The sequence below is a fragment of the Sinohyriopsis cumingii genome, chromosome 18, assembly GCF_028554795.1.
Source record: "Sinohyriopsis cumingii isolate HCF-2022 chromosome 18, ASM2855479v2, whole genome shotgun sequence".
NCBI classification, from domain to species: Eukaryota; Metazoa; Mollusca; class Bivalvia; order Unionida; family Unionidae; genus Sinohyriopsis; species Sinohyriopsis cumingii.
In genome coordinates this window covers 36123969-36268147 of record NC_142978.1, presented here as the reverse complement: position 1 = coordinate 36268147, position 144179 = coordinate 36123969, and the positions used below count along the sequence as shown (strand labels likewise).

At 36.4% G+C, this 144179-nt stretch overlaps 2 protein-coding genes across 8 annotated transcripts in view; one reads left to right on the top strand and one right to left on the bottom strand.

Moving 5' to 3' along the window:
• The first annotated feature begins 36381 nt into the window (after positions 1 to 36381).
• On the top strand, positions 36382 to 114568 carry LOC149776400 (uncharacterized). Of its 7 annotated transcripts, none has more exons than XM_089940801.1 (17): positions 36383 to 36641; positions 50643 to 50838; positions 55939 to 55973; positions 77513 to 77642; positions 86564 to 86748; positions 89470 to 89617; positions 97556 to 97692; positions 100709 to 100844; positions 102205 to 102300; positions 103407 to 103537; positions 104155 to 104246; positions 105272 to 105356; positions 106568 to 106639; positions 111065 to 111268; positions 111592 to 111750; positions 113694 to 113789; positions 114161 to 114568. In XM_089940801.1, exons 4-17 carry the CDS (start codon positions 77525 to 77527, stop codon positions 114245 to 114247), a joined length of 1746 nt encoding a protein of 581 aa, XP_089796927.1. In that variant the 5' UTR covers positions 36383 to 36641; positions 50643 to 50838; positions 55939 to 55973; positions 77513 to 77524; the 3' UTR covers positions 114248 to 114568. The 7 variants fall into 7 exon arrangements, with proteins under 7 accessions (XP_089796930.1, XP_089796927.1, XP_089796928.1 ...); XM_089940805.1 differs by having other exon boundaries at positions 36386 to 36641; positions 111065 to 111163; XM_089940804.1 differs by lacking the exon at positions 106568 to 106639 and having other exon boundaries at positions 36382 to 36641.
• Positions 114569 to 123511: 8943 nt separating this feature from the next.
• LOC149776399 (serine/threonine-protein kinase Nek10-like) overlaps positions 123512 to 144179 on the bottom strand; it is a 130873-nt gene continuing 110205 nt past the window's right edge. The window contains exons 28-32 of the mRNA XM_089940776.1: positions 143281 to 143484; positions 137904 to 138013; positions 136049 to 136159; positions 133720 to 133837; positions 123512 to 129504 (exon numbers count right to left, since the gene is read on the bottom strand). Coding sequence (XP_089796902.1) covers positions 129311 to 129504; positions 133720 to 133837; positions 136049 to 136159; positions 137904 to 138013; positions 143281 to 143484 — 737 coding nt within the window. The 3' untranslated portion in view covers positions 123512 to 129310. The remainder of the gene's footprint in view (positions 129505 to 133719; positions 133838 to 136048; positions 136160 to 137903; positions 138014 to 143280; positions 143485 to 144179) is intronic.

The window sequence follows — 144179 nt, the reverse complement described above, 5'->3', positions numbered from 1 at the left end:
CCAAATTGTGTCATTACCTGCACGTCACGACAGTCAGGATCAGTGCCAGGATAATTCATCAGCAGAGAGAGAGAGAGAGAGAGAGAGAGAGAGAGAGACTTTCTATCTGGAAACAAATGCAAACTAAACTTGATTTACACTATTATGGTGCCCATAGTAACTCCATGATGCTGCCATGTGCAAGGGTTCCTTTCGTCCCTTCAGTGGACAGGATAGTATGGTTCTCCTGCTGCCTTAAGGACTCAAGATACTAATTATATTGAAGAAAGGGGAACCAGTCTCCTAATGGATGAATATAAAGTAGATAATTATGGGTAATTAGCAAAGATTTGTTCATAATGAAAGTAAAATCTCAGTGGAAAGAATCTTTCTGAGTGTTTGTCCTAGTTGTAACTGAAAAAAACACACGCCATATTTTACTGATGGAATTTCAGTCATTTTCCAGACTTGAGTTTGGAAAATTCATTACTGAAACTAGCACCTTACTCTTTTCAACTACATGTAGATCCAGCGAATACCGCGCCTCGTTTGCTTTTTTCTACAAAAAAGTTGTCATTACTGATATATATATTCTGATAAATAAAGGTTGATCATGAACATTCAAAAAGTTAAAGTTACTGAATTTGTAAAAGCATGATGTTTGCACAGGTGTGCATACTTTGAGAGCTGAATTAGCACCTAGAATCCTATAAAGAACAACAGCCTACAGTGGCGCCACATAGTTAACTTTATTATTTATCGATGAATTAACACCTTGACTGATTTTCACCTTGACTGATTTTCAGTGGGATTTTAACACACTTTCAGATATTGCAACTGTTGCCATGAAAAGATAGGGTGGCAGTGTTATAGAATGTGTAGATTTCACTATGCAAGGTAGAGTGTTTTGCAAACTGGTTAATATCTATGCAGTGAAATATATAGCTTTTAGACGATTTACTGTTTAAAGAGTACTTAAAGTCACCAATTTGATATTTCTTAGTTTTGTTATGAAACATTAAGCTTCAGATATGATCACTAAGGTCTCTACCACCAAGCCTGACGACTAATCATGATTTTATTTCCAATGAATTCCATTCAATGACTCTTTTGGAACTTCATACTTTGTAATTTAATTGGCTTGTGCCTACCGTACTTTAGTTTTAAACTATATGTGTTCTCGAGAAATCTTAATTGCTTTCATTTTAAGTGTCCTTTTCTGAAAATATACATACACATATAGATTGTCCGACTGACCTTTTATTTTGCTGAATATTTGCCTAATATAACAAGGTTGACAATATATTATAATCTTAAAATGAAGACAGATAAATGGTGATAGTAAAAAGGTAACTCTTGATTGGACAGATGTATTTTACTGTTTTTCTGATTTTCTGAAATTGAAGCTCAAATACTTCAATGTCGCCTGAAATGCACCATTTTATTCTTGGTGTAGAATAACTTGCAATACAATTTAATATTCACTAATGTAATCTTTGACAAGCACTGTGTTTACTTATGTTGTCCACTGTTATACATATGTATGTCAAGTAAATCGAGTGTGAATATAGGATTAAGCATACTAATTATCTGGAAGAATGGGAACCAGCCTAGAAATGCTCAAAGATAAAATAGAGTATTTATTAATTTTTTTCTGGTCAGGGTTGTTTAAGAATCGAAATAAAATTTTAATAAAAATATTCTTTAGAGAGTTTATCCTAGTTGTAACAAAATAATGCAATGAATGTTATGAAAAGGGTCTATTGCAATTAAAGCACCATATTTCCTTTCAGACAATGATTCCAAAAAAACTTCGGAAATGCTTCAGTAGACTGCGTGTAAATGTATCGTGTTTGCCAAGCAGCGTCATATGTACGCCACATACCGTCATAACTTTCATTACGGTTACACTAACGTGACAAAATCATCCCGATTTTAAGAAGGAACGAACTAGTTAGTTTTCGTTTTCATTTTAATAAATTTGTGCAAATATTTCCATAAAAGTAACATAACTGGCTTTTGGTTGAGAATGGTCTATTTCACCCAGCGTGCACGTACGTAAGACCGAGATTTTTTGTCCTTTCCGGCCTTTGCAAACTGTCCAGTGTATATGATGCTGTAACAATTTCTTGTCATTCTGAGATGTGTCTTTTCTTTGAGTCATCATTGTCAGAAGTTAAAACTGTAGCTAAGTTCAGTGGTATGCATATTAAAAAAAAAACTACTTTCGTTATAATAATTTTACATAATTCAGTGCATGTGAGTAGTTAAGTGGGCCACCATAGGGACAATGGGACTTAGCATTAAAATAACCCCTGGGCAACTCTAGGGACAATGGAAATTTAACATGGAGAAAAATCGTGGGCAACTCTAGGGACAATAGGAATTTAACACAGAGTTTGGGTCTGTCTAGGGACAAGGGGAAATTAACATGGGAATAGAGTTTGGGTCTGTCTAGGGACAAGGGGAATTGAACATATGGAAATTGAACATGCTGGGTCTGTATAGCGTCAAGGGGAATTGAACATGGTGGGATTGTCTAGGGACAATGATGGTAGAGGGTCAAACACAACAGAGACAGAAACATACATACACTAGTACAAGCGTGAGATTTATATATAAAGCATTACCAATACCTGAAATCTTGCTGGGGTGTTCAAAAATTTGCATAATTGTAATGATGCTATAAATAGCTATAATCAAGGAAATGCTCAACGACAAAATGGATGTGACTAAAAGTAACGCTAAAATGACGAAATTGTCCCAGAATTTAAAGGAAAATAAACATATCCCCGAAAATTAAGTTACAATGGTTTAGACTAAAATGGATAAAATTAGTAACTACTTACAATATCAACTTCTGTGACGATCGTGAATAAATACCTATGTATCTATAATCAGCTGAAATTCCTATGAAATCCCACTATCTATTTATAGCTCCAACTTGTGGGTTTTTCCTTTGGAAAATCCCACTATCTTTTTATAGCCTCAGCTTGAGTGACGTTCCTGTTTATGAATTCTAGTATATATGTATAGCTACAAAATGTGGAAATCCCCAAGTCGATATTTATAGTCTCAAAATTTCCAGCGTCAGTGACGTCACTGTACTGAACACTAGGGGATAAATGGCAACAGTGTTGCAAGTGGCTGACCTGAATACGCGCTACTGTAGGTAGGTAGGTAGAGTGTATCTGATAGGGATAAAGTGAGTTTTATAGGGACAAACAGAGACCAATACACACACACACACACACACACACACACACACACAACATACGGGCGCAGACTCACACACACACACACACACACACACACACAGAGGGAAGAGGAAAAAACAAACCCCAAATATACTATCCACACTCGGGAGGAAGAAAAAAAACAACCAAATATACGATCTACACAACGTACGCGAACAAACACACACACACACACACACAACATACGCGCGCAGACTCACACACACACAAAAACACACACACACACACACAGAGGGAAGAGAAAAAAACAAACCCCAAAATATACTATCCACACTCGGGAGGAAGAAAAAAAGCAACCAAATATACGATCTACACAACGTACGCGAACAAACACACACACACACACACACACACACACACACAACATACGCGCGCAGACTCACACACACACACACACACACACACAGAGGGAAGAGGAAAAAACAAACCCCAAATATACTATCCACACTCGGGAGGAAGAAAAAAAACAACCAAATATACGATCTACACAACGTACGCGAAGAAACACACACACACACACACACACACACACACACACACACACACACACAACATACGCGCGCAGACTCACACACACACACACACACACACACACACACACACATACACACACGGAGGGAAGAGGAAAAAACAAACCCCAAATATACTATCCACACTCGGGAGGAAGAAAAGAAACAACCAAATATACGATCTACACAACGTACGCGAACACACACACATACACACACACACACACACACACAGAGGGAAGAGGAAAAAACAAACCCCAAATATACTATCAACACAGAAGGGAGATAATACAAACCCCAAATAAACTATCCACACAAACGTACGCGAACGCATACAAACCCCAAATATACTATCAACACAGAAGGAGATAATACAATCCCCAAATAAACTATCCACACAAACGTACGCGAACGCATACAAACCCAAAATATACTATCCACACAACGTCGCTAACGCATACAAACTCCAAATATGCTATCCACACTCGGGAGGAAGAAGAAAAAACAACCAAATATACGATCTACACAACGTACGCGAACACACACACACACACACACAGACACAGAGGGAAGAGGAAAAAACAAACCCCAAATATACTATCAACACAGAAGGGAGATAATACAAACCCCAAATAAACTATCCACACAAACGTACGCGAACGCATACAAACCCCAAATACACTATAAACACAGAAGGGAGATAATAGAAACCCCAAATAAACTATCCACACAAACGTACGCGAACGCATACAAACCCAAAATATACTATCCACACAACGTCGCTAACGCATACAAACTCCAAATATGCTATCCACACTCGGGAGGAAGAAGAAAAAACAACCAAATATACGATCTACACAACGTACGCGAACACACACACACACACACACACAGAGAGAGAGAGAGAGGGAAGAGGAAAAAACAAACCCCAAATATACTATCAACACAGAAGGGAGATAATACAAACCCCAAATAAACTATCCACACAAACGTACGCGAACGCATACAAACCCCAAATACACTATAAACACAGAAGGGAGATAATACAATCCCCAAATAAACTATCCACACAAACGTACGCGAACGCATACAAACCCCAAATACACTATCAACACAGAAGGGAGATAATACAAACCCCAAATAAACTATCCACACAAACGTGCGCGAACGCATACAAACCCCAAATATACTATCCACACAACGTCGCTAACGCATACAAACCGCAAATATACTATCCACACTCGGGAGGAAGAAGAAGAAAAACAACCAAATATGCGATCTACACAACGTACGCGAACACACACACACACACACACACACACACGCACACCACAGAGGGAAGAAGAAGAAGACCATTATTCGCTATCCACACGCAGTGAAGAAATAACCCTTTATATATACTATCAACAGAGAGTGAAGAAAATAACCCATTATATTCCATCAACACAGAGTGAAGAAGAAAAAGTTTTTTGAAAGCACCTAAGCCCTCACCTGCAATGACCAACTCTGCCAAACACCTACACCCCACCCACCCCCACTCCCAACACTACAAAACCCATTTAACCCGTTATTTTATGGCATCAGTGTGTGATTTAGGAAACATCAAGACACAAAATGATGGACGAATAGACTGACTATTGTTTACGGACTTGCATGCCTAAAGAGCGTGCGTGAAGGAAAACATCCTTCCATTTCAATTCTAACTAAAACATGATCCAGAGGGATAGAGAGAGGTGAAAGAGCACAATTTCATAAAGTGTGAGTAAAAACAAAACACGCCATCCTTATTATACAATGTCAAGACCAAGAGACACTTACGTTTTCTTTCTGGTCTATTCTCTTTTATAAGGTAGTATGAAATTTCACATCAGGGCCAACGCATCGGCTCACATTGTCAATTTTTCCATTTCCATGTTTTTACTGACACAAGTTCTTCATCATCTTCAATTTCTTCTTCTTCTGAATCCCTCTTCTCTGTTTCGTCTTGTTTTTGTTTCTTCTCTTTTCTCGTAGGGCACTCTGAATTCCAGTGTCCTTTCTCCTGACAACGATATTAGGTATCGACTTTTGTCTCTCTTTCTTAGACGAAGCAGGTATTCTGGAGACAAATACCCATTTACCTTTGCAGATATAGCAAATTTCATTAGCACTTACACACTTTCGTATGACTCTCATCAAATCAACGACCAAAAGAGTAAGTTTTGTTGCCACTTTCGCATGTGAATTATGCTTTCGTATGACTTTTAGCAAATATTTGACCAGCAGGTCGATCTGTGCTGACTCTTCCATCTTCTTGATCGTTTGAGAGCGGAATGAATACTCTGACGCTAAGACACTCTCCTTATATACATGGACCTGCTGCGTATGAAACCTAGTCAAATGTAATTTTGCAATAAGATGAAACGATTTCATTGAGGAAGTAAAAAGCAATGATGTACCGTATCGCCTCACACAAAACCTGAAGTTTTAGTTCAAATCCGTGTCAGCGATTTCGAAGACGACATAACTGAGCTTTAATCAATGCTCTCCAATTATGACACAAAACCACGAGTCCTGATTCACGCCAAAAGAAATTTCGTTCGGTCCATAAAAAATAGTATCACATCTGAGAAACGCAAAAACGAACTTCCAGAAAACTGAGAACGACGGCTTACACCTACAACGTAAATGTGTGAGTTCAAGTAGTGCGTAAAACTTAGTCAAATTAGATTTTTATAGTCAAGACGAAACGATCTCTTTTCGAACAAGAAAGCAGACACCAAGCGACAATGGCGATCCGTGTCACACAACACTTTTCAAAATGTATATTATCAGAGGTTTGTTCTAGCGATCTGCACGGTTAAATTAAATGTTGATGTATTTTGCAATAAGACGGACACAATTTCCATGGGATCGCCCATGGTACGATTGTTCGTGCATTAGTTTAATTTTTAAAAATATTTTTTATATAAATCGCCTATAGGATAGACCCAGTAAAGCATGGCCATTCTCGTCACTGTCTGAATAGCTACTTAAGTCAATTCGAAGCGAACGCGGAAAGAAAATAAGTATAGCCAATGAAATGGCTTACAACGGGTGATGCATTGTTTTGTTCTAGGGCTGTGTGGCATAATAATCCCTATGTTCTTGCGTTGTTACCATTACAGTGCAGACAGACTGAAATGTGAACTTACAAGCCCTCTTTGTGTGTGTTGTACCATTTCCTCTTACCACATCAAAATACTGAGCGTCACAGTATTGGTTCGCGTTTTCAAGCTGACCATTTTTTTATATCTCACTTAAACATTTCGACATAAACACTCACATCGGTAGAGTCAGAACAGACGTGTTACAGTATTGAGGGGCATGTTATCTTTTCTTTTTCAAACTAATAAATTTGGGGTTTGTATGAAGTAAAGAACCGAAAGTACAGTGAAACTCAAGGATGATGACCCAATCTGTCTGTCTATTGATGCATGTATTTACTTAAGAAGAAATATGACCTCTAAAACACAAAGAGATACGGCAAGCATGATTAGATTAAACACAACGATGTTTTCCTTCACGCCCGTGTAATTTAGAGTTTCAATCGTCTTTGAAGACAAACTTAGTCTGCTTTTGTAGGGCTTGAAATAATAAAAAAACTTAAAAATCTTAAGCACTTTGCTATAGATAATTTCATCAACAGACCAAACAACATAAATACTGTTACAACAACAGAAAGCCTTAAATCTTCTATCAAAAAGAAATGTATGAAAAAAATTAAAGATTAACGATAACTAACCAATGAAACCGAATTTAACAAAGGCAATAACATGTGAAGAAATGCCTCTCACTTTGGAAAGGTAGGCGAATGTACTCTGTCATGCACCGTCAACTTGAAAAAAATTATAAACAGAGAGAAACCTGAATTCAAAATTCAGTTGTTTCTTTTTCTTCAAAATTATTTCGTTTCTTTTTTTTTTTTTTTTTTTGGAACAAATCTAAGCACTAATATAGAGTGGAAAAGGGAAAATGCACATACAAGCTTTGATATTTCTGAAAAAAGGAGGGGATATTCCTAACGTTCATAACCACCTATATATGCTTGGACTTGTCTGTGACTTATCCACAAAACAAGATATACATATTTCTGGTCAAGCTGCAAGTGTGTGCGTGTTTTTGAAAATGGTAAAAATTGGATATACAATTTTCTCGTGACACTTATAAAGTGAAGAGTCTGTGCAAGTGTCAAAAGCCAAAGTCATATAAGTTTTGTATTTTGTACGGCTTGTAAAGATTTCTACTTTAGAAAATGTGAAGTATCACAAGTTATTATCACAAACAGAAGTGGAACATAGGGGCTTGCAAGAAAGAAAATAACCCAGACAGTTGGTGTCATCAAGAGTGCTAGAGACGGTACCCGAACTTGCTTGCCTGCTTACTTGAATTAAAGTGATTTTCGCTCTAATGGAGCATGTATCACTGGTTTAATAACGCACCGCGTGATTTTTAATTACTCCTGGGGGAAGGAAAGAGAGCCTCATCCCCCAGGCTTTTATGTACTCACAGACTATTTTTAAATTTAGCCACTCAGGTGTAGGACTAACTAGTCCTTAACAACCTGACTGAAAGACTTTAAACATGAGTGGGAATTGTCTCACCACACACTCATTTTCTGTCCGAGCGTGGTAAAGGAGGAAAAAGGTGCTCAGCAAGACAGCCATGGATGTTAAGTACTCACCAAAACGCTAGCCCGTACTTATTTCAAATCAAGTCCCGTTTTTGCTAATGGACAATAAAAGGTACCAATAATGTGTTAACCACCTGTGCAATTAGTTCAAATCTAACGAGTCTGTTAAATTTCCTACTTCCTAACATATCTGTCTAATATTAGTACTTAGTGTACATAAAAATAGCCATACTGATCTTATTTTAAATTATTATGTCTAAGCGACATATACCAATTTGGTCACTGTTAGGTTTAAAAAATTAAGTTTGTTGTGGTGTTCCAATGGGTCAAGTTTGTTTCGAGAATAGTTTAGTCAAGGAGGGATACCAAGCCAAATATGGTTCCCTATTTAATAAAAAGCAATCTTTTGGAGCCCTAAAAAAAAGTTTGTTTTTTCTGTTAGAAGGTAACACGTCTCTCTTTTGCTTTCACGTTCTTTCCCGCACTCCTAGTCTCATGATTCTTGATATTAGGAAATGCGTAGCCATGATGGGCGGTAATGTAAGCAGCGGTTTCTACCAGTTGACTGAGGGGGTATCCAGTGTAGGCTTGTCTGTAGAATTGGGGAAGAACTCTGACCCCTAATCCCCATTGAGAAGGTCTTGGTTTAAAGGTGTCTAGAGATTTGTAGGCAACGTATTGTATGGCTGTAATAAACTGCCCTGCTATGTTGACGTCATACAATGCTTGATCTAGCCCCATTTCGGTGTACTTCTCAACGAGGGTCAGCGTCCCCCTCCTCCTCAACCGCCTCAATTTCCTCTTCTGGTTCTGATACTAATTCTTCAGTTGAGGTAGATAGTTTCAAATCCGCTGCTATGGTGTCTGTCGCTGTTATTGTTGTTGTGGTTGTTCTTTCAGCTGAGATTGCCTGTAGTATCGGAGTGAGAAAAGAACGTAGTGCCTCCGATAATTACATTTGAGTTTGCCATACCGTTTGTGTAACATAATTGGACCTTTGTTTTGCCACCACTCTTTCCGGGACGGGTTGTTTGTTAGGTATAGTCGGCTGTTGACTAGCTGTTATTTGTGTTCTCGAGGTGGGTGGAGTGCTAACTGGCTAGGTCTGCATTTCTTGCTCCCGCTGCTGTTGCGTATATTTCGCGTACGTTTGTGTGGATAGTTTATTTGGGGTTTGTATTATCTCCCTTCTGTGTTGATAGTGTATTTGGGGTTTGTATGCGTTCGCGTACGTTTGTGTGGATAGTTTATTTGGGGTTTGTATTATCTCCCTTCTGTGTTGATAGTATATTTGGGGTTTGTTTTTTCCTCTTCCCTCTCTGTGTGTGTGTGTGTGTGTGTGTGTGCTCGCGTACGTTGTGTAGATCGTATATTTGGTTGTTTTTTCTTCTTCCTCCCGAGTGTGGATAGCATATTTGGAGTTTGTATGCGTTAGCGACGTTGTGTGGATAGTATATTTTGGGTTTGTATGCGTTCGCGTACGTTTGTGTGGATAGTTTATTTGGGGTTTGTATTATCTCCTTCTGTGTTGATAGTATATTTGGGGTTTGTATGCGTTCGCGTACGTTTGTGTGGATAGTTTATTTGGGGTTTGTATTATCTCCCTTCTGTGTTGATAGTATATTTGGGGTTTGTTTTTTCCTCTTCCCTCTGTGTGTGTGTGTGTGTGTGTGTGTGTGTGTGTGTGTTCGCGTACGTTGTGTAGATCGTATATTTGGTTGTTTTTTTTCTTCCTCCCGAGTGTGGATAGTATATTTGGGGTTTGTTTTTTCCTCTTCCCTCTGTGTGTGTGTGTGTGTGTGTGTGTGTGTGTGTGAGTCTGCGCGCGTATCTTGTGTGTGTGTGTGTGTGTGTGTGTGTGTGTGTGTGTGTGTGTGTGTGTGTGTTTATTCGCGTACGTTGTGTAGATCGTATATTTGGTTGTTTTTTTTCTTCCTACCGAGTGTGGATAGTATATTTGGGGTTTGTTTTTTCCTCTTCCCTCTCTGTGTGTGTGTGTGTGTGTGTGTGAGTCTGCGCGCGTATGTTGTGTGTGTGTGTGTGTGTGTGTGTGTGTGTGTGTGTGTGTGTGTGTTTGTTCGCGTACGTTGTGTAGATCGTATATTTGGTTGTTTTTTTTCTTCCTCCCGAGTGTGGATAGTATATTTTGGGGTTTGTTTTTTCCTCTTCCCTCTGTGTGTGTGTGTGTGTGTGTGTGAGTCTGCGCGCATATGTTGTGTGTGTGTGTGTGTGTGTGTGTTTGTTCGCGTACGTTGTGTAGATCGTATATTTGGTTGTTTTTTTTTCTTCCTCCCGAGTGTGGATAGTATATTTGGGGTTTGTTTTTTCCTCTTCCCTCTGTGTGTGTGTGTGTGTGTGTGTGTGTGTGTGTGTGTGTCTGCGCGCGTATGTTGTGTGTGTGTGTGTGTGTGTGTGTGTGTGTGTGTGTGTGTGTGTGTGTTTGTTCGCGTACGTTGTGTAGATCGTATATTTGGTTGTTTTTTTTCTTCCTCCCGAGTGTGGATAGTATATTTTGGGGTTTGTTTTTTCCTCTTCCCTCTGTGTGTGTGTGTGTGTGTCAGAGAGAGTCTGCGCGCGTATGTTGTGTGTGTGTGTGTGTGTGTGTGTGTGTGTGTGTGTGTGTGTGTTTGTTCGCGTACGTTGTGTAGATCGTATATTTGGTTGTTTTTTTTCTTCCTCCCGAGTGTGGATAGTATATTTTGGGGTTTGCTTTTTCCTCTTCCCTCTGTGTGTGTGTGTGTGTGTGTGTGTGTGTGTGTGTGTGTGTGAGTCTGCGCCCGTATGTTGTGTGTGTGTGTGTGTGTGTGTGTGTGTGTGTGTGTGTGTGTATTGGTCTCTGTTTGTCCCTATAAAACTCACTTTATCCCTATCAGATACACTCTACCTACCTACCTACAGTAGCGCGTATTCAGGTCAGCCACTTGCAACACTGTTGCCATTTATCCCCTAGTGTTCAGTACAGTGACGTCACTGACGCTGGAAATTTTGAGACTATAAATATCGACTTGGGGATTTCCACATTTTGTAGCTATACATATATACTAGAATTCATAAACAGGAACGTCACTCAAGCTGAGGCTATAAAAAGATAGTGGGATTTTCCAAAGGAAAAACCCACAAGTTGGAGCTATAAATAGATAGTGGGATTTCATAGGAATTTCAGCTGATTATAGATACATAGGTATTTATTCACGATCGTCACAGAAGTTGATATTGTAAGTAGTTACTAATTTTATCCATTTTAGTCTAAACCATTGTAACTTAATTTTCGGGGATATGTTTATTTTCCTTTAAATTCTGGGACAATTTCGTCATTTTAGCGTTACTTTTAGTCACATCCATTTTGTCGTTGAGCATTTCCTTGATTATAGCTATTTATAGCATCATTACAATTATGCAAATTTTTGAACACCCCAGCAAGATTTCAGGTATTGGTAATGCTTTATATATAAATCTCACGCTTGTACTAGTGTATGTATGTTTCTGTCTCTGTTGTGTTTGACCCTCTACCATCATTGTCCCTAGACAATCCCACCATGTTCAATTCCCCTTGACGCTATACAGACCCACCATGTTCAATTTCCATATGTTCAATTCCCCTTGTCCCTAGACAGACCCAAACTCTATTCCCATGTTAATTTCCCCTTGTCCCTAGACAGACCCAAACTCTGTGTTAAATTCCTATTGTCCCTAGAGTTGCCCACGATTTTTCTCCATGTTAAATTTCCATTGTCCCTAGAGTTGCCCAGGGGTCTTTTTAATGCTAAGTCCCATTGTCCCTATGGTGGCCCACTTAACTACTCATGTGCTCTGTTCATTTGCATAATATGAATTAACCATTGTAATGAATTAAATTGGGTTGCAAACAAGGGTGATGCTCTGTAAATGTTAGGTTTTATTTAATCTGAAGCCTTTCTATAAATGTGACACCCCTACTTCCTTCTACGTGAGGAACAAGGTTGAGAGCACATAATAAGCAGTCTTCTAGCGTTGGATTGGAGTCGTCTAATGTTGTCGGAGTTTTTTTAAGGTCTGTTCATTCAATATGTAAACTTTAGCTAGATCTTTTAAACAAACTTTTTAGCCTGTATTCACTTTTTCTCCACATTTAATCTGTTATGCTTTTCTCTTTATCTGTTCATCGTCCGATTGCATTACGAGTGTAATCTCGTGGTACAGAACCCTCTTTGCATCTCTGGCATTTGTTTATCTTTCTTTATTTTCTCTTTAGTTCTTCTTTGCTGCAGTTGTTTTATTATCAGCTACGAATTGTTCTTAGCGCACAAGAATTATGCTAGATTGTATTGCTGATACATGTTGCATTACTACTAACCGAATGTTCTGTCAAAAGTGAATAAGCCGAATCTGAATATATATATATATATATATATATATATATATATATATATATATATATATATATATATATATATATATATATATATATATATATATATATATATAAATATATATATATATATATATATATATATATATATATATATATATATATATATATACATATATATATATACATATATATATACATATATATATATATATATATATATATATATATATATATATATATATATATATATATATATATATGCTGTGTATGGTGTACTGGTTTTTATTTCAGTCAGATGGTACACAAATTGTTACGATATGAACTGATCTGGATTACGCTTTGTTAATAATTCTTCCTGACTGAAGGTTTTATAAATCTGAACATTTTACACAGGAAAGTACACAGTGGATTGAATGTATGTATTCACCTTCTTTGAATTAAATTTGATAGAAGTTTAAGAGTTATCATGCTTCCAACAATGTGTAAGTGAGTTTTTATTTTCCTTTCTGTGATTGAAAAATGGACATACCAGCTTCTAGTCTTTCAAATTGTACTTTCTCAGCTGCTTGGAGATGTAATGAAAATCAAGGTCATTTATTTTAACATTTTCCAGCACTTCTGTGAATTCGTTTATTACCCAGCTATGATATTATTATTCTCTTTGATGTTTTTATGCGTGTATTCTTTTGTTGTTCAAATGTGTTGTTTTGATGTTGACTATCTTCTTTCCCCATGGCTTTGTGTTCAATACTCTCATGGCGTGTATGTTTTAGAATGTTAATTTTCTAATGCACTGTTTCTTTTACCTCTGTCACTTTCTAGAAATTCGTTATCTTTCACAAACCATTAGTTTGGTGCCCTATTTTGAATATGCACTATTCTTAAGCGCTCTCCAGTGGAAAGGCGATTTTTGTTGTGGGGGGGGGAGTTATTTATTCTAATGAAATAAAATGTTGTTTTGCTTCCTAACTGGTAAAAACCACTCGTTATATCCTTTCTATTTCACATGTACATATTTGTTACCTTTTAGATTTGTTGTGTGCTCAAAACAGTTTCAATTTGAACAAGTATTATTTCGCAGGTAAGGCAGTTATAAAATATTCCCTTTACATCCTCTCCTTTTACATCTTTCTGTTGATGAATTGCTCAATCGCCTAGGCTAACTTGCCTGATTTTAAGCATTTTAATTGCAAAGCTAGGAAGGTAGCAGTTTACTAATATTTGTTTTGAATTTTAAAATTCGAACTGTTTTAAGTGTATTTAATTTAGGTGTTCCAAATGTATCATTTGACAAATAACCGAACTGTCTGATCTTTTTGGGTCAGTGATTGTCTTTAATCGCTTTAACTGGAGTCATTTTTATTGCTGTCGGACGAGTGCCATTGTATCCATTAAATAGATTTCAGTTTCCTTTGGAGTGAAAATATTTTCAAATTCTAATCTTCTTCATAGTTCAACTAAACGATTCTTCGAACGATGATATATTGTGAGTGTAAGTTGAAAAGTATTTTATGATTTTCTTTCCAAAAGTCATTAGCCGTTTTTGTAAAACTCTTTCACTGATCCAACCGTATCGGTTCAAATATTTTAACCTTTACAGATTTAAAAGAAAGCATCGTGTATGTCATTTTGTTTTATTATCTTTCTTTTACTTTCTTGTCATACGCGTATTTAAAAAGAACACTATTGCTATAGTTATATCGATTGCTGTCCTTTCCGTACACTTGTATGTCCATAGGTCTGCCTCTCATTTAGCTTATTTAGAAATTGGTTCAAGGTGGAGGTAATGCCTTTAGTCTACCACCATAATCGTTTATCCGTTCATGAATGAAGAAGATAATAAAGATGTTACATACATATTACGTATAAACCTTCAGATGATCATGCACGTGTCATAAGTACCATGTACATTACTGTAAAGGTTATTAAACAAGCAGTATTTACAGAGAGGAGATGGGGTAAGTGCCACTAACATCCAACGAGTATATTCTTCTATCTTGCACTCTCTGCCATGTATAGCCAAAACTTCACATATTTTATTCCTAGAAGATCGAGAGAAAAAAATGAAGTTGATATGGCGTTGGGATACCCTGAGGAAGTCAGACGCATTGACTTAGATTTGTTGCATACCCCTACTCTCTACCTTTAAACAGTTTTAGCCTATGAAATGCCTAGCAAATTAATATACATGAGTCTTAGAATAATGACGCCCAGACCTCACTGAAACCATGGACATATGGACTCGACATCTCTATCGAAAGCCGGAAAGACCATGTAAGAGTGAGTGGAAATGTAATAAAGCCCTGTGGCGTATGTGCTTCTCTTAAAGATCTTTTCTCTTTAATTTTACTGGCATTATTTCTCTACAGTTGCAAAAGACTAATACTTCTTTATCTTCTTTATGAAAAATATGTAACGGAATTTTAGAGGAAAAAAACGATATACCTTCGCAAGTGTAATATATTTTTATTTTTTATTTATTAATATTTAATAGGTACACCAATACCGTAGCAAACGGTAAGGGCCAATTTATACTACCTAGAGCTGACAAGAAGACATATGGTCCAAAAGAGCCCTTCTGTAGATTGGGCTAGACTTTTAACCATCTGTGCTCTAAAAAGGATCACAGTGGAGACGATTAACACAGAGAAATTATTTCTTCATTTAGGCCAACAACAAATGTTCTCTACGATATCTCAAACATGTGGAAAATGGGTGACCACCTTCAAATGCCAATAAATAGATATTATATAATTTCAGTGTCATAGAAGTATAGAGAGACATTCATAAATATATACGTTGCGTTATTCTGATCAATGCCCTATACGTCATACTATTCCGTCCTAAAGAACCTGGAATTTAATTGAAAAAGCAAGGAGATATAGTATAAGGTTAGAATACTCACTCGTATACTTGCTTATTCTCTGGAACAACCAAGCATAAAAACAAAGAAACCAAATGCCTGCCTCCTGTTCAGTACTTGTTTTACAAGTTTTGCCGCTATATCTAGTAAGTCATAAACTAGATTTGAACTTCGGCGTTTCCCCATTTGTACAACACGGATTATAGACCTTTGTCAAACTAAACAGAAATATCATGACATATGAAATCTATGAAGATCGCAGCCTGCGACTTCACTTTCTACTAAACAGAGCTGCTCGTACGCACGGATGTAAGTAGAAACATTTCAACAAATATTCTCTTTTTTTATGAGAAGTATATTACACGGCGATAAATTGAAAACCGATGATAAATATGTCTAATCTCGATTTTATGATATTGCTTTGTTTTAGGAAACAAATCCTGGGTTTTTTTCTTCATTCAAATAAGATTATTGGTAGTATAATTGGTTCTTGAGAATTATTGTAAGATTTTTCGAATCTTCAAGTTTCTTACTTTCGTTTTGTAACCTTTATTTGATAATTTTTCTTGATTCAAAACTCGACGCGCGGACATAGATTGAAGATACGTAAGCAGTTCAATTATAATGTGTGATACTGAAACATGGACGGAACCGCGCTATCAAACGCCCATATCAAACATGAGAGATTAAATGGGTTTGCAATGAAAGGTTTTATTATATACCTATTAATCAATATTCCATGTTTGATCAGAACGTATCTGAGCCGATGCTCAGACCATATTGCCATATCACACACACACACACACACACACGGGAACTTAATATCTGTTTTAGCGACATTCACTTTTGTGTGTCCAGAAACTAAGATAGTATGTTGTGGCGTTTGACGGTAAAACACCACAGTCGTTGCTAAATGATGCTTAAAGATAAATTGCGAAAAGTGTCAACAATAACTTATTAAGATAAACCTTTCGAAATAGCTGAAATCATGAAATTATACGAGAGAGAGAGAGAGAGAGAGAGATCTGGAACCAAGGTTTTCATTCTGGTCAAGTACATTTCGCACTCTAGAGCTTTCAATATATGACAGATACGTTTGGCGCGCGAGAGAGACAGAGACAGAAAGAGAAAGGGGAATTATAAAACAAGATGTGCATTTAAAAATGTAGATTGAAAGGACTTAGATGTTTTCTTGTTATATTCTTACTGTATTCATGATTACTCATTGAAAATTCATCACTGTCTAACTAATATACAAGCAGTTGTCTTACCTGTTGGAAACAAATATGTGCATATTAATACTCAATGATCTGATCTCAATTTAATACACGAGCAGTATATGACTGTACCTATCTATCTACTTGAATATATATTTATCTACTAATCTGGGGACGCCATATGAATATGAATCGGCGCTGTGTATAGTTACTGACCACTGTAATAAATGACATCAGCTTTTAATTTAGCACAGTTAAATTGTATGTACCTTAATGTAAATCTTTGCGAGGGTTATTGCAAGATTGTATAACTTGATCATTATTCATGTATTTGTTCAAACTTTACGAGCAATAAATCACAGGATGTTGTCTATAAAACAGAGAAGGTGCTTGTATCACCCGATTTCAGTTATAAGGGAGCAGACCTGTAATTGCCAATACTAGAATTTCAACAGGACAGCTGGTCAGGTGGTGGTAGAGAAACAATTACATTTTGAAGTATTTCATGTAAAATGATTTTCACCAAAATATATTTGGTAAATGAAAGGGAGACAATTGTATTTATGTCAGATAATGAGAATGAATTATGTAAATTAACTCTTATTATGAATAAATTCAATACATTTTTGTGATATTTTTTTACTATAGAATCCTATAAAGCAATGTTACGACGACACAACCAGCTCAGTTCGTTTTGTGCAAAAGAAAAAAATTATTCAGGAGTTTCTTGTTTAAACGTGAAGAACGTTATGTGGTTGATGACGAGGTCCCGTTTTCATGCAAGATCACAATTCTGAGTTAAACGTTACCTATCATGCTGATTTCTATAAACCCATGTTTTGTCGCAAGATATTATTTGTAAAATTGACGCTAAGACACTGTCACAAATCCGCTTACGTCTGAGTTTAGTACATACTTGAAATTCAGAAGTTTTATAAAAGTGGAGTGTTAGAGACAGGTGTCCATGGTAGTGGAGAGCAAGGCATAGATTTATATTCCTCCCGTCATTGGTTCAGGGGTGGAGGTTGTTCTTCCTTGTTATTGTGGGGCTTTTTAGGAGGGGATGGCTCGGGTTGCAGGTCATTTTTAAGGGTCGGGTTATATTTCTTTCCTTTCATTTGCGAATATTCTTAAACGTCTCTATGGATTATCATTTGCAGTGAGCTAGTATACTGCAGATACAATTCTTTATCTCGGGGCTAACGTCATTATCGTCGAACATTTACGATACTATTTCCGTGGATGCAACGCATTTGTTAATTCCTAAGGGCCTGGATCTCCTCGTCAGATATGGCAATAGGAGATAGAAAGCAACGTAAAGTCATTCTTAAAAACATTGGCTATCAGTTTGATTTCTAGTTAAAGACACGGGTGTATAATATACCCGCTAAGGTTTTAATTTTTATTTGAAGGTTATTATTTGCTTATATTTCCGCAAACCTGATATATTGTTGACTTTAAATCCCATATAAATACTGAGCTCAGCTAGGATTTAAGAAACGGTTATTTTGTTCAAACAAGATAAATCGATGTATTATTTTACATTTAAACAGTATTGCAAGTACAATCTTAAATGTCCTTTCTGAATAACGTATTTCGCTTTGTCCTTCTTCTTCCCCTTTAATTTTAGAGTATTTTTTTTTGTAGATGGTTTGTACCATTGTAGTCATCAACTACTTTCTAACGGAGATACATCATTTTCCTGTGGTACAGTTTTCTCAGCAACTGATGGAAAGTCCTTGAGATGATCATCCAAATAATATGGAATCTCCAAACCATCTTCTGATATCCAAACATTATCATAGTCATCGGATATTTCGTATATAATGTGTTTCTAATGTGATACACAATTTCCAGTATTCGTAATTTGCATTTTCATATACATTTGGTATCATGCTAACTCCACCTAGCATTCCAATTACAATCAGAAACGCATTGTCGTCTCTCAATGGTTCAGGTTCTAAACACCATATCTGTACTGAAGCACCATAAAGAAGATTTGGAACACTAATTTAATCATCAGACTTTAGTTTCTAATTATCCATGCAGACATTTATAAACTTTTAAAAACGACCTCATAAAATCAGTGTATCTTCATGGTATAATAAGCAGATAGATCTGTAAGTGTTTGAAGTTATATCCGTAAATATCATGAACAATAGTCGCCACTGGATATGCTCGACTCATTTAGTCTTGAATATAAAATTTCTATTTTATGGTATAAATGTTTAATTAAACGTTTCATAACAGTTTTAGGTGTAATAAGCATCTTTCTTCCAATATTTGTTTATTTGCACCTCAGCTGCAAGTTTTGCAGCTCATATCTCTAAAATATTTAAGTGTTTCTGTAGATGTATAATCATTGAAACCTTTAGCCAACAGTTCTGCACATTGTCCCCTGAACAGAAAATATCTTCAACAGTAATTGTCATTCAACAGTCCTCTAGTTCCCTTTCTTTGCAATGTACAACGTTCCTGAATGATATATTTTCTCGCATTTATGAATTATTATTTATTTCATCATCTCGATTATTGATTATTGATTAGAAGTGCCTGCGTTAACATACAGCGATCATAAACGTACAAGTTATGGATCATTTGCATTTGTGCGATGTAGTTCTGATTATTTGCCTTAGTACACGTATCTAAGGTGACCGTGTTCACGAAGTCGACTTTAACTCTATACCTTCACTTATAGCGTTTGCTAGATTTAAATTTCCGCTGTGTGTTTCTGTGCATACTTTAGATTTCGCGTTTATTTCCGTTTTGTTTCATCTTCCTTCTCTTTTAATTTCATAAGTGGTTACAAGAACACATTTTTTGTGTGAATATATCTGAACTTTACTCAGTGTTCGTGCAATCGATTAAAAAATTAGGCAATATAAACAATCACCATCTGTCCTACTCGACACACACACATCAGCCAGCAATCGGGATAAGGGAAATAACTATTGAAGGCTGTGTGAACTATTTCCATCATTGTGCATCATCCATAATAAATACACAGAAGAGGTTGGTTCAGTTCAATGAGAATATATACAGCTGTAAAATGCATTGTTATCAACTAATAAAAGAGCAATTCATTAATCAAATCTTAATTGCAATGCAATAAATTAAATGTTGGTATTAGGTAACAAACCATGTTTACTAATACTTCCGATAATTTTCCTACGGTGATGATGTTAGATGAGAAAAAAATGCTTACCTATATGGATCATGGCGAAGTAACCAGTTGGTAATAAATTCAAATTTTCGTCTTCTTTTCACACTAACCGAATCACAGCCCTTCACCTGTCATATACACAGGGACAATTTTCCATCATTAAATTAATTATAAACTAACAAATACTAAATAAAATTAAGCAATACTAAACATTCTTGAAACTGAAGGAATGCAAGAGACATAATAAATTAAATAGATTAAAAACATATAAGAACAATTAACCGACATTAAAATAAAATCGGTAAAATATGAAAGCGCATATTTTTCTGTCAAAACACTAGCTACAGGTTTTGATAAGTCAAGAATTCTTTAAAATGTACAAAATTAGTTATTATTCAATGTTACTTCATACCGTTTATCCTGTTATTAACGGTTTACAAATATATAGCGATTTTATTAATGTTGTCATTTAAATCAAATATATATCATTTAAGTTGTATAATATTACAAGAGACCGCCGTAAAGCTGAGAGGCTTTGGCTTTCCACCAGACTCACTATTCATAAGCAAATCTATGAAGCCGCTAAGAAGAATGTCACAGATATAGTCCATGCAGCGAAATCAGCCCACTGCTCTAATAAGATCATCTAAAGTTTCAGCTGCAAAGAGCTCTTCGAGATTACTAACAAGCTAATGTCTCAAGGAACAAATCAACACAACTTCCAACTACCTTCTCTCCAGTCGACCTTCCGGACATGTTTGCAAATTTCTTCCATGACAAAGTACAAACCATTAGAGATAAGCTTGACACCACAATTTCAATTGACACGTCGTCACCATACAATTGGGATACAGAATTTGAGCGGCAACCATTAGCAGCATTTCAATCTGTCTCTATGGATTTCGTACGTACAATCCTGATGAAGAGTGCACCAAAGTCATGTGAACTTGATCCAATTCCAACATCACTGCTGCCTGAGTGCTTAGGTTCATTCTGTACACTCAGTCGCTCTCAAGTGTCATAGATCATCATCAAGTGTCTCACCAATTGTACGCTGATGACACACACATATACAAATCTAGCCACCCAACTGAAGTTGATGCTACCGTCCAAGGTGTAGAGAGGTGCATTTCTCATGTGAAATCATGGATGACATGTGGCAAGCTGCAGATGAATGATGATAAAACTGAGGCCATTCTCATCACAACACAAAAAATTTCTCATTCATATCCTTTACCTCAAACAATAAAAATATCAGCAATACCAACCTTAAATTCACACAATCAGTACGAAACCTAGGTGTTACTCTGGACAGTACTCTCACATTGCACCAACATGTCATGAACATATGCAAGGCTGCATATCTTGAGCTGAGACGCATCAGCTCAAGTCGCAAATATATTTCAGTTGATGCCACTAAAACACTTGTGTGTTCGATAGTACTTTCAAGACTGTACTATTGTAACTCAATTCTGTCTGGTTCATCTCATTATCTACTCCAGAAACTTCAAAAAGTTAAAAACACAGCTGCTCGGATCATACTTAGAGTAACACGATCAGAGCACACCTCCCCGCTGCTCTGTATCCTACACTGGCTATCCATTTGATCCAGAATCAAACACAAAATTTGTTCTCTGTGCTACGTTTCACTGACGGACTCTAGTCCAACATACCTATCCGACCTCACCCATGTGTACACACCAGCAACATACTTACGCTCCTCTTCTGACAATCGTATATTCCCACAATGGAAACAAAGTCATATGGACAGCGTTCTTTTGCATACCAGGGCCCAGCAACGTGGAATGAATTGCCCACTGAACACAGACACAAAGACACAGTGATCACATTCAAGAGTGCTCTCAAAACTCACTTATTTCGACTGCAAGAACAAACTTAAAGACCTAATAATGTTTCCTACCTTAAATATTCTCAGCATGTTTTTTACGTTTTCTAAGTTCATGGTGTTTGTTTTTGTAATCATATCATTATATGTTTTTTATATTATAGGTGTTGTCTAATGTTGTAAAGCGCTTAGAGCTTCTAAAGATTAGGCGCTATACAAAGTCCTCATTATTATTAGTATTATTATTATGTCACCTGAATACTATTCTATTCATTCAGACGAAAATATATATGTGGTGGTAGAATAAGCTCTCCTAAAAATGAAACATGCTGACTATGCATAACAATTTCAGGTGATTTTAATGCCAATACCGGAAAGGAGCCAGATTTTATCAAATATGGTAGTACTATTGACCAACATCAAGACTTTAATTATACAGAAGACGAAGTAATGTATGATCGGGCTAATCAAGACATAAGGGAGATAAATCAATATGGAGAAAAACTTCTACAATTATGCCAAATGACTGGAATGAGAATCACCAATGGTAGGTGTGGATCAGATAAAGAGATAGAAAAATTTAGATGTATGCATGGCAATTCGGCCTCAACAATAGATTATGTCTTAGCCGACGTATGTGTTTCGCAAAATATATCATCCTTTGACAAAGATGATAGATTGGAATCAATACACATGCCCATTGTATTTGCACTTGTCTACATGTGTAAACTAGAGCAAAAGGCTATAAATGTCTCTGGGATTAACGAAATAAATAAATGCATACGGAACACAGAAGATGGTCTATCTTTTATCAAAAATTGCAAAGATCTATTACCTCAAAATATGGACAAGATATTACATCATATAAACAATAACAAACTTAATGAATGCGTCGAAACAATTACTAATATTGCCATGATGCAGCGAGCACAATGAAAACAATCAATAGAAAGCAAATTATAGCTGTAACATCTGCAAGAAGATTTGTTAAATGTCAGCCTTGGTTTGATACAGATTTTACAAACGCCAAAAGCAAAGCCGTAAGATGATTAAAACAGTTTAGATTAAAACGTACAAGTGAATCACTTGAAGATTATATTTTTTTTTAAAATATGTATAAATCTCGTACAAGAAGCAATATGAAATTAAAAAGTAGCCTTTTGTCTGCAGTATACTCTAAAGATATACAACTTTTCTGGCGCCTTGTAAAGAACCAAAGTATTGGTATGCAAAACAGTATCACTTCTGCAACTTGGCATGAATATTTTTCGGAATTATTTATTTCTTCTATTTCTCTTGACCAAATACAGAAAACTCAAAACAGTCAAATAATTCACGAGATTTTAGATAGAACAATCACTGAAGAAGATGTAAAACTAGCATTGAGTAAACTAAATTACAACAAAGCTGGGGGAATAAATGTTTTATCCAGCGACTTCTTATATGTACGAGCAACAAAATTGCACCAATATTAACAATATTATTTGACAAACTATTCGACGTTGGATGTTATCCAGAATATTGGTCAACTGTTATCATCATACTAATTTTGAAGAAAGGGAGTACAAATGAACCCTCCAATTACAGAGGCATTTGTCTACTACCTTTATTAATCAAAGTGTTTACATCGATTTTAAATAACAGAATAAATGAATTGGTGGAGGAAAATAAATTACTGGGTGAAGAGCAAGCAGTATTTAGAGAGAGTTATTCCACAGCAGATAATATATTTTTATTGTATACATTGATTTGTAAATATTTAAGAACACCGAGGGGTAGATTCTATTCAAAAGCCTTGGAAAGAATAGAGAGACATGCATTGTACCAAAAGCTAGTTAGTGAAAATATTAGTGGAAAAATGTAAGGCAATTTATGTCGATGTAAAAGCATGTTCAAAGTTCAACAGTCTTATCACCGATGTGTTTTTGCATGCGCCAAGTTTGAGTTGTTTTGCCATTACTCTTTTCGTTTATTTTTTAATGATGCGAAATAAATTTTAGCTGAAAGAAAACAGGGAGTGTCTGTAGAAACCTTCAAACTAATTTCACTGTTGCATGCAGACAATTTAATTGTCTTTGCTGACAATGCTCACCAATTGCAAAATATGCTCAGTAGGTTGCATACATATTGCCTGAAGTGGAAATTAAAAGTGAATAAGGTAAAAACAAGAGTGATTGTATTCAGCAGAGGTGGCTATCTCAGAAGTTACGAAAAGTGGTACTATGATCATACAGAGGTAAATACTGAATCGTATTATAATTATTTAGGATGCATATTTTCTTCAAAAAAAAAAAAACCTCCTGGTATATGTTCCAGAAAACTTTACCCTTGCAGGCGCTGATGGCTGTGCATATATTTAAACAAAGTCTTTCAAAATTTGGCAGATTACCCGTAACTGGATTGCTTCGTCCGTTTGACGCGAAGACAGTTCCTTTACTTAATCATGGAGCTGAGGTTTTATGATGCCAATTATATTGAAAAAGCTCATTTGTCATTTTTTTGTAAATATATACTTGGTACGTCTAAGTAGAATCCAAATGCATTCGTATATAATGAATTATGAAGATTTAGTATGCAGTGTATAAGATATAAACGTATTTTGAAACATTGGCTTAGAATTCTAAAAATGCCAGAAGAGAGATATCCTAAACAATGCTATAATTTACAGTTAAGCCTTGGGGAGGATGAATAGTGATTGCTGGGCTAACTACTTAAAAAGCTTCTGTTTACAATTCGATTTGGCAATGTTTGCTTTACTGAGGGCGTAAATGATGAAAATATATTTCTTAGATTGTTCAGCCAGAGATGTGAAGATAATTTAAAACAAAATTTGCAGGGTGAGATTAAGTCAATGGAAAAACAGCGCTTCTATCGGTCATTGGGAGTATAATTTACTTTTCAAAAATATCTAGAATTGTTGCGAGATAATGATCTTCGTTATATAGTCACTATGCTTGAAGTGGGAAACTTGCTAATAGGAGGCAATACGGGAAGATATGAAAGTATCTGCTATGAACAAAGAGTGTGTCAAATTTGTAATGTTAACATCCAAAATGAATTTCATTTTATTACTGCTTGTCCGCAATATGGAGAAATACAAAGAAAATACTGACCCACGTTTCTATATAAAAATCCAACTTTATAAAAATTTAGGTCCTTGATACATAATGATACTAGTAAAATTCTAATGACTAATTTAGTAATGTTTGCTATAAAAGCCTTAAATATTAGAGAAACCGTTTCATCAACGACTCCAGCTACACAAGACTTTAGATCAATATCACAAATCATGCTCCACACAAGTTGTAGGGTTACCCTTAAATCCGTTTGTTTGATTACTGTGCAGTATATACTTGTATCTCACCTTTATCCTAAAAAAGCAATAATTATTACTTGCATGTATATTACTTATAAATACGATGTTCTTTAGTTACGTACGATAACATATTTTTTGTACCGCATGATGTATTGATATGCATCAAGGGCCAGTGGCCTATATTACAACAACAACAAAAACACATTATTATTCATTATTCATAATTATTATTATTATTATTATTATTATTATTATTATTAAATTCTGATGGTGATATTTGTGGGGATTCGATTATAAGTAATAAAAAAATTTGATCATCAACTGGTATGAAAAAATCTTTGATTTCTAAAGAAAATACTCGAACCTATTATAGCACCAATATTAGTTGAAAATAAAAGATTATCTTTGCACTAAAGTATGATTTCTGTTTCACTTTTACACACTCCCGTACTTTGAGGCTTTGCGATGACAACAGAGCCACCAAAATATTGATTTCTTCTAGCAAAAGTATGCTGTTTATGTTGGAATGCGTCATTCGAAGAAGATGTATTTTGAGTGTTGGTTGAGTTTTTATCACAAGTAATAATTTTTCTATAACTAAGAAGGGCAGGATGCTTATTAGAAGATATCGTCACGTCAGAAAGGTGATTCAAATATGTGCTAATGAATTTTGGACAGGTCGGTAGCATTGCACGTGTATACAGTACACTGTGTCGTCGCATTGGGTGTGGGGAGGGTGAGCTTCAGGAATTTTCTTTCTAGCCAGGATATCTTTTCCTCTTTTATCTGAAGATAATTTACATTTTTAACAATTATAATATATATATATATATATATATATATATATATATATATATATATATATATATATATATATATATATATATATATATATAATTCTTTCTTTTTTCAATAAATCACAAAGATTGTTTTCGGATGATGCTTTTCACAAAATTGCCATGTTCTACAGTTACTATTAAAACTTATCATCTGAGTGTGCTAGAGAATATTGCATTTTGCAGGGGTATATACACGTTGAAAATCCATGGCTGTATGCAGGGGTATACACAAATTGAAAACCCATGGCTGTATGCAGGGGTATACATACATTGAAAATCCATGGCTGTATGCAGGGGTATATATAAATTGAAAATCCATGGTTGTATGCAGGGGTATACACACACTGAAAATCCATGGCTTTATGCAGGGCTATATACAAATTGAAAATCCATGGCTGTATGCAGGGGTATACGCACATTGAAAATCCATGGCTGTATGCAGGGGTATACACACATTAAAAAATCCATGGGTGTATGCAAGGGTATACACAAATTGAAAATCCATGGCTGTATGCAGGGGTATACACATTAAAATCCATGGCTGTATGCAGGAGTATATACACATTAAAATCTATGGCTGTATGCAGGGGTATGCACATTAAAATCCATGGCTGTACGCAGGGGTATACACAAATTGAAAACCCATGGCTGTATGCAGGGGTATACAGACATTGAAAATCCATGGCTGTATGCAGGGGTATACACAAATTGTTCCTGACCAACCAGGTTTGATAATCATTGCCCTGCATATTCGTCAGGTTGCTTCATCGGTTACAGTGGTGCAGTTCCCCCAAGACTGACGCAGTCCAAATTACTGAACAAGTTTATATCTGTGTGTGTGTGTGTGTGTGTGTGTGTGTGTGTGTGTGTGTGTTTTGTCCCAAATTTAGCGGGATTATAACTACCTGGTTTAGGATAAATTTTATCTGGTTCCTTACAGTACGAACAAATCGATTTCGTTCTTGAACCAATGCTTCAAACATTTTTAAGTTGCTAAGCATACATCGGTATTGTTGCCTACATCTAATGAATGTCTAATTTCAGGAGAAAGCAACTCTGTCGATGACATTAGTGTCCCATTCGGAACTATTCCTAAGTAAGTTCAAACCTGACTGAAGGTCATCAAAACATCGACAAGGAATATTACTTGAAATGAAATAATTTGAAGAGACTAAAACCATTTTGTAGAAAAAATATCCAACACTGAGCGAAAATATATTTACTGTTGTAGTAAAATAACATTTCGGTTTCTTTCCTCATCAAGTGGTATTTTACAACACTGGCCAATGTATCAAGCACTTTCTTTGCAAATTAAAGAAAGCGATGTCATGTTTGAGCTTCACCCTCTGAATCACTGTCATCCAATACAAAGGTAATGAAAGACCGCTAATTTCTTCCATGACACGGATCTATTAATAAGTGTGCAGTACGTTTCTCTATTGGCACAGGGGATGAATATGGAATGTTGATATCTATTTTAGTTCTGTCAGCAGCTAACCATTTTTTAGTAAATTGGCAGATGAAACATGGCTGTCTATAATCTAAATGAAATTTACTTATGCACAGATCACCCCATTCATTAAAAGTATTATTTGACATAAAAGAATCAGAAATATGACTGACATTTTTGTAGACGTTACTCATGACTGTACAATAAGAACCAAAAGAAAATTAAGATCATAGTCCACCAAGTCCCAACCGATTTCATCGACAGCTCCAGTAATTCTGGTAGGAAAGTGGATGGCATCCATCTCTCCTTCACCTACGTCACAATCTCGAATGTTTCTACTTAAACAACGGCTATACAATATATATATATATATATATATATATATATATATATATATATATATATATATATATATATATATATATATATATATATATATATAATTTGCACTCCTGTTTAAATTGGTACATTATAGAGCAGCGAAAGTGTTGGTTTGAATGCGGTATGCAAACGCAATCGTATAAATAAAGCTTCTGAAATGCATACCTCTGTAAGACTGGACTTTAGATCTCTGTATGGAAATAAATACCTTCATTATCTTCACAAACGTTATACAGTCTGCATCTTGTAACTGGGGACTAGACCGACAAACTCTAATTATCTTCAAATAAATACGGTAAGATGTGTATACAATTTAGATTAATATGCCTAAAGAAAATGCAAGTATATATTTGCATTTAATTCAGTTAGCTATTTCAAGCTGCTCACAGAATTGCAACTTGCATGCCTGTTATGTGAAAGAAATGTTTCAAATCTTCATCAGATGGATACTCTAAGATTATTAACACCACAGTTAAGTGTATAGGTCAGGTAGAGGGTACATGTTGGACCATTTAAGGAACTAAAGGAGTGCTTCAGACATGCCCACTACACGAATATACTGTCGAACGCTGAGGTTCTAGTATATCATTTATAACCATGTGATGTGGGGATGGATAGATAGAGTTAATACATGGAAAATTAACCTAAGAATATCTTCATGTTGTATATGGTTTATTTCATCATGTTCAGGAAAGGCAGGTGTGTGTGTCGATCTCTAAAGTTCCAAAGCCATAGGTGTAATGCTTTCAGTGCTACTAAATATGAAATTCAATATTATCACCAGTACCTGCATGTGGTACAGGCAGGAAATAGATCTCAGTCAGATGTTATACCTATTAAATGATATGCAGTAAACTGTGCTTTGTGATTATACCATGATTTGATATATCTGTGTCTTATCATAAAACGTTCTATAATAAACATATATGTTATAAAATGTTACAAACTGCTTGTGCTAACAAGAGACTCCATGAAGATGTGTCATAAATATTTTGCCATAAATGTACTTCATAACTTTTTCAAATATATGTATGATTTGGATAGAATTTATTTTATGCTATATACTTGGAAAACCAAAACCATTTACAGCACAACATTATTAAAGGCCATCTGATCTTTAATATATGCAAAACGATTTCTGACTAATCTGAGCAAAAAAGTCCAGCTTATTTTAGGGCTTAGTTACTTATCTCAAGCGTGGGTCTCAACGCATATTTGACTGTATTTGTTTGGTAAATGAATTCATTCAGTGAATATCAATCAAGGTTTAAACAATGGAAATGCAGACAATAGTCCATGTAGGTAAATTTATTTCAACAAGCATTATCATTTAGGTCTCTGAAAAAAATCATTGTCCAAGGTTAGTGGTTCTATATTCGTCTGCTGCTTATATGTGCCTCTTTGAAAGGCCGAATTAGCTCTCATTGATACAGCCAGTAATGTGTTAAATGAGCCTTTAAATCCAACAAAACAAGAAACGTGTCCATATATGTACAATATCTAGCAAAACAAGGAACTTGTCCATAAACGTATAATATCCAGCAAAACAAGGAATATATATAAACAATATCCAGCTAAACAAGGAACGTGTCCATATATGTACAATATCCAGCAAAAAAGGGAACGTGTCCATATATGTACAAATTCCGTTCGCACATAATAACTTCAGTTCTGGAACGTGCATTGACCAAACTTCTTTCTAGTACATGGTTTTGAAATAAAATGCAGCTACTGATATAGTGGTTAAAAGATTAAGCTCACAGAAACCAACGAAAAGGCAAAGTGTTTTGCATCAAGATGTTGATATTATGTAACACAGTGAGAAGAATAATATACTATTTATATTTGTCATGTATTCTATTGTTTCATGGATTTATCATCCTGACAATTGCTTTAATTTAATTTTTAAGAATACTACATCCGTTTCTTTAATCATTTGGTTTGTTTATGCCCCCCCTCCCCACCCCCCGTAGACGCATGATCATATATGTAACTATGGTAACCATACAATATTATGCTGGGTAGAAAGATTCATGGTAGAAACAAGCGGTGTTGATAATTTTCATGCATATTATTCGTTTCTTCTTCGTCATCTTCATTAACTTGTCGTTTTTATAATAATAATAATAATAATTATTATTATTATTATTATTATTATTATTATTGGATGTGGTGGTGTCTCAGTGAAACTAAAGAGATTATAGGTCAAGCGGGAAATATATTCAATGTATTGGTGTAAATAGTATTATCAACCTGAGATTGCATGATTCTACTTTAGGAGAGGCAAGCTGTATTATTTTATGCGAAGTAACAATAAGTCAGAAGTAACAAATTAATATATCTGAAAGGCTGGAGAAGCCGCACCTATCTGTATCGGTTACAACTCTAAAGAATTTAAGTATTTATGTTTCAAAAAAGCTGTTAATATCAACATGTTTCCTGATAACGTGTATGATAGACTCAATCCGCCGTACTTATATATACACACAAACAAACACACACACACACACACACAGAGAGGACCGGATTATCCATATTGCAAAATGGACAACATGGTCAGGGCCCTGTATATTATCTGATTTCACAGGCAGGGCCCCCGAGGCTCAAGGGGCCTCGTATATTATCATCTGATTTCACAGGCAGTATAGTTAATAGTACTGTAACCATATATATGGACACGGCAGGATAGCTATGGGCCCCTATGTTGGCTGTGCCCAGGGCCCCCAAAAGGCCTTAATCCGGGCCGGTATATATAAATTACAATACAAAATAACAGATACTGATTATGCACCCATGTATATTGCAGTAGCATAAAATAGTTATTACATGGTTGGTAGAGTGCTATACTTTATATTTCAACCTGTTCTCATTTCTTTGGCATTTATGAGAACTTGGCTGAGAACACTGACAGGGGTCTCCTTTCTCTTCTATTCACCTACTGGTCAGCATTATTTTAGCTTGTATTTTAAATAAAGCAATGATTGTTTACACATCTGAAACAGAATGTTACTTCTGCTCACTTGGAAATAAAAATCAGAAAATACATTTAAAAAAGTCTCATCATTTCAAATTATTTGATTCATGACGTTCATTTGAAATGAGCAACATACATGCTTAGAATTGGAAACAAATTTCTTTGTAGCCATAAGGACTAGTAGAGTAAGAAGTTTACTTGTCCTGCTGATCTTTCAGTATTTCACTAGTCCTTCACACAACATACTGTCAGACAGGTATCAAGAAAACTAGCCATTGAACTATTGAAATTATGTAAATTACTAGTCGGACAGAAAATGTACTAGTCTTGGACTAGACTACTAACAGTAATTTCGACGCCTGTGAATGTATATATATATATATATATATATATATATATATCATGTGCAATGTCATATTGTTGCTGAACTGCAATCAAACTAGTAAATGAATACTACTTATGCATATTTTCAAAATCTTTAATTGAGAGCAATGATTTTTTCTTCTTCAAAAAGTTTATTATATGTGCATAATTTCCTTTCTTATCTTCAAGTTATTAAAGAAAAGATGAGCTTTTGGGATGGCATGTTGTCTGCCATTAGTATATTTCTTATCGCCACTTATCGTAATCTATTTTGGAGGATTATCGTGACACTGTATGCACACACGTTCATTCTATGGTCTACTCGGTTGTAAACGAAAATGGTGTTACTACGACATTTAGTATGGCTACCACAGCAGGCATCTTGAAATCCTGCTAGTTAATGAAACTGAATGAATGATAAAAAAAATTAAAGTCGCCTATGCATCGGGTGCTTTTGCGACTGGTTAAGTCTAGAATGTCGAGATTCTGAACTGTATGAATGGTACCACTACAGTTCCGTGTTTATGTTTGAGTGTCACACTTCTTAATTGGTCTGTCTGGACGAGGCAAAAGTGGAAAGAAATTTAGGATAGGCCCTCAACACTAAACAAACAATTTCCAATCTGCCAACTAATAAAAGCGTTTTATTAAATTCAATTAGCATTTCCAATAATAGTTAACACCAAATATTCCCAGCTAAAAGAATCAAGTTATTGTGAATTCAGCCCTCAATTACATTTATTCAATCTTGGTTGCAAATTACAAGTTAAATTTCTACAAGAGTATTAAACTGCCAATCAAATTTGAGTTAATATATCGAACCTTGTAAGTTGCAAGACCAGTAAGTTGTAAGTTGCAAGACCAGCCAAACAATTCAACATCCAATCAGATGCAGCCTTGCATAGTTAGTATGTTTAAGTTAGCTCAAGGATAAAAACTAGCCACAGCTTTCAACTTCAATCAAATTCGAGTTTACATATCTGATACCACCAAGTTAGAAAACCAACCAAAAGATTCAACTACCAATCAAATTTGGTTTTACAAAACTGATACCACCAAGTAAGAGTTCGAACCGAAATTTTCAACTGCCAATCGGATTTACTTTTGCGTAGTTATTTCAATCAGTTGATACAATGATAGCTTGCACACAATATCGGACGAGAGTAGTAATGTGGGACGATCTAGTGACAATGGGACTTTCATGTTAAACTCGGGAGTTTGTAACCTGGGCACAATGGGAATTTAACATGGGGCAATTTTACTTTGTAACCTGGGGACAATGGGAATTTAACATGGGGACAATGGATTTGGACTGTTCAGGGACAATGGAAATTTAACATGGTGGGACTGTCTAGGGACAATGGAAATTGAACATGGGAAATGGATATAACACAGACAATAGACAACTGACATTTAAAAAAAAAGAAATTAGGCATGAAAGTCAATTTCTTTTCGAGGCATATGAATGGCCCTAAAAAGGGCATTTGGGTTTCTTCTTCTTCTTTTTCTTCTTCTTCTTCTATTTCCTCCACGTCTTCATCCACCCCCTTATCTTTCCCAAAATTCCTTTCTTCTTCCTCTTTTCATTTTCTGGTAACCAGTCAGGATGACCCATGGACCTAAACTTCTCCTGTATCCTGATCCAATTGTTATTCAGTTTTTCAAAGGCCTCTTTTTTCTTTAAGTTTTCCTTATCTTTTCTTTCTTTAATCCACTTGTCTTTGATCTTCTTTACTTCTTCTTCTATCACTTTTCTCATAAGTTCTTTAGCTTTCTTCAGCTTGTCCAGGCCTCTTTTGATTAAAGGCCAGTCTGACCATTTCACCATGCCTTCCAAAAAACACCTTACTTCTGTAATGTTATCCAGAGCCTCTTTTAAAGTTCCATCTCTGACATAAGGTGGATTAATGAACCCTCTCAACTTCTTCATTTTGCAATATGGATAATCCGGTCCTCTGTGTGTGTATGATATATATATATATATATATATATATATATATATATATATATATATATATATATATATATATATATATATATTTGTGTGTACGCATGACAAGTAAAAAAGAAAGTATCCTGTTGAAATAAATTTTGTTTGAAACATTATTTCCTTCTGTAATGCAAATAAAAATAAATATGATGTACATTAGTAGTATTTCCGGTTTGATAGAATTCCCTCTCGTTCTTACCCCATTTATGATTATACAAATATTACATTTGTGGACTTGCCTATATCTTAACACATCTCTCTTCACTCAGTAAGGCAAAACAATTATACTCTAAACTCTAAAATTCTTACCTATTCATATCACTCCCTGGATATCACAAATGCCAAGAAACACTGTACTTATATGTTGACAATAAAGAAACTTTAAATGATTATACCAGTAAAAATTTACAAATATCCAGTGCTTAAGGCTGGGACATCGAAACCAGGGAACACGAGAGACCTAGTGGTGTAAAACAATTGCCATACTAGCCGCCATGTATAGCCTATCGTGTGCTGACAACTTGTGTTAAATCCACAACAATCGTCCAAACCAATAACCATGATGTGACGGCTGCCTGATTCATGAACTATAGTCCCTAATACAAATGTGTAACATAATATACCACGGTGATATTAAATGTTACCTCCCCATCCAATTAACGAACTTGATATTTATTTTCCTATTGATGATATGTAAATTAAACAAATTGTCAAAATTGATTTTGAAGAGAGCATTGTTATTGAACTTATTGCTATTGAACTGTTATTGAACTTAACTGATACTATAAACAGAATTTATTTTACTGTGGTATAAAAGCTATGTAAGTTCTACAATCATACATATATATATATATATATATATATATATATATATATATATATATATATATATATATATATATATATATATATATATATATATATCAAACTGAGGCTCACAATAGTATGTGTAGATATGTGATACACTGAATATATGATATTACAAAATACTGAATACAAAAAATATAGAATTCTTATCATTTCTTCCTCTTGGAATTCTTGATTATATTACATACTCCGTGTCTTCAAGATAAAGCTAAGTATTCTTGTTAAAAAAAATCACAACACTATTCAGACAATGTATTTGGAGTGCCTGTCAATCAAACACATCACAATAACAGTCAGCTAATCTTATTTTGGTACAAAATAATCACCTACAATCTATTATGCACAATACAATATAGAAATCCCATATTTAAAGCTAGCTTTCAAACACAGGGAACTGAAATAGGGCCATCCTAACTGGACAGTTAGCTGGGAGTCTAAAAGCAATTAATTTTGACATGAATGAAATTCACACTTCCTAATAACAAATTGATGACATATTCATGTTACTTTGATGTTGTATTCTGGCGGCAGCTATCGGCCATCTCATTATAATGAAGTTTCATATAAAGAAGATTGCACAGCATATAAGTACAAAAGCACAGCATATAAAGAAGTTTGCACATCATATAAGTACAAAAGCACAGCATATAAAGAAGTTTGCATATCATATAAGTACAAATGCACAGTATATAATGAAGTTTGCACATCATATAAGTACAAAAGCACAGCATATAAGTACAAAAGCATAGCATATAAAGAAGTTTGCACATCATATAAGTACAAAAGCACAGCATATAAAGACGTTTGCACATCATATAAGTACAAAAGCACAGCATATAATAAATATTTTCATCTTAAGACAGCTCTGGCGTTCCATAAAATCTTACCATGGACTCCCTTATACTGGTCTAAAATCTATAATAAAAAAAAAAATCTTCAGATTTTTCTATCCTCCCCGTAACTTCTCCTGACACTGACATTTTACAATCTTTTTGAAAAATCACAAGGTCATTAACCCTCTTTCATTAACAATATCATTCGATAACGAACACACAGTAGCCAGCCTCTGTCCTTAGCTGATCGTTCTCCATTTTACGGCGCCATTAGATAAACAATGACCTAGTGTGATCTCTATCACTTAACAAGCTAACTTTGGGAACTATTTACAAAGTCAGCAAAGATACCTTGCAACAATATTCGGCTGGTACAGTTCCCTAAGGACACAGGTCAGTTTAACAAACATTCCTATTCAGGTCAAGTATGTAACATGTATATGTAGTCGAATTCCATAATATCTGCAGAAACTGTACTTAGTTTTTGGATACTACAATTATTAAAATATAACATGCGATATGAAGGTAACTAAAATGCATGGAAACATTAAAATGTATCTAATATACCACGGCCGGATCGGAGGGGGTCTATGGTGTGCGGACACCCACCCAGGCTAAAAAAAAAAACACGTACACACACACACACACACACACACACACACACACGTACAGTCACTTGTCACTTGAAATTTGACCATCGATTTATTCTTTCGCACGTAAAAAGGCACATACACTTTTGCTGCAGTACCATTTCGAGGAAAGTCAGGGCCTTTCTGAAAGTTTGGAACCACCATCTCACCTCACCCCATCTCTTTTGACCTGTTCCGGCCCTGTGTACTAAAGCACTGCACATTAAAAATGGACAAATTGCATGCATACAATAATAAGAGTTGTGCAACACTAAAAATTGACAAATTACATGCATACATTCATAATAAATCATAGTCTTATTGATACAGTTTATGTAGAGATTATGACACAGGTGATATGGTTTTGGGGCAAAATTTTACAAATGTAATTCTTGATCTTAGTTGTACAAAACTCTGGTAAAGACAGAATAATGATGGTTTCATTTTGTCCTCTAAAGCGTTTGTTAGAAAGACAGAAGATTATTGTATTCAGTATGTGTTCACCTGAGTCTGGAAGGGTCCTAAATATTTGGAATGAAATAATATTCTGCACGCCTAGTACTTCCGGTGAAAGGCATGATGCATATCGTGTATTGCATGTAAGTCTGATAGTTACTCATAAGAACACGTAATACCAATATCTTCTCGCATTAATCACGTATTAATAAAACATAAATATCTTTGGATGTAATCCGTCGTCTTTGCTCAGTAAATTGGCAAAATGTGTGAATTATGACACAGGATCAGCTTAAATTGTACCTCTTGTAAACTTCGTTTTTGTACTTCTCATTGAGCATATACTGTATAATTGTTTGATTTGGCGAGAAGCCGACAAGAGGTGATGCCAAGAAAGAATTTACATTATTATCAAATATATGCTTTACTGCCAGTGCGTTGGTCTAAACTCAAAAGCATTGCATAGACATAGATTCGTATACATATTAGTTTGAATTACAAACCTTATATTAAAAGGAACAATTATGTGTCATATTGCTTTGAAGGGCATTGACATAGTGGATCGAAATTTGGATAAGAATTTTTTATGACAGCTAGAATATGCCTTCACGTCTTGGTGTCATATCCAAGTTTGTTATTTGGTGCAACAGGAAGTAAGTACAGTTAAGTGAGTGCTTTGACTGGAATCAACTCCATTCTGCGTACAGGTTAGTGAGTTATTTGATACACGTTCATTTTCTCCGCTTGGTGCAATATTATTTGTTCTATAAAAACTACATCACATAAACTGTGAACAGAGAACACGTGAACAAGCGGAACTTTGCAGATATCAATCTAGCGGTTTGATATAAGTAGTTTCAGTATTTGATAAGTGTTTGCTTTTTCGAGACATGCCAGTCTTAAGCATGTAGAATGTATTCCATAAACATAACGTGTAAACACTGCTTGCGTATAAGCTTATCTATTTGCATGGACACTGTATACCATACATATAAAATGTGGTAAATGCGTGCAGATGCTGCCAAGTTACATAGACAATTAATCATATACATATAAAGTGTGTCAGGCTTCCCTGGTTCTAAAGCATCTAGTCTCCAGTAAATACTCTTATACAGGCGAATTCACTAAGTGACTCAACTCAGCTCGAGCGGATGAAAATACTCTGTTATGAATCATCTCAATATTTATTATTATTATTATTATTATTATTATTATTATTATTATTGATTTGTGTGTTTGTTTATTTTGTTATTATTCTTTTCCTTTTAAGTTTTTATTTGAGAAAAGGGGTCCAATTAACGTGGACTTTCAGGTTGCAACAAGTCATGAACTTAGTAACCCAACGCATCATACCTTTATTATAATCCTATTTATGGCAAAGACAAGTGATGTATTTATGCACAAATGAAAAACGTAACTTTTGTTTGGCAACACCGCGTAGGATGAAGCTATTCAAAGTTAATAAATTGAAAGTACTCGAGATAAGTAAGGAATGTTCAATTGAAACATTATTCCAGCTATCTGTTTTCTCACTGACCACGAGCTAGGGTAAATCTGATAACAGTTGACGGAATAACCTTTAATGGACTTTAACCGTCCCCAAAATATTTAGACCCTCGCAAATATCAACGCTATTTATGTTCATCACAATGACGATTCCGACATTTCCACGGCAGCAGGCTTTTATGGTTATAGAAACACCTGCATATCGCTCACCGGTCCTGCACTCTATGTTGGCGGTGTCATCTGCTGTGGGTCCTCTGTCGCGATCTGCAATCTAATATAAGAGATGTTTTATAGGTTCTTCGCAGAAAATTGTTGCAGATACGGCAACACAATACGTTGTAACTGCAAATGTTGATATTTCATTTGAATATGTAGATTTTCAGCTTCATTTGCTCAGTTAAGCCCTTAGCCCTTATATATCACACAGAAACAATTACGAAACAACAATAAAAACCAATAAAATCGTATCTTCTGCTTTGTATCTTCAAGAACGTCGAGGAATATTATTATCAGACAGAAGGAAAATACTTTTGATATTTTCTATGTGAGGAACGATCTTTCTGTTATAGTACATTACAAGTGTTTATTTCTTCTATGTTTTGAAGCGTGTAAAATATGTGCTTAATTTTACTGATATCATGTAAGCTGGAATTTCGACAATGAATATCTTACTGTATATGACCAAAAGCCAAATATACTCAATAATTTTAGTTAATGGAGGAAATTCTTTACAAAGAAGGCAAAGACTCATCGTGTTATTATGGGGACTTCTGATCTATTTATCGGTGGAAACAGAAAATATCAGCTTGCTGATGATCTGATATCAAAACTTTATTATAACTTTCTATTGAAAAGGTTACATAAAGAGAAAGTAATCAGCATCTTTCAATTAGTTCCACTACATGTATAAACAATGGTTATAGGTTGTCATTTGAATAGGCTGGTATCAAGCCGTAACATGGGGTATGTCTCATTATCCCAGTAAGTGTTTTATTGTTATCATCCATGTCGTCTGGAAATCGTTCTCTTTTCATTATCCGTTTTTATTTTCTTCTGTACGTTCTGATCAAATCTCCTTTCTTGCTGGATTTGTTTAACTTCAAACTATAGCATTTTAGGACCTAGTATTATCGTTGTACAACTTGCCTGTGCTAACACGAGGAAAAAGACGAACCTCATTATAGAATAAGATAGAGTCATTCAGAACGCTTTCATGAAGATAGTGAAACTGGTTTGCACCATAAAATAACTTAACTTTTATTTAATACATTGGTCAAATGTGAATTAGCATCACAAGACACCCCTGTGACGGTATAGCGACAATGGGAAAATACATTACAAGTACGGTGATGTCATAGTACTGAAGATTGGTAACAATGTACCAAGGGGTTGACCTCAATCGGCACCAAAGAGCGGGAGAAAAAAACCTAGAACATTTTGGCGGGGACAGAGACATATATAACACATACAGCAAACAACATACTAACACAAACAACTATACAGCCGACAAAAAAAATATCTTAGTCAAGAAAGCAAATCTTTTCGAGTGGCCCTGAAAAGGGCCTTTGGGTTTATGTTAACATCATTCCGTTAACAAAGAGGGCATCAAATAAGTTTTTTTTTTTTCTTTTCCTCAAACGTCTTCTGACTTCTGGTCCGTAGATGAGAACTCTCTTCAAACAGCCTTGTCTCTCCACATAAATTCTTCTTTTCCAAACGCTCGTATAGGTGATCCGAATAATTGGCTATGATGATCTGACATACATGGGTAAGTCCGTATTGAACAGCATTGACGATACAAGAGCAGATGCTTCTACGTTTGTCTACATCTTGTGACGAGAACAGGTGAAGGGAATGAACTGAACGGGGTTATTTATAGTGTGTGTGTGTGTGTGTGTGTGTGTGACTGCGTGAGTGTAGGTTATTATTCTAAAAATCAAAACCAAGGACACGTTTTCTGTCTGGTCTATTCTGGTACAAATTTTACAGTTCAATATCACATCACCACACTTTAAATTGTTCATTGACTTCATCTGTGTCTTTTGGTCGTTGTCTCTGTTTTTATTCTTCTCCAATTTCTTCACTTTCACATGTTTTTCCTCTTCTTCTTTTTTCTTCTCTTTTTATTCTTTCTGTACGTGTCTGAGTTCTTCCTTTGGGGAAGGTACCTCTTCTTCCTATTCGCAACCCCTCTCTTCCTCTGCTTCTGGTGTTTCTTAGGGCATTCTGAAGACTGATGTCCTTTCTTTTGACAATGATAACAGGTATCTTGACTTTTGTCTCCTCTGAAACCTGTCTTGCTTTTTTTGACGGTCTGGGCATTATGTGGTCCATTTTCCTTTCTTCTGACAGATATAGCAGGTATCTTGACTTTTATATCAAAATGAGGGTGAGTGGTCCATCGGCTTGTCTAAAGAAAAATTTTGGATGGCACCTTGCAAAGCTCTGTTCAAACGCTTGATCTGTGTGGGCTCTTCCATCGTTCTGGTCAGTTTGAGAGTGAATTGAATACTGGAATGGAAGACACTAACCCTTTGTATATACACTAGTCTGACATGGATATAAAGGTACCCATGGCGTTTAAGATGTAGTCATTTGACTGTTTCAGTCAAGATGAAACGATCGCATCATGTCATGGAGAAAGAAGAAGAAAGTAAGAGGCAGGAACGTGATTTGTCGCCTCGTACAGTAGCTCAAGTTTTGGCTCAAATTCATTCCAGTGATTTTGAAGATGACATGAGTGAGCTAGAATCCAGACCCAGAGATTCGACACGCAAGCAAAGTTTACAACCATTAGTAAACCCTGAAAAGTACTACCACATTCGAATGACGGAAAAGCGCTTCTCTAGAAAATTTAGAACCACGTATTACACGTACACAGTGAAGCTTAAATATTTCAAGTTCCACGTACCGCTGGAGAAAGCAGTAGGGTTTATCACTGAGGTGTGGGATTCTTTGTTAACGACACTGAAACGGCAATGTCAAGCTATTAAGACTATCGCTTGAGACTTTCCATTCATCACAACATTTTGATGTTCCCCGTTTGGATCGAGTTTACCAGTCAGTCAGAACTGTCACCTTCCAAAGTCCTCGACAAGATTCAACACGTGCAACAATCCAACCAAACGTTTCACATCACCAATGGAAAAGCCACAGTGTTCATGACGGACGTTTCTCTTCCCCAAGGGACCGGACAAAGCAAAAAGGTGTTACTGGTGGAAACCTTCGTAGCATCAAGAGTAGCCTTGTTCAAATTAACAATCGTCAAGACCAGATGTGTTTAGCCTGTGCCATCGTGGTGGGATGAACGAATGCAGACAAGAACGACAAGTTAGAATAGAAAAGAGCCTTGAAAAGAATTCAAAAATCGAACCGAGCCAAACAACGAAGAGAAGAGAATAGCAAAGAGTGCTATCCAAAGACACCCTGTGGCATTCCTGAAATGCAAAAATTGCAAGACGTCCTGGCTTCATGCCAACCTTGAAAGTACACCCTCAAGAAGTGCGCGGACCTCTGTTGTTTCAAAGCAAAGATTTCAAAGACGGAAAATACATTCACTTCTATCATCACGATGAACATTTTGATGCCATTACCAGTATCGCTGCATTCCTGGGATACGTATAGTGTTACGAGAAATGTGAATCTGGCTATAACAGTCAAGAGCAACACAAGCATTGTGGATCAAAATGCGAGGTATGTATGGCCTCTCAACCCTGTCTAGACGAAGGACAAGAACAAGTGCATTGCCCTGCTTGTCAGCGCACTTTTGATAGCCCTGTATGTTACCAACATCTAAAGACGGATGGTTCACAGCAGAAAAGTGCTTGTCAACTCCTGAGATTGTGCCCTATTTGTGGACAAGTCATACGTACCAACAATGCCAAGGCAACGTATGTTCAGGAAAGAAATGGTGTCACATTTGTCACCAAATCGTTGCCTTGGAACATGAATGCTACATTCAAAAATACCATTCCAAACAAGATGAGGAATATGACCAGAAGAAAGGTATTTTCATCTTGATCGATTTCGAATTCATGCAAGAGTCTGGCATTCACATTCCTAATGTATGTGTGGCTCATCGAGCGTGTGAGAAGTGCATCCAAGAGCCTATCATTAGTCATTGCCCTCACTGTAACAAGATTCATGGAGGACGTGAAAAAAGCTTTCAGGGATCGAACACACTAACCGATTTCGCACAATGGATCTTAGACCCCATCGACGAGACGTGGAGCCAAGAGGACATTGAACGCTACGGAGATTATCATCGCCATGCCACGGTGAGATACTATACGAAAGTGACTTTGAAAGAGCCAAACTAATTTCCATGCAAGCGGGTCTAGTACAGTTTAAAGATTCGATAAGTTACTTGGCCATGCCTTTGAGTTGAATGCCTAAACCGTTTGGAATGACAACAATGGCCAAGGGCTATTTAACGCACATTTTCAACACCGAAGTCAATCAACACGCCGTTCTACCCCATCTGCCTGAGGTTCACTATTAAGACCCCAACAACATGCGCACCGAACAATGAGAAGCTTTCTACGCTTGGTACGAGACTCACGCCTCGGACCAAATCTAAAAGTGCTAAATTACTGTTGTTTCGCTGTAGACATTTTATTATTCATGGACCAAGGAGGGATCGATCCTTTGAAAGAAACCTGCACCATTGCCAAAACGTTTTCCTTAGTGTACCGCCAACGATTCATTCCCGAGAACACTCTGGCTGTCATTAGCCCTCAAACGACCAACTTCGTCAAACGTCAATACTCGGTCAAAGCCCTACGCTGGCTGCATTACTTGTGCGACATGGAAGACAAATGGATCCAACAAGCCCGCAAGGAGGAGGCTAAAAGACCATCGGAACCTTTTTGGTAGATGGCAGGGACTTAGAAACCCCCAAGATCGTGTACGAGTTTGATGGATGTGTATTTCACGGATGTCCCATTTGGTAGCCTCAACGTAGCTCTAAAAATCAGTTTTTACAATGGACCATGGAAGATTTCTACCAGGCCACTTGTCAGCGGAGGTTGAAGTTAGAACTGCAAGGATAACAAGTGGTGGAAATGTGGAAACACGAGTACGATCACCGTTTGAAAAGAGATGCCGAGTTTAAATGCATCGTGGAAAGTGACAAGCTGGTGGACCCACTGAACCAACGGGACAGTTTGTAAAGATGATGGACGAATGCCACGTGTTTGCTTTCCACGCTGACCCGGAGAAAGGAGAAGAAATCAAATACTCGAACTTTTTTTATGTATCCATACGTGTGTAGATATTGTCTTTTTCCGCAGTGCACCTGGAATTGCTGACGAAACACATCGACCTGGACAACATTCGACAATACGAAGGATTGATCAAGTGCAAGGTCTTGCTTCCTACGGAGTTGTACCATGCCGTTTTACCTCACCATTGCCAAGGAAAACTGATGTTTCCATTGTGCTGTACTTGTGCCGAAACGTGTAACCAAGACCAGCATCGTCATCAAACCCAGGAAGAACGCGCCTTGACGGGAAAGTGGGTCAGCGTGGGGTTGTTCAAAGCTCTGGACCTGGGATACCAACTGTTAGACGTTTACCACATTCCCAAGATAGAACAGTACCAAAAGGGTGACCAAACTCAGAAATGCATTTTCGCAGACAACGTGAATATCCTTTTTGAAACTGATGCCACACTCCCGAAGACCAAATGAAATTCAAAGAGAAATACTGGGAGCTGGAATGCATCACTTTAGGAGAAAAACGAAGGAAGGCGATCGTTTGCCAACGTGATATTAAATTGCTTGTGGGGCAAAATGGCACGAAGACCGTATTTACCTAAGGCGGAATATTTGACAGAACCTTTTCGGTACTTCCAGTTGATTCACGACAAAACCAAATACATGAAACACGTGAATATTGTTCGGGAGGATTTGATCTTAGTCATTGACGAAGCATAACTGGAATTTGTAGAAGCTAACAACGAATTTGGAAATGTCATCGTTGCGGCTTACGTTACAGCTCATGCTCACTTAAAATTGTACGAAGCTTTAGAACTGTTAGGTGATCGCGTCCTGTACTTTGGCACGGACACTTGCATCTACATCGATCGCCTGGGTCAACGTCACCGTGACATCGATGGAGACCGTTTAGGAAACTGGACGAACAAACACCCGGACGACAAGATTCTAAGTTTTGCTAGTGGCGGTGCTAAAAATTATGATTACGAATACTGGGACCCACAAAAAGTGCACACCGGGTGTAAAGTGAAAGGATAGACTCTCAATTATCGCAAAAGTCGAGTGGTGAACTTTGACGTACTAAAAGAAGCCTTGCAGTCTGGAGAAGATGGAAACTTTAAAGTGACCACCTACGAACCGCACAAGATTGTACGTTTTCTGGCACATCAAATCGTCAGTCGGCCTTGGGAAACAGTCTATCAAATCGTGTAACAGAATGTAGTTCGGCTTCCCAACCACTTCACTTTGCTGTAGGGACACGTCGATATTGATCAGCATATAAAACGGGAAAACGTCCAAGACCGATAGTTCATTGTAACTACGAAGACCAAGCGAGAAAAATGAATGAATATTTTTAAACAGACATCATTCAAGTTCTGTGATTCTCAAGTGCAGTGTAATGCTGTGCCTTGCGATGAGAGCGCTGCCGTACACTGTGACCTCAGTGATGCAGTAAAGCATCATGGGAACTTTGCTATGAATACTACTACTACTACTACTACTACTACTACTACACTTAGCGTGGAAAATGATGATGTGCGTGTCAAACCTGGCGGATGCGAAAGCGATGCCACTCGTTACAGAACACCTTATCGCTTTTCTGGTTTTCAGGGTCAATGCTATCCTCCACGTGAAACCATGCAGCTACCACCCTACGGATGTCATCAAAAACTGAGCAAATGGTTGCCGATTTCACCCTACCCTCATCGAAATGAACCTGTGAAAGACGAATATTTGTCCCCTGTTCGTTTGCCTGAATACTGCAACTTTGAAAGTCGATTTTAAATCTTTCCAAGGAAGATGGCCTAAATATCTAGGAGGAATAACCCCCCGAAGAATTAGCCAGAGCCGGATTTATCTACTTGAGCGAAGGGGATAAAGTCAAGTGCTTCATTTGTGGTGTGTCATTACACCAGTGGGAACATAAAGATTCGGCATATCTGGAACATGCTCGATGGTCTCCGGATTGTCACTACTTACCTTCTGTGGGACCTATTCATTAAACTGGCATACCATGTCATTTAAGAAACCAGCTTGACTAGGAGTCAAACGTTAGACAACACCTAGAAAAGTATTTAAACCCCATTTAAAATATAATTTTCAAGGATTACCAAACGAATTGCAAGAGAAGCCCTACAAGGAAGTTTGACAGGGACTTGCCGGAACAAAAATCTCAATTGGTGACTGTAGAACATTTGTGTCGAGAAATTCACAAGAGGAAATGTTTAAAAAAAATCAACAAAGGCGTCAGATTTCTCTTGATCAAGTCTGCGTTCTTCCAATTATTCCGCTATAGACCGTTTACATCAGAAGATTGTGTTGACATTCCTGACCATTACCCTGAATGACAGTTGTCAGAAATTACTCACTATGTCCATTATTTTCGCTCTAGGAGAAGATTTTATATAAAATAATACTGACCGATATGATCATGGATCCTTTACAAGAGAACATTCGTGGTTTATCTGTGGAGTTAAGAGAACGCTTTTACCGAGAGCTGGTCACAATGCAAGCTCAACGCAAAGATCAAATGCATCCGTTACGTTGCCGGTATTTAAACCACTGGTACCTGAATAGTATAAGAGGACTGATTCAGATCAAAGTGTTCCAGCCATCAGATATTGATCAACTACCCATTCGCACGAAGAATTTGATTATTACTGCTGATTATATTTGCTAAAAAGTAGACTTACTGCTACGAATACCAGAAGAAGAGTTAGAGGATTAACACATTCTTTCAGATTCACCACTGGATCATCTCTGATCATACAATCATCTCTGTGCATAAAATATACTTATTACCTCCGACAACAGAGGGTACAAAAACGAACTAACATGTCACAACCTTTATCACTCGTAATACAACAAAATTCTGTGGAAAGAAAACAAACAATGTATTCAGACGGTGGAGGATTAACAACACTTATTACATGAACTGTGTCCTTTGAATTGGGGTCGACGTGTGGTGTATGTCTTAGTTACTTCCGTTCTGAGATTTCGTTTACCAGACGACTCACTGTGGGCTCTTTACGAACAGTACTTGCCACCGAATAAAACATGAAAGAAACTCATTTTGTTTCACACCTTGCATTTTCATCCGGATTCGTCAACGTTTAGATACTAAAGATGTTTATGGCAATGTGTGTGTGTAGCTTGATACTTATACCCTCACTGGACAGATGTACGTGACTGTAAAAACTGGGGTCTGGAGGTTTGGACCAAAGAAGTTGCCAATTATGTCCAAGAGTGGTGATCCTCAATTTAAAAGTACAGTGAAAAAAAAAGTAACTTTTAAACCTGTGTTAGTGACATTCACCGAGAACAACCACTCCCTTGAGGACAGAACTATCTTTGGATATTCCCCAAAGATCATTATTCCGGGAGGACACCTGTGTGACTGTACCCGATGTAGTTACTTAAGAACATTACATACTGTCCCTAGGACACTTTGGTTACCAAAACCATGTTGTACAGTAACTTGTTTATATTCCACTTTGATCGTTTTGATGTGGGTTTTTTATGGCTGTACTTAACTATTTGACTTTTATGTATTTTTGTCTTTCGCGTTGTTCCATTTACAACAAATAAACGTGTCCTCAAAAGGTATAAAACTTAGATCGTGCCAGTTTGGAGGCCATATATCTTCGCCATCCCTTTAACGTGTTAATTATCGGACCTAGCGGTTCAGGCAAAATCGAATTTGTCAAACGTTTGATCGAACAAAAACATCCTTTGATCGTTCGCTACAACGAATCGTGTGGTGTTGCAAAGTGTGGCACTCAGCGTACAGCCTCTTGCGAGAAAGTCAAGGCAATTCCATCGTTTTTGTGGAAGGCATTCCTGGCGAAGACGATGGAATCGTTTCTGACCCCAGTCAAACCCATCTGGTCATTTTCGACATGTTAGAAGAAGACGAAGTAATTAAACTGTTGTTTACACGCAAAAGGCATCATTGTAATGCCAGTGTCAATTACATTACCCAAAATGTGCTTCAACAAAATAAAACCCATCGTACCATCAGTTCTAATGATCATTACATAGTCTTGTTTAAAAGACCAAGAGATAAATCGCAAGTGCAAGTCTCAGCCAAACAGTTAGGAACGCCTTGGCTGATTCATACGTAGGACGATGCCACACAAACCCCACACGAATATTTACTCGTGGCTTTAAAACCCACCACTCCCGGTTATTTGCAATGTTTTACCCATCTGTTTCATCACTGGTGCCAACACGGAGAACCTGTAGCGTACACGTCCTCGTCGTCGACTTAACAAAACCAAATCTCTAAAACCCTCGGACACTTTGGGTCTGTCTCACACAGCGTCAACATGACGTACCTTCAGTCTCATCTTCCCGTCAAAGTGATTCGTGGTTTGTACGGCATGAGTCGCGAAAAAAATGCACAAATGCGTGCTCGTGTCTTAGAATCCAATCTCAAAGAAGTATTACATGGTTTACGGTGACAGCACGACAATTACTGCAAGGCATCATTCACATTGCTCATCAAACCGAACGCTTTTTTGAGAGAAACAAAGTAGCCTTGACGCAACTGGCCGATCCTCGCATCAACACTCAAACCAAAAAGCAAATCATTTAGAAACCGTTCAAAGCGAAAATGGCTACAAACGATATAGTTTCACACAGAAGGTGAATCTTAAATAACATTTACACTTTGTAGACAGGGTTACATTTCCACTAGAAATAGTTTCACGTATAAGCTTTATCAAAAACAAGAAAACATTCAAAAATAAAGTCCTTATAAACCCATTACATGATAGATTATGAATGGATTACATTTTCCATCTAATTATCTTCTCTGAATTCTGCTGGAAATTTGCGAACTTAATTGCTTCCTCGTTTTGAAATTATATTACATGTTTCAACCAAGCTAATCGTGTTTATGTCGCTTGCATATTGAAAAATTAGATATGAATCACAGGAAACGTGATTGCGTGTAATGTGTTCGAACCACACCTTGCCTCCCCCCCCCCCATGTCTACGGTAAACACCATCAAAATTAATTTCTGCACCGTCTTCTAACACACTATATAATGCACAATCTTACAATTCGTCTGCTGACAATAAGGCTGCATTATAGTGTTGCACTGTTGCAATTACAGAACTGGCAAGTAAATCAGTGACGCAGAGGTGAAGTGGTCGACTACAGGTGCCCCTAAGTGTCATAAAAGCTAATGATGTTTACTTTCTTTATCATATCATAATACATGGTGTAAAGGTTTGCAATTAGCGCGTTGCTTTTTGGTAATAATCGAATGAGAAAAACAAATGTGTAATTTATTCAAGTCCACATAGATACTGGGGCGATCCAATTACATTATTTCTAAATCGTCGTTGAATAATTGAGACCCAATTTGTCCTAAGTCGAGATTGAAGAATATTAAATTTCCTTCTGACCCCAGTGTCAGAGAACATGATTGTTAAGATGGTTTATTGTCACTTTGCTAATGAAGTCGCTTTTTGAGTCTTGGAATTATATGAAGGTTCAATATATTATTATTATTATTATTATTATTATTATTATTATTGCTATGCAAATGGACGATACAATTCCAATCTATTTGTAAACAAAATGCATCGTACAGGATAGCGTTAAAACTTGAGGTACATAAGTTACCTTTTCAGATATTTTGCGGATAATCATACTTATTTCATAAATTATTAGGATATCCATATTCTTTATTGTGTCATGCGCATTTGTATCACACTCCAAAATCCTTAACAAGTCTACTTCATCGTATCATTCATTCTGCAACCATGCCCACTAATGGAGTATTTTCCCATCCATAAATAGGCAATTCTGTAGTCCATCGTATCGTCCATCTTGCATTCATACCCACTAATGGCGTATTCTCCCATCCTTAAATAGGTAATCCAGTACTCAGTCGTATCGTCCATCCTGCAATCATACCCATTAATGGAGTATTCTCTCATCCTTAAATATGTACTCCAGTAATCCAACGCATCGTACATTCTGCTATCATTCCCACTAAGATACTATTCTCCAATCCTTAAATATGTAATCCAGTACTCCTTCGTATCATCAATCCTGCAATCATGCCCACTAATGGAGTATACCCCATCCTTAAATCGTTAATTCAGTACTCCATAGTATCGTCCATCCTGCAATCATGCCCACGAATGAAGCATTCTCTCATCCTTAAATAGGTAATTCAGCATTCAATCGTATCATCGTATGTCCATCCTGCAATCATGTCCACTAATGGGGTATTTCTTCATCATTCAATAGATAATCCAGTACTCCATCGTTTCGACCATCCTGCAATCAAACCCACAAATGGATTATTCCCCATCCTTAAATAGGTAATTCCGTACTCCATCGTATCGTCCATCCTGCACTCATACCCACTAATGGCGTATTCTCCCATCCTTAAACAGGTAATCCAGTATTCAGTCGTATCGTCTATCCTGCAATCATGCCCCCTAATGGAGTATTCTCTTATCCTTAAATATGTACTCTAGTAATCCAACACATCTTACATCCTATCATTCGCACTAAGATAGTATTCCTCCATCCTTAAATAAGTAATCCAGCACTCCTTCATATCATCAATCCTGCAATCATGCCCACAAATGGATGATTTCTCATCCTTAAAAAGGTAATTCAGTACTCCATCGTATCGTTCATCCTGCAATCATACCCACTAATGGAATATTCCCCATTCTTAAATAGGTATTCCAGTACTCCATCGTATCCATCCTGTCATCGTACCCATATATGGAGCATTCTCCCATCCTTGTAAGGATGCAAATGTCGGTCGATCTATGAAGAGCGCATTAACTTGGGGCAAGAGAACAGTCAATTAGTATTATGGGGGCAGGTGCTTGTTAAATCGCTATATTGCAATGATTTTTAATGTATGTGTCGGGAGAGGAAGTGATTCGTAATTAAGCCTTCGTTTACTTAGCCGTTAGGAGATTAGAAAAGGGACGGTTCACTTCGATTTTATATCGGAAATGTCAGAAGCTTAGTTTTTCCAGATCTTTAGTTTGGAATTCTATAAGTCATGCTGACCGCAATTTTGGCGTCTAGTTATAAGAGGTGGTAAATATATATAACCCTCATTGGTTACTCTAAATAAAGAGCGTGGTTCTTGCACGAAAAATGATTGGGGTTAAATTGCCTCATCGAAAGAAATCTAGTCAGACTGCAATTTTCCTGCAAGAGTGAAAATATAAAGGACTCCGAGACTGAATTTGGAAGAAATTCTCTCGCAAAACATTGGTCAGTTTGGAAGAAATTCTCTCGTAAAACATTGGTCAAAGGGACAGTATGTCTGGAAAGTCAACGAACACAATTTTGGTGGTAGAAGCGAACAAGGCTTGAGAGCACAAGGTATTTGCGTCAATTTCATGTAATTCGTCGATCCCAATATCATGACTTGCTGGAATGTATTTGTTTAAATCCGTTGATCAATTCTGTTGAAATGAGTGTAACTGTGTTTGAGTTAATCTATCTGAATCCGTGCAATGATCTTCTTGATATAAGTTTGACGAATTGTTTGAATTTGCCATCTTGATTGCGATAGGAATCTAAGAATTTCATGCATTACTTTAATTGATATGAGTTACGAGAATCCGTGTGAATTCACCGATCTTAGATGATTTCACGTATGATAAAGACTTGAATGTGTGTATTCGCTGAAAATAACGTAGTTACTATATAATGAATTTCATTCATTCATTTGTATAATTGAGACGAGAACGGGACCGTTATGTCTCGTGTAATGTTAATGGGAATCGGTGATGAAATAGCAATTACTACGAAGTACATTAATCTTGTGAAACTAGATTTGTTTATGGTCTGCTATGTTTAGCTTCACCAGATAGCCTTTGGTCTGTTCGAATTCCGATAGAATGATATCTGACATAACGAGAGGGGAGTAATGATCTGTTCACAGTAGGACAACTGACAGAATATTTAGGTTACTTCTTTTTATTTTGAAAGGAGAAATAGCTCCACAGACGTATCCACGGAAGCATCCACGGACGTCTCCACTGAAGTATCTACTTACGTATCCACCTACCCACACAACTTTGGAGGGCCGAAAAGAGGTGAGGCAGTAGGGAGGTCGGAAAAGGGAAAAAGCGAAAGGACCTGGAGGAACCACCATAGCGAAGTTGAAGTGGACTGGATTAAGCAGGTTATGAAGTTATACAAGGCAATGACTTCGATCGTTCACTCGATTATATGATGAACTAATTCTATCATTTAAAACAGATTGGCTATTTAGATAAATATATTTGTGTTTGAAATTCGGTGAAAGATTTATTCCAAAAAAGAAGTGTAACTTCCTAATGTAATGTATTATCCAGTTGTTTATGTAATTGATTAAATTTTTGCTTTCCGTGTATGGGGGTTCGTCTTATTCTTTTATATATATCTGCTAAAGAGGTGGGAGAAATAAAGGACATATGCCGTAAGCTGTAGTTGAGTATTTTATTATGGATGTTTGTATTCTGTGTGAGTGTGAGTGTGAAAGCCATGCATATGATAAACTCAAGGTGATAATTACTTCATACATTCCTGTACAAGAACATGTATGTGTAAAATTTCTGCTGTTTTTATGGATAATAACATAAAAATTATATCTATTAATGTTAGAGGCCTGCAAGGTTCAGTCTTAAAACGAAGGGATATTTTCCACTGGGTAAAACAAAAGAATGTATCTATAATATGCTTGCAAGAAACTCATAGTACAAAGAACGATGAAATATATTGGGCAGCTGAATGGGGATACAAATGTATAGTTAGCCACTGCTCTAGTAAGAGTGTTGGGGTCGCAATATTTTTTAGAAATACTTTTGAATTTATAATTCATAGAGAAAGATGTGACAGTCAAGGGAGATTTATTATTTTAGATATTGCAATTAATGGCAACAGAATAACCCTCGTGAATTTGGATCGTTATAATGATGATAATCCTAGCTTTTTTAGAAAGTTAAGGAGGAGACTTTATTTTTTGAGAACTCATCAGTTATAATGTGCGTAGATTGGAATACTGTTCAAGACTTAGATTTGGATACTTATAATATTTTACATGACAAACACCAACAGTCTATGGCAGCGATTCAAGACCTGAAAAACGAATTGGAATGAATTGATCCCTGGCGAAATTCCAACCAAGATTTAAAGATGTATACCTGGAGGCAAAAATCTCCCTTGAAACAAAGTAGATTAGATTACTTTCTTGTATCGGATGACGTCCATATGAATACAGCTGATGCATGTATCTTACCAGGGTACAAGACTGATCATTCAGCTATTGTTTTGAGTGTGGCTTTTTCAACGTTTCCAAGGGGAAAAGGATATTGGAAATTTAATGCCCATCTGTTGAGGAACATTGAGTATACTGATTTGGTCAAAAAGTGTATAACTAACACTGTAAATGAATATTATGTAGGGGGAAATAAAGATGACTCTCTCCATGTCTCTCTTTCCTGTAATGACCAGATGTTCTTTGAAATTTTGAAAATGAAAATAAGATCTGAAACTATATGTTATTCTATTAGGAAAACAAAAGAGAAACGAGAAAAATTAAAGAAAATTGAGCAGGAAATAATAGAAATTCAGGGGGACTGTCGAATAACATAAATGGAGAAACTCGGGAAAATTTCGAGAGAAAAAAAGCAGAATTAGAGGAATCTAGGACAAAATACAAAGAAGGTGTTATATTAAGATCTAAAGCTAGATGGAATGAATTTGGGGGAAAAAGCACAAAGTATTTTTTAAATCTTGAAAAAAAAACTATGTTAATAAGACAATAAAGGAAATTATTTTAGATGATGGGACAAATATATCTGACCAAATAGATATTTTGGAAGCTCAAAAACAGTTTTATATGGAATTGTTCAAAAGTAGAATTGCTCAGCTTGATGACGAGGCTACTCAAGAAACTCGAAATAGATTTTTTAATCACAATATTAAACGTAGTCAAGAGGAAAGAGAATCATGCGAGGGTCTGCTTACAATTAATGAATTCGGTATGTCTCTAAAACGGATGGAAAATGGAAAATGTCCTGGCTCGGATGTATTCACTGTAGAGTTCTATAAATTCTTTTGGAAGTCTCTTGGGGATTTATATGTAGATCAATAAATTACGGATATACTGTAGGAAAACTTTCAGATTTTCAGACTCAAGGAGTCATCACATGTCTACCAAAGGAAGAAAGAGACACAAGATATTTTAAAAACTGAAGACCTATATCGCTTTTAAATATTGACTATAAGATTGCTTCGGGAGGAATTGCAGCTAGGAGTAAAAAGGTTCTTCCATCAATAATCAGTGATACTCAAAAAGGATATATGAAGAGTAGATTCATTGAAGAAAACACCAGACTATTATATGATATCATGAACCAACTTGAGAATGAAAACAGATATGGTTTATTATTGTTAATAGATTTCGAAAAAGCATTTGACTCAGTTAACTGGATCTTTGTGGAAGAAGCTGTACAATCTTTTAATTTTGGTGATTCCATTTGTAAGTGGTTTAAACTGTTTTTCAATGACTCTAATAGTTGTGTTATAAATAATAGCCATAATTCATCTTTTTTTAGACTTGAAAGAGGATGTCGTCAAGGAGATCCCCTAGCACCTTATTTGTTTATCATTGGGGTTGAGATTTTAGCTATAACTTTAAAGCAAACGTGGCTGTACGGGGAGTAGTCTTTGACGCCAGTGAATATGAATTGGGTCAGTAAGCCGATGACGCTTTTATTCTTCTTGATGGATCTCGTTTTTCTCTTGAAGCAACTATGAATATCTTGCAAGGTTTTTTTCTATTATCTGGACTTAAATGTAACATAACAAAAACAAAAGCTATTTGGATTGGAAACAGCAAATTTTCTAATGAAAGAATATGTCCCGAAATGGGCCTAATTTGGTCCTTTTCTAACTTTGCACTCCTTGGCATAGAATTTTCTCCAGATTTACAACAGATGGTGGAAATTAATTATATGAAGAAACTAACAAAAGCAAAACGAATACTGGCAAGCTGGGGTCGAAGACATCTGTCAATAGTTGGTAAAATAATTGTTGTAAAAACTCTTGTTCTGCCCATATTCATACATCTTTTTTAGCACTTCCTAACCCTTCAGCAAAAGTTGAAGCAGAACTAAATCGCACGTTATTTAAATGTCTATGGGGTGAAAAGGTAGAGAGAATAAAACGTGATATACTAGTTTCCCCGGAAAACGCGGGAGGACTAAATATGATACACATATTTTCATTCATTAGGTATATTAAGATAAGATGGGTTAAAAGATTGCTGGAAAAGGAAAATGGAACGTGGCAGAACTTAGTCAATACAACTATACTGAGAAATAAAAAGGATATTAGGAATTTAGGGAAAAGGAAATTAGAAGAATTTAGTAAGTTCATTAAAAACAGTTTTTGGAGAGATGTAATTTTGGCAGTATCTAATTGGAAAGAAGAACCGTAAAGTCCTAACGAGTATCTATCCATGAGTATTTTAAATTTTGTCCCCCCTAAAATGATCTATCAATACAAATCCTGGACAGAAGCTGGTTTTTAAATTCTGAATGATCTAGTAGATGATCATGGTAATTTAATACCTTTTGAGATAATAAAACAAAAAACTAGAAGCGATGATTTCTTGAAATACTTCTCCTTAATATCCCAAATTCCAAAAGCATGGAAAGATGCCATAAAAAAAAACATTTAGTACATAATAATTTTGATAAGCAGGAGGATAAAATAATGAACTTGAGAAAACAATATTCACTCAAGTTTGTTTACAAAGATCTTTTACAGGAAGCAAAAAGGCAACACACTGCGAAGCAAGAAACTTGGATGCAAGTATTTAATAAAAATATAAGTAGTGAGGAGTGGTCTGATATTTATAGCCGGGCGAAATGCTGTACCAGGATACCAAGTTGATCTCTTTTAACTTTAAATTAATCCATAGAATAATCGCTACTAATAATTTTCTTAAAAGAATTAACATATTAGATGACAACAAATCCACTTTCTGTAAGAGTGAAACTGAAAGTATTGAGCATCTCTTTTATGACTGCAGTATTACTTCACAGTTTTGGTACCGTTTTATTGAAGTTTTTGCACCTATTTGCCCAAATATTGTATATTTGTCCAAAAAAGAAACATTCTTAGGAAGTGAACAACTGGACAGTTTGGGTAATTTCCTGCTTATTTTGGCAAAATATTATATTTATACTTGCAGATTCAATATGAAAAATCCTTCTATTTTTGCTTTTAAGCAAATAGTTGCAATGCATAAGAACATTGAAAAATACACTGCTAAAGTAAATAATAAAGAGGACCAATTTTTTCAAAAATGGACCTCAATAATGAACATGTAACTTGTCTCTGACTTGATGGTAAACAGGAACAAAATACTGTAATATCAAAAAGGCCATGTCACCTGGATTATGTGCCATATGCATGTGTGTATGAATATGTGTGCTTTTATTTCTTTCTCTGTAGATTATATTTATTATCCCTAGATTATCTGATAACCAGAAATGGTTGATTGTAAGGTGACCTTGGGATGGTTCTCCGACCCACTGGTCAACCTATTACGGGGTTAATAAAAAAAGCAGCTGTAGTTGGGTAATTCTAGTGTTAGTGTCACAGTGGACTTTTTTGACTGTATCCCAAATATGCAATTTATATCTTATTGGATACCCTTGTCATCATTTCCCGGCCATGTATTCCTATAGTATAGTTTAATATTACTATATCATGGCCTAATAGTACTGTATTATGGCCTAATACTACTGTATTATGGAGTGGTTGTCTGGTGTTATGATAATGTGACTGGATGGGGCATGATGATACATATCTGCGGCATAATGCCCCCAGTTCTAGACATCACTATAAACTGCTACACTGTAGACATCGTACCGATATGACAGGAAAGGTGTTAAAGCTACGTTAAAAATCCAAATCACACAAACTGTTCATTACATCTCCCTTTCAAGATGATTCGACGATAATAGCATCAATAACGACAAGGTGTCCATTAATAATCGGTGATTTTATCTACGCAGGCATATTATTTGCAACGCCAGTGAATAGCTCCGTTATCGTCTCACTTAGTTTACTGCGTATAACAAATCAAAGTTTATTGGGTCTAAATGGAATGAAACTAATATTTTTGTCACGTATAAAGGACTGAGACACAGTGGGTTCAAGGATAAACCTACACGAATAATAGCTGTCCTCAAACTATTAACGTGTCAGTTTACCTCATTCATTGCAGGAGGAGTGTAACTGGACTTTTCTCAAAGCGTACAGGTTAGCAAATTAGTAAATAGTTTATATATATATATATATATATATATATATATATATATATATATATATATATATATATATATATATATCGTTGTGACTGTACTTTTTGTTTTTGCACCGGTATATTTTATCGTCGCAATACTAATTATTGCCTTACAGCAATGAAAATTTACTATTAATACCGTAAAGTTATATTTTATCGTAGTAACCATTATTTGCTAATTTTGATGTTGCAACCATATTTTTTTAAAGTTGCAGCACAATAATTACAGTTGCAATCATCAAACAAACCATTCCACATGCCTTTGCAGCATTGATACTGTAAGAATCGTGTTATATAAAAATAAAAAGAGAAGACACGGCAAATTTTCACCTTTCAACGGCCAAATTTACCGTTGTATCAACAACAAAGAATTACAATTATAATATATGGATACCATTTTAATGGTATCAGTATTTTCATCCACTTTCGTACGCTGTAATTACATCCAACGAATGTACATTGTTCCTAACAGATTATTGTGAACTAGCAGTGCTCGCTATTCAATACCTTGAAAAATTTCAATACTGTTTTATTAGGTTATCGTATCTGTAGTTGTCAAATATTCGAATCCATTGGCTGTGTTTTGGGTTCTACTATCTTAATAATCTCGTCCAACGAGATTTTCGCGTTACGTCGAATGAATGATACGCGCAGAGTGAGAGATGTTTATGCAAACAATCGGACTGTTCTAAATGAGGTTTACATAATATATGGTAAGCCTGCTGATTGCAGTAATATTTATTCTTTCTAATCTCGCTTAAATTACCTTCCTTTATTAAATATATATGCAAGTAGTTAAGTGGGATACCCTAGCGTCAATGGGACTTAGCATTAAAAAACACCCTGGGACACTCTAGCGTCAATGGGAAATTTAACATTACGGAAAACCCTGGGACACTCTAGCATCAAGGGGAATTTAACATGGGAATAAATCGTGGGACTGTCTAGCGTCAAGGGGAATTGAACATGGGAATAAATAGTGGGACTGTCTAGCGTCAAGGGGAATTGAACAAGGGAATAAATCGTGGGACTGTCTAGCGTCAAGGGGAATTGAACATGGGAATAATTCGTGGGACTGTCTAGCGTCAAGGGAAATTGAACATGGGATTTTTTTTTAAAAACAATTTTAAAAAAAGGGTAGGCAATTGAAAGTCAATCTCTTTTCGAGACCTATGAGTGGCCCTGAAAAGGGCCTTTGGGTTTCTTCTTCTAATTTCTTCTATTTCTCCACCAACTTCTTATTTTCTCTCCTACACTCTTTCTCTTCTTTTCTTTCTTTTCTTCCTTTTTTTCTCTTCTTTCTGCTTCTCCTCCTCTTCTTTCTTCCTCTTCTCATTTTCTTCTTCTTTTTCAATTTTTTCATTCCATGCTCTCATCCTTATCCTTTCCTCTTCATCCTCCTTCTCCTCCTTTATTTCTTTCATCACAGCACTTATCATGTCCTTTACTTTTCTTAAGTTGTTAATCTCCATCTTCACTCTATGTGGGCTATAAGAATAGTGATCCTCGTTTAACCTCACTAACATTTGCTCCATCATACCTAAATTGTCCAGGACGTCTTGCAATGTTTTCATTTTATCGAGCTGGTTCGAAGCCATCTTCTTTTTTTATTCTTTGTAGAATGGTTTGAACGACGAATACTGTGGGTTCTTATACTGAAAGCGCGGACGTGATGGAAAACATCCCCCTAAGACATAAAATTGATATTACCTAGATCATGACCAAACAACGCGCGGACGTGAAGGAAAACATCCCTTACTTTTCTCATTTCATATGATCTACTATCCACATACGCGAACCAGCAATAAACGAACCCCAAATCTACTATTTACACACGCAAATCATTAAAACGAAATCCATAATCTACTATCCACACAATCGTACGTGAGCGGTTACAAAACCCAAACTATACTCTCCACATACGCTAAAACAATAAACAAACCCATAATCTACTATTCACACAAACGTAAGTGAGCGCTTACAAACACAAACACACAAACACAAGCACAAACACATACACTCACACTAGGAAATAAAAGAGCCAGTGTTTATATTCACACTACTCTACATACACACATTGGCAAATCGATTGTTATTTCTTTTCTAAAGGTTTGGGTAGCCCTGAAAAGGGCTGTTTGTTTTTGAACTACATGACACCTGGTTAATGATGGCACCTTCCAGGCCTGGCACCACACACATCTTCCCCAGTCTCTTTTCACTCGTTCTGGGGGAAGAGCAGAGGCAGGATAAGTGGCTTCAGAATCCCAATTTTCTGTCTCTGGGATTCTGAAATTTCTTCTCTCCTTTTCCTCCTCTTCTTTTTTTCTTCTTTCCTCCTCCTCTCTCATCCTTCCCTCTTCGAAAATGGCCTCCGCGGCCAGTTCATTTAACAGGCGCCTGGCATATTCCAGGTGCATCTGGAGTTCTAGCAGTTTCACAATTCTGGTGTTCATTCTCTTGATCAATCAACAAGGGTAGCTAGACTGCCCAGCGAGTTTCAATTTATAGTAAAAGCGCGGACGTGATGGAAAACATCCCCTTAAAACAAAATTGATCATACCTAGATCATAACCAAACAACGCGCGGACCTAAACGAAACACTCACTCACTTTTTTATACTGCCCATCACAATTCTAAAAAATTTTATTAAACAAATAATATACTATTCATATATGCAAAGCAATCCAATCAAACCCCCAAATCTACTCTCCCCACACGTCAAACAGCAAGAAAAACATGATCTTAATCTACTATCCACATAAACGTACGTGAGCACTTACAAACACACAATCCTATACACAAACACATACCCTTACACTATAAAAAAGAGTTAGTGTTTATATTCACACTACTCTACCTACACACATTGGCAAATCGATTGTTATTTCTTTTCTAGAGTATTGGGTAGCCCTGAAAAGGGCTGGTTTTTTTTTTTTTGTTTGCTATGGCAATCTTTTAGTTTCTAAGAATGCGACGTCCTCTGAGGATAGACTTTCTGACGATAGGTCTGCTTCTTCCGAAAGAGAAGAAGAATTCTTTGGTGTCGATACGACAATCGACAAAGCCTCTCTCAGGTTCAGGTTGCTGCTGCTGCTGCTGCTGCTGCTGTCTCTGAAGTCTGTACTTCTCTGTCCATTCTTCTTTCTCCCTGTTCACTTCTTCTCTGAAGAGCGCTTCTATCAGGTCTTCAGTGACTTTTAGCATTCTCACATTCTTTATCTCTTCTGGCTTTGGTATCAGACTGTGTCTGACCCAATGCAAATTCACGTAGGCTTCGTTTAACTTAGCTAGTTTGGAGCACATCTTCGTAGGAGGATGAGTCGACAATGGATGGTTAGACTGGAAACTACGCCGGTTCTCAAAGTCAAAGCGCGGACGTGAAGGAAAACATCCCTCCACGGTTTTCGAGCCGAACCGTTCAATGAGTGTCATGAGAGGGATAGTAAGAAGTCAAAGAGCATGAATCAACATTCTTATAGCCAAACAAAAGACAAAGGCATTTTTTTCAAAACACAACATTTTTTATTCAAAATCACTTAACACTAACAAACAACTCTAACATTTTTAACAATAATCCCACAATATAATATCAAACATTTTTTTTCAAATCACAAACATTTTTTTTCAATTCACACTCTACTTTAAACAGGGCTGACAACGTTGTGAATAAAATTGTGATTTCCACTGTTGGAAGTCATTAGGCCATTGATGGACACTACGTTTCCTAGCTTGAGACAAAAGATAAGCATAATGGTCACAAAACCATCGATCTACTTTCACATCGTTTCTTGAAGAAGAACGAGGATCAAAATGAGTCACTAAATGTTCTAAGGAATAGCCCAGGCTGCGATGATGCAGAAAATACACACAGTACTGTCCACACACCAAGGAATCTGTGCCTTGTAATTTCATATTATTGAATCGGGTGGTCTGAGCATTTCTTCTCATAAAGTCAGTGATATCGTCTTCCAAAGGGGGCAATCCGTACGAATCAAAATATTCCACACATCCTTCTTGAGGAAAGTAAACGGCTACCCAGTGGGTTCCTGGGAGATGACTGTCATCCGTGTTGATGACATAAGCTAGATGGTCTTGAGGTTTGCGATGAGGGAGTTCATCTTTAGCATAGACGACATGATTCCAAGAAGCCGTATACGAACTGTGGTTCAAAAGGTAATAAAGTTCCCAGGTATCCATTGACTTGTGTTGGGTTTTTTTCTTCACAGGTAATGATAAGTCGTCAATTCGATCCTGCCCTTTTGCATGAAAATGTCTGACAAGTAAAAGGCGTTTGGCTCCGACTTCTTATTCTGGTCAAAGAGAGATTCGATGCGACGGCGCTCCAGAGACGTTAATGGAGGAGAAGAATGTTTATCCAAGCCTTTATACCACTCGTTCAACACGAATTCTATCTCGATGACACCTCAAGCTTTGTCCAGATATTCGTCCAATTTTTCTTCTTGGCTCAACATTAGACATTTGTCGTGTTGAATTTGACTGGGATGATCGTTGTGACATCCATAGCACTCTTCCTTGATCAATTCTTTAATTACATCTGTCAGGAATGTAGCAAAACAGAAGACTAAATGGGCTTCTTGTTCTGGCCATCTTGACTTCATCATGATCACTTCTTCGTCTTGGGATTCTTCTTCTTTCACAGTCTCCTCACATTCCATGTCTAAAGTTTCTCCATTAGGTAAAGAGGGATAACAGTCTTCCATAGCTTCTAATAATCTAGAATGACTTCTCTCAAACTGTTGATTTCTATCGTATTATCGAATTCTGCATACAGGATGACGTTCACTGTGTTCCCTGCATCCAGTGGACTCGCAAACTGAATTTCCACACGAATTTGACCGGATTTTATAGGGTGGAAATGTCCCTCGTCGCTGCCTTGGTCTGGAGTGAAATCGAAAGCCCACAAAGCATAGCCTCCTGCATAATCCTCGTACGTAATACCGTGACTGGTGTTGGTTCCTAACTGTCCGGTGGCTTCGTACAGCGACAAGTACGATCTCAAATAATTCCTGTCACCAAAGTTAGGCTCAAAGGGTCGAGTACACAAGGTCTTTCCATCGCGACTGACTTCAATCTTGGACACATTGTAATGATGAAAGTTGAAAGGATTTTCATGGTAGGCTCCGTTGAAGGCTGAATTCTTGACGATACCAACAATCAAACGCTTGGGTAACTGTCCTTGGAACAGATAATCTTCGATCATGGATCGCTGTCCAGCAGGAATGGTGAAGGTTTTCACTTCCACGCGACGTATCGGATACTTGGCGGTCGTTCTGCTCAACGTCTGACTGACGTCGTTTCCCACTTTAGGTAACACTTCCACACGACGCACGTAGAGTCTGGCTTCTTAGATGATGGTTTTGTAAGTGGAACCATCGGCAGCCATCAAATGGAAAGCGGCACTGCTGCGATTCAGTCTCAAGCGGACATCCACCCCGTTCAGCAAATACTTTTCTTGTAACCACATGTCTAGATGCAAGCGATCCATCAGTTCTAAACTACGACTTAGATGAATTTTCGTTCGTCGTTCTACAAATCCCGTTGTATTTTGAGCATCCCCAGCAAGTGTAAGGCTGTTGAACTTAGTCGCTTTGTCAGGTTTCCATACCACACAAGCATCCAGATGAGTATTCTTGGCTTCTTTTCCGTACGTCAAGAGATTTTCCAGGTACGCTCGATAAGGGTAAGTATCCATGCTGCTGCTGACCAGTTTGTTATTCAAGTACAAGTCCACTTCGCTAAACAAGGAATGCATGAAATTGTTGACGGGAGCTACTGCATCATCATTGTCTAGGTTAGCGTTGGGTGGTTCGATCACTTTCACTTTCAAGTACAGGTAACTGCTATTCAGATCGATGTAATTTTCGGGCTGTCCTTTGATTTCAAACTCGATGGGAGCGGAATCGGTCAATGAGGAGACGGGATGAAATTCCACCCACTGGGATTCTTGCATCGTCATCATGGTGGGGGGCATGGCAAACAGATCCAGTTCCGACTTGGAACAAGCGCAAGACTCTCGGTGCATCATTTTGTTCTGTGTCTCAATAATCGAAAACGTCTAAGTCTCGAACAATTCTTCTTTTCTTTGCCTTTCTAGAAGTGTGAAGTCTGGTGAAAGGGTGTTTTCTTCGTCGTCTCTTTCTGCCTTGTCCTTGCTGAATGCCTGACTCGGTAGCGTGCAGGGCATTTATAGGTGTGTCTCGGTGGCCCAAAAGGTCTTTGCCCGTTTGCAGCAAGACATTTTTGCCTGCCCTCATGAAGGCTTCTTTAGGGTTTTGTTTGTCAATGATGACATTTTGGAGAAATTCTTTGCCTTGCGTCAGTGCCGCATCTTTCAAGGCGTGCAATCCGCGTGTCACCATCGGTTTCAACACCGGGGCCACCGAACGAAAGGCCGATTTTAACATATCTCCTAAACCGTGTCCTCGCTGTTGAGCAACCCCTCGGTACACTGGATACATGACTTACGAGTCGTGAGAGAACCGTTTTCGAAAATGGAGTTTCCACCGTGACTTTTCCTTTGGTGAATGGAATATTTTGTCCCAGATCTCCTTTTATAGCAATGTTGACCGTGTCCAAATACGACTTGCTGACAGGCAAATAGTGAGGATGTACAAATTCGCGGTGGACGTGATAATTGTTTCCACCTTCCTCGTCAGCGTTCGTGGCAGAATCCACTTTGAAAGGAATGACACGCAGTAACGGCACAGAGGTGTGTCCCACCACGTTGTACTCCACCACATCGGAATGCACAAACATCAAATTCAGTCCTTGGTTCAGTTCTACCGGGGCACGAAATAACTTGCTAAAAGACTCGTTGTCGTAAATGATTCGTAATTCCTTTTTCTTGATCGTGGCCATTCTCATGTCCATGTCTCCGTCCAACATGCCAAACAATTCAGGACAAAATAAAATGGACAGGATTTTACTCCCGTCAAATTTCATCAAGAAGCGACGAGCTGCTTTGTGGTATTCCATGGTGACACTTTTTTGACACTTTCCAAAGCTTTCAGAAACACGACATTAAACCTGGAGGCTATGGTGCTGACCAAATGTTGACCACTAAAATAATAGCCTGGAGGAATGAACAAGTAATAGGTGGTGTACTTTTGATTTTTTGTGCTAGGGGTTTTCTTGTCATATTTGCCATAGGTATCCAAGTACTGTTGCAATGGTTCGTCATGAACTTCCACATCAAAAACATTTTGATTGGGAAGGACATTGAGGACTTGGGTCGGGTGAATGATTTCTACTAAAGCCACTTCCCAATGGGCTTCATGATCTAATGGGATGGCCTGAGGTAATTTGGCCGTGTAACAGCGCAACGTGTTGTTGGGAAACACCTCCATGGAACTGTCACTGGGTAAGGTTAAGTAAAATTGGTTTTGGTGACTCATAATTCCAGAGTTCTGTGGCTGTCCGAGGGGTTACTGGACGTCAGAGGCGTGTCTCCGCCTAAAATGGGGTCGTTGTTGTTGTCATTGGAGTGCTGACTGGCACTGGCACTGGACACAAGGTTCCCGTGGTTCCCGTTCGAAGAGAATTTCAGGGAGGGATTGGGAAGCAGGTAACCGATGCAACTGCTCAATAAAATGGTCCACAATTGTTTGTCTCCTTGTTGCAAACTCAAATTGGCAATGGCTGCCCCGATGACACAATACACCACGAAGATTTGGCAGAAAAAGACGATTTGCGTTTTAGGCACACGTTCTCCGCACCACACCCACAAGGGTTGTTTTTGAAGTTTGGGGGCATTAATATCCCATCTTAAGAGAGAGCGAATGATGACCCCTCCTAGGGTACCGCTCCCTCCAGGTTTCAAAATGATTTGTTTTTTGGTTTGAGTGTCGATGCGGGGATCGGCCAGTTGGGTCAAAGCGACTTTGTTTCGATCAAAAAAGCGTTTGGTTTGATGACGAATCTGAATGATTCCTTGGAGTAATTGACGTGCCGTCACCGTGAACCATCGTAAGACTTCTTTGAGACTAGCCTCTAAGACACGAGCTCGTGTTTGTGGATCTTTTTCTCGACTGATGCCATAGAAGCCACGAATCAATTTGACGGGAAGATGCGACTGATGGGACGTCATGTTCAAAAAGTGTGTGAGACAGACGAAAAGGGTCTGAGGTTTTTATAGATTTTTTTGTGGAGTGAAATTAAGTGGAGGACGGAGACGTGTACAGGACAGGCCCTCCGTCTTGGCACTAGTGGTGAAACAAGTGGGTACGAAATCGCAAATCCTCGGGGGTCGTAGGTTTCAAATCGACGAGTAAATAGGCGTGTGGAGTTTGAGTGGCATCGTCGTACGCCTGAGTCAGCCAAGGCGTTCCTAACTGTTTGGCTAAGACTTGCACTTGCGATTTATCTCGAGGGCTTTTAAACAAGACCACGTCATGTGCATTGAGGCTGATGGTGCGATGGGCTTTACTTTGTTGAAACAAATTTTGGGTGATGTAAACGACACTGGCATTACGGTGATGCCCTTTGCGCGTGAACCACAGTTTAATTTCTTCTTCGTCTTCTCCTAACATGTCGTCGAAAATGACCAAATGGGTTTGACGGGAGTCAGAGGCGATACCGTCGTCTTCTTTAGGAATGCCTTCCACAAACACGATGGAATCGCCTTGACTTTCTCGCAAGAGGCTGTACGCCGATTGCCACTCTTTGTAACACCACACGATCCGCTGAGGTGGTCGATCGATCAAATGATGTTTATGTTCGATCAAACGTTTGACGAATTCGGTTTTGCCTGAACCGCTAGGTCCAGCAATGAGCATGTTAAAGGGATGGCAAGATACAAAGCCTCCCAACTGGCACGATCTAAGTGTTCGTCGATGACTTTGACAGTAGAGGAAGAGGGAGCAGAGACAGCAGAGGTAGCCATAGTGTTAGGAATGTCACTTGTGACACGAAAACAAACAAGACGAGAGTTTATATACTTTTTTCAGAACACGTTTATTGAATGTTTTAAACATGAATACGAAAGACAAAAATACATAAAAGCCAAAGGCTTAAGTACAAGGATAAAAGGCACATGATAACCATTAACGTGGAATAAAAACAAGTGTCTGTACAACATGTTTTGGGTAAAGTTCTGACCAGTTCTATAGGGGGTAAGGTCACACAAGTGTCCTCCCGAAAGGGTCTTTCAGGTCTGTCCACGACAGTCCTGTCCTGAGTGACGGGTTCTTCTGGCACCGTCACTAACACAGGTTGAAAAGTAACTTTTTTCCTTGAACAACTCTCGTGCATACTGGGCCACTTCTTGGGTCCAAGCCTCAAAATCCCATTCTTTCCAGGCACGGACATCTGTCCAATGGGGATGTAAGTCACAAGCTACAAACACATCGTCATACACGTCTTGGGTAGCTAAAAGTTGACGAATCATTTTTTCCCGTAGAGGTCGAGAAGTATCCAGATGAAAACGCAAGGCTTTGAGCAAAAAGAGTCTTTCGTGACCATTTAAGGCCATTGAGGTGGTAAGTACTGTTCGTAAAGAGTCCACAAGGAATCGGCTGGTAAACGAAATCCCAGAAAACAAGTCACTAAGACACACACCACTTGTCGACCCAAATTGAATGGATACAGTTCTTATAATAATTGATGGTAATGATCCACGGTTTGAATATGGTCATTGAGTTCCTTCCACGGAATCTGTTCAATAACATGTGACATAAGTCGTGGCATGGCAGCTTGATTTTATAGTCTCTTTGTTTCGGAAGGAATAAAGGTAATTTCTAACTAGACATCTTCGTTCTCCAGTAGGGAATCTAAATCTTGCATACTGTAACCGAAACGTCAGAGTTTGTCTAGATGTTTCGTTTTCCGCTAAGCAGATTCCACGTAAAATATGTTGGTAATCCTTTAACCCGTCTTCCTCAATACGTTGCAGTAGGTGAATCTCGAAGTAACCAAAATTACGAACGTTTAGTTCATTCACTAACTGAAAGTGTTCAACAAGGTCTGACCACTGAAACAATTTCTGACGAATCAGTCCTCTTATACCATTCAGGTACCAGTGCTTAAAGATCTGGTGACGTAACGGATGCAATTGTTCTTTACGTTTCACTTGTATTTTCACCAGCTCTCGGTAAATGCGTTCTCTCAACTCCACAGGCAAAGCACGAATGTTCTCTAGCAAAGTATCCATGAATAGGTCAGTCCGTACAATTCAAAATCTTCTTCTAGAGCAAAAGTAATCCACATAGTAAGTAATTTCTGACCACTGCCATTCAGGGTAACGTCCAAGAATCTCACTGAACTCTTTTGATGTAAACGGTCTGGAGTAATACAATAGGACGAATGCACACTTGACCCAAAGAAATCTAACACACTGGTTGACTTTTTTCACTTTCCTCTTGTGAATTTCTCGGCACAAAAGTTCTACAGTCACCCATTGAGATTTCACTCTGGCAAACCCCTGTCAAACTTCTTTGTAAATCTTCTCTTGCAGTTCTTTAGGTAATGATTCAATATCGTTTTTGAAATGAAGTTTAAATACTGGCCTCGGTGATGTCAAACATTTGACTCCTTGCCAAACTGGTTTCTTCTTCGTCAACGACATGGTAAGTTACTTTAATGTCTCGGTCCCACTAAGGGTAAGTAATGACAATTCGGTGACCATCGAGCATGTTCTACGTAGGCCGAATCTTGCGGTTCCCAGTGGTGAAGTGACACACCGTAACTGAAGCACTTGACTTTATCTCCTTCGCCCAAGTAAAACAATCCGGCTCTGGCTAATTCTTCGGGGGTCGGGCCTCCCAGATACTTAGGCCATTTTCCTTTGAACGATTGAAGACGATTTTCAAAGTCACAGTATTCCGACAAACGCACAGGAAACGATTATTCGTCTTTCACAGGTTCGTTTCGATGAGGGTTGGGTGACATGGACAGGAGTTTGCTCAGAGCTGGATGACATCCGTAGGGGGGTAGACGTGAAGGTGAACATTCCCCTTTAAAACGAAACCCAGTAAAATGTCCAAGAGGACGAGTGGCATCGCTTTCGCATCCCTCAGGTTTGACACGCACAGCATCACTTTCCATGATAGGGGTAGTGAGAACAAAGTTCCCACGATGCTTTACGGCATCGCTAAGGTCACAACGTACAGCATCGTACCCATCGCAAGGCTCACAATCGCATTCCACTTCCGAAGCCCCTCACCTGAATTGTGCCTGTCTAAACTTGTTTTGTGTTTCTTTGAAAGTATTCATCTTGTTCGCTCGGTCTTGCTAGTCCCAATGAACTATCGATCTTGACCATAGCCCCTTTTTATACTAGTCGCAATGCAGTCTCAAGCTTGTACATCGTTCCTTTTTTATGTTTTTTATGTGTTGTTTTGGAAGGTACCGTCTCTAAGGTACCGTCATCATTGTACCGTAATGTCATGGGTGGAAAGGCCATAGAAAGGTAAGGGCAGTGCGGAGACCATCGAGTATGTTCCAGAATAGCTGAATCTTTGTAGATACATAGATCCATTCGTAACTTCAGGCCACAAGCGAAACACTGTACTTCGTATCCCAATCCTGACTCAGGTCCCAAGTAGACAAATCCTGTTCTAGGTAAAACATGCGAAGAAGGTAATCCTTCCCTATCCGTAGGCCATTTCTGAAACGTGTCCAATCGACGGGCACAATCACAATAGTCAGGTAAGAAGACTGGAAAATGGTAGGGTTTGAACTTGGAGTTCTCATCGGGTTTCTCACTCGATTCTTGCTGTGGCGAAGTCATCTTTCTGGTGGGTGGCTATCCGCTTACAACCAAAGTTTTATACCCACATGTCCGTACGGCAAAGTGAAATGATTGGGAAGTCGCACTCGCTTCTGGTACACGATTTGATAGACTTTTTCCAAGGGTCGACTGACGATGTGGTGAGTGGGTAAACGTACGATCTTGTTCGGTTCGTAGGTGGTCACTTTAAAGTGTTCATCTTTTCCAGACTGCAAGGCTTCTTTCAGTACCCCAAAGTTGACCACTCGACTGGTACGATAATTCAGAGTCAATCCTTTCACTTTGCACGTCGTGTGCACTTCTCCTTGTTTGTCCCGGTATTCGTAACCGTACTTTTTAGGACCGCCACTGACGAAACTTAGAATCTTGTCGTCGGGATGCTCGTCTGTCCAGGCTCCTAAACGGTCTCCTTCGATGTCAGGGTGATGTTGAATCGGGTGATGGATGTAAATGCAACTGTCCGTGTCAAAGTACAGGACGCGTTCCCCTAACAGTTCTAAAGCTTCGTACAATTTTAAGCGAGCATGAGCTGTCACGTAAGCCGCAATGATGACATATCCAAAAGGGTCGTCTTGTACAAAGTCCAAATCTTCTTCGTAATTGACCAAGATCAAATCCTCGCGAACGGCGTCCACGTGTTTCATGTATTTGGTTTTGTCGTGAATCATCTGGAAGTAGCGGGAAAGTTCTGTCAAATATTCCGTCTTGGGTAAACACGGTCGTTGTGCCATTTTACCCCACAAGCAATTTAACATCACTTTGGCAAACGATCGCCTGCCTTCGTTTTTCTCGATGTGGTCTAAAGTGATGCCTTCTTGTTCATAGTATTTCTCTTTGAATGTCTTTTCGTCTTCGGAAGTGTGACACCAGGACGGATAGCCACTGGCTTCTTGCTTCAGTTTCAAAAAGGCATCCACGTAGTCGGCGAAAATGCCTTTCAGCGTGGGGTCACCCTTGTGGTATTGTTGTGTCTTGGGAAAGTGGCAAATTTCGTACACTTCTAACAGTTGGTATCCCATGTCCAGAGCTTTGAACAAATCCACGCTGACCCAGGTTCCCGTCAAGGCACGTTCTTCCTGGGTGTGCTGACAAGGCTGATCTTGGTTGCACGTTTCGGCACAAGTACGGCACAAAGGAAACATCAGTTTGCCTTGGCAATGGTGAGGTAACACGGGATGGTACAAGTCCGTGGGCGGCTAAACTTTACACTTGATCAGACCTTCGTATTGTCGAATGTTTTTTAGGTCGATGTGTTCCGTCAACAATTGTTTGTGCCCTACAGGAAATCGACAATATTTGCACACGTAGGGATACAGCGAACACACGTCCAAGTATTTGATTTCTTCTCCTTTCTCTTCGTCGGCTTGGTACAGCAAACAGGTGGCATTGGTCCTTCCTCCGTACAAACTATCCCTAGGGTTCAGCGGGTCCATGAACTGGTAACTTTCCACGAGGCGTTTAAATTCGGGATCGGTTTCCAAACGGTGATCGTACTCGTGTTCCCACATTTCCACCACTCGGTATCCTTCCTGTTCTAACTTTAGGCGTCGCTGACAAGTGGCCTGGTACAGGTCTTCCATGGTTCGTTGTAAAAAATGATTTTTAGTGCCACGGTCTGGGTAACAGACGGGACATCCGTGAAATAAGCAACCGTGTAACTCGTACACGATCTTGGGGTTTTCTAAGTCCCAGCCATCGACCAAATGCGTTCCGATGGTCTTTTCGCCCCCTCCGTTGCGGGCACGCTGAATCCATTTGTCTTCCTTGTCGCACAAGTAATGTAACCAACGTAGGGCTTTGACCGAGTATTGACGTTTGACATAGTGGGTCGTTTGAGGACTGATGACAGCCACGGTGTTTTCCGGCATGAATCGTTGTCGATACACTAAGGAACACGCTTTGGCAATGGTGCAAGCTCTTTCAAAGGATCGACCCCTCCGTGTTCCATGAACAGTTCTCGAAATTTTCCACAGCAACGTAGCAAAATGTCCACGTCGGAACGACAATACTTTAGCATTTCTTCCTGAAAGTCGAAAGGGTTGGAGGCGTGAGCCTGGTACCAAGCGTAGAAACCTTCTCGTTGTTCGGTACGCATGTTGTCAGGGTCGTAATAGTGAGCCTCAGGTAAATGGGGTAGAACGGCGTGTTGATTGGCTTCCGTATTGAAAAAGTGTGGAAAGTACCCTTTAGCCATTTCTGTCATTCCAAACGTTTTAGGCATTCGACTCAAAGGCATGGCCAAGTAACTCATCGAATCTTTAAGCTGCACTTGTCCCACTTGCATGAAAATGATTTTGGCTCCGTTCAAAGTGACTTTAGGACGCTCGGTGCCCTGTTCCGTATAGTATCTCAAAAGAAACTGTCCATCGTATCCGGAGAAATTGTGAGCCATCACCGTGGCATGACGATGACAATCTCCGTAACGTTCGATGTCCTCTTGGCTCCACGTCTTGTCGATGGGGTCTAAGACCCATTGGGCAAAATCGGCTAATGCGTTCGGTCCTCGAAAGATTTTTTCACGCCCTCCGGGAATCTTGCTGCAGTGAGGGCAATGACTGAAGATAGGTTCTTGAATGCACTTCTCGCACGCTCGATGAGCAACGCAGAAATTAGGAATGTGAATACCGGTCTCTTGCATGCATTCGAAATCGAAAAAGATGAAATTGCCTTTCTTCTTGTGACCGTCCTCTTTCTCTGGTGGGGGCTGGTATTTTTGCACGTAGCATTCGTGTTCCAAGTCCACGATGTGGTGACAAATGTGACATTTTTTTCTTTCCTGAACATACGTGTGCCTTGGCATTATTAGTACGTAGGCCTTGTCCACACGTAGGGCACAATCTCAAGAGTTGACAAGCACATTTCTGCTGTGAACCTTGCGTCTTCAGATGTTGTTGGTAACAGGCAGGGCTGACAAACGTACGCAGACAAGCAGGACAATGTACTCTTTCTTGTCCTTCGCTCAGACAGAGTGGAGAGGCCAAACATCCTGAGCATTTCCATCCGCAATGTTTGTGTTGCTCTCGATTGTTATAACCATAGTCACATTTCTCACAGTAATAACCGTATCCCAGGAATGCAGTGATACTGGTAATGGTATCGAAATGTTCATCGTGATAATAGACATGAATGTATTTTCCGTCCTTAAAGTCTTTGCCTCGAAACAACAGAGGGTACACTTTCAAGGTGTATCGTGGAGCTAGGACATCTTGCAATTTTTGCATCTCAGGAATGCTACAGGGTGTGTCTTTGGACAGTCCGGCTTCTTGTAACAGGAGTTCTGCTTCATTTCGTTGTTTGGCTCGGTCCGATTGTTGAATAGTTTTCCAGGTTCTTTTCCATTCTACCGTGTCGTTCTTGTTGGCATAGGTTCGTCCCACCACGATAGCCCTGGCTAAACACATCTGGTCTTGAGGGTTGTGAATTCGGACGAGGCTCGTTTTGGTGATGCGAAGGTCGTTCACCAGTAACACCTTTTTGCGGCCAGTCCCTTGAGGAGGAGAAACGTGGGTCATGTCCAATGTGGCTTTTCCATCGGTGATGTCAAACTGATCATTAGATTGTTGTACGTGTTGAATCTTGTCCATGACTTTGGAAGCAGTTAGTTCTGCGGGTCTACTAAATTCGATCCAAACAGGGGATTTCAAACCGTCGTGTTGTATGGAAAGTCTCAAGCGATCGTCTTCTTTGGGTTGACATTGTCGCTTGAGTGCGGTGAGCAAAGAATCCCACACCCCGGTAATAAACCCTTCTGCATTCTCTAACGGTACTTCGGACTTGAAATCTTTAAACTTCAGCGTGTATTTGTAAGCCGTGGTTCTAAATTTTCTAGAGGAGCGCTTTTCGGTCTCTCGAATGGAATAGTACTTTTCAGGGTTGATTAAGGGTGGTGAACTTTGTTTAGAGGGTTCGGATTCTGGTTCACTCATGTCCTCTTCAAAATCACTGGCATGAATTTGTGCCAAGACTTCAGCCCTGGTACGAGGCGATAGATCACGTTTCTGCCTCTTACTTTCTTCTTCTTCTTTCTTCTCGAATGAATAGTATCGTTTCATCTTGAGTGAAAAACGTCAAATGACTAAAGTTTAAACACCATAGACTAATTTATAGTCATGGCAGACCAGCGTATATAAAAGGGTGTGTGTCTTGTCCTTTCACTATTCATTTCACTCTCAAGCCGAGCACAACGATGGAAGAGACTAACCAAATCGAACGTTTCGTCAGAGCTTTGCGAGGGGTCATTAGAAAATTTTCTTCAGACCAGCCGACGGACTACTCTCCTTCTTTTCGAGATAAAAGTGAAGATACTTGCTATATCTGTCAGAAGAAAGGGCATTGGTCTTCAGAGTGTCCAGACCGTCAAAAAAGAAAAAAACAGGGGCTAGAAAAGACAAAAGTCAAGATACCTGTTATTATTGTCAAGAGAAAGGACATTGGTCTCCAGATTGCCCAAAAAAGAAACAAGAGGAGTCAGAAGAAAAGAGGGATTCTTCAGAAGAAGAGAGGGATTCTTCAGAGGAAGAAAGCAGCCAGGTGAAGAAAAAGAAACAGGAGAAAAAAAGAAGAAGGGAAGAAAGTGAGGAGAAAGAAGAGGAAAAGACTGACGTTGAAGAAATTTAAAAAACAGAGAGAGTAAACAATGAGACAGAAGAAGTGTATGAACTTTTTAAAGTGCTCTGTTGTGAATTGGATTGTTACTATGGATAAAAGAATAAATTAATTATATAAGGTAAGTGTCTTTGGGTTTTGATTTTAAAATAAGAACGTACTCTCACGCACTCATACACAGACACGTACTATAGGGGTAAAATGTTTTTTTTTTTTTTTTGTTTTTTTTTGAGTCATTGGCAAATTGAAAGTGTATCTCTTTTCGAGAGACGTGGGTGGCCCTGAAAAGGGCCTTTGGTTTTTGGTGTAGGGGTGAGTTTAAGCAATCAACTTTAACTGTCTTAAGCCTTTGCCACGACCAAGGCCTACTTCTGGACTGCGTACTGTTGATGATGATGATTGGGTTGAAATCACTAAGGGTGGTACGGTAGGCTTAGTCACAGGGTTGACGTGTTTAGCTCGGGAAGGTCGTATTCTCTTCGGTCGTAATAAAGAAGTCTGATACATTTGTTTCAGACTTCTTAACTCCGCTAAAATGTCCAACAGTACCGTGACCGTTTGATTTTCACCCTCTTGTTTCTTTGCTGCTACTTCTTCTTCTTCTTGTTTTTTTCTTACCTCTTCTTCTTGCTGCTGTTGCTGTAAAAGAAAAGCTTGTTCCGCTTCCTTTTGTCGTTGTATAAATTTCTCCAATTCTTCTTTCTGTCTCTGTCTAAAATTCTCCAATTGCGGTAATGAAGGTTCCGGAACAAATTCTTGCGAGGTAAGAAAATCCACAAAATCCCAATTTACCTCTTCTGAAAGTAAGTCCAGGTTCCCTTGGGCGGTCTCCACTGCTGGTGCAGCCCAGTTAATCGTTTTCTGAGTTTCCGGCATGTTGAATCACTGTCACATAGATTGACTGCACACAGGCGCTAGCGAATCTATATAGACCAAGTGACGTCACAGACTGCTCTCTTCGGATTGGATGCGAGCTGACTGAATTTTGTAACGCGTGTTTGGATTGGTCAATGAACTCAATCCGTTTCAATCCTTCCTACCCCTATAAATAAGCGCAGTTCACTGCATTGATTCACCTGTTCTCGTCGCCTCAAGATGTGGACCACAGTCGAATCATCCACCCTTGTGTCTTTAATGATGTTTAGGACGGACATGCTCATGTATGTCCGATCCAAGTGGACCCTTGTCCACAAGTCAGACACCAGTCTATGGATACGAAGAGTGTACGTGGAAAGACAAGGTTGCCTCAAGAGGACTCTGATTTATGGCCCTACACTAAGACGCAGCTTGAGGACAAGAAGATGCCGCAGATGCCCTTTATGTTAAGGGCATATTAACATAAATCCAAAGGCCCTTTTCAGGGCCACCCACATTTCTCGAAAAGAGATTGACTTTCAATTGCCTACCCTTTTTTTAAAATTTAAAAAAAAAAAAACCCATGTTCAATTTCCCTTGACGCTAGACAGTCCCACGATTTATTCCCATGTTCAATTCCCCTTGACGCTAGACAGTCCCACGATTTATTCCCATGTTCGATTCCCCTTGACGCTAGACAGTCCCACGATTTATTCCCATGTTAAATTCCCCTTGACGCTAGAGTGTCCCAGGGTTTTCCGTAATGTTAAATTTCCCATTGACGCTAGAGTGTCCCAGGGTGTTTTTTAATGCTAAGTCCCATTGACGCTAGGGTATCCCACTTAACTACTTATGCAAACTAAAAAAGAAATAGAATGCTAATGCGTTTTGTAAGATTGAAAAAATGATGAATTTCTGTTGACCTTCTTTGTTTGGAGTCCCCCGTATGCATATCATTATATCAGCCTATACATATTTGGTGTTAATTGGCCTTAGGAATTTGCATTGGACCAAAATATCCTTTTTCAGTAACAGCATTTGAACCTGTTTCTATTCAATAAGATTGCACTTTCTCTCCAAAAGTCCTTCATAATATGTTTTAGTGACACCCATCTCTGAAGTTTTCTAACTTGTTACACCTAGCTATGAGAAATATTTCCTGGTTTCAAATGAAAATGTCTCCATTTAAAAAAAAAAACTTTTGGTTTTCCTGTTTACTTTATTACAGCTTCGATATTCTGCATTTAATATCCTTCTAATAAAATAGCATAGGGACTCTTGGTGCGAAGTTATGTTATTTGGTGCGGATCAGACACTCTCACTGAAGACAACGCGAGGCCTAAAACATGCTGAAAGGCACATGTTTTCGTGTCGTAAAAATGTTACTTTAATTTCAAAGAATAGAATTACGTGTGGCTTGTACGCCAAGCTAATAAAGGTTTTATATTTCTTTTTTAATATATTAACAATAAGCTCTGTGGGAAATGAATCAGTAATCCGACTTATATAAGTTATACGTAATTTCAATGTAATGAGATAATGTGTAATATTGGTAATGTGTAATATTGATAATGTGTAATATTTATAATTTGTAATATTTATAATGTGTAATATCGATAATGTGTAGTATTGGTAATGTGTAATAATGATAATGTGAAACAAGTCTTAACTGTATCATATCTATGATGTGATGCAAGTATTATGATTCATCTGACAGACATATTGTACTTGCAATCTACGGGAAGTATGCTTATAATAAAACAATTGATGGGGACGCTGAAGACTGAATAGTACTTCAAAGCAGCAGTTTAATATTTGGGGTGAAAAGGGTGCATTTGGTTTCTCTCTTTAATAGTTTGCGCGCTTTCATAGACAGTAGGTAGGTGTGTATATATATGCTTAGTTCAGTGGCGTCACTCGGGTTGGTGTCGCCCAGTGCCGTAGCTCATGGTGTCACCCCCATGGTCCTCCTTCCGTAACAGACCATACAGAATCCTTAGTAATGTCATTTTGGTGTCACCCCCTCTGATGGTGTCACCCGGTGCAGTCCGCACCCCCCGCATCCCCCTAGCGACGCCACTGCTGTGCCTGCTAGTCATGTATTTAACTATGATCGGTTATCCGCTTATGAAATCCGACTAGGCCGAGCAGTGTGTGCTCTGTAAAATTTGCAATTTTTCATTTTGGTGTCACCCCTCTGAGATGGTGTCACCCGGTGCGGTCCGCACCCCCCGCACCCCCCTAGCGACGCCACTGGCTTAGTTTTTTATATTTTGCTCACGCGCATTAGTTAAGTACAAACTTCACAAAATAATCCCTAGAGGACATTTTCTAGATATATGTTTCATGTCTGTATTTCCATATATGATTCGTAGTATACTAATAGTAAAAAGATAACCCCAAACCGTCTTGATATCAAGAAAAGATAAATATGGCATCTAAGAGGGATATTGGAAAAGATCTGAATTTTAGTGCTCTGCGTAACAAAGTTTTTTACTAGTGAAACCAAAGTCTTTACATCCTCTAAAAATGCTTCCCATGCACAGTCTGATTATGTAGTTATTTCATGTCGTTTTGTATTCACATTGTGGTATGTTGTTCATACACTTGAAAACTACCCTTCCATCCCAATTGCGATTTTGATATCGTCTGCCCGTCGGTGACTCTTTGATATAGGGATTCAACCAACCATATAGAGCGAAATCAGGGCTGTATGGAGCATATGGCAGAATTTGGATATGTGCTCTTTCAGGAAGTCTGTCATTACAACGGCTTTGTGCTCCGGTACGTTGCCATGGAGTAAATTGATATCTCGGATACCGGTTCAGTTATGTTGCATCTCTTAGCAACGCTTTAGACGCTTAAAAAATATCTAGTGACATTAGCTGTAGCGGGCACCGGTACATTGCGGATCAGTCGTTTTGTTCACTTTTAATAGATGTCTGCCGGGCTTTTGACAATTCCAAACAGTGTTCACTTTTGGTCAGCCGTAACAACATCTGGGCCCGACCTTACATAAACCTTTTTGAGCTTCCAATGATTCTTCATTATATTGATAACAGCAGACATACTAAAACCCTGATAGCAGAAATATCCATCACTGTGTATCGTGCATCTTCATGACTTTCCTTTATCAGAGCAACAACTTCCAGCTCAACAATCGCAGACAACTTTTTTCCATAACGTGGGCAATCTTTCATCAATTCGCGTCCATCGTGTTCTGAACGAAACCACCTCAGAATGGTAGGATAATGAGAATTCCAACCTCAAATTTTATCCAAGCCAGCCAAGATATCAAATGAAAACTATCATAAAAGCGGCCGGACCTTACAGTATGCCCGTTGCAAAGCATCAGAACTATTCTTCTCTGACATTTTTAGGTCACTATCATTTACGTATGTTGTGACACGCGCATATATTGTCACGTGTTTGGCGTGCTGCACGTGCAGATGCAGATTCTTTTAAAGAACGTTTTTGTGTTTATAATCGGCATTAATTTTATTGACAGGTTTAAACAAACACAAATTGTAAAACAAAACTTTCAGAACTTTTCAAGTACCTTTAATAAATTATGATACTTCATCTAAAGTGCATTTTATTGCTACAGAATGAAAATCTCAGCATAGTATTGAGATATATGGCGTTTGTTTACGTTTCTTTAATTTGGTTGTGAAAACGAAGCCTAAAGACTCTCGAATATATTTGATTATCCTACGTCCGTCATATAATTGCACTTGTTGCTTATATACGTCGAAATGCAATCATGCTTTTCAACTGGCCTTTTCTACATTTCGTAGGATGGGCATAAATAATTTGTCCCTGGCATAACGAATAGCGAACCAAGCAGTTTTAGTGTCAACACCTGCAGACGCATCGGCCTATTGAAGCTATTTATCTAAGTGGTGATAATTTATATAAAGATAAATTGTTTTGTACAGCAATTGTGCTTGTATGGATAGATCTTCTCGTTATTGTGTCACTAAATAGACAAAAAAGGTTTTAAGAACTGATACCACTAACGACTAAATAAATGAAAATACTGTCAGACAGCGTGTATATTGAAATGAGTTATTTACAGAAGAAACAAAACAGATGGCATGTTCTCTGAAGGCAACACAAATTATTTGCATGGAGTCAAGTATGATATTAATTTCATTTTGTGCATATGTATCGATTTATTAAGTAATCTTTTTTGGTTTGTATGTGACGTTCATGTGGTCACCGTACTAACCAAATAGTCGTTGTCATCGTTACCTTCAATCCTTTAAATTATCTCCGTTTGTTTTCCAGACTAAATAAAAGATGGGTAACATGATAGGTACGGGCTCTGACCAAGCCATAAAAAACAGGAAAGATGAAATGCGGAATCATGTACACAATGCACAAGATTCCTTCGTGCGGAGAAAGGTGGAAATGGAAGGTGAGAACAACAGTTGAGCTGACGTTACAAGTAAATGTTTTTCGAAAATTAAGTATGATGTATATACATGCACGATTGATGAAGTGCATGTTTTCGTGAGAATAACTGTAAAACATTATTGGTTTTCTCTTTTTACATCTGTATCTTATTTTTCAAATCTTTAAATATGCCTATCGTCTTTTTCAGTTTGTTTTGTTATATATCTGTGTACAATTTGACTACATGCAAATTAATTAAATTGTACCATTCAGCCGTCATTCGATTAGAATACTACGTTGGACAACTACCTCTACAATATGGGCACCTCTGCAATGTGGGCAACCAGTCATTATATTCTGTCATACTTGCGGCACTTAAATGACAGACATAATCAAAAGACACCTTCAGCCTTGTTTCTACAAATATTACAAATTTTGATCTGCATGTCTAAAAATAAGTTACTGTTTCACTCTCGCAACTTCTTTGTTTATTATCAAAGAAAAGAAATAAATCTCTGTACCCCTCACAACGACAGACACGCCATTTCTGAAAAATATAAATGCAAGTTCTTTCCTCCTGGTGCGATGCGTACGACTTTGTGATGTCAGCAGTCTTCAGATATTTGATATGCACGTTTTCCGTTGTTTTGATGGTTTCTTAAGTAATTTGTATGAAACACTAAACTATTGATCATGCAAAAAAAAAAAATAATAATCACTAGTTTGGTGGGAGCCTTGAGAGGCCGAGTGGTCTAAAGCGCTGTCCGTTACGGATCATTGCCATCTCACCTCTGTCTGCGTGGGTTCGAGCCTCGGATTCAGCTAATGTAGGTATGTGAGAAAGCTTGCCAGTAGCTTCACGTGGGTCGGTGGTTCTTTCCGGGGTTTCCCCCGGTTCTTCCTCCACCATTAATACTGGCAGCCATCCATAGCCTATCGTGTGCTGAAAAAATGGCATTAAACCCTCCAACAACAGCATCAGCAGCACTAATCTGGTAAGCTAACTACATAAACAACGCCGCTTCGTTAGTATTTTATAGAAAGACAACGTTGATCATCATTCATGTACCAGTCCTTTTTAATTTCTATATCTAATCATGTGCACTGTAGGAAGCACTAATAATATCAGTTGTTAGATCCTTATTAGGGTAGATATACTAGGCTCAGGTCAAAACACTTGTGAGGAGATAAAGTGAGAATATTCAATTATGAGCCTACTTAATATGCATGTACTGACAATAATGTCCATTCGTATTCACATAACTGAGGACGAAATGTACATATCAATTTATCACGAGGCTTGAAAAAATAGCGAAACCATTGCTCCTTCCCTCCTCGCCAGGGCCATGAAAATCATTATTGCGACGCGAGATAATAATCTAAAACTTGAAGGTTCTATCTGCGACATATCTAAGTATTCAGCACCGTCACGGAGGGGGCCGGGGTTGGGAGGAGTCAGATTAAAAAACAAAGGCTTCTGTTTGGTTGCTATGTTGACATATTTAATACATCTTTTGTGTATACAGTAAGAATTCAAAATGTAATTTCGCGTGAAATAAAATTTATTTGGGTACCTTACACTTCTTTACTTTTCGCTCCAAATGTTTCTTTTTCGCGTCCATATGCCATGAAACTAGTGCTGTAAAAACACATTCGGTTCCTTTTTAAAGATGGTTGCTCGATTCTAGTGCAAGGGACCGATTGCTTAATCGGGGCTAGAAAATTCATGGGTTATAGACTGTGTATTAACCATATATTGAATCAGAGTTAATGGATGACTGGTTATTTTATTTTGGGTATATTCTAAATTACTAAAGATGTTTGCACTAAACACTGACTTCCTATCGTTTCACAGGGGGACTTGGACTATTTTATGTACTTGTCTATGCCGATGACGTTGGACATACACGTAGTAAACAATCTATACTGATATGAATACTGTTATAACTCAAATGTAATGGAAATACAATTTTCAAGCAATATACATTCGTATAAACACATGTTATCATGAAGGAAACAACAATGATAAACTAGTCAGTTTTAAATTTCATTTAAAAGTGTCAACATACAAATTCTTATACATATACCGATTGCTTCCTGGTGATCACCAATTTCACAAACAATTATTGGTGTCACGTGTGTGACAGTATCGCTATCAGAATTAACATAACCCTCGTTATCAGACCCAACACAAGTATAGCACTAACACTATCAGAATTAACGTAATCCTCGTTATCAGACCAAACACATCGCTATCAGAATTAGCATACCATACCCAAGTATGCTTTGCGCACCACAGCAAGGGTAACATTATTATTATCAGCATCTTTATTAAGTGTAATGGCATCTGTTTGCTCACTAAACCCTACCTTAACAAAACAGTCTGCAACGCAATGTGTGGAAACATCACACCATACACGAGTAATCATATTAATTGTAAACAACAAATTTATTTCACCCTCTTTATATTTTCTTTTTATCAAGGCCCACGAGTTATCATTCGATCAGACCTCGTCGGTACTTCTATTTCTATTCCTCGTATATTTTATTTGTGATTTATTTCTAAAGAGACAAGTTGTTTGTATGTTCTTTTTTGACCCGAGAAACCATTTTTACAACAGTCAGAATTGAATCTGAAATGTTAGAGATTCACTTCAACATTTTAAGCGAAGAAATTAAATAAATAGCTCCAAGGTACAACACAAATATAATAAAGAGAACAATACGCCAGCATTGGTGGATTTAGATGGAAAGTTTGCCCGATGAACCATATTTTTATTTGTTAACTTGTGACAGTTGCGAAAAGGTTACCTGGGGCCTTTGTAACTCGGCCAGTAGTCGTGCGGAATGAATTGTATGTGATGCGAAAGTTACTGTTTCCACAAAAAGATAATCGAAGTTTGCAGAACTTCCTGAAGTGGAGCGAAACTTGCGGTCATTATGATCAATTGATAGTCAGCGTAGTCCATGAAATTACCAACTGTTTGTATGTACAATTAAGTCGATAAGTTAAAATAGTATGCTTCAAAGAAAATAAGATAGAGAAATCTACGTAAATAAGTTTTATGCGTACAGTTTAACTTAAACAGTCATGGATATTGTTCATTGTTAGTCCATGGAGTGCTTTACAACAAAATGGCAAATCAGCACATAAAACGTTCAGTGCCGGTGCAGATTAATACAGACCTTATTCTGTGAGGGTGACTCAGTTAGTTACAAATGAGAACTAATCTACCTTGAGGCCTTCTATTAGATACATATAAAATAGAAAGTGGTAATAAAATGTTCACAAACACAAGCAAAGGCACAGTATATAAATAATTATTGCCATAAATACTACATTGCTGCAGAAATGAAACCGATGCACGCTTTTAATAAATACACCAATTGAATTTTTTATTTTTAAATTCATTTTATGATTTCATCCATCTAATACACATTTTGTGGAAGGAGGAGATGCTTGGAGCTGATTTAATGTTATGTGGAATGTTATTCTAAAGAAACACGCCTGAATATTGAAAGCTATTTTGGAATAGTCCCTTTTTAGGCTTGGGTATTTAGAATTTGTGCCCTATTAATGATCTTATATTTGGGGTACAAGTATATCCTCTTTCCTGAAAAATGGTGTTTGGTGTAAGTATAAACATCTAGTACATTGTGTTGGACTTTCTCAAAATATTATTTCATCTATTGGTAATACTTTGAATGGAAACACTGCAATTTGAATTTTGTCTGCTGATCAAAACTTATTTTACATGCCCTTCGTTGGAGTCTCAAAATTTTCGAATATTTGTACCAGTTGTTTAATGGTGTTAAAGTTTGGTACATATTTTTGCAGTACATTTTGTCGTGGTCAGTGTCACACGTAACAATTAATATTGATGTATGGACTAGGCTCGCAATAAATTAGTAGTTTGTGAGGGTTATCCTCTCGTTTGGGGCTTAACTGAATTTGAATCGGAGTCCGTTCGGATAACAGTGAGACAGATAGAAATTATCCATCTTAACCTAAGGTTAAGTAGAGGAAAATGGCAAATTTAAGACACACCAAAGCCACATTTTGGGAAATATTTGGCCACTTGAAATATATGTCGTAGTTGATATGTTCCCAATTAGTTATTTCTAAAGCTTGACTAGAGAGGATTATTCAGACTTTGATGAGAATGTTAAAATTTTGGCGTTTAGAAAAGGTTAATCCTGATTGGCTAAGTTAAACGAGGAGGTGTGATTCCCAGACAAACGAAATTCAATGTTTTAAGTAATTTCCCTTGCGAAATTCAGCAGTCACAGAGAAGTCTGAGGGACTATTAAGAAAGCAACAAGTAAATTTTTCTCGTTTAATAAATCGTCCAAGGGAATGGATTATGGAAGAATCTGTGAGACCCTAAAACCAAAGAGGGATTTGGTCATAGTAAGAGCTATCTTGATAAAGCACACGGTTAGTCTCAATCACATACAATATGTTCATTGATATAAGTTTGTAATTATTTGTTGAGATCATTCGTTTTAAATTCATACTTCAAATTTCTTTGCGTTCAGAAGTTAATCGCACATTAGTCCTAAATGTGATACGATTCATGTATTGTAAGAATCTCATTCATAATGTATTCTTATTTAGTGGATTGTATGTACTAGAAGTTTTGTATCTTGGGAATTGCATGCATTACTCTGATACGAAATGTGAGAATTATGTTAATGAATTGGTAATTAGCAAGTAATGTATTCAAGACAAGGCATGAAGTTTCTTAATTAATTTGTTTAGTTTGGTTGTGGATTCTTTTGATAGAGAGATCAGCTCAATCAATCGACATCGTTCAATTTGTAATTTACATCCCACCATGGGATGTAATAGTGTATCTAAGAGGTCTAGTTACGTCATGGTTCCATTAGCAGCTGAGGGAGAATACATTAATTTATGATAATTGGGTTCCTTGTATCAGTATCATATTGCAAAATGACCATATTAGCTAAGTTCCGTTGAAGTACGATAATACAATATTTGAAGTAAAAAGAGTGGAATATTGTTCGATCCCAGAAGGAAAAAGACCTGACAAATATTTAGGTTGCGTGTATATATTTTATTCGAAGGAATAATAGCTCCATACCTTACTGCACAGAGGAAAGAGAGCACACTACGGTCAATTTACAGTTGTTGACCCGAAAAAAATAGAGAATGAGAGAGACAGAAGGAAATGAAATAGGGCAACGTTGACGTGTCACCAACAGGAATTTGGAAAGGACAGAAAACAGCCAGGTAATGGTGAAATGCCAGCAATTTGAGTTCAATCATTCATGCGATTCAATGATGAAATTTGTTGTATCGGTATAACAGAACGGCTAATTGAACTTCGCATAAATTTAGTAACTCTTTCTATACACATACACTAACAGTATAGTGTGGTCGAAAGCTTCAGGCTAGCTTTCTCTATCATGTTTGTGCATGTGATTGAACAGATGAAACGTTGTCAAGTATGAAAACTGTGACCGCCTGAGATTATTCAAAAAAGAACTATGTACATGCTTTCTAGTAATTTGGTAACGGATGGAAGAACTGATATTGGTATATGTGCAGCTGCCTTGGGACGTCTTGAACCAATCATATCAAGCCCTGTAGATTTCGAAACAACCATGTTGTGTAAGGAATTCAAAAAAAAATATGGAACTTATTTCCGGTATTTCAAATTTAGTGCATTTGAAAGTTTTTGGAACAGAAATGTATTAGTTATGAATATTCAGAGTCTTAGCTGTGTTCTGCATTTTCGGAGGCAACGTTTACAAAGAATTCATTGAAAATATTTGCAATATCATATGGATCATAAACATGGTTTCCACCATCAATTAGGGATGATATATCTTATTTTGTACTTTTCTGCTTCGAATTCCTTAAATATTTTCCAGATATCTCTTGGATTGTTTTTTATCTAGACACCTTGGTTAGTGGTTTCTCTGTGCTTTATTAATCATATTCCTTAATTAATTTCTCCAGATTTTATATTCATCTTCATTAAATACAGACAAAATGGTCTCGTGTTTTCATAGTATTTAAAATGTATGTGTGTTGACACCTTTTCCTAAAACTCCTAAATGTATAACTGTAATACAAATAAGATTCCAGTAACATTTTGGGGCACTCAAGGAGCGATAACTATTTATACAGACATTTATAGTGTTTGTTTTGTTTCTACATACAATTGCATTATTTGTATTGCTGTCATTTTATCCTATTTGCTATTTTCGGACCTATTCTCGTGCATAGATTGTTTCTTAGTCCTGTTAAATGTATTTTTTACAGTATTTACAATCTGCTTATTCCTGGTATAAATGCTGGTTGTATTGGAATCTTTACTGCTAGAGGATTTATTACATCTACATTTGATGCATTCCCAATATACAGAAGATTAGATGCTGAATTTGTTTATATAACTGACACTTGATTTACCAGACAGTCTTTGGAATGTATCAATTGACAAGAGTCCGAGATAAAACTATTTGCCTCCATGATTGAAACAACAGTAACGGCATCATTGCCTGTATCCTATTGACCAGAGGCATTAGTTTAGGCATTGTAGCCTATCTCGGAAGATACTGAGCATCAAACCCCTTACCACCTATGCCTACAATCAGTAACATTATGGCTTATTTGACCACAAAGATTACATCATTGACTTGTCCTTAAATGTCCATAATGTTGGAAATGTTTACCTCAGTTCACAAAGTTTTGACTTTTTCGTGAGTTTCTGATTTTATATCGAAAGTGACGTCCGTCAGTGTATTTGTTCACAATTCTGAGGACATCATTTATGTTTTGACAAGTAGTTCTACTCCTTCATATGAAAGGTGAATTTGGTCATTTTTACCATGAAGTTTATTGTCTATTTAGCCATCCTTAGTAATTAAATCCGGGTAGTTGTAGACCAGTTCACAGTTCGATTGTTGTGCTAATATAGTCATCTTTAGTAATGAAATCCTGATAGTTGTACACCAAGTTACAGTTCCATTGTTGTGCTAGTCATGTGATAGATTCATTTGCGTCAGAAACGTCACAATCTACACGTGGTGTCAATTCACACAAAATTTTTTTACATTTGGGATTTTGAGTATGTATATGTCTCAGAATTGGATCTTATATTTCTTCGGTCAGTTCCAAATCATGATCTCTTTGTGCTGCATATTTTCCTCCAGTATAGATGACAACTGCGGAAAAGTTTATAAGATTACAAAGCTTGATCTCATCATGCACGGTTTTTATGTGGCACCTGATACTGCACATTTTTGACAAAAATTCAATCCTCTGACATTTACTCCATGTAGAATGGAGCAGCCTATTACCAGTACATTTTTCTTTGGTGCTTGAGATTCTTCTTTGTCTGTAAATGAGACAGATTGTGGTGGATGTTTTGGCACACTATATATTGTTTCCACTGGCATGGGGCACATCTTTCTGTGTACTGGCTCCATTATAGGTTTGTGTACTGGTCCTGGTAAATGTGGGGCTCTCAAAACGGTCATTGTGCAAGATGAAAATTGTCGCATGAACCATTATAAAAAGTGTCGAGCTCCGTTAATGGTACAAGGTTTGTCAATAGCTTTGTCGTAGATTTCATTTGAGCGTCAGTAGGTACTTAGTGCACGAGGATATCTTCCGCTTTGGACAATTGTGCGTCCCCCTTGTCGTCTAAGTAGACATATTTATTAGGAATTAAGAGATTGATTATAAAAGAGTGATTATATTGGCACATCTTGGGTAACCGTCTCCTTGTCTTCGATAAACGGATATTCGTTCCGCCAAACAGTCTCTTTCGAAGGAAGAAGAGATTACAGTGTGACGAATAATCTGTCTGGGTTCGATCCTCGGTGGCTCCGAAGTTAAGGAGTTGGACTAGTTACCAGAATATTGAGGGTTCAGTTCCCACCATCAGATTTACCCCGGATTTACTATCGTGGTGTGTCACTTTACTCGCCTCGTACTATATAGCCTTTAAAGTGTTGCTGTACTGCAAAATATCAGAACACAAAAACTAAAACATGATGTCTGCAAGCTTTCCAATAAGGTGTCATTCTAGTTTTGCTAATGCTGAACATAAACTTGTTCACATGGTACTGTAATGTACTGGTACTGGACATCATCTCTCTGCTTAGACTGTTGGTATTTATGATACATTATCCTGCATTTAACACAATTGTTTGACATGAGATCGCAAACATCATAAATTGATTAAACCACGCTTGCGTGATCATCAATTTAAAATGTCAAATTATTTTTGTAATATGGCGTCAACCTTTTTCTACGAGGAGGTGCGGTGAGTGCGATGGTGCACTTTAAATTATTCCCGGTGTGTTGCGGAGTAGCCAGAAAAGTTAGATGAGTACAAATAGGTATTTCAAACACTTCTTTTACTTCATTTTCTTGATAAAAAGTATTTTATCTTCTTTATTTATTTGTTTACCAAATTCAGCTGTGGGTTAGAAGAGACATATCAACCAGTTTTAAATATTTTGCGCCCAGGTTACAATCCCTTTACACAAGCCAGTTGTCAGTTCACATGTACTTTTAACCCTACATTATTTAATTGCTTTCCTCCTTGTTGCTTTCAAGGAGTGCTATTATGTACCTCACTTTCTCCGAAAATTTGTTTTCGGGATGCCTGGTGAAACTTTTCCACATATTTTATGATAATGACGCCTGGACTATATATCGTCTACGTTTACTTGTTAAAGCTGTCAACCCTTATCACAACATTTTCACCATATTGCGGTGGCGTCACGCCCCTTTGCCGTATTATCCTGCATGTCACACACCAACAGTGAAGATCATTAAAGACAAATAGCCCGGGAATCGAGAGAAATATATTGTTAACACATTCATTATTATTTTAGATTTGTATAATTTGTGGATCACAACCTCAAAACAATCAATATATATTTAACTGGTTCTAATTGCAGAATTGGACGATGGTGATGAGTCCAACATTAAAACGGACCCATCTAAAGAATTCTCTTACGATGAGGTTTTTGATGAAGTCGATGCTGATATGTTAGCTGAAATAAGAAAGTACCCGTTCCCTTTCGAAAATCTCGTCTTTGAAGGAGGTGGAAACAAGGGGCTAGCCTTCTGTGGAGCAATAAAGGTCAGTTCGTCAATCCATTTGCATGTTTTAGCTACAAACACATTCATTGTCGTAGAACAATGAACACAAAAAAATAATACACAGACAAATTTTTGTCTCTTCGGTCAATTTTTTTATTATTGAAACTTCAATCCTTACTTATAGACCGGACTTGGTATCACCATTAAAAACTGAGTCTTGAGGTAAACTTAAGTAAATGATCGTGTATCTTACGTTTTGACCTAAATTTGGTATCATGGAAAACAGTCCGATATCTTGTTTTCCCAGTCACACGCGAACGACATTTTGGCTCAGTTGCCCTATTATAATTTAATGTCCTTAATTATAATAACAGATTTTACATATTCACGGTCACACAAACAACTCTCACTCTGTCTCTCTCTCATTTGACCATATTGATATGGACGTGAATTATCTATCTTTCTCCTTTAACCATCTCTCCTTTACAAACATATACGCGCCCAGATACGCAGAAACGCATTGATAATATCGAAGTTATCGCGTCCACAAAGCAATGACCAGGTCTTCTAGTTGTATTAGTTTACAATATGAAAACACTTCGTACAGACCACCATTCTCCGGTAAATCGTCCCCGCGTATAGCATGAATTAGAACAGTGTGAGAAATGGAGACCCTTTTAAATGTTTAAAACCTGATTAAACAAAACGAAAGATTGAAAGCCTGCAGAGAAGGAATTTAATTTTTAGATCTGGGAAATTATTGAATAAGTCACTAGCTAATTTAAATCTTGTTTATTCTTACCGCAAAACAGCAGAAATATTCTCTACATCAATTCGAGTTCGTGGATATACTTGTCGAAATCATAGCAGAGATGGACTTTTGGTGGTAAAACTGTAATTTACTTTGACCACCATGTCAGCAAATAAGACATCAAGCTTGGAAAAATCTCATGCACAATTTTATGGTATTTGAGGATCAATGAAGATTCAAAACACTTTTAAAGACAAATATCAGGAGAAATTTAACAGAGGCCTCGTTTACAGTAAACTTAGAACATCGTTTTAATCATTACAATTGCTGTAGTGGGGTTAATTAATTACGGTATTTCATCTTGCGATGCGTAAGAGCCTTTTACTGTGCCATTGTTGTTTCACGACCGAAATATTTATTATGTATTTCATATTTAGATATTGAAATATATCAATAGTGGAAAAATGTATCATATATTTCAGACTGAGATATTTAAATATACCGGTGGTAGAAAAATTATATTACCACAGTGGCGATGCCACTTTTATCACCACAATGGCAATATCATCTTTGGATGTACTTTATTTTCCTGCTTAGGAAATATGTCTCCCCTTATGTATGCTTTTCAAAGCTGTATTTCCATGTTTAGATCTATTTCGTCGTTGTTTTATGGGGGATTTTTGTCTTCGTTTTCTTCTTCTTCTTCTTCTTCTCGGGATAAATATATCTTTAAAAGCAATGACTGTAGACCCTGACCCTCTAGTATGCATTTATATAATTAATGAGGCAAACCTAGAAATGCCTAAAAACGAGCTCCCAAGAATAAAATGTAGGCTTCAAGTATTAAAATTTTTATAATTACTTCTGCACATAAACAATGAAAACTTGCCTATGACTGAACTTACATGACCTATGACTGGCTATTCAATACAAATACACTATTGTATACCTGTTATACTGTACGACCAACGATACACATGTGTAGGGTAAACCTTTGATTAAATAAAGTAATAAAATTGTTTAAGTACGGACTTTAACACTCAAAACGATTAAACACACATCAATTCAGGTTTGAATGCAGGAATAAAAACTATCTATAAGAACCCAAATCTAACAATCATTAAATTATTTTGTTCTAAGATGTCACAAGTCTGAAATCGGTTGGATACAACTGCTCTGTGATGTTTCTTCAGTAAATTATACAGTGTTCAACATATCAATCCTCGCTAGAAATGGTCTAAAGAAAATAGAAATCTATTTGTTGTCATATGGAAACAGTAATTAATATGACCTAATAAACAATTTGAAATCATTATAGGTACAAACTAACATTATCCCAAATCTTTGTCCTAAACGTATTTTTTAATTATTTTGGAACTTCCTTTCAGCTACTTAGTACTGCAGCTCTTTACCGGATAGGCACAGAACGGAGAAGAAAATATATGGAATTTTAAGTAGATATAAGGACATATTTCACGTATGAATTGAAACTTGTTTTTATTGTCATTCGTGACATCATCACTCATGACAATTCGATGAGTCCACTTTACTAGTGAAATGTTTCCTTATATCTGCTCAAAACACGTAGACGTCGTCGTGTATTTAAATGGCATGCTGCTTTTTAGCCCAAACAATTTCATTGTATAATTATTAATTCTGAAATTACATCGTATCAACTATATCAAGACTATACAGATACCAATAATGTAATCTGTTATTCATGTGACAAGATGCAGTCTTACTACATCAGTTAAGTTCCAGATGAAAAGTGCACATTCTATAAGGTACACATACAATATACAAAATACCTATAACGTACAAATAATCACATACACTCACAGATGCAATACATACATACATACATACATACATGCATACATACATACATACATACATACAGTTGAGATGTCGTTAGTGGCGTTTAGGATATTTCGATATTAGATACCAGTGAAGAAAAACACAAACAAAATTGTATGTATAGTATATTGTGTCCCCATTCTTATTTTTAAGGTCTTGGAAGAACTAGATATTATGCGACAGATCAAGAGATACGCAGGTGCCAGCGCAGGCGCAATGACAGCCGCCTTGTTGGCAGTGGGATATAGCGCGGACGAAATAAAGGAATTCCTCAGTCAAGATTTATCGCAGATCTTCATCGGTAAGTAATATAATTTGACGGTTGATGAAACAGAAATGCTTCTATACTGTTCAGATTTCTGTCATTTAGCTACATGTTCTGAAGAAAATCTGGACGATCTTATCCGATAATCTGCCATGCGTCGTCCGAAAAGCTCACCCATACCGTGAAACGTTAAAGAATACGTCTATAATGTGTAATGAGTCTATGTTCTTTAAAAAAAGTAACATAAAAAAGAATGAAGACAACAAGCTTTCTAAAATTCAACAAATAATTTATTTGCCTAGAAAACAAAGTGAAAAATGAGAAAAAAGAACTTACGATATTGCGAATTAAATCCAAAAATAACCCAAGAATTAAAGACACAAGTCCTAATAATAAGTCCTGAATAAAACTCAGTTAAGTCCCGAAGAGATCCAAAATTGAAGGCGATGACATGTATGTTATAGCCTACGAAGTATTGATGTATCAACAGTCTCTAGATGAATGAAAGAAATATTATTCCAGGTTTGAATTCAATATAAATTCCAGTGAATGTCATTATCCAAAAAAATTATCAGAGCACTTTCATAAATTATCAGAGCACTTTCATATTTCCAGAGAAAATAATCACTTGACTTCAATAAAATAAAATTTGAAGAAAATAAATAAAGCCCAAACTGGTGATAACATAATTCAAGTTAAAGTGCTAGATGTTAAAGCACAACTGGTAAAATCCTCAGTCACAAGTAATATAAATCTCTGCTTGACCTCAGGTCACATTAGCATTTTCTAACAACAACCATTATCTAATGGAAAATAACTTTCTAGAATTGTCGAATGAGCCCTGTTTACTTACAACACAATAGCCTGTAAAATTCACTTTGGAATCTCCAAAACCATGACCCAAATCAACAAGTTTACCTGAATAATAATTCGATTGATAAGTTCATATACATAGAGAATAATGAAGATATTATTAGTTGTTTACATAAATTAAAAATTTAATAAATCAGGTCAAGCAGAAATAAACTCAGTGCTAGACAAGGTCAAGTCCAGCAAACAATGTTACATTCCAATAACGTATAATGAAATAAAAAACATTAAAACTAACAGACAAACAATTAAATTAAATATACATGACAAGTGAACACCAGTAAATCTGTTGTACAAGTCAATGGATGTCAATGGACAAGAAATTAAGTTTGAGAACACGTATAATAGGAAATGATGCAATCGAACGACATATTAAATGGATTGTATACAAAAAAATAATGACATCCAATATTATTCAAAGGTATTCCCCTCAAAAAAGAAAAAGAAAAATGTATACAATAAAGCTTTCTCTTTACTGTAAGTCAAATATACATGTGGTAAATAAACATAAGATGAAATCTTATGAATGATGCAAAGTATACATGAAACAGTATATTTCTTTAGACGTGAATGTGCATCTGCTATTAAGTTGTATTTTCCCTTGATGTGCCTGATGTCAATATTATACTCATGCAACAACAAACTCGACCCTAATAATCTCTCAGTTTTGCATTACATCTTGCCGATGAAAGTAAGGGGGTTGTGATCACTAAACACAATAGTCGGAGAAGGAGCTGAACTAATGTAAACTTCAAAGTGTTGTAATGCCAGTATGAAAGCCAAACATTCCGTTTGGATTGTGGAAAAAATTATCTGGTGCTTATTTAGTTTCTTAGAAAATTAGCACACTGGATGATCAACACCATTTTTATCTTCTTTAATCAATACTGCTCCTACCCCAACAGCACTTGCATCAACAGACATTTTAAATTATTGACTGAAACTTTGAGCTGTATGAACTGGTGCAGTCTTAAATATGGTCTTTAACTTGTCAGAAGCCTCCTGACTTTTTCAGAACAATGAAACTTAGTTTTCTAGCTCAATAAATTTGAAAAAGTAAATTACATTTAAGATGACATAGCGTATTCGTTTTAAGTAAGTCAATATTACATAGTTTGAAGATCAATTAATCAATGAGAGATAGACGTTGTGTTGTGTAGAATGTGCATATTATATCTTTTGAGTAATATATTTCCCAAGCGCCCCTTTGTAACTAGCATTGTCTGGTTACAAATCTTAGTTTTCAGTGTAATAGTCTTTGAGAGCTTTTGCAAGATGAGTCAAATATACAGGGTTGGAATTTTACAATTCTGCTTTCAGATAACTGCGTAGAGTGACCTGAGCTTATCAATTTCCTTGTCAGCTACTGGTGTACATCTGAAAATCCAACAATCTGAAAATCAGTTCATAATTTGGTTAGGTTTGGGTAAGAATAAGTTTTGGCTATAATAAGACTTCGTATGAGTTATATTATTTAAAGTTGTCAGCCGCCTATTATTATTATTATTATTATTGTGCTCAAATAGCACTCCAAAAAGTCTTGACTATTTCCAAACCAAACTAGTGTGACAAAAGTTACATCAACTGCCTTCTGATACCTATGTGTATCGACGTAATCTAATTAATTTAAACCCCAGAAGCTCTGCATTTAGATTCGACCCCTAATTTGAAATGAATTTATCCACCACTAATTTCAAATGAACTGATCCAACATTTAATATCATTGTAAACTTCCAGATGAACACAAATATTAACCATTTTTTGTGGACATTGGTAACTTGAAATATAGTTGATACATAGTTCTTTATTGATTACTCATTTAATCTTTCGTGCTGGATCTGGCTCCATACAGATGTTCAATATATGATTACGTATGACACTTCTAAATTTCCGTATCGCACATCCAGTATGGAACCCACTTTTACAGCTTGAAATATTCAATTTATAGTCCACTAACAAAATATCTGTATCACACACCCAGCCCGGAACTACCTTTACAACATGAAATAATCAATTATAGTCCACGTACAAAATATCGAGGATGATTTATTGCTTTCATCGTTAAATTATTCAAAATTGTAACGTTTGAAAATTTAGGAAATGAAGTCATGTTGGGTGAAAATGGCCGCTTTTGCCTCTTAAGTTAAAGGAAGAGCACTGAAAGTAGCGACGATCAGCTTATGGGCATTTCACGATATCTGACACTGAAAAACTAAAGTTAGCTACACTAGGTACGGCAATGTTTTGGACAGAATATTAGACAATGTTTCCTAGATGAAGCTGATATGCAAACATGAGAGAGAGAGAGAGAGAGAGAGAGAGAATTCGGCTGCTGAAGTTTAGAAAATTCAGACAAAGTAAGAAAGTAACAGGAAATTATACCAAGATACAGTGCATGGTCAGAAATCTTTCTACTTTCGGAGAAAATGTTACCTTCTGCTTAATTCCCAAGAAACAGACCACAATGTCAAATATCTAAAATACCAAACTTAAGCCAAAATCTATATCGGCTTCTGAGTTTCATACTACAATTATAGTCTGTATAGAGCACGTTTAAGTGGATGAACGTTCAGTTTGTACAATAATACTACTGAAGAATCGAATTTGCTTAGCAAATCTGGGAATAAATTTGACAAACTTCTGCAACATAAAGGTAGATGTATCACCGAGATCAGGGGCTGTTTTGAATATTACTCAAACGTAGAAGAATCACGTCTTGTTACAATATTACTGAGAATTTTTCATCACAGTGGCACGTAGAGGGAACTCTATATTTACATTTATGTTCTTGCCACTGTTCAAGTAGAAAATAAAGAGAGCCCCCCCAAAACAGCATTGCATTTTCTTTTAGAATTTTCCTGTTTAAATATATTCAAATACATATTAAAAATCTAGCCCGCATGTTTGAAGGAGACTGAAGTCCTTCGATTTCTTAAACAGTATATGCTAAAATTATCACTTTAAGTTCAGTGGATCAGTAACTGATTGTATGAACTGAAAATATAAAATAGATAATTGAAAGTACTGTAAAGTGATGAACTTTCTGTTTAATATTGAATGTACTTAATCACTGATGGGTTGTGGAATTTGCGTATAAAGAAAGTGTCTGCTCAATAAGCAGTATGAAAGATAGAAGGTCACTTCCTGATCCGAAACCTCTGTTGCACTTGAGAAGTGAGGGGAAAATCCACTTGCCTGTGGCTGCAGAATAAATCAATGTACATGTCCTAGACAACATTTTTAATAATTAAAAGCTAAAGAGTGAATACATATCAGCAATGTAGACAGGGCAATGACCCTATTAAATATATAAACCTAGCCCAGGTAATGTACACGGATATTTTTCTCAGGGTTGTATAATATTTTTCATAAAACGCAAAATGCCTGATTCATTTTTTAAAGGTATCCATTTAAAAAATTGAAAGCAATGAGTGAATAACACGAGGAATATGCAATAAATACAAATTCATACAAGTCTATTGTGCATAGTTGGTGGAATGAATTCGTTTGATACGGCGTCGGAACATACTTCTCGGCTGACGGCCTCCACATATTTGTACGCTGTATCAAAATCGTTCATTCCGCCCACTCGTCACAAAACACACACATAGTTTTGTCTGTGAATATACTTCGAACAGTATCGTGGGCATGAGCGTTTTATATTGTTAGTATTTAAATAGGTCACTGCCATCTATCCTCGTGACTGTGTGTGTTATTGCAAAATATCATACAAGTATGAATGTGAACCCTCAGAATATAATCCGCGAAGATTATCAGTATGAGACCATAAAAGACGATAAAGGCATTGGGTATGGAATGTGGCGACCTATAGTAATAACAAACAAAATCAATAGTGCCACACTACTCGTGACAAACACGATTGTTTATTATTATAATGATCTGCATGGTCAAGTTTTCAGTCAGGCTTATATTATTGATTGATTGACATTACATTAAAGTACAATTAATATTATACAAAATGTCTACTAATATTTACGGACATTACCCAGCCCGACACGGCGCTGATGTGGATCTGAGCAGGTGTGCCACTGAAGCAAATTTAACTGAGTTTGCTGGTTGGCTTGTTCCTGACGTTAGACGGGTGAGCTTGTACGTTTTAATGATCGAACAGGCAAACTTAAAATATCTAACGTGGACATTCAAGATATTGTTGTCAGGCAGAGAGGGGTTATTGCAAATAATCTGACCGTGATCAATGAAGTCAGAGGAATCAGATTCGCTTGTGTCTCGGTTGCGTATATCAAATATACTGTTGATAATGAATATATTACAACAAACCACTACTTGGATGAACAGTCCGCAGACAAGCCTGGACCACCACATATGCTAATTTAACGGGCGTATGCATGATCATATCCACCAGCGAAAAAAGAGGAAGTAAAGATTAATTAAATAAATGGACGACGTTTTTAGTGCTATCGGAGTTGATTTTTATACCTCACCTCTTAAATGTGCGCGAGTCTGAATTATACTTAACAGTCTCTGGTGCCTGTGTTTGATATTGGATTTATCAATACATATAAGTAAAGGACGCTAACGTGGTTGAGGAACATACTGAAGAGGTTATTCATAAACCAGCAAACGATGATAAAATTGATAATGATTTCGTTTCAGCTGTCCACGAATATCTGCTTCAAACCGGTGTTAACAAACCCTCGTAGATGCGCAATTATAATTTTGTTAAGAGTCATATATGAATAGACCGTTGGAACCATCGCAATGTACCATTGCCAACTCGATACCAGCTTGGAATCATTGCACGAACAAACGCCAAATTGTTGACTTACCACCAGATGAAGAAATATTCAGGGATTGTTTCTTCAGTGAGAGGTTGAATTCACCGTTGAATCCACCACGGTTATCTCTTCCATCGAATATGATAACCCAGCATTGACTCAACTAAAACAAAAACAATTTCAGACATTATTAAAGTATTTGTTCGCTTGCCCCGGTAACATTTGGTCTGCGTATAGCTAGAATCACAAATACGGCAACCATCATATGTGTTCAAATGGGCATTTTTGTCGTGACTATATCAGTGGCAACCAGTGTCTCTGGTGGCGCCATCAAAATAATATTTCGATACGATTACATTTACAAACACGTATTTTTTTCGCGGCATTATAAGGTAGTCTCAATACGATTAATAAACTGTACTCGGTGGCAATCAAGAAGAAAATGAGTGGCATGGCCGAATTTGAGACTTTCTGAGGAAATGGAAAATTACTAATGGTTCCGAGCACGGAAAAGGAACGTGGGGTCATAATCATGATCCAGTAGTATCGAAATGGTAAAATGAGATTTGTAGGTTATTACTATAGGTCGCCGGCTTATACATCCAAATGATTTTATCCAATATTTTTTGTATGGTCGCATAATGGTCCATTCAAAGATTACAGTCCGCAGATTCACATGCATGTTTATGAGATTTATTGCACTGTATGACAAAGTTATAGACCTTTTTCAGGAAGTCGAATTTGGTTTTTTCCACGCCAATATTTAACGCTTGCGCACTCAACGTAGAGCAACTTTTAAGCGATTGTCGTTAACATAGTGTATGTTCGTGAAGAAAGTTTCAAACAAATTTGTAAAGGTTTGACATCTGTACACCCTTCAGAGAAATAGTGTGTTTAAAAATCATGAGTGAATAGTTAAGTATTCTGCCTAAAACAGAAAGGTAGATACGAGCACAAAAAGCATCAGAGAGGAACAGAACAGCGGACAGGATTTGTGGGCCCTAGGAAAAATTATCCTATAGGCCCCAATGAATCACGAATTGAAACAATGGTGGACCCCCTGACGGTTGTGGTCCCCGGAATTTGTCCTACCCTGTCCGCGGTTCTGGATAGGACTTACAAAGTAAGATTATCCATTTCTGAAAAGAAAGGAGTGGGTGGACGATTTTCCTATGTGACCTGAATGACAAATAGTACAAATCTACATGTATTTAGGTGACTCTTCAAGACTATATACTCGCGAAACATGACTTAAAAGTCTCTTTGTTGCATACATTTAATTTCATTGTGGATGAATGCATACAGGTGAACACAGCATTATCAATGCCATCGTAATCAGATCCCAAGCCCATTCCGAGAAGCCACACGAGTTACACATAGCTGATAGTACTGAAGCAACTGGCCGTTGCAAATGTATCGCAGGACGAGTTAACTCATCATTATTATCCATATTTCAAGGAGTTAGCAAACTAAGGGGGGAGGAGAGTAAATTCCTTAGCCAATCCAATGTATCAAAAGCAGTTTTGGGATTCACATTCATTCCCATTTAATTTATTAACTAAATGGCAAATCTTTGAGGAATCTGCTTAATATGTGATGTCCCGCCTTTGGTGTTCATTGTTTACTGCTAATTACACAAGGTAACTTGTTTATTTTCGGATTATTCATTACCATGCAGTCATAAAGGGGGGAGGCGGAGTAAACATGAGAGTCACGATGCAGTAACATAAAGCAATAGATACTCATTTATTGTTTTAAAAACAAAAACTTTATGAAAGCGTACAGTTCAACTCTTACACTTGTGGGCTGGCATATTATTGTTTACTACTATCTGCGGCGATCTAAAATGACAAATGTTCTATTCATGTAACTAGTGTAGGTCACCCAAGTTGCCCTACGTCAAATGTGCATGACCATACCGGATGCGGCTCTGGGATTGGTTTGGCCAGCTAAAAATAGCAACTGAAAATGATCTATAGTGATAGCAGACCGTATAAATACCAGCCATGATAACTTTATTAGAACACAAGCACGCCGAGTAGATCCCCGTAGTGAATCGCCATGCTCTGATGAATATTGACGTGAAATATACGCCTACCATCTGATGTAAATATGTTTCATTAAATATATTACCTATTGTTTTATCACCCCTCGTTTCATTTTGATTTTTCATATGGTGGAGTCAACGCAATTTAAAGTTTATGAATGTATACTAGCCACAAGTAATTACTTCCCATTTGCGAGATGACAGTAGACATTGATAGTGCAGTGATGATGATGATGACGATGACGATGACGATGCTGCTACTACAACTACTACTTATTATTATTATTATTATTATTATAGACCACTCTTATGGCTACCTCAGTTTGCTTCCGAATTTATTATCGGGATATGGTTGGAATCCTGGAATAAGAATATTTCAGTGGTTTGGGGAAATTCTTGCCAAAAAGACTGGAAATCCGGACGTCACATTTTACGAGGTATGAAGTAGCCTCTCTGAGTTTATGGTAACATGCTTATTTTTTCGTCAGTAGTTATTTTCGTTTTATATCATATTTATTTTTTTGTACTTTTTAAATCTTTTTAGAAATATGCTTTCATTCTATTTCATTTTCTCAAATTGTTTCGTTTGATTTATCTAAAAATGTCCTAAGCGGATATATGAACTGCAATTAATAAAACAGTTCGAAACAAACATAAATTATTTTAATAGAAAAGAACAATTGAAAGTAAATAAACCATAGAAATGAAAAGTATATGTAAAGAGACTGACACATTTAAATTCACAAAGTGTTAAAGGTAGTATCCTGACTTCGGACTTTTAAATTAAATTCTCTGCATTGCTTGCAAACAAATGCTACGGAATAGAAGAATATGTGTGGATATTGGACAAGCGATTCCAGGTAATGAGTTATATTTTGATATACCCACAAAATGCGGCTCTGCAAGAATGTATGTTGTTCTATATATATATATATATATATATATATATATATATATATATATATATATATATATATATATATAGCTTTCTTGTAGATTAACAGTTAACAGATAGATAGTTTCTGTAAGTATTTCCACTCAATAACTGACCACTTGGGTTTGACACGTGCCAGTTTATGACATTGATTTATGTCAAACAATTGAATAAAATTATTAATGTTCAGAAAACATTTATAGGTGATTTCTGGATAGTGTAATTAAAACTTATGTAAATATAAGGACTGTATGATGTTCGAAAAGTTCAAAGGTTTATCAAGACAGATGTCTGGAAAGAATTGTGTTTCAACCTTAATTATATGTGTTTGTGAGTTGATAGTATGTATCTCTTTACAATACGTCGGACTGCCAGTGACAAAGAAAATGCCTTCGATCGTGTACGTATTATTTCTGCGCCAATGTAGGCATAAATAAATGCCGGTGTCAGTTCAATGAATGTTGGGACCACATTATCCAACAGTTATTGGCTGATACGTTAGGAGTCATTGTCCTCATCTCCTACCCTTGTACAAGCACAAATATATCCTCGTTGAGCTCACCCTTATAAATTGGTCGACGGCTTGCACAAACTGTAGGCCGGGCCGAGGAGCTTGTCCAGCTACCGAACAGAAGTAGGCTTGCCAATGATCCTGCTACATTCTAGTAATGCTCTGTACGTCCAATTTACCAAACAGTCATTTGATAGCAGGAACTGTATTGATGACTTTTTTGGAGGATGTTCAGGTTTGGTGGTTACGTGGTTTTCGAGATTTGAAGCTGTGTCATAGCTAAGAATCGAATGTAGCTACTGGATAAAGAGATGGTCTGTCTTCATGTTTTATTTCACCGAGGACAAACTTCAGTGAATTTTAAGAGATCTTACCTTTCACTGAACTCAGAGTCAGCTTGCAGGGATGACTAGCACCAACTCTGAGGACTAAATGAGAATGGCATGAATAGCACCGTTTCTTAGTTGTTAGCCTTGTGACTGGAGAACTTGCAGAAGTGGTTCCTCACTTGGACCGAAAATCCGAACCGTTCTGTTGTCTTGGATTTGATTAGAACCTATTCATTAGAAACCAGTTATCGACGTGTGTGTGTGTGTGTGTGTGTGTGTGTGTGTGTGATTTGGAATTTCAACGTAGCTTTAAAACTTTTTCAGTCAAATCGCTTCAATGTCTGTGTACGTCCTAACCACTAGGCCACCGTAGCGGTCTGGTGATCGACTTCAAGCGATATCAACCTTATCGCCAGTTGAGAATGATTTTCAGAGATCGAATTTTCGATCTGTTTGACAAGTCAGGCTACTATCACTCAACGTTAACAACAAAACAGTACTATTCCAGAATCCTGCTGAGACATTCTGTATATTTGCGCTTTGTCCTGCTACTGGCTTCTTCGTAGTTTTTGTAATGTTTAAGTCGTTCTATGGCTTTAATCGGATACGCACTTTGTTGCCTAAATTTAAGCTAAATAAGCCTCGAGGTAAATAATCTGAGGATATGGACGTACAAATCCTTCTTTAACTTAATCTCCTTAAATGTCGCAGCATTGTGACGTGTTCGAAGAAGCAATTTTTTGTCGTGAAATACAGTTTTTGCATAATGCTTACGTAATCAACTGAAGCAGCAAAAATACAAATTGATCCACTTTTTGATGCGTGGGTTTATTGCATGCTAGTATTACAGTCCTATGGTGAATTCAAAATTTGACGACTGCTTCAAGTTCTGAAAGAATCACTTTGTCATATAGATTACATTAGTTTCTAGCAACATTGTAACTAGAGACCCCAGTCATGTTGATTGAAAGTCTGTACCTGTTAACAATTTTCAAGTATTCAAAAAGATAGAAGACAGGTAGTCGAAATTGATAGCACTGAGTTATCTCCCCCGGTAATTTTGTCGTTTAAAGGCCCAACAAACCATATCTGTCATTTCGAACCGGATAGATTTCGGGACGTACAGTGATGATACGCGCAGTTACATATGCTACATAAATTTAATTTAGGATAAAATATTTTCTCCAAGGTTAAGAGAACGAGATTTTATAATCGTATTTGTGGCTGTACATAAGAAACTGGCCATTTAATTTTCAGGGTGGAGACGGGTAGCCAGGGATATTAAAATTTCGGCACGAAAATAACTTGAAACGAATATTCTTGCTCTAATTTATAGTAGAAACGAAGAACCTATTATATTCATTTTAATGGGTTGTTATTTCTAACATTGTCTTTAGATAACAGAACAAGAACAAATACCATGGGTCTAAATAAACTCCCAGGCCCTCCCACACCCCTCCAAAAATTATATGGTCGCTCCTTAACTACATACATCTAGTACGTCCTCAACATTTTCTCATAATTGTAGGTAAATTAAAAAGTGTATGTTATTATATCATTAGAAAACAATAACATTAAGTAAATAATTCCTTTTAGTAATGTGCAGCTAGAAAGAATTCGTCTAATTACTGATGTGTTCTAGAAATAAATTGTCATTGACTTGTTCCCTCTGCTAATAGCTGTACCACAACACAGGGAAAGAGTTGTGCATAGTAGTAACGAACTTGAATATGATGGTTGCGGAATATTGTCATCCGAAAACCTCACCGGACTTGCCGATCCGGATAGCTGTCAGAATGTCCATGGCAATACCAGGTATCATATTTCTCAGTTAAAAATTACCTAAAAAATTTACGATGCTAGAGATTATAATCTTTTCATCTAATATTCAATAATTATTTAATATCAAGTTGTTATCTCGGGAGACGTTTTATCTTGAATAATCTTTTAACATAATTCGTAGATGTGATAACAAATTGATTAACCGACAACTAAATATATTCTGTTGAATTTCTTTTAAAACAAAAGTCTCTTCACTTGGAACTATAATTTTACACTTTTGTATATTTATGATAGCCAAAATTTTAAAATTCCGAAATTATTAGAAATACATATTAAATGTCAGAATTTTGCTAGTATATAAGAAGTAAAGTTTCATGCAACCCCACCCCCACCACCAACTGCGATAGAAGGTGCAAATTGTTTTCCTATTATCCGTCAGCCTTTTTGCATGTATGTGGGTCCGTACATTTGTAACGAGTTGGTTTTAATGCGATAACACTAAACCGTTGAAACTTAGAGCTATATTATTTTACGCACTTTTCATTAATTGTTGACATGGTTGGATTCTTGGGCTATTGCAGGAATTTTTCCAATTCTGCTTTCAAAAGCATTTTTGAACTTTTTGGATTTTTTCACACAAATCTAGCAGCACGATTAATCACAAACTTGGCCAGGAATATAGTCGTAACTTAGTAAGCAAATCTTCAGACTCCTTGCTAAGATATTTGGCCTATTATAAAACAAAAAATAATTTTTAGATCTGTTTGAACGTTTTGACTTAAAATTGTTTTTAAATAGTAATACGTTTTAGCACAAGGAAGGAATATTAGGAGTTAAACAATCAAAATATGTAAGTATATTTATATTAATATGCAAATAATATGATTATATTTTCTGGGTTTTCAACATTGCTGATTGTTTTTTTAATTTTCTTTTACTAAACATTGTTAGCATAGTTAGGCAAATTCCATCTATGTGAGGTAGGGAATTTAAATATGGATAGACATATTAGAATACATCTGTAAATAACTTAATTCATGTCATTGTCTCAATTATTCTAACTTTTATGCCTTTTGCATTTTTATTGAGTGTTTATTTCGTAGTTACTGTTAAATACTGTTTACGAAGATCTCTCGTTTCTTTATTGTCATATTTAGTCATTGTTTCTCGGAAAGATATTACAGTCAATAGCTCTTTTGAAATCATTCATTGATTTTAAGCATTATTTGAAATGCTAAAAGCCTGCCATATACCAAACTACGCTTGTTTATGCTAAGATCGTAGTAAAATCATTATATATTTTCATTAGAAAACACGAAACTTTGCTTCTGTATTTTCTAGCGATTTATTCTGACAGGAGTTATTTCCCATTGTCATTTTGATATATTTTCAGGTCTCTTCCAGGCCATAAACTATAAGTCTTTCGGTCAGTGCAACTGGTATGTCGACGGTGGAGTACTGAACAATTATCCAATCAATTGTTTTGATGGTAAGCACTTTTGAGATACAGTTACAGTTTCTTACAGTGACTTCTGTTTTTGATATTGTTTAGATTAATACATCAAACAAAGGGTAGACGAAAGTCCTTAAACGGAAAATGTTATAATTATTTAAAGAGTACATCTTAGTTATACATATTTCGCATTCATTTATATGTTACCTTGTATCTTGGTCTTGTAATTTTCTGTTCGATATTGTATCTTGGTCTTCCAAACTTGTATCTTTGTGTTAGATATTTGTATAATTGTGTTAGATAATTGTATAATTGTGTCATATACTTGTATAATTGTGTTAGATACTTGTATAATTGTGTTCGATACTTGTATAATTGTGTTAGATATTTGTAATATTGTGTTACATACTTGTAAAATTGTGTCAGATACTTGTATAATTGTTGTTAGATAATTGTTTAATTGTGTTAGATACTTGTATAATTGTGTTAGATACTTGTTTAATTGTGTTAGATACTTGTATAATTGTGTTAGATACTTGTTTAATTGTGTTAGATACTTGTATAATTGTGTTAGATACTTGTTTAATTGTGTTAGAGACTTGTATAATTGTGTTAGATACCTGCATCTCGATGTTCAGAACTTATATCATTGTGTTTTAACTTGTATCGATATATTCTATACTTGTGTCTTTATATTAGATACTTTCATCTTTGTTTGATACTTGTATCTTTTGTTTCCATAACTGTATCTTGGTCTTAGATACATTTATATTGGTGTTCTATTCTTGTATTGTTGTGTTCTATACTTGTATATGTGTGTTCTACTTGAATATTTGTGTTCTATACTCCTACCTTGATGTTCTGTACTTAGGAATTCAAGCTAAAAATGATATTATTTACTCATCAATATACTACTCAATAGGCAGAATTTCTCAAAACAAACATGTGTCAAATATATTATGTAATCATCATAATACAACAAACGATATTAGATTACTTTTCCCCATATGTTGTGACGTCATATGTTGTGACGTCATGTCTAGTGGGACTCTATTTGAGCTATCTGATTTAGTGTACACTTCAGAAATGTTCGATAATATATAGGTTTTGACTATATTAAGCTAATACAATTGTTTTACAAGGTTGGTGGTTGTCTATGGACAGGAAGGACAGCTTTCTCAATAAACTGCAACCATTAGAAGCATACCCAGAGCTCTTTGACAAAAGGGGTCGTTTTGGGACATACAACGAAAAAACTCTTGGTTTCCTCTTGGTAAGATGATGGCAGACATTGTGATTTCATTCTGTTAATGCCTTGTTTCAACTCTTTTGGTTAAAATAGGACACAACACACGGATATAAAGTGTTTTTTTAGACATAAGATACTTTCATAAAGACAACCTGGTATCGTGTGACTAGCTAGAAAGAAATACATTTTAAAACACCCAGTCGGTAATTGTTTTAAATCACGTGATGACTCTTTAACATATGGAGCTTTTCAGAAGGTAATGACACTCTTAGAAAGAAGCCTTTAGACCATTAACTTCAGATATCACTTTTAGCTAATCATATGTTCTAAAATAAAACTAACTTTTTATCTTCCTGCAATAATGTTATTCACAAAAGGGTTGTGTACATTGTTCAAAGAATTTCAGATATGTAGATTGAACGAAAAGTTAATGTAATCAAGGATAGAAGCGCAGCATATCACTTAACTTCAAAAGCGTGTATTCATATATTGATTATAGGTAAAACAATTACGGTAATATGGTCACATCTGCATTACGATAGACACGTCTTTAACTATTTGATCACAATGTCAAACGTTTGCAACAAAAGCTCTTGTCCTTTTCTGACGCCATTAAAGCATTTGTTTATTTTATATTTCAGTATTCGGACTCAGAGCGAGACGTATTGAGAGAGAGACTTGAACAACGACAAGGGAATAAAACACCACCATTTCCACAAACGAAACTTGGAAGGTGTGTCATAAATAATCTTATTTGAAATAAATATAATTTTTAAATCTGTTATAAATCCGTCTTCTTTGGCGAGAACGATATTATAGAGAAATATCTTATCTTATCTTATTATTTGTAGGATTGTGCAAAGGTTCTGGTCAATATATTTTAGTAAGACATTCACAGATGTTTGACCTTTCAATGAATGACGTGACTTTACTAAACGTAAGCTAAATTTACTGGTTATAATAAGCTTTTCAGTTGAAATCCTATTTTTTTATAAGGTATAGTCTTTACTAGTTGGTTTTCTTAAGTCGCATGACAAAAATGAATTGAATATAGAGCAAATCTAGACCTACCCATTTTCATGATGCATTCTGATAGTAAGAGTAACTGTTATTTCTTCAGAGAGATAATTGAATGTTATCCTGTCTGCAACAATATTCTTTATCATAACTCATGTGGTTCTTACAGTTAAAGTAGCTTCGTCAGTAAGCAGATTAGATAAGGGACAACTTATTTTTCCTTTTTCCAATTCAAATCCTAATAATTTACCTTTATCTTGAACAATAACAAATGTGAGGTCAAATATGCACTTAAGCTCACACAGTTTATCTGATTCAAAGGATCGGTGATTTAGCATAAAATAACAATTAACATTTCTTAATAATATCAGACCGTTTTGCAAATTACAATGTCCAGATTTGTCACCCCATGCATAAAAGAAATTTCAGCTTTCATGAAAATACAAACTTGAATGTAAGGCCGAAATGACAACGTAACAATTATCCATGGATTTGCCTAAACTATTAGACCAAGAAGATTCATTACTACTGTAACGTTGGTAATTCTAGCTGTTCATTTTATTGCATGTCCTTCATTGCAATCAAATACTGCCATGCTAACCTTTCAACTTCTGTTTGATTGAGTGTACTTTGGCTTCCATTTTTCTAGTCCAGATATCTGTTTACTCCAAATGGACCTAGAAAATAATCCGATTTTCAAAATCTCAGTTTGTGTCTATGCATTAAAATATTTGTTTCTAGAGAAAAGTTAAAGAAAAAGAAGATGATGGAAAAAGTCAAATTTGAGCATCACTGTACCTTGGAGGCTGTCACTGCATTCTTCAAGGTAAAAACGAAGTGCAAAATTACTTGATTTTGAGTCATGGGCGTACACTTTGCTTTAGTAATGGCAACCGTATTGATTTAAACATTAGGTATTATTCTAAGACTGATATATTTACTTGTTTTGTTTAAGAACAGTGTTTACAATAATCATGCAAGCATATATTTTTCAACTTTATATAAAAAATTAAGCTACATTTTAAAGAAGAAGAAATTAAATGAAATATTTTCTCCTTGCTGGTCTGATGTTCTTGTGTGTTTGCCTTTTGACAAGAGTGATTAAAACGTGTTTTAGTTTGTTCTTAATCAACAATTAAGAGCTATTTTACTGATGGTTTCAGTATAGGTAAACAGGGATGATACTCTTTTACTGAACAAATGGCTATTACGTTTATGCCCATTTGATAGGATTGAACACGGGGATAATTTTCGTTTCACATCGTAATTCGTCTTTTTATTTTCAGTAAGATAATATATGATTTTTGTGTGGGGATCTTTAAAGTTTTCAAGTTAGGATTGCAACATGCGACTAACAATGGCCTTTGATGTCAGTCGGTTATCTTTACCATTCCCGTTGACCTGGTTCTGGATCATACTTTGGAAACCATTGAGGTTCCCATTTGATCTTATATACATTTACCAAGCATTCAAAATAATTTAGATACACAGGTCATAATTGCCATTTGGACCAATTGTACCATCTGGTACTTTGGCAAGAGTTTCAAACCTGAGAATAAGAACAAAGACTGGTGTGCGTGAAACACAAACACATTGTATCAGATCATCTTTAAAATAAATGTTTACTGTCCCCGTCTAAGATTTTTAGCTTGGGTAGGTATGTGGCAGAGTGGTAATTTATTCAGTGCGAAATTTCCATTCTTGATATGTACTTCATATTTAGCAATATTTCTTTATAAATACAGGAAGTGTTTTGTTTCTGCTACACATTAATCCCCTCAATTCTCTAATAAATATTAATACAAATTCTTCAAAGGCCTGTTTGTTTAACTTTATAAACGAAGTTACAGAATTTTGTTTAAATAATATTTATCAATAATGTTTTTTTCTGGAATACAGACGAAGGTATCTTCATTCTTTATATGCAGACTAGAATGAATTTGTTGGGTCAGATCATTACAACACGTGTATTGAAAAACAACCTGGTCAATGAGTCAATACAAACAATGTTATCTGTTGCCATTCTCGCTATTCTAGGTTTTGCAGAAACACAATACAGATATGAATGAGTTTATTGACAGAAACGAACTACAAAACGCTTTAGGTGATGTAAGTAATCAATCATATAATCTGAATAGTATTTTTAGAAGATTCTTGTGATAGTTTCTTATTTTGGATTTTAGTTATTCTTATACTCGCTCTGCTTGGTATCCATAGGGCATTCTGCTTAAAACTACAGTATCCATAGGGCAGTCTGCTTGGTATCCTAGGGCATTCTGCCTAAAACTAAAGTATCCATAGGGTAACAGTGGGCAGTGGCAGATGCTTTATCTGCTCGGGAAATGGACGCACCCGCCCATCCACGAGTCTCCTGCTGCCTTGCAGGTCGGCTTTGGTTAGCCAAAGGCTAAGGGAGTAAACCCTAAAAGAAAATCCGGAGTGGAGACCCTAAGGCAGCTGGACGATGTACTACATCCCCTTCTGGCAACTCCTTGGTCTGGAGAGGGATGGGCTCCGCCAGACGACTTTTGCCCAAGACACACTGATAATGCTGGACAAATCTGAGTTTACAATACCGGATCGGTCGTCGCCCGGGTCAACAAGGACCGCGCCTGCCGTTGTCCACCAGGACGGAGGTGACAAGTGTGCTACTGGTACTATGCATACAATCCGAGCGAGAGACAACATTGCCATCGCCACCTGGAACATTAGAACTCTGGCGCAAATAGGAAGACTCCAAGAGTTGACACATGAGCTGGAACACTATACATGGCACATTCTGGGACTCTGTGAAGTTAGATGAAAATTCCGAGGAGAACACCAAACCGAAGATGGGCATATATTATACTATAGTGGAGAGTGTGACAAGTCCATAAATGGAGCAGGCTTCCTTGTAAACAAAGCCATCAAGGGATCTGTGCTTGAATGCTGCCCCATATCTAGCAGAATCATTTCCATTCGTCTGAAAGCATCTCCCTTTAACATCACAATTATCCAAGTCTATGCTCCAACTACCGATCATGATGATGAAGAAATAGAGGAGTTTTACAACAAACTACAGGGTATTCTAAACATGGTCAGTAAGAAAGATATCCTCATTGTCCAAGGAGACTGAAATGCCAAAGTTGGCGAAGATACTCTAAAAGACTGGGAAGTACATTGTGGACCTTCTTGCGATGAGCTTACCAATGAAAGAGGGAGACGGCTGCTCGAGTTCGCAAGCTACAACAACTTAGTACTAGCCAACACCCTGGGACAACATAAAGCTTCACGATGCTGGACATGGCACTCACCAAATGGAACCCATCACAACCAGATCGACTACATACTGGTTCAAAACCGTTACCGATCTGGCATCAATAGAGCAAAAACAAGGACATTCCCAGGTGCTGATGTTAGGAGTGATCACGACCTCGTGATTATGAACTTCCAAGTGAGGCTGAAGAAAATTAACAAGCCAAAGAAAATCAGGCTCAAATTCAACCTTGAACAACTGAAGGACCCTAACATCTGCAAGTCATTCCAAGCCACAATTGGAGGAAAATTTGCTCCACTCTTTGTGATGGATGGTGATGTCAATGAGATGACAGACACCTTCAACACAGTCATGACAGCAACTGCCAAGGACATCATTGGCCTCCATCGCCCGAAGAAAAAACCCTGGGTTACAGAAGAGATTCTGAAGTTGTGTGATGCCCGACGAGAACTAAAAAAACACAAGACACACAACAGGGGCATTGAAGTACCGAGAAATAAACAAGAATATCAGAAAAAACTTGACCAAAGCAAAAGAAAATTGGATTGGACAAAAGTGCATAGAAACGGAGAACAGTCTGATAAAGAATAACAGCAAAAAGACATTCCAAATTGTGAAAGACCTCACCAGACAGAAACAACCAAGAGTCAGTACCATTCAAGTCAAAAATGGAAAATGCCTCACAGAAGCGAGTGACATTGCAGTAAGATGGACTGAGTATTGCAAAGAACTCTACAACCATCAGTCCACAGGAGACCCAGAGGTACTTGAAGTTCCAAACTCCTCAAATGATGATAACTTCCCCATTCTCAAAGAAGAGGTGGAGTCAGCAATAAGAGCACTGAAGAATGGGAAGGCAGCTGGAGTAGACAACATCCCAACTGAACTTATCAAGAATGGGGGAGAATCAGTGAAAGAGCTACTAACAAATATCTGCAACAAGATCTGGCAGACAGGTGAATGGCCAACACAATGGACCCAGTCACTGATTATAACACTTCCCAAAAAAAGGCAATCTCCAGCTGTGCCAAAATTACAGAACTATCAGTTTGATCAGCCATGCTAGTAAGGTAATGCTGAAGATCATCTTGGACAGACTGAAACCACAAGCAGAAGAAATAATCGCTGAAGAACAGGCCGGGTTCCGGAGTGGAAGAAGCACAACAGAACAAATATTCAATCTCAGGGTTCTGTGCGAAAAGTACTCGCAACACCAACAAGACATCTATCATGTGTTCATAGATTTCAAAAAGACCTTTGACAGAGTGTGGCATGAGGCATTGTGGGCCACAATGAAGAAGTATAACATGGGTCAGAAGTTAACCAATACCATCAAGCAGCTGTACGCCAAGGTTACCAGTGCAGTAATTGCCCAAGGTGCTGTGGGGGACTGGTTCCAGACAACAGTGGGAGTGCGTCAAGGCTGTCTCCTGTCACCCACGCTTTTCAACATCTACTTAGAGCGCATCATGAGCGAAGCCCTGGAAAACCACTGTGGGACAGTCAGCATTTGAGGGTGTAACATCACCAACCTCCGCTTTGCAGACGACGTTGATGGGCTGGCAGGCAGTGAAGACGAGCTAGCCACCTTAGTGAAGAACCTGGATGAAACATCTTCCAGACTTGACATGAAGATAAGCGCTGAGAAGACAAAACTGATGACAAATAGTGGCAAACAAATCTCAGCCAAGATTAAAGTCAGAGGACATGAACTGGAAACAATGAGCCAGTTCAAATATCTTGGTTCCATAATCACTGAAGAGGGATCAAGAGCAGAAATTTTGTCAAGAGCAGCACAAACAATGGCAGCTATGTCAAAGCTAAGACCCATATGGAGAGACAAGAATATCTGTCTGAAAACTAAAATCAGACTATTGCGAGCTCTAGTCATCTCAGTCTTTTTGTACTCATGTGAGGCATGGACCCTGACAGCAGAATTACAACGAAGAATCCAGTGACTTGAAATGAGATGCTACAGAACCATCCTTGGCATCTCTTACATGGACCACATCACAAATGAAGAAGTGCGTAACACCATCAGGCGCGAAGTAGGCCAATATGAGGACCTCCTCACCACCGTCAAAAAGAGAAAGCTGAAATGGTATGGCCATGTCACTAGAGCCAACAGTCTATCCACAACAGTCCTGCAGGGCAGCGTCCAGGGTGGCAGAAGGAGAGGTAGACAGAGAAAAAAGTGGACTGACAACATCACAGAATGGATCAGAAAACGTTTTGCGGAGACACAAGCATCGGCACATGATCGAGACAAGTGGAGGGAACTGGTCAGATGTTCAGCAGCACAGTGCCTCAACGACCACACTAGGTCATGAGACTGATGATGATGATGATGATGATGATGATACTCGCTCAATGTTCTATGTTCAAACTGCAAAGACTGCAAAACATAGCTCCTTCCGGTGTCTTTTGCGCAAAGACAATGCACCAGCTATATATTCTCCATAGATTTTAGTGTCGATATATTTCACATGCCAGACTCAACTCAACATTTTTAGGCCTGGCTCCAGATACGAACATGAGAATGGGTTGTACAATATCTTTCATAAAACGCCAGATGCTTCATTCATTTTTTAGAACGTATACATTAAAAAATTAAAGGAATGTGGGAATAAAAAGGAAACATGTAATAAATAAGTGTTTTATTCTGAGTGAGGAGAAAATACTCATTTGAGATGGCTAAGAAACATAGTCTTGGTCCTAACGTCCTCAACATTACTACAACGTATGAAATTTTCATTCCGCCAAATGCGATGTAATGTATCACAAGATATTTGTTCCAATGTGTACAATGAGCTATATTTTACTTGTTTTGTTTAAGAACAGTGTACCAGAGGGAGCAAAGTTTCTCTAAACGTTCCTAGCAACTATTTCTCGATTTGCAGTGTGAGCTCGATGGAGGGGTTCGTATTGGGTACATCACTGTTCAACATCAGTTCCCAAACCGTGGGCAATTGCACACAATTTCCTTTTCATCAGTTGCAAAGTAGAAGTAAAGCTTTGTATATAACAAATTGGACAACTTCTCTAACTGAAACATTACAATTCAACTCGCAGCTATGTAGTTATGGTTCAAAGCTCAGTTTGCCGCATAAACAATATCATTCCAAAGTAGATCATTCCCTAACTGAAATGTATTCTACAAAACAAGTGCGTGAAATTAGCCTTAATATTAATTAAATACAATTTAAGAAACATAACAATAATAGAGCTGTTCATGTTACTGTACGTAAGAAACTATTTAAAGACCATTTTTCTTAAAGGAAGATGCGTTTTCTAAAGAGCACATGGAAAGGCTATTCGGAAGTGAAATCACAGTGAACGATGTTTTTGATATATTGGATGAGAACAAGGATGGAAAGGTAAGACTGTTGGCATTTATGAGGAAAACGACTATGATGATGAAGACGTTGACAAAGCTGAGGACCATAATGCTGATAATAATGGTGTCCTCGACGACAGTAAAGGTGTAAATCATTATAGAGATGATGAATATGGACGAAAAGCACAAATACAACATGTTAATAATACTAATAATAATAATAATAATAATAATAACAATTAAACCAACAACCTATATATCAATATTGAACATAAATATTACATCACTGAGAAAGCTGCACAGCATCGATACAATGGAAGGTTTGTTAGAATATAATATGGAACATATAATTTATGATAAATATTTACATCTATGTTTTTATATTTTATATTGATATGTGGATGTAAATATTATCACAATTCTCTAGATACTACAAACACGTGTTTAACATTTTTCTTTTTGTACCAGATCAACTACCAAGAGCTGATCCAGTTTGTCGAGAGAACGGGAATATCTCTACAAAGCCGTTTCGTTGGACATCAGAGGACGGAGATTGAGGGGGTCTTCTCTTTCTTCAACACATTACAGTCAACTCTAGTGCTCAATGTTAAAAGAAGTGTGGTGGAGGTAAAATCTGAAACATCGAGAATAATTTCTGATCAAATGATTCACCTTTCTGCTAGGCGTGACACATGTAAATCAACAATGACATAAAAGACATTCCAATGAACTGTTGCCCAATCAATTTAAACAGACAGGTTTCAGTGTTGACTTAATTGCATTTTTACAGATAGTATGACTACAATTGGACGCCTGATGTTACGGACTGAAAAACAATCACTAGGATCACTACAAGTTGATCAATGAACGTTGACGCCTGATGTGACGAACTGAAAAATGATCTCTAGGATCACTACAAGTTGACGCCTGATTTGACGGATTGATTAATGATCACTAGGATCACTACAAGTCGACGTCTGATTTGACGGATTGATCAGTGATCTCTAGGATCACTACAAGTTGACGCCTAAAGTTACGGATTGAAAAACAATCACTAGGAACACTACAAGTCGACGCCTCATGTGACAGCTTGGACAATGACCACTAGGATTACTGCAAGTTGACACCTGATGTGACGGATTAAATAATGACCACTAGGATCACTACTAAGTGATGCCTGGTGTGACGGATTGAATAATCACCACTAGGATCACTACTAAGTGACGCCTGGTGTGACGGATTGAATAATGACCACTAGGATCATTACTAAGTGACGCCTGGTGTGACGGATTGAATAATCACCACTAGGATCACATCATATTTCGAACAATCACGAGAATTGATACACACACAGTGCAAAGAATCGACAGTGCAAGTGGGTGTAATTCTCTTGATGAACAAAAGCAACATTAAATATTCATGCCTGTTGTATAATTTTCTATCAATTGTGATCAGTTCCTTATTTTTCTTACCCAGTTTGTATAGACTACAACTTATATCATATGTTTAGGTTGCAGACGACCATAATATCTGTATCATATATCATTCTAGCTTGAGCCAGCTATGAATAGCACTACTTTCATTATATACCAGGTCGAATTTTCGTGTTAACATGATTAATAATAGTTTTACTTTGGTCATTGTTTCATTGTTTCGTCGGTATTATTTTGACATTTGGTTATTATAGGAAAAGGGGAAATTAATATTTGCTTTGAAAAATATTTCTTGGGGTACGAGGGGAAAGTAACATACGTCCACCAAATGTCATTATTCAACAAATGCCATGTGGAGTAATTAGCAATACGGCTTGCATTTTGAAAAACGTATAGGAACAATTATAAATGTGCAGACTGCATCTATTGACGAATATTTTCATAATCTAAAACGTCGTAATCTCGAACAGTTGAAGGACTGACAGGATATTAGTGTGAAATGAAATCATGTGGGTGTATTGGGGTCTCAAGAGCTCTTTAACTGTCTGGATCAATACATTTTCCTCGAATTCTTTGCGATTGTTTGGAATTTTGTGTCAAAATTCTTTTCTATGCATGAAGGTAGCATATTTTAAATCATGCACTTTTCGAGTGACCATAGGTTTCAAGACCGGTGCAACAGTATACAAAGTCGATTGTAACAGATCTCCTAAGCCATGTAATCTTTGTCGTGCTACTCCTCCATTTATAGGACGCATGTGTTCCATCTCACTGGAGAATGCATGCCTTGTGTTAATCTCCTTCATCTATCAAGTGTCATCTTTCAAAATACCACTACTCTATACTACGACTGTATCAAACACGATTTTAAGTCTTTTTAAATATCTGATGGTTGTTCATCGGGTTGAAAATATATATTTTGCCACCTAAACTTGGTGGTGATTAAGGCTGTACAAACAGTAGAACACAGAGAAATGACTTTGATCTGGGCACATGGCATAAAGGCGTTGAGCAAACCAGAGGCTTTGAAAGTTCCAAACGGGAGTGATACCACTATGCTTTGTACTGCTTGACATGATAACCGAGAATTTAATGTTGCCTCATTCGTAACAACAATTTGATATTTTCTTTCACCAGGATAAAGATTGCGAGCGAACAGTGGGAATCAACACAGGTCATGTGGATACGTGTGATTTCGTCCTTGAAAGTGAAGATCGTGAATTTGTCGTCAAGGTAATAATTTTAATGTACAAGCTGTTTACTTCTAAGCACTAAGTTTTATTTTTTGTCTGCCAATTAGAACAATCAAGGCATCACGATCTTAGATGGTTCTGGCATTGGTGTTATTCTTACGCAACGAATATGACACCATCCAACCTTAGTGTAATGTATGCAATTAATGACGACGATAAAGACCAATCGTTTCTTTATATCATTCAGTTGCCTGACAAACCTCAGTTATTCAGTCTCAGTTGCATAACTTTTTTCAGTTATCGTCATCACAAATTTCAACAAAACAAGAAATGTTAGTTATTTATGTGAACATTAAAAAATATCAGACACTTCCCAACTTGACAAAGTTTTGTTTTGTTTTCAAATTTCAGCAAGGGCGCAGGGCCACAGAGAGTTTCCTCGATTACTATGCAAAAAAGTATCCTTCACGATCCAAAGATTTGAAACATCAAAGTTGACAAATTCACTGAATGTGACAGCTGAAAGGATAACAGAAGATACAGTTAAAACAACGTACATGTGAATGCAAAAAATAAACTTAAACAATGTCATAATTGTTTTCCTTGTGGACTACAAATTTCAAATAAAATATATAGTGTAACATATATATTTTTATCATAATGTGTTTTTATGAACATTCCAATTTACGGATCTTGAGCGTTAACCACTAAGAAAAAGGCTTGTGGAAGTAAATCTCAGTCATCTTTGGATTATTGTATGTAATTGATTCTTTAAACTGAAGGTGATGTCCGATCGTTATTAAAATATATTCAAACCTTTGCAGATGCTGCTATTTTCACCATAGACTCTTATCACTTTATACAAGTTTTACCACTGTTTACATAAATCAATAAATAAAACGTTCAGGGTTGATATGGCAAACCAATTTAATATGGTATCTATCTTTAATAATAATGTTTTAGTATTCAGTAACATAGTCCAGTAAAATATATCTAACAACACCGACCACTAGCATTACGAAAGGAAAATGTATCAAATAGATTGGGAGGCAAAACAAACATTAACTTTGTGCCACTGATCTATTCATAAAAAGTCTGAATATTTACTTTTTTAAATTTTGGCAAGGTATGAATAAAAAACATCGGTGTGTCTAGTGTATGACAGAAAATACATTCTTGTACACATACGTTTAATCACTTTAATTATACAAGGTTTAGTCAGCTCAATTGGGCCACATCCTATCAGTAAAATGTTGCATTAGTTTATCCTAACTTAGAATACCAAAATATACAACAAAATCACCATGAGATAAAATTATAAAACATTATTATAAATTGTCTCGACTAATGTTAAAGAAGTGCAATTCAAAGAAAGGGGGTATTCAGAGATTCACAAATGCAGTTCGGCTCATTTATGTGTATCTGAGGACTAGCTGTCATGTACTCAAAACAGTTTCCATTCCTAACAAACCCTTTTTTAAATGGTATGCATATCATTCATCCGTCATGTGCGAACAAAGTTCATACGAAAGGTATTACCATACTAATTACATCATGCGTAAAATGTTCATTTATTCTTGATCGTGTTCTCTGTAGATTGAGAAGCTAGCAAAGTACTAAGAAGTCACTCTGCTACAAGGGCAAGATTTAGGAGATATGTTAAAATCAGCTTTTCCTATGGTAGAACCCCTCTTAAAATCGATGGTGACTCGAGGATTGCATACTACCTCATAAGTAGTGATAGCAGAATCTGCTTTTAAAGGAATGACCCAAAGTAATGGAGTGGCTGTGTTTCCCATCATGTTGTACGCGATCATGTTTTAGTACACAAACAATAGTCCTTCGTTCGATTCCATAGTGTTACAAATAACCTTGTTGAAGTGAATGTTGTTGTAAACTTGTTTCATGGGAACATGAGCAATGTATCCAGCCAAAATAGAAGAAGAAGAAAACAAACACAAATTAATGGACATTATTATACCATCATTGAAATGAATTTTAAGACAATAAGCAATACTATGGTACTCGATCAGTGCACTTTTACGAGCTTTCTTTGGGGCTTTGCCAAACTGGTCGTTGAAACAGCTGCAAGGAAGTCAGTCTATGTGTGTGTCCTTGAAGAAATGTTCCATTTAATTCTGATGAGCGAGCACACAATACATGCAATTCTGAAAAATAATCAGACAAGTAGGATATGATTAACGAATTATGATAAAAATATGTCCTATAAGTTAATGCGTCTTCCTCACTGAGAAAGGGAAGAACTTGAAAAGCAATCTTTATCGTCAACATTTTACATCATTGAAGGAAGTCAGGCTATGTGCGTGTCCTTGAAGAAGTGTCCCATTTAATTCTGAGGAGTGAGCACACAATACATACGATTCTGAAAAATAATTCGACAAGTAGAATATGATTAACGCATTATGGTAAAACCATGTCCCTTGCAACAATGTGCGTACACATGTCCTACAAGTCCAATAACTTAATGTGTCCTCCTCTCTGAGGAAGGGTATAACAGAGGGACTCTTGATGTCGAGAGATTCCAGCTTTGAAAACAGATACTCTTTCGTGACCTTGGGTAAATATTCCATTCAATCACGTAAAGCCTGCATACTGTCCAAGCAATTCTAAAATCAATTCAAGAAAAATATTTCCGCATATGGTAAAATATATATCCCTAGGAAGAAACTGTTTACATTTGACTTAGAAATCCATTGAGCTAATGCGTCGTCCAGTGTGAGGAAGGGAATATGTGCCATGTAATGTGACGTGAACATGTCCTCGATATATTCCATGGTGAGACAATTAAAAATACCACAATATGATAAAAGGTAACCTAAACTGAAGAAACATAAAGCTAAGCAAGGCTAGGGTTCGCTAACCAGGGCATGACATCAGAAAGGGCTACGTAAGGTAAGGCAGGGCAAAATGATAACACGATACAATAAATTGCCAGGCCTAACTATGCAATATGAGGCGACGCATGCAAGCCCAGGTATTAGGTGAAGGCTACACAAGGGAAAAGAAAAATACATGAAAAAGAAACATTTTTTCCAAGTCCATGTGAATCAAAACAAACTATATACCAGGAGTGTGTGCAAACCCATGTCTGGCACATATATGATTATTGCTCATTTTTATCATATCAAGCAAGTGCTATGAAACAAACTTCAGTATAGAAATGGATTGGACCATACAATTTTGGCTTAGGATTTATATCAAAACCTGCTGTTGTAAAGCCCATGAGAATCTTGCACGAACTCTAACATGGACTTGCTCATGCGCTTTTTTAAAAGCCCATGAGAACCTTGCACAAACTCTAACATGGACTTGCTCATGTTCTTTTTAAAACCCCATGAGAACCTTGCACGAACTCTAACATGGAATTGCTCATGTGCTTTTTAAAAGCCCATTAGAACCTTGCACGAACTCTAACATGAACTTGCTCATGCTCTTTTTAAAACCCCATGAGAACCTTGTACGAACTCTAACATGGACTTGCTCATGCTCTTTTTAAAATCCCAAGAGAACCTTGCACGAACTCTAACATGGACTTGCTCATGTTCTTTTTAAAGCCCTATGAGAACCTTGCACGAACTCTAACATGGACTTGCTCGTGTTCTTTTTAAAACCCCATGAGAACCTTGCACGAACTCTAACATGGACTTGCTCATGTGCTTTTTAAAACCCCATGAGAACCTTGCACGAACTCTAACATGAACTTGCTCATGTTCTTTTTAAAATCCCATTAGAACCTTGCACGAACTCTAACATGGAATTGCTCATGTGCTTTTTAAAAGCCCATTAGAACCTTGCACGAACTCTAACATGGACTTGCTCATGCGCTTTTTAAAACCCCATGAGAACCTTGCACGAACTCTAACATGGACTTGCTCATGCGCTTTTTAAAACCCCATGAGAACCTTGCACGAACTCTAACATGAACTTGCTCATGTGCTTTTTAAAATCCCACGACAACCTTGCACGAACTCTTAACATGGACTTGCTCATGTGCTTTTTAAATGTAATTTAGTTGAGAATGTTATCATATCCTGTTATTTATAATCGCCCCACCATGGGATATTTCGAGGACATATACACTGTTATTTGAAAAATGGAAAATGTTCACTTCACATTACCTGGCAGTTATTCCCTTCCTCACTTGGACGATGCATTAACTCAATGGATTTCAAAGTCAAATGTACACAATTTCTTTCAAGGGACATAGTTTTATGACATGCAATAATCATATTATTTTTTAATTATTTTCAGAATTGCATGGATAGTATGCATGCTCATCTTGCCTAGTCTTCCTTGTGTCACTTCACTTTGCATAGTTAGGCCACTGTTTATTGTATCATGGTATCATTTTGCCTTGCCTCACCTTGCCTAGCCCTTGTCTAATACCTTGGCTTGCTTAGCAAACCCTGCCTTATGTAGCTTCATCATGGGTTCTTCATTTTAGGTCACCTTTTATCATAACGCATTATTTTTAATCACCTCACCATAGAGTATTTCGAGGACATAGACACTTTGTATTTTTAATAATGGAAAATGTTCATTCCACATTACCTGGCAATTATTCCCTTCCCTTTCCTTCACCTTGTGTGGCCCCCACCTAATGCCTTTTGTATCATGTACATTATTGTGTGTCATGTTCATGTATTGTGTACATTTTAGATGATATTTGTATTACAATTAAATAAATTATTTTTCCTCCCTTTTCTGTCCATTTTTTATTTTTATTTTTTTCTGTTAATACATATTTCCTCTGCGTAAGAAAGAACACTTGATTTCCGAGTTGAAACAAATGTTGCAAATATTAAATCATGTTACTGGCATCTAATCTAATAGCTGTATTTGGGGGTGGGGAAGGTTTTTTTGTACAAGACAATAATGGTAAGCCTTCATTGCATGTGGCTCTTCATGTGGGGTGGCCTTTTCATTGGCAAAAGCTAAACTCTACTGGACACTCATGTTGTCCAGTATTGACTAAGTGGCCCCACATCTCTGTTTTCTTGTCTATATGAAAGTTGTTCTTGACCAGTCGTTCAGTCATATCCAGGAAACTATTAAGATCCCCATCCTAGAACTTGTACATCCAAGAGTAGGAGATCTGCCTATGTTGACTTTATGTTGTCACTTATTCCTTGCATGGACAGTAGTAAGACCTGGGCCTAGTTTCACTAAATATCTTAGTATTTAAATAACTGGGCCTAGTTTCACTAAATATCTTAGTATCTAAATAACTGGGCCTAGTTTCACTAAATATCTTAATATCTAAATACCTTGAACAGACTTAACCACATCAGAGGTCATTTATCACAATGACTGGGGGCACTCAACAGATATTACGAACATCTGCGAGGGTGAGAGGAGTAAGGTGAAATGTTACAATTGGTTTAAATTACACAATCCTAATCCAGTGTTTGGAGATCAGCAGTTGTCTCTATTATGTATATGCATATTTTTTAACTTTTGGTACATGATTTGATCTAATTTTTGTAAGTTTTATTTATGACTGTAAATTGTACTGATAATCTTTTGAGTTTGCTTACGTCACTAGGATCTGTTTTAGGGACACTAAAGAATACAAAAATTGTGCATGATCTATAAACTGATGACTACATCTGACAGTTACTAATAATAGAATTACTGGTAAACGTGTTTACAAGATTCTGCTTTTCTCCCATTTGACAGATCAGTTAGGTTGTATCTTAGAAGAATTAAGTTAATTCTTATTGGATGAGTTAGGTTACATGAATGGGTATTATGAAACATCAGAATGATTAGTAAAATCAGTCATATAATGGTACATTGTTAAATAAAGTCGTAGTAAGAGAACTGAGTAATCAAATCTCATTCTTATTTTGGAGTCATTCTTTTGACATCCACCAAGATATACACTGTCTGTTTTCTTCCGAACATGAGAATTAAGCATCAAGATCACCTTCATGTATCTTTAAGTGTTTATCTTTCTCATGTTCTAGATCTTTATAATATAAAGCTTGCATACTCTACACCTCGTTTGCTAGAAACGAGCTTTCCCACAATTTGAGCCAATACAGAAATAGTTATGTTTCATTTCCGCAGTATGTCACAACAGATTGCGATGAGACTGCTTCATCTCAAGGTAGTCTGACAGTTATTGTGTATAGTCCAGCAAGAATCCCACAAAAATTTATTTTCTGAGTGGGTTCAAACATTTTTCTGGGTGAATAGTTAATCCCAATCAAGTGTATGAACTGGTTCCTGAACATTTTCCCCTAACAAACAACTATTGTCAATGTATACCACAACTGTGAAAAAGTTTCATCTCATTGATGCAAAAACTGGCTTCATTAGCCTGGTGAAAACACGTGGTGCTGATACCAAACAATTTGGCAAACAGGTAAATTCATATACATCCGAAACCACATAAAAACAAATACTTCCTATGCTTCTGTGCCACAGAAACAGAGTAGTAGGCATCATTTAGGTATTTAAGTTAACACATGCAAAGAAACCATTTTATTTTCATGGCATTAACAGCTGTTTTCAGTTTCCCTTTTGAAATGAATCTTCTTAAGACTTTTATTAAATTGTTTTAAATTTTAAAAAAGTCTCACAGACCCATCTTTTTAGGATAAAATGAAAATATTTGAAAAATATTATCCAGGTGTTGAATTAACTTTGTAAATAATACCTTTTGCAAGAAAATTCAGCATTTATTTGTCTCTCATCAGATAAAGAGAATTTAATTTGGTTTGTTATATATGTACTTTAGTCTGGTTTACAATAGAAACCATAAAACACTATCAGATACCTACAAAAATTCAGATCTCTGTAGCCAGCCTTTTTTTTTAGAACTGTATAAGCAGTCATTGCTACTTGGAATTAAAAAAGGTCAGTGGAGTTTATCCGCGTTTTTGCAATGCAGTCATTTACAGTAGCAGTTGCCAGATGCATTTAGCAGGTGATCACTTATGACAGAGTTTATATAGTTAAATTGATCTATGAATTATCATTGTGGTCAGAACTGATCGGTGGTTGCTAATAACAGGTTTTATGCATGTGTGTTCTTTGGATTTTTAATGTAGCTTTAACAATTTTTCAGTATCATCACTATGATGTCTGAAGTGTGACAGTTTATAGTGATGTCTAGCACTGGGGCATCATGCCACAGACATGTAGCATGATGTCCCACCCAGTCACATTATCCTGACACCAGGCCGACCAGTCCTAACACTAAACTCTTAATGCTGAGCGCCAAGTGAGGCAACTGTTAGTACCATTTTTGCAAGTCTTTGGTATGACTCTGCCAAGAATCGAAGCCATGACCTTCCGCATCCAAGGTGGACGCTCTAACCACTAGGCCACCGGAGTGGTCATAACAGGTTTTACTGTAGTTCAAGAGGAGAAGAGATAACAAACATGTAACGCTGGAAGATAAATTAACAACCATCCCATAAGAACTCCTGGTTTATGACCTTTAGAACTAAATAGGCATCCATGACCATACCAAATTGATAAAAGGAAATGACTTATAATGATGTACACTAGATTAAGGGAGTCCTGTAGCACATAAAAATAGTGAATTCACAGTATTGCTGGCTGAAGTTTACACCAGGTGGAAGATAATAAAAATATAAACAAAGATTTTTTTTTTTAATTATTTATTCAATTAAACTATAAATGAAGGCAACTCTTCTGTTGCCCATGTAGGTGTCTTGAACAGAACAGCAAGAAGTATAATCAATACATCTATGCAGGTTACATGTACTTGATCATAGCCACTTGATTGATGTTATTTAAACCTTCCTGGAAAGATTCTAAAATGGAAATATGTTTTTTAAATAAAATTGGACGGATTTTAAAAAAAAAATACAGAATAGCTACAACTAAACATTGAAAACTGAAATGAACATAAAATTCTGATACTGAATTGATGACATTAAATTAATTCATGACAATAAAAACGGAAAACAGTACGAGTACTAGATCTAACTCAGTTAAATCAGGCATAACAACAACCAGAACAAAGATTAAGAAAATTTTGGACATTTCAAACTTTATTCTGAATAAAGTTACAGAACATCAAAGTTTAAAGTCATTTTATGTACGAGTTTCATTCCTAAAGAATTTCAAGAATAGAGGACAGCTATTTTATCTGCAGATCATTTCTGTCTCTATGTATGTATCTGTGTATGTCTCTATGTATGTATCTACTATGTATGTATCTATGTCTGGGGTTAAATGGCACATCAGTACAATCCTGGTTATATTTTGCCAATTAAAAAAGAAGTTACATGAATTGTGCGTTTTAAGTAAATATGATTTGAACAACTTATTTATTATGCAATCAAAATAAGGAGTATGGAGATAATGTGTGTTTTAAATTAAATATGATTTAGACAACTTATTTATAATTCAATTAAAATATTAAGTATGGAGATACTTGCTGCCAACCAAGCTTGTTCAGTCAGTATAGTCTCAATATAATCCATTCAGTACAGTCCCACAATAATTCATCCAATCAGTATGGTCCCACTATAATTCATACAGTCAGTATGGTCCAGCTATAATTCATTCAGTCAGTATGGTCCTACTATAATTTTGTCAAATTTATACAATTCGTCCAATCAGTATGGTCAAAATAATTTGTCCAATCAGTATGGTCCTACTATAGTTCATCCAATCAGATTGATCACACTATAATTTGTCCAATTAGAATGGTCCCACTATAATTCATCCAGTCAGTATGGTCCCATTTTAATTCATCCAGTCAGAATGGTCCCTTCATAATACATCCATTCAGTATAGGTCCCATATAATTCATCCAATCAGTATGGTCCCATTTTAATTCATCCAATCAGTATGGTACCACTATATTTTGCTTAAGACAGTAACAGATCTATGTGTTTTCAAACAACACGTGTTGATTAAAGTGAAAAGCATTTTGGTATTACTTCCTTCCCCCATTAATCTGCAGGAGTGATATCATAATCTGGTACTAGCTATTGCAATTGACATCAAGTAGACCTCATGGGAACCAATAAGAGGTCATGTTCCGTGGATGTTTCAAACTACAAATCAAATCACAGCTTTTATACATTTTAAAGTAAAACTGTCTTTCAGAGCATATTGCTAATAATGACAAATATAACATGAATAGAATATCAGTGATTTTCCTGATGGGCTACTAAACACAACAATCGGGAATTCCAAAGTTTGCCAGATCATGAACATTCATTGGTGTCTATCAGATCTCCATTATGCTGGAGATCTCATTTTTAATCATACTGGAAATGCTAGTTACCTTCAAATACAAATAGTTTTGAATCTGCAATTACAGTTCCCATTATAAGCCAATCAGAAACAAGCTTTCAAAATAAAATTCTTTTGTGATTTATCAAAAAAAAAAAGCTCAAATCTTTTATGATTTCCAGGTCAGCATTGTGATTAAATAATAGCATCAACTGTCAGTTAACTTTATGCTTCATGTTATAATTCATTGTATCATTTTATTCCAATATGGTGCTGAAAAAATATCTGGGTATATTGATGTATCATAGTAGAATGTCAAACACACCTTAATTTTTAGTTTTTCTGATTAAACATACAGCTAACTGCAAAATACCCACAGATGTATATATTACACTGCTTATAAAGAACCACAATATATTAACATAAATTCAGATTCAATTAAAATTAATTCCACTGAGCAAATAAATTTATATTTCAATCATAAAGTTGACAATACTAATGTTATTGTGTTAAACTTTATTGGAATCTTGCACAATTTTTAAGGTAATTTATATATCAACCAAGAAAAATTCTTAACTTGCTCAAATTACATTGTACATTGTTCAAATAAAAATAAAGTGACTGAGTTACAAAACTGAGCTATATATATACATTAGCTATAATTAGAACTGATGAAATTTGAGGGGGAAAATATATTTCAAGCTGAATGAGATTAAGAGTAAATATCAATTACTGTTGATGGCATTAAACATAAAGGAATTATACAAATATAATGATTGTAAACTAATCCATTAAAATACTGGAATGCAGATTGTGAACACATAAACTAAGAATAAATAGTTTCATATGGCTCGGATTTTAGAAGGCTTACCACTGAACAGATAGGATATGCCAAGCCATCCAGTCTGAAAAGGGTTACACCGAACAGACAGGATATGCCAAGCCATCCAGTCTGAAAAGGGTTACACCGAACAGACAGGATATGCCAAGCCATCCAGTCTGAAAAGGGTTACACTGAACAGACAGGATATGCCAAGCCATCCAGTCTGAAAAGGGTTACACTGAACAGACAGGATATGCCAAGCCATCCAGTCTGAGCATGTACAGAAATAAATTATATTAGTACATGAAATTGCTGTAAATGCTCTATATAAATAATGTGTATATAAATCAAATCCAACAGCAAACTGTGTAGACCCAGATCTGCCATTGTATAACATGACAGCAGGTCTGTGTCTATGCAGTTTGTAGTGAGTAATTAGCAGAACAAACAGAGACTCTGATCTACCAGAATATTATGTACTGTCAAAAAGCAGGGTCTGTGTGTTTTTTTTTGTCATTAGACATTACTTATGACTATATATGGTATGTGAGTTTCAAATTATTAACCCATGAGATTTTTTATCTTTACTCTCCACTGACAGAAAATTAAAAGACGGCTATTGTTTTGGTTTATGGGCACCTACTAAGACAACTAATAACAAAACTCACAAAATCCTGCAAGTGCAAATATATGTGTATATTCACCACCATGAGACAGGTATTTATATATTAAATTAACTTTTCATCTTTCAGCTGACTTAGCAGAAAATGACCAAATTGAAAAATAAATTTACTACACTAAAACTTCCCAACCAGAGTGTTATGCAAAAGGACTGTTTTCTGTGTGGATAATTTCATTGTTTTCACTTTTCAACATCGCATGCAACAGTAGACTTTATGTCATGCCAAAGCAATGTCATTGAAATGACGTCCATAATTCAAGTAAGTGTTGTTTGACTTCTTGATGCATTAATGTATCATTTTAAAAAATAGCGTATCATTTTCCTTGTGTATAGAGGAAAAAAATGGACTTGTAATTTCATAAAACTTCTTTTTATAAAACTGACAAAATTTAAAAAAATTCAAAGTGCAACAAAGACTTGTGTAAGGTTTCTTAAGCAATCATTTCTAGGGTTACTAATTTGTATCCCAGTATTTTCACAAGGCAAAAAATAATTTCTTATACACAGTAGATATTAGTAAAGTATAACCTATAGCACAAATATCTGTAAACAAAAAGTTGTACAATATAAATAATTAACCTAAGGACGGCGTTCTAATGGTGTAAACCAAACAAAAACTGTGTTACAAACAATGCTCATACAAGTAAATAGAAAATGGAATGATTAATTTGTAATAATACTGTTGATACCTTCAAATATATTGAAATAGGTGAATATCATCCATATCACTCATACAGTATCAAATGTCACGCCTATCACATACATCTATATTTAAGATAATGAATGGATTATTACTAATCAATAAAATGTATACATGATCTGGATGAGCGAACTGCTTCTAAGAATGAAAGTGAATCTTCAGAAGAAATGTTGAAATAGAATTTGGGAATCTTAACAGTGGTTTTCAGGTTGCAAACTGAATTTTACCAGCACATGTTGATGGAGTTTGCAAAGGAGGTATGTGTAATGGCATACCACCTTTAAACATCCTCATATCCCTAAACACAAGACAATTTTAAGGCTTTTAGCCCCATCCTAACACACTTTGGAAAGTTTTACTGAAAAAGCAGAAAATGTAAATCTGCTAATGCACAAAACCCAAAGAACAATGATGTATTAACTAATGGTGTCAAAATATCTTAAATTTGACGGTGGATTATACTGATGTAAATTGTCATCTTCACCCGATATGAAAACAGGTCACAGCACCCAATCTGAGAACATGTTACAGTGACTGTCACAGTGTTCTGGAATTGTAACATTCCTATCAACATACATATGGACAACACATAATCAGGATTAAAACACTGTACATTCTTTGTATTAGTCCTTTATGTATCTTTGGAAAACAAATACTGCAAGATCAGAAATATTTATCCAGGATTTGATATCATTTTTTTGCACCTGGTTAACGTATATCCATGAAATGAAATCCACCTTGAAAAACAGAACTGTTCTTTGGGGAAGTGAGATAAAACTTAATGGTTTGGGAGTAAACAGGTGGTTTCCTGGGGATTCATTTTAATGGGATCACACTAACCCCATAAAAACAAATCCCCTAGAAATTACCTGTTTACTCCCAAACTATTAAATTTATCCCTATAAATATTGTTGATTTTTCAGCATGTAATGTGAACCTTTTCATCACTTATATCTATTAAATAAAGGAAATTACAATAAAAATCCAAACTGATGAAAGTGGTTTCTTAGCGTACAGTTAAATTTGATATCCAAAAGTTCTGACAACAGCAAGTCTGTCCAACATGCAAAAAAAACATCATTTATCAATCTTTACCTTTCAAAACATGTTTAATTTTTGTTCAATCAATAAAACTGATTTGGAAACAAGATTTCTCTTTGGTCAGTGATGAGGTCATATACTACATTAATTTTCTAAAATTTTAATCATAAGAAAAAAATTATTAACTGAAGCATTTTCTTGATTAAAAGAAATCATTTGAGTTTATGTCCAGTAGCAATCTGATTGAAATTTCACAATTATTTGTAACAATACTGGAATAAAATCTGAAAATGTGTGCTTCTAACCAAATGAATGTTTTCACTGTGTATTACTTTCACATTGCTTTCTGACAGACCCTCATTCCCGAATTTAGTTTTTTTGGATGTTCTTATGAAATTTGAAGGAATGATGTGTTGTTGCAGAAAACCAATTAATGGTGAAAATAGCAAAAAATAAAATCTTTTACTAAACACTAGGCTCTAATTATGGAAACCTAATTAGCTACAGTTTTCATTTACCTCTGAAGAATTTTCACTTCAGTCAAAAAAGTTATCTCTCCCTGACATTGATGATGAGCATCCATATTGAATAAACATGAGACAACATTAAAACATGAATTATGAAAACAATGATACTGCATGAATTTCACGAACACAACTGCACATGAATCCTAACCTTTTAGGCACTTCAGCCCATGCTGATATATGCAACAATATTACTATGTATGACTTCAACAATGCTAATAGGAATAATATTTTTTGTACAGTAACATATATATTTTAATATATTAAATCTCTGAAAAAACTCTAAACTACAACAAATTGTTTTAATAATTTAAAATTTATGTACAATAGATTAATTCAAAATTTGTATAAAATAGTTAAAATATCTATAAGACAGAAACGAGAATATAGTTATTATTGAAAGACTTTTTGTTACTGGTGGGATATTCCTAAATTAACTTGGTTACATGTAAGATCTATAATGTGATTTCAAAGTCATGATAACCTATCATGTTCCCTTGTGGTTTTCAGATCTGATAAACCTGAAATATGAAACTTAATGTGAATTATTTTTTCTGAATCAATACAGATTTTTGTTTTCCAATTTGTATGCTTAAGGAACAAAACATTTGAAAATGAAACCTAGAGTAATATTCTTTAGGTCTTTTCGTAAAATAAAGCAGGATTCTGCTTTGGAAGATAATATCTGACTTTTTGACACTGACATATAATAAATTAGTGGTATATTAAATATATTTATCTATTTTAGCTTGATTTGTGTCTGAAAAAAATATATGCCCAGCTGCATGCATCAAAGAGTCAGCAAATTCCAAACATGTGGAAACATTTTTGAAAAACTGCTATAATTAAATGAAAATCTAATTAGATAATTGACTTATGCATAGAAATATGAATACTAAAATCTGTTAATGTCGAGAGTTAATCTGTTAAATCATGCAAATGAGATTTTTGTCAGAAAAGTTTTAGTTATCGAGTTAAAAAATATTTAGAAAAATATTAAAAAATTGCTTCAAAAATCATATTATGTCATCTATATGAATACAAATAAACCAACTAAATTTAATTTGTTTACCTCAAGATTTTTGTTCTTTATTTTTAAAAATGTCCCAAGTCGAAAAATCTATTAAACAAATTTAAAAATTGTTTTAATGGTATGATTCTATAACCAGATCTTTTACAAATATGCACACTAAATTTCATGTCTAGCTTTATTGATTTTTCTCTGAACCATGCTAACAAGTTTCTTTATATAAAAAAAAAAACCAAGTGCAATATGGTACATACAAATATGTTGGCCAAATTTCATTTTGCTCTGTGGGTTGGCGGGGGGAGGGGGGGGCAATCATGCTTACAATTTTGTTTGGACAGGCATAATAACAGACAATATGTAAAATGCCCACTTCAAACAGTGTGGAGCATAGAAATTCATGTACTTGTTATGCATGAAGTCTTTTCAAGATGGTGCAAGAATTCTGTAGATTTGTATGCACACAGTTACCATAAGGAACATCTGACATTTACATCTAGTGGGGTTTTGTATAGTAAAGTAAGGACATTCATTTTTTCCCTACATCATTGGTACCAATTTACTTAGTGGCAAAAACTTGCACTAATGAGAGTTCAAAAATGTACCCCATCACAACTAAATTATATCTCTGAGCAATCAGACTTTGTCTCTTTCATCAAGCTGTCACCCTTTAGTGGAATGTTCCAAGCCCGTAAAAGAGGCAAGAACTGTCTTTAATTTTGATCATATGTCTTAATATTCCATTTGAAGATAAAAAAAATTGGTAATCATAACATGACATAAAATAAAGATCAACAAGGAAAACATGATAACAACAAATGATTATAAATTATCAGTACAGCACACAATTTCTTCCATATATTCACATTCTCCCTTCCCTTCCCTCCTTCAACATTGATTCTGGCATTTATTGGAACCTATGAAGAGCACTTCATAACCAAGTAATACAAGAAATCATTAGCTCTATTTTCCATAAAATTCAACAATGTACAACTTATTTGCACAAAGATCTGTAGAATGACTTCTAACTTTACTTCATTTATTTTTTAGGTGCTTTTTAGATGACCAGAAAAATGCTGGGCACATGGAAACTTTCAAACCAACAATTACAACAACAAAAGCCCAAAACTTGTTAGGTATAAACAACGATTTCACTATGGTAATCAGCACATGCAAGCAGGGATCCAACATTTTGATGTAGCAATGATTAAATAAAATTTGTTCAGAAATAGATTGTATGCATGGCCATTATTTATACCTGAAACAGAATATATATGCCATTTGATCCACATGTACAGTGACTTCCTGACTGAAATCATCTCCATGAAAAAATGCATAGCAACTTTATTCTTCACAGATCTTAAAAATATGTAGACATTTGACATTAATGCTAATTCATGATAGGTATGATGAAAATAACTTGATAAATGTCTTCTTGAAAATTCCATCCTTGGCATATATCTTCCTGGAAATGTAGACTTGATCCTAAGTATGCAGTGTTTCTGCAGCAATTATGCGCTACGTGAAATTGTTGGAGAGTCTGCTACGTACAGACTCCACCTGATCAATAGGTCCAAGTGGTGGAGTTCTCTCCCTTGCATGAGGAGACATATTATAATAGCCACTCTCCACAAGTACTGACTCTATCATGGTCTGCATCTGTTCATAGGTAATACCCACATCTTTAAAATCTGGGTCATAGGGTGTTGTCACTGAAAACAGACAAAAGATGATATTTCATGAAGTGAGAGTAGATTCATTATTTATATTTGATATATCAAGATTTATATGTTAATGCGGTGAGTTTTTCAGATGGAATACTGCATGACCTCGGGATTGCAGTATCTCCATCTGACAAAGTGAGTTCATATTTTTCACACAAATGTAGTAACCATTTTATTATATGCTCATTATTCTTATTCTACCTAAGGCTTAAATAAACAAAATATACTACAAGAAACAAGGTAACTGAATGTATGCCATATTCCAAACTAAATACACAAGACAGTGCAGATTCATCATTACACAACAGCAACATTATTAATGCACACATAACTCCACTCAGATAAACCTGAACTTAGTCGCATGCTAGACATAACTTTTGAAAGAAAATGGTGTTTTGGTTTACTTAAAATTGAAAGTTAAACTCATATTGTGAATGAATGCACGTTGTAACAACTTTTCCACTTGACCATGAAAAAATACCTTGGCCAAGGACACTCTATAGTGATCGACCCAAGCTGCTCTGATGGTGAGAATCAAAGCCACACCCTGTTGGTCACAAGTTAGTCATCTCTTGTGAATTATAGGAGGGTAAATCAGGACTATCAGACATCCATGGGCATGCAATCGGAAATGACTTAGATAAAACATGGTGATATTAAAATAGTTTTTTCTTGTATAGAGAATTCATTTCCACAAGAGTTCATGAACGCATCTCATTGTACCACCATGAATAAATATAGCATTGTTTTATTTATTTATTTATGACTGAACATATTTATTATTTTTTATTTATGACTGTAAAGAACATAACATCATATATGGAAAAGGAGTGACGTCAAAAAAATTAATTTCTCTGATTTGCGGTAATCAAGTGAAAGAATATTGCACTGTTCTCATTTAAAATGAATTTCATGAAACCCTTCAGCAAGTTTTATACATTTCATTCCCAAGCTTAAAAAATATCTTAACAACTTAACTAGATGCATCAATTTTATTTGAAATATGTACACACTCGTGTAAAGGTACTTTATATTCTTTACAGCAACTGTACCTTGAACTGTGGATCAAAAACCTGTCCCTGGTATAATAGTCCTCTATGAAGGCATTACAAAAACATGCTTGTCTCACAATTATTCACCAACATACCTCAATGATTGTGACTTTTGCCAAGTTTGTCAGTCTTGAAAAAAAAATCCTTGTGCAGCAACCATTTTTTTTCTGATCATACTTGTCTTGACTGTAGATCTGTGACACTTAGACCACAAAATATGTTTCTTTACTATGATCTAAATGCAAGCCATCCTCAAAGTTTGGTCAGGAAACTTGTTCTAAAAGTTAGTGTTGCAAAATCCATTTTTCTTTGACCTTTGGAACCCAAATCAAAAGGCCTCTTCCATACAATATAGTGAATGCATCATGGATTTTGGAAGATCCACATTGATTTTTTGTCATGGAAATTAGTCTGTCCTTCAAAGGTCCAGATATGGTGGTTGTCATGAATGACTACATCATGGTTGATAGTAGATGGATTAAGTTTAATTGCCGTGACTACATGATGGTTGATAGTGGATGGATTAAGTTTAATTGCCATGTCTACATCCTGGTTCATGGTGGATGGATTAAGTTTAATTGCCATGTCTACATCCTGGTTCATGGTGGATGGATTAAGTTTAATTGCCATGACTACATCATGGTTCATGGTGGATGGATTAAGTTTAAGTGCCATGGCTACATCATGGTTCATAGTGGATGGATCAAGTTTAATTGCCATGACTACATCATGGTTCATGGTGGATGGATTAAGTTTAATTGCCATGTCTACATCCTGGTTCATGGTGGATGGATTAAGTTTAATTGCCATGACTACATCCTGGTTCATGGTGGATGGATTAAGTTTAATTGCCATGACTACATCATGGTTCATGGTGGATGGATTAAGTTTAATTGCCATGTCTACATCCTGGTTCATGGTGGATGGATTAAGTTTAATTGCCATGTCTACATCCTGGTTCATGGTGGATGGATTAAGTTTAATTGCCATGACTACATCATGGTTCATGGTGGATGGATTAAGTTTAAGTGCCATGGCTACATCATGGTTCATGGTGGATGGATTAAGTTTAAGTGCCATGGCTACATCATGGTTCATAGTGGATGGATCAAGTTTAATTGCCATGACTATATCATGGTTCCCAGTGGATGGATCAAGTTTAATTGCCATGACTACATCATGGTTCACAGTGGATGGATCAAGCTTAATTGCCATGACTATAACATGGTTCCCAGTGGATGGATCAAGTTTAATTGCCATGACTACATCATGGTTCCCAGTGGATGGATCAAGTTTAATTGCCATGACTACATTATGGTTCATAGTGGATGGATCAAGTTTAATTGCCATGACTACATCATGGTTCCCAGTGGATGGATCAAGTTTAATTGCCATGACTACATCATGGTTCCCAGTGGATGGATCAAGTTTAATTGCCATGACTACATCATGGTTCATAGTGGATGGAAAGTTGGAGCAATGCAATTATGCATACGTCAATACTAACATCATCATCAACACATTGTGATCTATCAGATACATATAATACTTGATGAAGAATGTTTTAATCAATTTGGAAAATCATTTATATATAATATGAAAAAGAGAGAACCTAGACTGATCCTCTGGTACTCCAATGGAAATTTCCTTGAAATCTGAGAAAGTACTTCTCCAACTCAGACTGAGATTTACTGCTGAGATAGTATGAAGACCATCACAATGGGGGGTTTTGCAATGATATATGCTGATAATTGTATGATTAACATTATGAAAAAGCTTAAGATATGTCTAAAAATACAACTCTGGTTAATGTACCATTATCAATCTTATTAAACCAGTGTTCTGTTCAACCAGTGAGCGCTGCTTTACATGAAATATTTGAATGGAAGCATCAGAGTAGTCGGATTATTTATTTTATAGAAAGTATGACAATGAAATGAAAACATTTTTCTTTAATTTTGTTAATAATAGGTAGAACATTTGCAGTTCTATAATTAACTGACACCTCATTTGTCATATGACTTTAAAAGAATGGAATAACTCTAGTTTTTTTTTTCGATTGTCTATAAAATTATTTGTGCCTAAGGACATATTAAATATGTATATCAGTGGTTCAACAATGCATTCTAATGATGGCTTTAATAGCTTCAATGACAAGCCATCGAAGCCATTTAGCTTGGGAATTATAATTTATAATTTCCTTTCTAACACTATCATTAGTAATATTTGGTATCTGAAAGAAAATTTAATTTCACGTACATGTTTAATATCCAGTAATGATGAAAAAAAGTCCTTATCAATGAAAGAAATAATATCTTAAATGGCTTATATGCCTGTCATAAAATAAGGCTTTTCATTTTTTATCTGTATACTACTGTCAATAGTTTGCTTCAAGTGGGTCATTCAAAGTGAAACTATGATAAATTAATCACTAGTACATGGGCACATTACTGAACTATCGTTTACTGAGAAAGAACACTGTATGTACCACTTGATGCAGAACAGTATGTAACTTTTTGTGCTTGTGGCTTAAAGGTGTGTCAACACGTATGGCCATGGTCAAGTTTACTGTCTTGGGAGTCTAACATCCATGATTTGTATAATGTGTCAGCTCATATGTCAATGGTCAAGTTTACTGTCTTGGGAGTCTCAAATCTATTTGTGTAGTGGGTCAACTCATATGGCCATTGTCAAGTTTACTGTCTTGGGAGTATCACATCTATTTGTGTAGTGAGTCGACTTGTATGGCAAATGCAATCAAATCATCAAGAGGTGCCAAAAACTCAATATGGCTGCAATAAAATCTGTGATAATATTCTACCAGATGGAGTTGAGATCCACCAGACTTAGTGGCTATCCACCAGACATAATGAACATCCATTGTTTGTACTGGGCACTTAAATCCCTGCCCTATGTCCACATCAACAGTACTGACTAGGCATTCTAAAACCTGTGATACATGTATTGCAAAGGTAAGCCCTCAGCAAACTTTGGACAGGATACATGGTCTGCAACTTAGGTTATTATGTGCTATGTCTTGATGATACACTCTGCATTTATGGCAGCATATCAAAATATGTAGGACATTTTGGCACAAACTTGCACCCAGTGTTCTAGATGTGGGAGAAAATGGCTGTTGGAGTAAACTTACCAAGTCTGTCTGCACTGAATCCAGCAAACAAGTCTGTTTCTGAACCAGTATAACCCCTGCATCTGTTTTCAACTGGCCCCAAATTAAGGTCAATCATTTCTTGTGATCCCATCATCAACTGAAAGACAGTTAAACATAGTTTCCATCATAGGAATTGTCAATAAAAAAAATCATGTGTGAAATGCATTGAAATGAGTTCAATTTCAATGAAACACACCCCCCACATACAAGTACATATTCTTTTTATAAAGCTGCTTTGCCTGACATGACAGCTATTTTTATTCCCCTCAAGTAAGTCAACCATTTTTGTAAGGCCACATTTTTACTGCAGAAAGAGTGGATTATATATATATATATATATATATATATATATATATATATATATATATATATATATATATATATATATATATATATATATATATATATTTGGATGGCGCAGAGAGCCTTACAAACCAGTTAGTCATCCCCAAATAGGTATATGGACTAAAGTGAAGGGAATGAGTATTGATCCTTCTGTGAAGCCTTGCAATTTAACAATGTACATTCCTACATACGGTGTGTGACTGATACAAAAAATGGATTGTGTCGTCCATTGTCCATATCGTAATTAATTAATTGGCTGAGTTGCAAATTGGTGATGAATATGTATTGAGAAAGAATATTATCATATTGGTTAGTTTTAATTTGTACCCTACTGTAAACTGATCCCTGGTGTGTGGGTTAGGGCACCCCATCACCCCAGTCTGCATTTGAATCTAGTGTAATGGATACAGATACTTGTATGTAACAGATACATGATTACTCAGTAATTAGCTAAATTAAAATATAACGATGTATGGTACACTCATTGACTACAACTGAAAGGAAAGGTACATCATCATCATTATCACCCAAAAGCACTCTCTGAATCTTCACATTGTTATTCTGAATGCAATCGGTGTAAGACCAAACAACCCTTAAATATACATACACCTCTAATATAACTATACTGTCTATTCACTTGTGAAAAACAAATCCCCTTGACAACAGGAGCACATTCACAGTACCCTTCAATGTACAGACTGGTTTAGATAGTCATTTTGCTGAAGCTATGGGAGATGAGAGTCTTTCATATGGATATGCCATGTTAGCTAATTCATGCCAGTCTGGACAGAATTTGAACCCATTACTCATGGATTATGAGTCTGAGTGAATGACTAGGCCATCAAGTGGAGGAAGGATATATTACTGCAGCATGTAGTTGTTAAGATGCATCAACAAATAAAGTTCATCAGTGTAGATCAAAACAGAATCTGATTAGTCCACATTTCATAGTGTTCAAGATTTATATGATGTCTCAAATATAAATGTCACTCAAGCATGAATATTGGGTCACAGTGACCTTTGTATAATTTGGTTACTATCATGAAGATACAGCAGAATATCAGTTTCCATGTGTGTAGGTAAAATAGGCTCCAAGAGCTGCTGAGAGTGTAATAAAACAATGATGAAAAATTACACGTCACTTGTATATGAAAATTAGTTCAGTGATATAGTTTGGGTTTGGCTGAGTTCATCATGCAATCACCATAGCAATTTGTATAAGTGTTGGTGAAATAGGGTCCAAGAAATTGTGTAAAAATTAATAGCTAAATGTATACAAGTCATGCAAGCCTGAAAATTAGGTTACAATGACCTAGCTTTGATGTGGTTACTATTCCTACATCAGCATACCAATTTTCAAGTGTGAAAAGTGAACTAGGATAAATAATATTGAGGATATAATAAACAATTGGCTGAAAATCCTGAAGTTACTCAAGGATGAAAAATTACATCATGGATACCTAGTGATTGTATGGTTGAGTTGCAATAGTTTAAAAGCATATACATATCAATTTTTACAAATGAAAGTCAAAAAAAAATTTCAAGATACTAACAGCATTATAAATTAATAACTCAAAATGCATAGGTCACACAAGCATGCAAATTATATCACAGTAAACTATTTCTGCTATGTCTAAGTTGCTCTCCCTGAGATACAAGTCAAATTCCAGTCTTCACAGGTGTTGGTGCAATAGGGTCTAAAATACTGAAGTTGTAATTAAGAAATAGCTAATAATAAAAAAGTTAATCCAGTGTTAAAACTAGGTCACATTTACATAGTTTTGATCTTAAGATGCATCCACATTAAAAGTTTTATATATGTAGAATGAACATAATTTTCCTTCTCAACTTCACTGTCAAGGGGATTAAAAACCTGGAAAGAAATCTTCAAATGCCATTGTGTAATCTTGTAGTTTGATACTGTGCAGAAGACACAAATGGTTAAGGCTTTTCATCTTCTTACCTTCTTCAACTCTGACTTCAAATTAAATGAAGTACTTTGAGGTGCAAATAGGGCTCTTTTGAATTTCTCAATAACCCGCCGCAGTGGATTGGGATTCAGAGTTGGTGGAAGCTGATGAGAGAAAAAAGGAAATAATGCATGTTTTATCATTTATTTTGTTGCTGCAGTTCCATACTTCCCAACATTTTTTTCTTGCTTTATTTCAATTATGATTTTAAGAGCTCCTTTTTTCCCCAATTGCTTAAATATATATATCCAATATGCATAATGAAACGCAGGAACCAGAATAAGTGAAAGCAATTAAACTAAAGAAGAAAAATAAAAGATAATGAAAAATACTGACGGAAGGGGAACTTGTTCTGAGGAAGACAGAGTAAATAAAAAATAATAGAAATCATCTGGATGTACTGATGTTAGAATTGGAGGAATTGGTAAAACTATCTGAACAGTCATGTACATCATATAAACTTGATTACAAGTCACATCCACCTGCAAATTGGGCAGACCCAAATCTGCCATTGCATAATGCACGCACATATCTGGATCACTGTTAGGAGTAATCAGTAGAACAAATAACATAGATCCTGATGTGCCAGTACATTATGCCAGGATATACGTTGTGTGCAGTTAGTCTTGACATACAAGCAAGTGTATCTAGTAGTTACAATGTTACAGTGTTCCCCATATATAACTCTCTAGTAGTTACAATGTTACAGTGTTCCCTATATATAACACTCTAGTAGTTACAATGTTACAGTGTTCCCTATATATAACACTCGACAATAAATAAAATTGAGGAAGCTTTATGTTGAAGGATGTTATAACAAGGCTGTGTCCTAATAGTGCATTTAAACAATAATTTAGTATTTTGCGATGTCAAGTCACATTGCTTCTCATGAATCTGTCTATCTTTCATCATGTGACTGCTGTATTTCATCAAAGTACACACAAACGTGCAAAACATTCCATCAATATAATCAGTGTATCCCCTAGGGGTGAAAGACTAAGAGCAAAAATCCCCCCTGTTGCCAAAATTGAGGGGTCAGTCAGTAAATAAACAAACTTTGGCATCAAAACTGCGGGTCAAATAAAAATTTTGGGGGTCCCTGAAGCAAAAATGAGGGTAAAGGAATCAATGAATCATCAATTAAGCAAAAATAAACGCATAAACAAAATTAAGATAAACATTAACACATTTACATCCTAAAACATGCAGCAGATGAAGTTAGTGTCCTGCAAACAGAAGGTCTTGCACTGATTAACCTAGCTACAGGTGCTGATTATTTTAAAGTCCAGTTTTGAGAAGAAAATACAGATGTTCTAATTATTCTTTTTTTTTAAATTTAGCTTCTAATTATTATTTATAATGACATATGCAACACAGAAATCTATCATAAGTGCACAAATCACGTGCAGTGTATTGCCATTACTTCAACAGTTTCAACCACCTATATTTGAAAGCCCACATGTTAAACGCCAATTTAAGTTTACTTGGACCTTTTTGGTGTAAACCTAACTTGGATGGGCATTTCGCTGCTTTCAAGTTGTGCTATTCTGACTCTGACTTAAACCCTAATTTTTCATTCAGTTTTGGATACAAAAATTCCACCTTCAGATTAAGAAATTTCCTATTTTATGCTAATAGAAATGAAGGATCGTATTACCATCTTTGATGTGTGAGTAATTTGATATTTTCAACTGTATGTTCTTATGTGGTATTTTGATAATTTTTTTGTTTTCACATTTTGTTTTCATATTTTATGTTTTCATCCGTGATATGTAAGTCATTTTAAGTTCTCACCGGTGATATGTAATTGTGAGTTCTCACCTGTGATATGTAATTGTGAGTTCTCACCTGTGATATGTAGATAATTTTATGCAACTGATGCAGCATCTGCAGAATGGGATCATTGATCTGCCGCACTCTTCTCTGAGAAATGGTCAGTGTGGCAGCACTTGTACTTGCTGAAATGCATGAAAATGAAATTAATGTCAATTAATTAATCAGTTCTAGGATTAATCGGTTTAATGGTTGGTTTGGTTTTTTAAGACACGGCAACAGAATCAGGTTAATAGTGCTGAGGCAACTGGAGTAGAGTGCCCTGCCCAAGGACACAAAACAGTAGGCTGACCTGGGCTGATTGTATGATAGGATTCTAACCTGCAACCTTTCTGGTCATTAATCTGGCATTCAAACCACTAAGCCACTGTGGCTCCTTTCACCATTAGTCTCCTTTTAAAACATCTTAGACACATCAAGTCTATTCTACCATATTTGCCAGCCTATAAGACGATACTTTATGACCAGAAAATCTTAGCTTTGTCTTATACTCCGAATCTCCGAATCAACTTGTTACATTATTTTAATTACTTTAGCATATTTTTCATGTGGAAAAAAATTCTCCATGAGTACAAAAATAATGTTGTAAAAAATATTTCATTTTTGGAGAAGAGATCATGTGTGAAGAAATATAGGATCCCACATTGACTATTTTAAACAATTACATGATACACCACTCCCTCGATAACTCGCGCACAATGGGGTCCAAAAACATCGACAGCACTATAATTGAGGGCGCAAGTTACCGAGGGACCTATAAAAAAACTAATAAAGAGATGGAGATCGACAGAGAGAGGCGAAGGGGGGGGGGGGCGTTGCATTGTTAAATACTCGTTTTATAATCGTGCTGAAAATAACTGTGAATAAATATTTCTTTATAAAGGTGTTGTTCGTTTTTCTTTATAAATTACCTTTAATTTCTAGATAAAGTATCTTGAAAAGATCATAAAAACAAACATTATTCCACGAGGTATCAGTACTCTTAACATGTGTATCGCTAAACACATTGTGTATTACGTCACTGCTTTTTGTGTTGATTTGGATACATTCTAGTTTTATTGTTTGTTCAAAATGAATCAAGATTTCTTTTATCAAAAAAGATAACATTCATATCGAAAAACGACGTCGAAACTTGTGTTGCTATAAAAAAAAAAATCTGCTCTCACTAGATAGATAGATAGATAAATAGATAGAGTAAAATGTAAAAAAATAAATTCACAAAGATAAACCATTACCAATCATGAATTTAATGGGTCTAAATGTCAGACATGTAAAAAAAAAAAAAAAAAAAAAAAAACCAAAATATTTAAATACAAATATGCGAGTGAGAATACGACAATATTTGCTGGGCAATTGTTTAATAGCAGTAGAGCTTTCTCCTCTAAGCCCCTGGATCGCAGGTGGTTTCTGACAGCGGGGACAAACATCTTAGAAAACCACTCCGTAAATATTGTTGCAGTCATCCATGCATTTCCACTATTTCTATATACAAATGGAAGGGTGTCTATATTTATGTGATGAAAACAACGGGAAGACTTGTATTTGCCAACACATAATGGTTTCATTTTATGTGTGCCAGTTTTGTTAACACAAAACAAAAGTGTTAATCTCTCTTTGTTCAGCTTGAAACCCTCATTTTTGTGTGTATCATCTCTGGTAGCTAGAGTTTTGTCTGGCATCATCCGATAGCATAGACCAGCCTCATCACAATTATAAACTTGGTCGTCTGTATATCCATCATGGTTTAGTATATCTCGGAGTTGGTTGGGATAACTAGATGCGGCCGCCTAATTTGCTGAGCGTATCTCTCCCGACAACGAATTTTGTTTTATTCCATGTCGGCGCTGGAATCTCCAAAGCCATCCATGGCTTTCCATGAAATCTGAATCAGTATCCATAGTTTGGGCCATTTTCTCTGCCTGGGCCTTGAGAATTGTTCCCGAAATCGGAATTCACGTTGCTGTGTGAACCAGGTGTACACAGCATCATCTAATTCTGTGTCGTTTGCAGTGCATGCCCGTTTCCGTTTAAATCCATCATCAGAATCAACTTCATGCAAATAATCCCGAAATTTCTTCTCATCCTTGAGCCAACCTCTGAGTGTCGACTCGGCAAGTTTAAGTTCACTACAAACTTTTGATCTTGATTCAGCATTATGAACCTTCTCTATGACAGTAAGCTTTTCATTCACCGAGTACGCCTTTCGCTTGATTCCCTTGATCTCCATGATCACATTTACAAATGATTAGGATAAATTACTGATTAATATATATTTTAATGACAATAAGTACATACTATTTGAAACCATGTTCGATTGGTCCAATTAAATTGATTGATGTTGAGACACGATATTGACCACAAGAGTTTATGCATGTAGGATTTGCATTCCTTTGAACTTTTGTATTTTTGTACGTCTTTTACCTGATTTGATACAAAAGATCCACTTAATGTGTTAAAACAAAGCAGGTCTATTTTAATTGATTTTTACAATGCAACAAACACTTCCCCAAGACGTCGATCAAAACGCAGCCGGCACTTAATTAGGTTCTCATAGATGTGCTCGCGGGCATCGATGTGACGGTCAATTGACTCTTTTCATGTTTGAATAGAAGAGAACATGCAACGATTATACTGCTTACACTGCAACACAATGAAAAGATTAAAACACTAATTTCCCCTGACAAGACATATTTAATTAGTGTTCATTTCATTCAGTGTTGCCACCTTTTAGCATTTACTATAATTCATTGATCGCTGTTTTGCCGTATACATATACAGTATTATTATTTACAGTGAACTGAGAAAATATTTTTTTCCGATAAAATCTAACAAGATATGTGATTCCTTATTAAAACCTGAAAATTTCACGATGTTGATTCTAACTTTTCGGGCACTAACCGCCATTTTCGACGATAAAACGGGCGACATATCAAGGTTTCATTCATCAGTTCTGATCATGATTTTCTTCATTTTTTTAAAATATTTTCTTTTAAACAAAAAACGGGATCCACGCCGGACACCGTGTTATAAGCGGGTGCGCGAGTTATCAGGGCGCGAGTTATCGAGGGAGCGGTGTAGTCAGTCTTAAGAATTAAACTACATCAGATGTAATTGCGCTAAAGCAGCATGCACCAGTTTTGTACATTTTTTGTAATAAAAGTTATTTAAATTTAATTACATATATGTGTGTTAGAATTTACAAGTTAGAAGATGAATAACCATGACAAAGACATACCCCATCACAATTTTCTTCTTGCACCTAATGATCAAATAAAACGAAGGTCACATTGAGAGAGAGAGAGAGAGAGAGAGAGAGAGAGAGAGGCAGACAGACAGACAGATAGACAGACAAACAGACAGAGATGTCTTCATGAATGTAAATCTGTATTATTCTCTAACCTGAAGAATGATCTTACTTGTGTACAAGTGGAATACCATATTCCAATATCAATTAATACCACTAGGCAAGCAATTCCTCGACGCTTTTGTTGCCATTTCCATTATTAAAAGAATCACATGGCTTTGAAGTGTGGTATTTACATGCTAATTAAATATGCTACAGCTGTACTCAGTCATTCCAAGCTAACACCTGTCTGATGTCAAGATTGGCCAGACAGATCAGATTAGTGAGGCTATCAACAGAAAATTAGGCTACCCATGGGTATTAAGAATAGTGTACCATATAATGAAAGGAAATGCCAGGTGGTTACAAGTGTAAATTTCTCAGCCAGTGACAATTTTAACTTGCCAATGGAATCAACAGCAACGTAAAGTACATCTATTATGAGAAAAGATAAAAAAAACAATTGTTGCCTAAGTACAGGAAGAGTACATGCACTTCAAACAAATTCTTATTTGTTGGGAATGGAGGGGTTGTTATACTTGCAAAGAAAATTAAACAGCATGCAAAATGGTCATTTTTGGGAATTAACCTAACAGAGACTATATGGATATAACTACTGTGAATATTTAAACCCTGAAGGAGTATGGTATGCATTTTCATAGCTTACATTTACTGTTTCATTTATTAATGTTTTCTCTCTTTGACAAATGCTTCTGAAACACAGGTGCAATAAAGTAAAAGAAAAAAAAAGCCCATAAAGAGCTGAACTCTCTCTCTCTTTCTCTCTCTCTCTCTCTCTCTCTCTCTGACATATATTGGACCATATTTTATTTTGATCACAAAGTGCAAGAGGAAGTATGTGATGGAAAACATTACATATTCATCCTTCTCTCTGTATTTCTCTACCCGTTCCACCCCCCAAAAAAATGGTAAAAGCATTTTAGTATTAATGATGCAATTTCCATATTGCTAGTAATCTGAAATAGCATACAGTGATACTTTTAATATTTATGAAATTAGAAGTTATTATAATTTAATTCCACACAGCATTGCGAGTTTTATCCTATCTGTAACTCAATAAATTTTCAGGTCAGTGTCATCATGTGTAGGTAAAAATACAATATACATTTATAATACTTCATGTGAAACAAATTAGGTACTTTTAGTTACATTTAATGATCCTGACTGGAAAGGTTACTGAGTTACAGATAGGTTAAAATTCGCAATGCTGTGTGGAACAAAGTGAAAAACACAATCCGAGGTGTTGATCTGGCCTTGTCTTATATTCAGCATCGACTCATATAATGATGAAGGATTGAAAATTTGCCAAATTTGCTGATTTGACTTATACTTTGCATCGATTTAGAGGCTAGCAAATACAGTATATCCTTGAGCCTTATATACATTTTTTACAACATGTGCCACGTACCAAAAATTTTAATCAACTGAAAAAAATGATGACAAATTTGTCATAATGCAGCAGTCTCTTGTTATCCATGGAATTGTTCATGACCATGGCACCTCTGTTATACAGGTCTATTCACCTACATGACCAAACTTGGGAGAGCAATAACTGAAGTCCATAACAGCCAGGTTTGTGATATACAGAAGGAGCACTGAATGAACAGTAAATCTACAGGTTGTAATTTGGCTTGCAAGTTTTCTACAATATTTCAGCATTCTAACAATACTTCAAAATACCCCACCTCTACCCAACAATTTCATTAAAATGTAAAAATTTAAATGTACACATCTAGACATAGCAAATGATTATGCTCTGTTAATACTTTTTATGATACTTCCAAGGCATACAGCTGAAATACTTGAATCTACAATTTAAAAAATAAATATTTATGTTCTGCAGATGTATACGTATGCTTACATTAAATTCTCCTTAATCATTCATTCATGGAGAAGTGATATTACTCTGAAGTATGTTTCAATATTATTTCAGAATCTGAAGTTTTCACATAAGTCTATCTACAGCTGTAAACAGGGGTCTGAAATTCATTAGAAAATAACAATGTAGAATATTCAAACCATGCTTACTTGGTCGCTTAGGAGCGAATTTTTTCTTCCCTTTCACTAGATGATGGACAGCTGGGGAACTATGTGAGCGGTAGAACTTCTTGCCGTCCTTGATTGCCAGCAAGTCATTGATGGAGTAATCCATGGAGGATATTGCACTGGAAGAGTTGCTATGATTGGGGGATGGATCCCCTGAACTAAAACCCGAGTCTCTGCTGGTCTTGGCTAGAAAAGAAATTATTTAATGTTGTAACGCTAGCATTGCTGTAAAGATGACATGTTTTGGTCATCACTTTCATTCGGCAGAGTGCTGGATCTAAACCTACCTTTTATAAAGGTTAATAATATTCCTTACGATTAATTTAATTATTCTGGAGAAGGAAAGCACTTCATGTTGATGCATATATGAAGCAAGAATGTGTCTCACCAGCCCTCATGTGGCATACTGTATTTTCAGTATTTTGACAATTTCAGCCATGCATGAATCTTGTCAAGTCTTTCAAATGATGTGCATCATTAGTCTGCCTCTCTTGACTTATCATTACAGAATCAAAACTGTGTGTAAAACATCAATGTATGATAACAATTATTTTAACAATAATGTCTCCAGCAAAACTGAATGTTACTAATTGAAAACACAAGTGACAATAACGAACTATACAATAATTGCAAAAATATCAATAAATTTACTGGAATTTACCAGAATGTACAATAATATAAAACAGTTGACTGTACCACTGAAAAGAAATGTGAATGAATAAATTTAACTCAACTGTCTGAAGGGCATTTTAGCACATAGCAGCAAAAGTAAAAAATGATTTAAACTAGGTATCATGGTAGCAACCCAGGTGGTAGAAAGGGGAGTTAACCTGTACAAGATGCTTCCCTTTGTCTATATATATATATATATATATATATAT

Excerpts from the sequence above, each read along its gene's own strand:
- LOC149776400 (XM_089940803.1), top strand. The coding sequence starts at position 77,525 with ATGGGTAACATGATAGGTACGGGCTCTGACCAAGCCATAAAAAACAGG. Across the intron at positions 102,301-103,406 it reads TCCAATCAATTGTTTTGATG|GTTGGTGGTTGTCTATGGAC; the intron begins GTAAGCACTTTT and ends TTGTTTTACAAG. Across the intron at positions 111,269-111,591 it reads TGTCCTCGACGACAGTAAAG|ATCAACTACCAAGAGCTGAT; the intron begins GTGTAAATCATT and ends TTTTTGTACCAG.